This window comes from Hesperophylax consimilis, chromosome 17, assembly GCF_061612785.1.
Source record: "Hesperophylax consimilis isolate HC1 chromosome 17, BYU_Hcon_1.0, whole genome shotgun sequence".
NCBI classification, from domain to species: Eukaryota; Metazoa; Arthropoda; class Insecta; order Trichoptera; family Limnephilidae; genus Hesperophylax; species Hesperophylax consimilis.
The window spans coordinates 550,650-694,828 of record NC_142852.1 but is presented as its reverse complement, the minus strand read 5'-3'; the positions used below and the strand labels follow the sequence as shown (position 1 = coordinate 694,828).

General features: G+C 34.2%; 2 protein-coding genes and 1 long non-coding RNA gene across 3 annotated transcripts; all 3 read right to left on the bottom strand.

The window, feature by feature from the left end:
• Nucleotides 1–34,646: 34,646 nt before the first annotated feature.
• Nucleotides 34,647–37,625, bottom strand: LOC149415716 (uncharacterized). The gene is made up of 3 exons (XM_089641791.1): nucleotides 37,441–37,625; nucleotides 36,063–36,255; nucleotides 34,647–35,868 (listed from the first exon to the last, which is right to left on the bottom strand). The coding sequence occupies exons 2-3, from the start codon at nucleotides 36,202–36,204 to the stop codon at nucleotides 35,093–35,095; spliced, it is 918 nt and encodes a 305-aa protein (XP_089497917.1). The 5' UTR covers nucleotides 36,205–36,255; nucleotides 37,441–37,625; the 3' UTR covers nucleotides 34,647–35,092.
• Nucleotides 37,626–40,461: 2,836 nt separating this feature from the next.
• LOC149415715 (uncharacterized) lies at nucleotides 40,462–42,400 on the bottom strand. The gene is made up of 3 exons (XR_016303620.1): nucleotides 42,264–42,400; nucleotides 41,908–42,120; nucleotides 40,462–41,721 (listed from the first exon to the last, which is right to left on the bottom strand). It is a non-coding gene; the product is annotated as an uncharacterized LOC149415715 (long non-coding RNA).
• A 10,265-nt stretch (nucleotides 42,401–52,665) lies between these two features.
• LOC149415714 (lysosomal alpha-mannosidase-like) lies at nucleotides 52,666–133,619 on the bottom strand. The gene is made up of 21 exons (XM_089641650.1): nucleotides 133,521–133,619; nucleotides 131,544–131,646; nucleotides 131,009–131,090; nucleotides 128,249–128,434; nucleotides 111,251–111,456; nucleotides 108,900–109,036; nucleotides 99,188–99,321; nucleotides 95,975–96,185; nucleotides 94,128–94,206; nucleotides 88,727–88,847; nucleotides 87,004–87,154; nucleotides 71,810–71,900; nucleotides 70,555–70,802; nucleotides 69,588–69,718; nucleotides 68,275–68,356; nucleotides 67,380–67,498; nucleotides 65,806–65,957; nucleotides 63,878–64,002; nucleotides 62,460–62,586; nucleotides 61,043–61,152; nucleotides 52,666–52,941 (listed from the first exon to the last, which is right to left on the bottom strand). Exons 1-21 carry the CDS (start codon nucleotides 133,617–133,619, stop codon nucleotides 52,666–52,668), a joined length of 2,970 nt encoding a protein of 989 aa, XP_089497776.1.
• Between the last annotated feature and the right edge of the window lie 10,560 nt (nucleotides 133,620–144,179).

Sequence of the window (144,179 nt, the reverse complement as noted above, 5' to 3'; positions counted from 1 at the left end):
AAGACATCTTATAATGTTTAAACATTATCAGATGTTTGGATAACTGATCGAATGCTCCCATATCAATTGCTATTGAATGGCCATAGAAATCACAATTATTTAACATGAAATGATTACCATTTATTGTGAGCAGCGTTTGTTTTACATACTGAAATGTATGAAATTACATTTCGGAAACAAAGACTACCCCTCTTATGTGTATACCGCATACTTGTGATCGCCAAATGGCTTAAGTTTAGTCAGGCCGCTATGTTGTTCGGGTGGTCCAATTTATTTTATATATATTTCAACAGTCACATAGTTTGATTAGGAAAAGCCGCTGTGAAAGTGTTTTTTTAAAATCAAAAATGTTAAAAATTGATACTTTCACGACCAAAAGTATTATCGTAATTCATTTTTGGGTCATTATGCCGTGTTGCGCTTTCTCCTTCTTTAGCCAACGTTTTGGACAGTTTTACACTTGCAATCGGGGCAAAAGAACGTCCGCCCAGATAATGTACACTGGGATGCTGTCCGAAACCTTGGCTAAATAAGGAAGAAGCGCAACGCGGCATAGTAACCCAAAAATTGACTACGATAATGTATATCTATATATTGTTCATCACAAACCATAACTTGAAGATAACCGCATGTTCTAGCACTCCTTCTCAGTTAAATGTTCTGTTCCAGGCCCTATTAATTGTTATTTGAGACCAATATCCAGCATTACTTGTAATAGAGTAATGGATCTTCCTAACGCTGGTAGTATCCCTGTGAAGATGGAGATAGGGACTCAACAAGGAGATGGAGGTGAAATGGCACACACGGAGATATACCCTAGTCTGCCGATGGTAAAGGTGGAATGTTTGGAAAACACCGAGCAAATTGGTCACAGAGCTGGTTAGTACAAGTTTTAACCATTGATTTAAAATTTCCACGCGATGTGAATACTTGTCCCACGTACTCAAGACTCATCCACTTCTAAGAAGACGCACTTTTACGTACTTATTACTATCTCCCATATCAACAGCAAACGGAGCAATAATGCACAATCGTCCTAGGTACTTGATTTATGATTTAAAATCAGCTTAAATGTCTAAATCTTTCACATTCGCATCAGCGTTACTTGGGAATCGTGTGATTTCGTTAGGTATGACATTATGTTTCCATGGTTCCATGATAACTCAACACAGTGACAATTCAAAAAACTTTCAAAAAGTGATATAAAGTCATTAGAAACGATGATTTTTTTTTAACCTAACCTAACCTACTTAACCCAGTTAATAAAGTTTTTGTTTCATCACTTTCCATGACTTTATATAACTTTTTAAAGATGTGATGAATTATAATTGTGATGATTTATCCGGTCACCGTTTCCATAGACATCCAAATTAATTGACTTACCATGTTTTTGGCACCAGAGGGTTTGGGATGCTTTGAAGAGTGCACGTTGAAATAAACAAGTTCACTAAAGTCAGACAATGGTTTGCAGCGCAATTCACTGTGGGACTTTCCTGAGATTTCTCTACTCCCATAATGGCTACTACCCGTGTCTCTATACCACCGAATTTCTTTTGGGATTGCTCGGAATGAACTATCTACGGATTGTGGCTGGTTTGAAAAGTCGATTATCATGGATAGCATTAATTTCTATATTCCCGATGGTTATGTCCGTCACCGATAGACTGTTCTATCTTCTGCAAGACTAACTTATTGCTAATGGTCATGCGGTTGGGGGGTTTTAACTTACTGTTGAACTGAATCAACACGTATACCGACATATTTAGCTTAATTCAACTGTCTTTAAAAGGCAAGCTCTTTTTTTTTAATTTTTTTTTTATTTTTTATTTTTTTTATTATTTTATTGTACAACAGAACATTCGTCCCAGTTACAGTACAATTTTACAAACAGTATAATTTTACATCATATCAGCATTTGGGTAAGTGACTCTTCAATAATTGTTTTAGGTCGTTTAAAGAACAGTCATTTACATCCAAATTCTTTGCTAGTTCGTTCAACAGCACCACTCCCTTCGTCATGCTATGCTTTGCCAGGACGTCGGTTTTGCCTTTTGGTACTCTAAATAAGTCATGGTATCGACTTCGGCTGTAGTGGTCTGGTACATAACTCTGTTATCAATAGTGCATATAGTTGATGTATCCTCTATATCTATGTAAGAATTTTTATTGACAAATGTATCAAAAACAAACGAAAAATTAATGTTTTTTAAATTAATAAATTGCATTGAATGTACTTTTTCGTAAAAACGGTAAAAAAAACCAAACCGCCTTCAAATCGGGTTGCCTAGTGATATTAAAATGAGTTAGTTTGATAAATTATAACACATCTATAAAAGTGTCTATAAATATGTTAATTAGTGTAAATATATATTTAGTTTTTAAAACAAGCCCAAACTTTTGTTCACTCGATTTCAGATTTGTACTTAAGTTTTTTACTCAGACACCAATTTTCGCGCCACTGTAAAAAATACTGATAATTCGTTGAATTATTTTTTTGCGAGTTGCCTGTATACTGTCAGATTCGATTATTGACAAATAACTTATTCTTTTTCTTTCGTATGGTGGGGGGGTCAGAGGGGGACATGTAGGTCTGCGAGCCAGTCTAGGGCCTCAGGCGTCGCCATGTGAACCTCATCAATCCCGCCGGGCAATGAATGGAGCGGACATTCGTTGACCTAATGTTCGGTGGTCTGCACCGCACCACATTCACACATCACTAAAAATTACTGAAAGTGTTAGTTTGTTCCCCTAGGCTTTCTGGGCAGCTCTGTCCAGAAAGCGGTGCATACTGCGTTCGTGAGACCAGCCTCTTTACATTAATAGCAAAAATAGGGTTTGGAATCCTGCCAAATTAATATGACCTACGCACTAATTACATACACCTGTTTCATTTACTTTCGTATCTTCCTAACCCAGATACTACGACCGTCAAGTTAGAACCAAGGATTGCAGAAGCAGACAGAGATAGAAATGCATTCACCGAGGTGGATTTACATCTTCTGAATGTTAAAAAGGAATATGCTGACACGTTTGGACGCGCAGCAGGTAAGCACAACGTTTAAAATGACAGAAGTAGTAGAGTTCTGTTAAGATATGATACTGGAATCTACTATTGACAAACTAACTAACTGCTCGCTGCGTCGGGCTTATTTATACAGCCCAGCCGTTGGCAACAGTAGGTAGGCGGGATCGCAAGTAAAACGGAGACACTCGCTCAGACTGGGTCCTACCGGAACTTTCGGTGGCGCTGCTATTACGCATAGGCGATAGGCTAGAACCTTCTAGCGAGTTGGCGTAATGTGCCAGACCAACTCGCAACGTATTGTCGTAGGTAGGTCGCGTTGTTAACGATTAGTTCTCGGTAGTAACTCGCAAGTACATAGGTAGGTCGAGTTGTTTACTATTAATGAGACAATCTGGATTATTCTCTCAACGCCACATATGCAAAGCGGATTGACCAGAATGACTGATTTTATTAACCTTATAATTAAGGCGAGGGCTAATGCTAAATAACTATTTTCATTGATCTTTATAACGAATTGGTATATATTATGAATACCAAAAATATGCTTTAGATAAATTGAAGGTTTTACTATCGTTTCGCTTGAGTAGAATACAAATAAAAAAGTAAATTATAAATAAAAAATATAAATGTAAACTACAAAAAAATTTTTTTTTTCAATAGAAATGTATGAACGCGTAAAGGAAACAACTTTAAAAAAATAAAGTATTATAGCTAAGATTATCTGTGACAGTTTCACTTCATTAACTTTTTTGCTTTTTTATAAAATTATTTACAAAATAAATAAAAGCCAGTTTTGTGCTTGAAATCAAACATTTGTAGACTCCGTTTCTCAAGCGATTTTAATGCCTATTACCTACAATATGAAGTATACCAAGAATATACACATTTTGGCTTGTACCTTCCTCTCAAGCGAAACCTGTGAAAATGTTTAGAATAGATCAAAAATATCTTGAAATATCTTGTCTTAAGAAATAGTGATTTTTTTCATCGATGGAATTTCACATAATTACTGTTTCGATTCTACAAACGTATAGATATTATCTTAAAAATAACACATATTTTTTTAGTAAATTAAAAACTTCGGAATGTGGGGGCTATACCGCTGATTTACAGTGCTTTACTTAAAACACTTAAAATAATTTATATGCCAATGGCAGAATCTATTATAAGATATGGATTAACCATATGGGGAAATACTACTATAACCAATCTGAAACAAGTCCAAGTTGTACAAAACGCAATTGTAAAATTACTAGTCGTCCCTAATATTTTTAAACAGAGACATAATACACCGTTGCTGTTTCAGAGTGCCAAAATTTTACCTGTTAAGGCTATACTATGGCAAAAAATTATAATTCAGCATATATTTACCCCGCAGCATAAAGAGAAATTAGAACATAAATACAGTACTAGATTCACGCGCAATGACGGGTTAATAGTTCCGAAATTTAATAATAAATACGGACAGAGAACGTTTGAATACAACATACCGAAGATATTTAATTTATTACCTGACACTATAAAGCAATGTAAGTGTATGAATAAGGTTAAATATATGGTGAAAAATTAGCTATCGAAAAAAATATTTACTTTAATATTCATGAAAAATTTATGATAAAATGTTGAATCTGTAGATATAAGATGTAAATTATAACTTCTAAAATGTATATGTAACTAAACTTTAAGCACCTGTTGACAAGCCAATTCAATTGGCTTAGCAGGAGTTGTTGGTTGATATGTATTAACTATTCATTCAATAAAAAAGTAGCAATCCAATCTCTGTTGCCGTTAGGATCGTCGTATCTTTGCTAATTTTGTTAGTTTTCAGTGCTCGTTCAAATGAAATCCAAAAAACGAGTGCGTTTACAAATGGTAGATGAAGATAACAGTGGTGTTTGTTTATCCAATATACAGCTGCTTTTCAACAGAATTATTAAAAAAAAATGATACTTACACTTTTATAAGGCATTTTTGATTGGTATTTTAGAACCGCAGCAGTAACTACCTATTGCGTAAATGTTTAACTTTTGTATATTCCTAACACAGATACTGTCACCGTTAAGGTGGAACCAGAGAGTGCTGAAGGGGGCAAATGTGAAATGGAATACACGGAGATATACATTGAAGTCCCGCAGAGGCGGATTAACTGTTGAGAGCGCCCTAGGCAAGCACCTCATCGGCGCCCCTCTAGCGACCACATATTATAAATTTTAACAAGTACCTAAAGTAGCCGAATTTGTAGTTAGGTGGGTTTTACGTGAAAATAAAAATTTCGTGGGAGGGGGGGGGGGGTGGCTAGAGAATTTCAAGAAAATAAAATTTGTCCCGAAAAAAAAAAATCATGGGGGGGGGGGGTGGCTAGAGAATTGTTTCTGTTGTCTCGTTCTGAGTAGCCTAAATGGCGATATATCGCCCTCGTTGGCAACACTGTTAGTGACATACTACCACTATTTTGAACTTCTTCGGTGTTCAAATTGACCAAATTGCTTAAAAACGAAAATTTGGTATAAAAATTGCTGTACGCTTCTCGTCTCTTTTGAAGTTCAACGACAAGTCTGTCTATAATTACTAAATATACTGTCACTCTAAATGTTTCCCGACCAGATAATGAAAAAGTAATATCTTCGGCAGATTCATCTGCTGTGAGTTTTCTCTTCCGTATCCTCTTGATGTCCTTTTCATATTCTCTGACTAATACGAATTCTAAGGCTTGCTCATCATATTTATTAAAATTTTCCCTTTCTGAAGAAATTATTAGAATCAGACTGTCATACATTTGAATAACTGTACAAATATCAATATCAACGGACTGTAATTTTTTATTGGTTTTATTCATGTGAACTAAAATAAAACCCCAAAACACGATCATGAAAGCAGTTTCTAGTCGTTCTAATTTCAATCTTATGCCTTTAGCTTCACATACAACAGAACGTTTTTGCTCTGTATTGCTCTCGATAGCAATTAAAGCATTGCAAATTTCTGGAAATGACTCTTTCAAACTTTTGCAAGCATCTGCTCGAGCTGACCAGCGTGTGTCAGATGGATTTTTGACAGTAGTTTTATTTTTTTTATCATTACCTAGGATTATTTGTGCTTGTAGAGTTTGCCATCTTTGAGTTGAAGCTGTAAAAAATGTGTAGATTTCTTGAAGGAGACCAAAGAACCAACAAGCTTCTTGAGCGCATTCAGCGGCACATTCACCCACTAGGTTAAGCGAATGTGCAGAGCAGGGTATATATTCTGCTAGGGGACATAGTTCTTTTATTTTGGCCTGTAATCCATTGTAAATGCCTGACATATTTGCGGCATTATCATACGACTGGCCTCTACAGTCTAATATATTAATTTCAATCATGTCCAATGTTTTAATAATAGCATTTGCTATGTCTTGTGATTTGTGACCGACATTTGCGATAAACTTAAGAAAACGTTCAACGGGCGTACCGTCGGTTTGAATGTATCGGATCACGAAAGTTAATTGGTCAATGTGGGAAATATCTGGTGTTGAATCCAATATTATTGAATAATATTTTGATATCTTGATTTCATGTTTTATTTGTGTTAATATTTTGTTTGCCATCAATTCAATAAATTCGTCACACGTTGTAGAACTTAAGTAATTGGTATATCCCTTTCCCTTGCCGCCATATTGAGCAATATGTTTACTTAAAAACGGATCAAACTCCGCTATGAGTTCCAGCGTCATTAAGTAATTTCCGCTATGAAGAAAGCCAAGTTTTTCGTCATGTCCTCTAAAAGGTAAACCACGCGATGCTAAAGATTTTACAGTGGCAACCACTCGTTTTAAAACTTCACGCCAATAAGTCATCTCTTCTAGAAATTGAGTGGCGAGCTCATGATCGACACGACCGTCAATGTTAGATCTACGTTGCAAGCTCAAAATACATGTTTTATGTTCACATGAGTTTTCGTGGCTTTCTAATCTATTCGATGCGTTCTTCCAATCATTAAAACCAACATCTTGTTTTCCAAAACTAGTTCCACCACCGAATAATAAACAAGGTCCACAATAAACTTTACCTGTGCTTGGAGAGTAAATAAGCCATTTCCTTTAAGTTTTTCTCTATTTAACAACTTTCTTTCAAACATTGTTTTTGTTAAAAAACGTGAGATTTTATCTTCATATATTCTCTTACTCAATGAAAAATCTGCATTTTGATTTTGATTAAATCCATTAATTGCAATGTATTCTTGTGTTTCGTTATTGATATCCCACTTGACTGGGTCACATCCCACGATAAACAGTCTATTTTGCGACTGCCTCACAACTTCTACGGCTGACGGAGTAGGCAGCATGGACAAATCGTGTTGTTTAGAACTAGTAGGAATTTCACATTGAATAGACTCGGTAGAAGACGCACTGTGAATTGCGTTAGAAAATTCCGAATCATCACTTTTTAATTTAGAAAAAAATGTCTCAGTATGTTTCGTATGCTTTATAATATTTTGATTTTTTTCTTCTTTTTCCTTAGCCTTCCTTTTATAAGCTGCACCACTAGGTTTCTTCTTCAATTCACTCATTATTTGGGTAATGAACTAAAACGCAATGTACTAATTAATTCACACAAATACCGCTGCGAGTACGTAATCAATAGAAGCGCGCGTAACCGGCGACATCCAAGCTGAAAGTGATGAGTGTGACTGTCACCCCGTCATCCGTTCGGAAGTCCGGTGCCGGCCGCTTAGCCCCTGCCCCCGCTGCGCCCTTTGCCCTGCAATCTAGCAACGCCCGCGAACGAATCCACGAGCGAGCGGTCTTCTATTAAAAAATCATGCGATGGAGGCATGGAGGAATAATCAAGAAGGCGAGTATGCTTTGGAAGCTCTGCATCTCTACAGAAGTAAATAATCTTTTATATTGTGTAAGCAGGTGCATACTAACTTACAAAATTAAGTTTATATATATATTTTTTTTTAATTCTAGGGGCGCCTGCCGGCGCCCCTTAGTAACTGGCGCCCCTAGGCACGTGCCTACTTTGCCTTAGGGTTAATCCGCCACTGAAGTCCCGGCTGTTGGGGTGGAATATTTGAAACACCCCGCGAATATCGGTCACATGGCTGGTAAGAACAATCTTTAAACACTATTCTCACTTTTATTGGAATTTTTATGTAAGGTTATACCCATCAACTAAGTAAATAACTAACCATCACGCCGTTTCCCCGCAGGGGTAGGCAGAGAGGACGGACCGCCAAACAACTCGGTCTTGGCACACACTTCTTGCCTCATTCACATTCATACATCGTCTCATACACACTTTTCTACCATTCTGACTCTTGACATGGCTCGACTCGAGTATCTGATTGACACTTGATCGCGCCATGTTTTCCTCGAGCGTCCCCGACTTTTGCTCTCTCTCTCTGGTTTCAATCCTGGGATTGGTTTGCAGCAATTTTATCTAATCTCCTTTTCCATTCTTCCCTGTCTTGTGCGGCTCTTTTGACTTCTGCATATGATGAGCAGCGCACGTCCACCAGCAGGTCCTCCAGGTACTCTCGGCGTGGGCGTCCCCTAGAGTTGGTCCCCTCGGTCATACCCTCTATTATGACATGCAAGAGGCCTTCTTGTCGTATAATATGGCCGATCCATCTTGCACGCCTTTCGGACAAGGTCCTGAGCAGGTGCCTTCCTCCTTCGATTCTTTGGAGAACCTCCTCATTTGTAACATGGTCTCTCCAGGAAATTCCTAACAGTCTTCTATAGGACCACATCTCAAAAGCCTCTAGTCTCCGTTTATCTCTTTCGGATAGGCACCATGTTTCGCAGCCGTACATCAAGATACTCCATACATATGTCTTGATGAGGAGTATTCTCAGTTTTAGGTCTATATTATTGGATTCTATTATTTTTGACCTTTTATTGAATGCAAGCCTAGCCTGATGTATACGGCTGTCGACCTCGGTCTTAGACCGACCGTCGCATGTTATTTTGCTTCCGAGGTAGACAAACTCCTTGGCGTTCTTTAGTGGAACTCCTGTCATCTCTATTCACATCTTTTACTACCATTCGCATTCTCATCAAATAATAACTCTACACGCCCAACCATCTAAGAGTCCCTTTCTTAATCTTACTCAATACGCTTACCCCAGCCATGCACTTTTTTCGGATTTCCACATTTGTCACCCATCAATGTATTATATGTCATTGAAGCAGAAGATAAGATACTAGTAAATCTTAAACAATAATCTAAATATAGGGTTTTCCAATAAGAGGTGTTATTTTGAAATCTAATCTGCTATCAAGAGATGATTAATGATTTTTTATGGTCGGAATTGGATGGTATTGATCTGGACAACGTTTACTTTCAACAAGACGGCGCTACGTGCCACACAAGCAACGAAACCATTGATCTTTTACGGGAAAAGTTTCCGGACCGTGTTACCGTGCCACCGAGATCTTGTGATTTAACACCTTGCGACTTCTTCCTTTGGGGCCACGTGAAAGAGAAGGTCTACGCCAACAGCCCAGCGTCGATTCAAGACCTCAAAGATGGAATTCGTGAGGCTATCGAGGACATAAGGCAGCCACTTAGCGATTTGGTTATGGAAAATTTCATGAAAAGGATTATGGTCCTGTAAGCGTGGTCGTGGTGGTCATTTGACTGATGTTATTTTTCACTATTAACGGCATACCTTCCTCTTTATAAATTTATATTAACCCATTTACGCCTGCCGTGCCCAAACGAGGACGCCTTCAAATCTACCCACCATTTTGTTATTAATGTGGTAAGTTTTGCTAACAGTGCATTATTGTAGAGTTAATTGATGTGTCTTACATTTTATATCAAACATTTTGGATAACACCATTTATAAAAAGTATTTTAGTGTCATAAATAAAGTGAATCTCAGAGTCGCGGTGATTACCAAATGTAAGTATTTTTTTTATTTGTTTACGTTCGTAAATTTTTAATTTTTCTACATAATCTTATTGAACACTTTGTTTACTTTGAAATAAAAATTTGATAAGTTAAAATATATAATTTACTGAACTGTGAACTACTTTTTTTTGTTGGTGTCCCCAAATAGGGACAGTGGGCACATAAAGAGTAAAATATTCTTTTTTTTACAGAGTTTTGACTGCACATAAATATGTCAAAATGGCAATTTGAAGTAAGCGATAACTATCATGGACTCCAGAAGGCCCTTGATGCTATTATGGCAGAAGAGGACTCAGATGTTGAATTTGATATCGTTGCTCTTCCCCCAGAAACAAGTATCCTCACTGACGAAGAAGAAGGCGATGAAGACAATATTATTACCAATGACATGCCAACAGATATTCCTGGAAATATCGAAGTTTTTGTAAACAGAAACGAAGAAGATTGGGACAGTTCTGATGAAGAGCCTTTGTCGAATTCCGCTAGAAGGCAACGATGCAATGTTGGACCCCGTTGGCGTAAATGCGAGCCTAGCTACGATCACATGCCTTTTGATGAGAATAATGTACAACAACGATGCAAAAACCTAATTACTGATCTCAAAGGTAAAAATCCTGTTTCAATTTTCGAGAAGATTTTTGATCAGGAATTAATCGATATGATTCTTCAATATTCTGATTTGTATGCATCACAAAACAATAAACATGATATCAATATTATCGTTGGTGAGTTGAAAACATTTTTGGGCATTCTATCTCTATCTGGTTATCACACTTTGCCTCGCGAACGTCTATTTTGGTCTTTAGACGAGGACTGTAATGTACCTGTTGTTTCTAAGGCAATGACGAGAAACAGATTTTTAGATATCAAAAAGTACCAACATTTTTGTGATAATACTGTAGCTGCTGAAACATCAGATAAAATGTTCAAGATGCGAACCCTTGCTGAGGTTCTCATGAAGAAATTTATGCAATGGGGAGTGTTTCACACAAATCTGTCAATAGATGAATCCATGGTGAAATATTTTGGACGTCATCCGTCGAAACAATTTATTCGAGGTAAGCTTGTACGCTTCGGTTATAAAAATTGGATGCTCGCTAGTGCTGATGGCTACTGCTACAATTTTGATATTTATTGCGGCAAGTCGCAAATACCCACCAATGAGCCATTGAGTACACGAGTTGTGAAAAACCTGTTGAACAAGCTAAACACAGATCCTAGAGACCATGTTGTGTTCTTCGATATTTTTTTCACTAGCTATGCATTGCTGTGGGATTTATGGGAATCTGGCTACAGGAACTGTACGTGAGGGTAGGACCTGCAAATTTCCTCTCACACCCGTCAAGGAGATGAAAAAGAAAAGTCGTGCTGACTTTGACGACCGGTTCAACACGGTCAATAAAATATTGTTTGTTCGCTGGCTGGATAACAGCGTTTGTACAATGGGAACAAACTACGATAATTTTCTTCCGAGCTCAATCTAAAAGAAGAAAATCGATGAAAATATTCCTCAAATATTTATGAATTACAACAGAGGCATGGACGGTGTCGATCAAGCCGATCAGTCGATTTCAACGTATCGAACTTCAATACGAGGCAAGAAGTGGTGGTGGGTGTTATTTACATACATGTTCGATCTACACATACTTAGTAACGACGTGAAGATGGACCAGCTACAATTTCACCCATCAGCCTCTGTAGTGCTCAATTTACAGTTTGATGGTTTTGGCCACTTTCCGGAGAAGTTGACAAAACAGTTGCGATGCACTATTTGCCATAGTAAGGCACGTGAGGAGTGCAAAAAATGCAAAAAACTTTGTGTATCGAAAAACCATCCTTCGAGAAATACCATACTGAATGTGCCCAGTGTCCCCATTTGAGCACGGCACTTTTTTTTCTAGTAAATAAAAAAAAATTAAATATATTTTTTTTATTTTTGTTAAAAAACTCTATTTCCTACTACATAAAATGAATTTATTCTTTTTTCTACGATTACTTTAGTCTTGGGCGTAAATGGGTTAAAAAAATGGCATTTTTCTTTGAATATCAAAATAACACATTTTATTGGAAAACCCTATATTATATTTATACTAATATCGGAAATAAAACTAAATTAGTTAGTTATGGCTTTTCCTTACTCAGATATCACCACTGTCAAGTTGGAACCAGGAACTAACGGAGAAGACGAACGTGAAATTGCATATACGGAAATAGACATCGACCTCCAGGAAGCGGAGGAATGTTTGCATCAAACAGATGGTAAGCACAACGTTTAAACTACCAGTCGTAGTGTTTTAAATCTTGTACCTTTTCAATTTGGAGTAACTTCTGTATAAATATACCTAAACTTACCCATGGGCGTATATCGTTCAAATCATTTACTTTTCGATCTTCTTATCCCAGATGCCATCCTCGTCAAGATGGAACCTGAGAATGCAGAAGTGGTATACAACGAGATGCACATAGATCTTCAGGATGTTAAGAACGAATGTTTGGAAAAATCTGAGAAAGTCGATCATATTACTGGTAAGCACAGCATATAAATACAAATAAACATAATACTTTAATGTTTGTAATACATTTGCTTCATAAAGTGATGTCAATGTAATGTTTATAATTAATTTGCCTCATAAAGTGAGGTCACTGTAATGTTTATAATACATTTGCCTCATAAAGTGAGGTCACTTTAATGTTTATAATACATTTCTATTATAAAATTAGTATTTTTTTGAGTTATCGGTAATTTTAGTCCAGTGTGCTTACGAAAAAACCCAAGGTCAGCCATTACTTTACCTTTTTTATGTTAGCATTTAAAATTTAAATTTTCAAAAATTATATGTTTACTTCTATAAAATTTGAAGGCTTATTTCATCAACTTTCACCTACAGTATTTAGTTTTTGGATAAGCTCAAAAATATCGAGTTGATTTTGCACAAAACTGTGCTTTACAAATCATCCAAATATTATTATTCCATTTATTTTGATTTTATGGATAAAGGAGAAAAAAGCGTATTTAAGAAATCTAACGGTTAATATGCCAGAGGCCTGAAAAGTTATTGTCTCATTAAAATATAACATTATTTTTTTCAACAGGCATTCATTAACGTTTTCTTATTTTTTTCAGGAACCCATTATTCGAACGAACCTGAAAACATTTCCCCCAAGAACTACGGGGAATGTGACCTGATTCATTCAACTTCTCCCTGTACTTCGTTTATTCATTCCGATTCGCAAGATCCTCACACCAATAAACACCGGCTGCCTAAGAAAGAACAAAAAAAAATCTCACGTTCCGCTTGCAATTTACAAAAGTCGCAATTACGGGTGAATATGCTGACTCACAATGGAGTTAAACCATTCTCGTGTTCCGACTGTAACTTCTCGTTTGCCCGTAAGTTTGATTTAAAGAATCACCAGCTGACTCACAGTGGAATTAAACCATTCTCATGTTCCGACTGCAACTCTTCTTTTTCACGAATGTCGAATTTACGGAGGCACATGCATACTCACAAGGGAGTTCCACCATTATCTCGTTCCGAGTGCGACTCATCATTTTTACGAAAGTCCCATTTACGGGTGAACATGTCGACTCCCAGGGGAGCTAAACCCTTCTTATGTTCCGACTGCAACTCTTCATTTTCACGAAAGTTAAATTTACGGAGGCACATGCTGTCTCACCGTGGAGTTAAACCATTATCATGTTCCGACTCCAACTCTCCATTTTCGCAAAAGCCGAATTTACAGGTGAACAGGCAGACTCACAGTAAAAGTAAACCATTTTCATGTTCCGACTGTAAATCCTCATTTGCACGTAAGTTTGATTTAAAGAATCACCAGCTGACTCACAGTGGAGTTAAACCATTCTCTTGTTACGTCTGCAACTCTTCATTTTCACGAATGTCAAATTTACGAAGGCACATGCTGACTCACGGTGGAGTTACACAATTATCTCGTTCCGATTGCAACTCTTTATTTTTTCAAACGTCGCATTTACGTGTGAACTTGCCAACTCACAGTGGAGTTAAGTCATTCTCATGTTCTTACTGCAATTCCACATTTGCAAGTAAGTTAGACTTGAAGAATCATCAGCTGACTCACAGTGGAGCTAAACTGTTCCCATGTTCTGACTGCAACTCTTCATTTTCACGAATGGCGAATTTACGGAGGCACATGCTGTCTCACTGTGATGTTAAACCATTATCACTTTCCGACAGCAAATCTTCATTTTTGCAAAAGTCGCATTTACAGGTGAACATACCGACTCACAGTAGAGTTAAATCATTCTCATGTGCCCTCTGTAACTCTTCATTTGCACGTAAGTTAGACTTAAAGAATCACCAGCTGACTCACAGTGGAGCTAAACCATTCTCATGTTCCTACTGCAACTCTTTATTTTCACGAATGTCGAATTTACGGAGGCACATGCTGTCTCACTGTGGAGCTAAACCATTATCGGGTTCAGAATGCAACTCTTCATTTTCACAAAAGTCGCATTTACGGTTGAACATGCCGACTCACAGTGGAGTTAAATCATTTTCATGTTCCTATTGTAACACCACATTTGCACGTAAGTTAGATTGGAAGAATCACCAGCTAACTCACAGTGGAGTTAAACCATTCTCATGTTCCAACTGCAACTCTTCATTTTCACGGATGTCGAATTTACGGAGGCACATGCTGTCTCACTGTTGAGTTAAACCATTATCATGTTCCGACTGCAACTCTTCGTTTTCTTAAAAGAAGATTTTAGCGAATCACATTCGGACTTACAGTCCTTGACCTTGAACCACGTAGAATCATTCCATGGTCATACTTAGTATTCGTTCAGTAAAACAATTTTTAGTTATTTTTAAGGTTCCATATTTCTGTATTAATAAAAGAAATGCATTACACAAAGTGAAAAAGAAAACATTTGTGAAAGATTATTTTGGGTAGCACGAAAATATAATGAACGAAATAAGTAATAAGCCATCATTAAAAAATATATGCGTATTTTTAATCATACCTTTTAACTGAACATAAAAGGGGTAGTTACAACATATCCGGGTACCTACTAAAAAAAGGTTACAACATACCCAGGAACCTACGAAATAAAAAGGGATACACCATACCCAGGTATCTACTATATACAAAGGGGTACAATATACCCAGGTACCTACTAGATAAAATGGCGAATTTATCTGATTTGAACAGATGCACTTATAATATGCATCTGGCAAACTGTAATTGATTCTACATCATCTTTAAATTTTAAACTTTACTCGAAATAAGGTTATAAAGACCTTTTCCTGTTTCATTAATAAGATTATTCTTAAAAAAGTGTCTTCTATAAGAGATCTAGGAATTACTCTTGATTCTAAATTCATATTTGATTTACACATTCACGACATCAAGTCAAGATCACTTAAAATGATGGGATTTATTCACAGAATATGTAAACCTTTCCAAGATCCTCAATCAATTCTAACCCTCTACTATGCCTTAATTATTAGAAGTAAACTTGAAAATGGAAGCACTATTTGGAATCCACATTATTGCAAGTATGAAAACATTATAGAATCGGTTAAAAAAATGCTTAGACTATTATCTTTCAAATGTGGACTACATGACCATCCTAGATCATACGACGAACGTCGTGAATACTTTAAGATAATAATAAGTAATACACTTAAAATAAGAAGGCAATTGACTGACCTAATATGTTTGCATAACATTATCCACGGCCATCTTGATACCTCATTATGTCTTAGCAATATTGAAATAAATGTCCCGAATTCCCATTGTTTAAGACACCATAGCATTTTTCACCTGAATATTTTCAAAAATAATATCGCCTATTTTAGCCCTCTGACCACAGACATAGGAATTAATAGACGAGAAGATAATGGCGAGGGGTAAAATCAACTGTTGATGAACGAAGGGAGTAAGGCTGACTGTGATTCGTGAATTAATCAATCTAACAGTAAATAGGCATCTCGCATTATAATATCACCATTTACTTCTTAAAAGTAAAATCTGCTTTTGAATGAATAGACATTTTTACATGGGAGCGCAAATTACTCGCCACGTTATGAACAAATTTGCGAAGTCCAAATTCGGCAAAAAAATTCGGTTGTATTTTCAGAGTCGAATATTTCGTTTAAGTATTTAGTTAAGACACTTTTATAAATGTTCATAATTTACTTCCCAGCAACCAACCAGCTTTGTGTTTCGCGTCCAGACGTTTCTCGATGTGATAGTATATGTTTCTAAAACTGATCTATATTATACGATGTGAATATGCTTAAAATAAAGTAAAATAATGCTTATATATGGAATGTAATACGACAATTGGGTTTATTCTCTTTTTCAAATCTATTTTTACAAGTTTTCATAGTACAAGTCAACATTTTGCCGTGTTATTTCGTAAAATGAACCGATGATGCCTCGACCATAGTTCGCACAAGAATGATGACGTCACGTTTTCAAATTTCACTTGAGGCCATACACAAGCACAGCCGGCTCCAATGGAACCGGTATGGGGAGTGGGGATAATACGCTTTTAATCACTTAGGGCAGGTCTACTAATATTCATATGTCTATGCCTCTGACCCAAATGTGTCGACTGTATAATAAGATTACTTATTACGATTATCAACTATTACTTACTTCGATAAGTTTCACGGAAACGTGGATCTTCTCGGAGGAAGGAATATTATTGTTTTGGGAGATTTCAACATCCATTCAGCGCGTAGCGGCAAGGATGTTGAAAATGACCTCAATTTTTCATGTGAAGTGTTTGGGCTCACCCAAAATAATGGTATTCCCAATTCTGAGTTGAGGATGTTGGATCTCGTTTTGTGTAACATTCTATTAAATGTCATACATAGCGATTCTCCCCTCGTATATGAGCACAAATATCACCCCGCATTAGAGTTCCGGTATTCTTGTAAAAAGCCTCCGAAGACTACCAAATTACCTAAAACTACAGACGGCACTTTGCGGGGATGGATTTTTGGTAGAGGTGATTTTGTCAAACTTTATCAGATGATGAGCCAATTGGATTGGCAGGAACTTTCTAAATTCGATACCGTTAATGAGGCGCTACACCATTTTTATTCATGTATATATAATGTATTTGACGCTTGTTTCCCTAGGAAACCTCCCAACAGAGGTGGACGTTGTTATCCGAAGTGGTTCACTAGAGATACCATCAGGAGCATTGAGAAAAAACATGCTCACCATAAAAAATGGAAAGCTACTGGTGACCAAAATGAGTATGAAATGTTCAGTAATCTCAGAGCAGTTGTTAGAGGAAATGTTCATATAGCATTCCGAACGTATGTCGACTCAATAGAGAGTGATATCAAGCATGATCCCAAGGCATTTTGGGACTACGTAAAATCACTGCGCAAGGATGGTGGTATAATAGACATCATGATGCATGGTGATCGGGAAGTTAGAGGAGCGGATGTAGCCAATGCATTTGCAACTCATTTCAAATCAGTGTACAGTAATGAGCCTCCATTACTAAATCCCATTTCTGCTTCCAAGATGAATGTGAAGGGAGCCCAAAACATCGATATAAGTCATATAGACGAACCAGATGTTAAATCTTCAATTAATAACATGAAACATACACATTCACTTGGGCCAGACTTTCTTCAAGTATTTTTTTTAAAAGGATGTGTTGAATTTTTTAAAATGCCACTAAGTTTTATATTCAACCTATCTTTAGATACTGGTATATTTCCTGATTCCTGGAAAGTCTCAAAAATTTGTCCCATTTTCAAAAGTGGATCAAAGACATCTGTCGAAAATTTCAGGCCAGTGGCAATACTTTCCGCCCCGGCTAAGTTATTCGAATCGATAATTCATAAACATGTGCTGTTTCAAGTAGAGCCTTTCTTAATATCGGAACAGCATGGGTTTAGAAAAGGTCGATCAACAGATACTAACCTACTGGTACTCACAGATTATATTTCCAAATCTTTAGATAAGGGCTACCAAGTAGATTGCTCATATAATGATTTCTCGAAGGCATTTGATACCGTAAGCCATGACATATTATTAAATAAATTGTCAACTATAGGTTTTTCTTTACGGTTTCTCATATTCTTTGCAAGCTATTTTACTGGAAGAAAGCAATTTGTATCTCATGGAATATTCTTGTCAAAATTATTCCTTATGCTGTCAGGCGTTCCACAGGGCTCTAATTTAGGACCGCTCCTCTTTCTGATTTTTATTAACGATATTACAGAAAATATTCTGCATTCCAGGTCACTTCTTTTTGCTGATGACCTAAAACTATTCTTGGAAATTAAAACTTTAGAAGACTGCATTCGACTCCAATCGGACATTAATAGAATTGTTGACTGGAGTAAACGGAATCGGATCGAATTCAATGTTTCTAAATGTTTCATTCTTTCTTTCACACGGGCACGTCATACTTGGTTTTACCCAAAGATATTAGAAGAACGAGATATGCTATGTTGGCCGCCGGACCGTAGCCGGAGTACTACCTAATTAGGGTACTTTGAACGGTATCGGGACGTGTACGCACAGAAATCTGTTCTATGTATTAGTGCGGATACCTTAGCGATGCCTTAGCGTAAGCGAAGGTGTGCAGTAGTATTGGTGAACAAAACCGGCGACACTGGGCAAAACAATTCCACTCAGTACGAACTGCGCATAGCACATCTCGTTATTCTAATATCTTTGGTTTTACCGGTATACCATGAATGCCCGAAGTTTAAAACGTGTCTCCACTATGAAAGATCTTGGCATCATGTTTGATAGTAGGCTGACATTTCATACTCATATCGAAATGACGTGTAGTGCTTCACTGAAAATGCTGGGCTTCGTCCTACGCACTGCGATGAATTTTAGAGACACCCGGGTTCTCCAAGTGCTATACATTGCGTTGGTTAGGAGTAGGCTTGAGAGTGGGTCGGTGGTTTGGAGCCCACATCAGGTGAAGTATTCCCTTATGTTGGAGAGAGTGCAGAAGAAATTTCTGAGATTCCTCTACCTGAGGGAGTATGGCTACTACCCGTGGCTCTATCCTACCGACTTTCTCTTGGGCATGCTCGGTATGAACCATCTACGGGTCAGAAGAGATGTGCATATTGTATCACACTTCTTCAAACTGATTCGTGGATGGTTTGAAAATCCGACTATCATGGAGAGTATTAGTCTCTATGTTCCTGATGGTTATCTCCGTCACCGACAGCATAGACTGTTTTATCTCCCGGCCTGCAGGACCAACTTGCCAATGGTCATGCCGGTGGGGAGAGCAGTCTTGCTGTTGAACAGAATTAATTCGGATATCGACATATTTAGCATCGGTGAAGCTGCCTTTAAAAGGCAAGCTCTATTGATGCTGGTATAGTTTATACACCGCTAACTATTATGTAATACAATTTTACAAATGTACTTAAAAACGAAATAAAATGTAATTTTGTAATGTTTTTAAAGGAATAAACAAATTGAATTGAATTGAATTGAATAATAGGTTACATTGGTAACTATTTAACCTAGTTTTTGTTTCGCCACTTTTAATGACTCTATATCACTTTTTAAAGGTGTGTTTAATTGTCATTTTGATATAATGGAACCCTTTCCCAACAATCTTTATGAATAAAGATTTTTTAAATGATTACCTTACATTAGGTAATGTAATCATAAGTGTTGAAATTCACTCCAATCTCTAAGGGCCAGTTTTATAAACGAAGTACCAAATTTCGGTTACGTAACGAACCGTTTTTCTTTAACGGGCCGCTATCCGTTCGTTATCTTATTTTGCGTTCTATAAACATATTTGCATTACTAGCGGTCATCGGTTACATTTAGTCCGAAAGTTTTTTTACTGGCAATGTTTTTGGTAAATAATTGTCTGTGATACTATTTTCATCTATGGCATATCTTTGGATTTAGTCAGCTGTCAAATGGCTGTCAAGATCGTTGCCAATCGTTGTTAAGCTATAAGTTTAAATAACTTTATAAATCTTCAATATACATCAAAAATAAGTAAGTTTATATTTATAATACAGTGGATACGAATGCATGTAGTGTTGATCAACATTATTTTGTAGTTTTATGTGCGCGTAAACTAAGCTACGTATATTAAAAAGGTTGACATATTTTTACACTATCGTGATGTGGTTTTAATGAAATTATTGTAATTTTTCAGAAATAAACATGAACAAAAGAACGAAGAGCCGAAACTTCACCACAGAAGATCTCTACAGACTTCTGAATTTAATAGAAAAAACGCCGGCATTAACCTGCAAAAAAACAGACGCCGTCACAAATGCGTCAAAGGAAACAAAGAAAAGAAGATACCAACCATCCTACTTGAGCAAGTGCTGTCACCCCCTGTTTGTTGCTTGTGATGTTATTTCTGATCTCGAGGATCTTTGAGGCCCTTCAACTATTTGATTTTTAGTCTTTTATCGTTTCCTGTCCAATGCTACGTCTATTCCCTGCATCCAACACGAGTCGATGATCTTCTATCTTCTACAATTGTATCTTACTTTAGCGTTTTATCGGCACGCACATTGTACAACACTTTCTTTTAAAATATATGTTGATTAAGATTTATTTTCTTCGCTTGTATACTTTGTATTTGAAAATAAAAAGTAAGTTTATTGAAGATGAATTATTTTATTATATACAATTAGATTACCCGGAGGAGAGGGATTTAAAGTGAGTATCAAATGTAACATTCAAATTTGAACTCTTTTTAAGGCTAAATTAATAGGGGTATATAAGGTAGAGAATTTTTCTTTTAATAAAACTATAGTCTGTCTGAAATAATATATTTCTTTATAAAAATATGAGCCATGCTGTAATTATATTATAGCATTAGAAGTAATGTGAAATATTGGATGAAGAACAGCATTTTACAATATATGTATTTAGAAGTAATGTGAAACATTGGATGAAAAATAGCATTTTATTTATTGTTGTTATACGCCCATAGGGGCTTTTACATAGATTATAAAACAATATTATATAAGTTATCGAGGATTACACATACATAGAATTTATACCAAAAGTTATAAAAGTGAAAAAATTTAAGAATATACAAGTAGTTTTTGAAAAATATAGTCCAGTCTATGCATAAAAACACGCGGTTGTCTGCGTCTTGCAACTTCGTCTTCACTGCTGCTCGATGAACTATCTTCGAGAATTATCAATCGCCCATCTTCACTTTCACTGCTCGATGAGGAATCCATTGCACAAACACAAATTATATAGTAATATTATTTCAAAAATAGTGCACGGTTCCAAATAAGTGAGCGCCGGGAACAACTACTGATAACAGAACTGTCAAAAAACGTCAGCATATGAACATGAACAGCAAACGGATCGTTATCCATTTAACTGCCCGAAATCAGTCGGTAAAGCGTTAACCGCTACTTAACCGACCGGTAGCCTGGCGAATGTTTATAAAACGGCGAAATCAAGCAGTAGACCAAATATTTGTTAAAAATGGTATCAAGCGTGACTAACGGATGGTTATAAATGGTTATAAAACCGGCCCTAAATAGTATAAAACACAGTCGCTATCCGCGTCTGTCTGTTTGTACGCTTAGTTCTTAAACTACGCGACGGATTTTTATAGGATTTTCACCATAATTTAGATAATTTATTCCGGAACGTTTAAATATATAAAACATGCATATTTTTCTTGAAAAAAGTAGAGAAAAGTCGATGTTTTGTAAAAAAAATTTGTAAAAAAATATATTTTCGGGTGCTTACATTGCTAACACTGGCTAAACCTTATGAGATACATAAAAATAATGTACTACGGAATTTAATATCTTAAAAAGTCGTCCCAAACTCAAAACTTATTTCCTTTACCATTAATAAATCCCCGAGCAACGCCGGGTGCACGTCAGCTAGTAAACAATAAACAGTAAAATAATTTAAATCCGTATTGTGCCTAGGTGAGTAATATAACCACTAATAATTCAAGCTTTTAAGTAAAAAGATTTCTCCTAATCCTTTTATAGCAGTAACTACAATAATTGTTTTTCATAAAAACAGAAATTATTACTATAGCACTAACATATGTTAATCATATACAACAAGAACGAATTGTACGAACGAAGGCGTCGCACGAGTTCTCGTGTGGCAAATGTTTCATTCATATGTTGGGCATACGTTTGGCGTGTTTCCCGAGTATGCACCGGTGCCGATTGAATCAATGATGCTAGTTTTTCGGGGCATCTTCCATTGTAATACCGGTAGAACAAGGACAGAATACTTACCTGACGCATGTGCTCTAAATAATACAATCTGTTTGTAAAGATAGCGAAATCTATCAGACTGCCCGTTTCTGAACAGAGTCAAGGTTTTTTTCATGTATTTCGGGGCTCGAGACCAGAGGTGGCATATACTGCCATGGTAAATAAAAACACAGTGTCTTTTTTGAGTGTCTCAAAGAAGACAAATCTAGAATTTAAATGGTTTTAGAAGTTTACAATAAAAACACATAAATTTGTTTTTGACCACTATAGTTTTATTTTCACTTTACCGGTTTCGGAAGAACCCTTCCTTCGTCAGGAGAATATTAAAAACTGATCTACTACACAAAATATTGACATATATACACAAATTTTATACAGACAAATTTTTTGTACTAAGTGAAGAAAAATTGGATATGTATAAGATTTTACGCCATTGAAAGGGATTTATGATTTTATTATTAGTTTCAGGTGTTTTTTTTTCTTCACTTAGTACAAAAAATTTGCCTACCCACATCAAAACCGCGTTCTATACTGATAACAACTTGGGAAAATTACTTAAAAATACTAAAGATAAAGATCACAAATTTAGCCACTCAGGCATTTACCAACTATGTTGCAATGATTGTCCATCGTTCTACATAGGCAAGACAACTAGAAATATAAATATTAGAATCACGGACATTTAAGATGTTTAAATAACAATAATTTTTCAGAGTTTGCCAATCATCTCATTTCCACCGATCATACTTTTAGTAAAGATACAGGGGTTAAAATTCTTCACCGTAGTAATATAGGCAAAAAATTAGATAATTTAGAAGCACTAGAAATCAGAAAATCCCTTAATAATAACTCCAGTATAATAAATAACCAAATTAATCTGTCTTATAGTCCTATTCTAGACATATTTCCAGTTAACCGCTCTGTTCTTCCTGGAATTCCCGTAATTACCCCTTCCACTTTGTCCACCCCTCCCTCAAACACTTTACATTTTTGTATATATATGTCAATATTTTGTGTAGTAGATCAGTTTTTAATATTCTCCTGACGAAGGAAGGGTTCTTCCGAAACCGGTAGAGTGAAAATAAAACTATAGTGGTCAAAAACAAATTTATGTGTTTTTATTGTAAATTATGATGAGCCACAAAGTGAATGCTTTTTACAATTAGGTTTTAGAAGTGTTTGGTGACCAGATATGAATTTACGGCACATTCCTCTTCCCCATCTCCATCCCCTCTCCACTGCCTTCAGGCACACAACATAACCCTATTGGGATACCATAGTCTCACTGGCGCCAGATGGTTGGAAGCAATTAACAAGCGGTATTCACATTATTTTTAATTTATTTATACATATTAAGGCGAAGCTTAATGCCAAATCACTCTTTTGATTCATCTTTATAACGAATGGTTGTACATTATGAATACCAAAAAATATGTTTTAGATAAATTGTAGGTTTTCCTATCGTTTTGCTTGAGTAGAATACAAATAAAAAAATAAATTACTCAATAAAAAGTATAAATGTAAACTTCTAAAAAATATATTTTTTCAACAGAAATGTATAAACACATAAAGGAAAAAAAATACAGTATTATAGCTAAGATTATCTGTGACAGTTTCACTTGATAATTTTTTTTGCTTTCTTATAAAATTATTTACAAACTAAATAAAAACTAGTTTTGTGCTAGAAATTTATCATTTCTAGACTCCGTTTGTCAAGCGATTTTAATGCCAATTACCTACAATATAAGGAATACCAAGAATATACACATTTTTGGCTTTTGGCTCCGAAAAAACACAACTGTCCTGCGTCTCGCTCAAACGAAAATTTAATTTAATTTTATATATTTTTCCTATACTTAGAATGAGTCCCATAACTCAGTTTAAATAAAAATGACGTAAAACTAGTCTAGCACTCGTTAAATGGAATTATATGATGAGAATCTGCAACATCTATGTGCATACATATCCTAAATACAATTCAAAAATGAACCATAAACACCATACTGAAAGTACCCATAAGAATGCCTTCAATTGCAATTTGCAATAGATTTGATGTACCTACCAAATGTACAAAAGAGAGACATGCCAGATATACTAATACTGAAACTATTAAAAAATACGGAATCCTTTACAATACCGCGTGGTCATCAAACTAGATCAAATCAAAATGACATAAAAAACATTCCAAGTTATAAAACCACATTGAGACAAAGAAACTACATTTAATTTGCTACAAAACTACACAAAATCCTTCACCCAGATATAAAGCGAACAGATAAGATACAAATCAAGATTAAAAATCTAGTTGAAAGAAATAACAAGGTCAAAAAAAAACATTAGAAATGACGCAGAAAACAAATAATAGAAGTGAATAACTTTAGTCCGCCTCAGCACAGGACATCCTAGTGAGGACTAAGAAATACAATTATTATATATTATAATTCACTGTAATATTTTGGATGTAGAATGTTTAAATATTCTCTAAAATAAAAATAAAAGTCTTGTAGCTTAAATAAAATAAATAACAAATTATCATAAGCTATAACACAAATATAAATTGAATAAATCTTCCGAGAAAAAAAAATCCCGCCGAGGGGTATTTGAACCCGCACCTTCTGATTTCTGGGCAGGTGCACGGAATCACTGCGGTACGTGGGCTTATTTTTAACTACCAAATAATTCAATATGTACTAGTACTTCAATCAAAAATTACTGCTTATTATATTTTTTCACCTGTAAACAACCAAAGTTATTTTGTAGGAAATGCGGGTTCAATTCCCGTCGGCGGCATGTATTTTTAGTAATAATTTATTATCCTTTGTGCTATGCAAAAAAACCTTGTCTTAAAACAAAAATGTAAAAGTTACGTTGCGAGATCGAAGACCGATATGACTCTTATAAATCAAAATTGTGCTTGTGTGAGCGAGCTGTTTAACTCCTGCCAAATCAAGTCAGGAATGTAGGAAGATGCTCAGACGCGCGGGGCCGGCAATGAACAAACGGGAGTGACGGACAGGTGCAGTTCGATGTAAGTCGATAAGTTAAAAGGTTTGGCTTAAATCGTAGCATGTAAATAATTGTTGTTTACTGTGAATCAACATGTGACGTTTTAAAGTTCCCTTTCGAGAACATGAATAGATGCAGAAGGAACACGAATAAGATCTTTCTCCAGTATGGGTAAGCATGTGATGTTTTAAAGTCCCCTTTTGAGAACATGAATACTCGCATTGAGGACATGAAAAAGGTTTTTCTCCAGTATGGATAAGCATGTGACGTTTTAAATTTCCTGTTCGAGTACATGAATAGTTGCAATAAGTACACGAATAAGGTTTTTCTCCAGTATGGGTAAGCATGTGAAGTTTTAAAGTTCCTTTTTGAGAACATAAATAGTCGCAGTCAGAACATGAAAACGCTTTTTCCCCAGTATGGGTAAACATGTGAAGTTCTAAAGTTCTCTTTTGAGAACACAGGTAGCTGCAGTAGGAACATGCATAAGGTTTTTCTCCGGTATGGATAAGAAAGTGACGTTTTAAAGTTCCTTTGCGCGAACATGAATAGTTGCACTCGGAACATGAGTAAGGTTTTTCTCCAGAATGGGTAAGCATGTGACTTTTTAAATGTCTTTTTTCAACACATGTATAGTTGCAGTCAGAACATGAATAAGGTATTTCTCCAGTATGGGAAAGCATGTGAAGTTTTAAAATTCTCTTGTGAGAAAACGAATAGTTGCAGTCAGAACATGAAAATGCTTTTTCTCCAGTATGGATAAGCATGTGACTTTTAAAAGTTCCCTTTTGAGAACATGAATAGTTGCAGTCGGTACATGAATAAGGTTTTTCTCCAGTATGGGTAAGCTTGTGACGTTTTAAAGTTCCCATTCGAGAACACGAATAGTTGCAGTCGGAACATGAATAAGGTTTTTCTCCAGTATGGGTAAGCATGTGCCGATTTAAAGTTCCTTTTAGGGAACATATATAGTTACAGTCCGAACATGAAAAAGGTTTTTCTCCTGTATGGGTAAGCGTATGACGTTTTAAAGTTAATTTTTCGGAACACGAGTAGCTACAGTAGGAACATGAATAAGGTTTTTTGCCAGTTTGGCTAAGAATGTGAAGTTTTACAGTTCCCTTTTGAGAACATGGATAGTTGCAGTCGGAAGAGGAGCGAGGTTTTTCTCCAGGATACGTCTTTGGGTCCGTTATTAAATCTGAAAAAGATTGAGGATATAGCACAATTTCAGGTATCCATAACGAAACTAGACAATTTTTAAAATCAATTGAAACAAAGAAACATAGATTTTACCTGAAGTCCGGGTAGAACTTTCAGAGTGTTCTAAGCATTCCTTTTTAACTTCCGGCAGTTCTATGTCAATTTCAGTATAAGAAATTCTCCCTTCATCATCTTCACAGGGTTCTGGTTTGGTCTTGATGAAAATAGCCTCCACCTTACTGCTACCTGAAATAGCGTATATATTTACATACACATATCTATCTTCTCGTACCATGTTTATCAGTATTCAATTTATTGATCCGTAACCAAAGCTGACAAACATAATTTGATTCTTCGGATTAAATTTCGTTGTTGAGATTTCGCTGTAAGCCTAGAATATTTTTCAATAAAATACATTTCACACTTTTGACCCGATTCAAATTAACTGATCTTGGGGCTTCGCTTGTGAAACTTGTATATCTGCTTACCTAGCTCCGACAACACATTGGGTTTATTATGATACTGTAATTTGTGGTTTCCTATAGGCAATTGACAACTGAGAAAACAGTTATTGGCTTACCAAAGGATATTTAATAAAACAAAATTAAAGTGAAGAGAGAAAATCTTTGAACAATGTAAATTTTTTTTTCTAACAGACTGAGGTGATGCGCTTCCTAGTGGACTTTTCACTTCTCGGGAACTTACACTTACAATTTGAATAAGTAAAACTTTTCCTTCGTTCGACAGTTTCCTGTAAAGCAATACCTTAAAGGTGAAATAAAAAGTACAGATGGACGATAAGAGAGAAGTAGAAAACAAGCAGCTGTCCTGACTGCGTAAATCTGAAACATCTTTGTGATATACGCAATGAAACTTACTAGTTGGCTGAACACTCTCGGTGTGCTGCAAAAATTCCTTCTTTACCACTGGGAATTCGATTTTAATGTTTGAATATGACATTTCATCTGCACCTTCTTCCTGAGACCCTGTTTCCGTCTTGATGGAAACACTCTTTGCGTTGGGAAGATCCATGGCACTTCTGTGATAGCGTCCTGTTATGTGATGGTAATAAGTCTTAGCTCAAAGTGAAGTAGATCTACAAAAAAATATTAAATGTATTATAAGCTCAATTTGTGTGGTTATAAACGAGCTACAAATAAATCACAGATAGGAAAAAAAATTAAGCCCTTATTCATGAAAAACAGCGATAAAAGAATTATCAATAATCTATCATTAGCTTTATTTTGCAATAAATGGCATATTTTAAGAGCAACCATTCATCACAAATGTAACCTACGGAAATTATTGTAAAACGGTGCAACTTCGGTTAAAGCGGGTATTGTGTATTATGTCACACTAAGTGCAGAACTGTCAATTTGACGTTGGTGTAGTTTTGCATGGGAGGAAGAAGTTTTCTCATAGCAAATATAATAACAATAATATTAATGTTTATTCCGGAATGTAGAGAAGTTTGTGCTATTCCATAAAACATATGCAATAATAAAACAAAAATCTCTAAATAGTATAAAATAAAGTCGCTATCCGCGTCTGTCTGTTTGTGCGCTTAGTTCTTCTTAACTAAGTAACGAATTTCGATAGGGTTATAACTATAATTTATAAAATTTCTTCCAGAAGGTTTAAGTAGGTATATAATAAAGGCATATTATATTTATAGAAAGTCTTGTAAAAGTCTTTTGTAATTAAGTGGTAAAATAATATTTTCGGGCGATAATATTGTTAACACTGGCAAAACCTTATGAGATATATCAAAATAATTTAGTAATTTAGTAGAAGAAATAATCTAAATAATAGTAAAAACCCTATTAACATCCGATGCGTAGTATAGAAGAACTAAGCGCACAAACAAATAGAGTCGGATAGCGAATTTGCTTTAACAGATCTTATTCATTACATGAACTAGATATTCTACTTTTATATTCTACTATTATAAAAACGAAAAATTTAACGCAATTAATGATGTATATAATTGACATTGTGCGTAAATGCAAGATAAAAGATTGTATAATAATAAACTTTAATCGGATTAACTTTGGCTATGGGTCAAGATTAGATAACCTTACTAAACGCTTAGTTTTGATCTGTGAAAACGGCCGTTGGTCAATATACAGAAAATAGGAACACGCTTAAAACAGAAATTTTATTTTTTAAACAGTTTAATAATAATGAGAAGTAAGTATTTCTGTTCCAGAAATGGAAAATATTGAATTTTAATAGTTATTTCGTTAAAATTAAAACCGTTTGTAACTTGGCGGCCATTGGTATTGCTGTCAAAGTTTTAAGGTTATATGAATTTATGGTCCTAAAATAGGTTCTTAGGTTGACAGTGTGGGTTTAATTAAAACTAGCACAAAAGAGCAATCAAAACTTATTATATCTAAACGATGTCAAATTATCTGTTTTTTTAGGAAATAGTTATTAAAATGCATTATTTTCGATTTTGGGAAACTGAAAGACTTACCTCTCATTGTTATCTTACTGATACACAGTGGTTTTTCTATTAGAAGTGCGTATTAATTTGTTGTTATTAATAGTTTTCTGTGCATTTACCCGGTGTTTTGATTAACAACAGTGAACAACTCTTGTACTCTCATCTGTCATCAATTCATGTTAAGTAGCTCAAAACATTATATCGTGAATGCTGTAAAAACGAATCAATCAAGTGTTAAGAAATATGTTTTTACAATAAACCACCATCAATGAAGGAGTAAGAGTGTATCTTAGTCAATATAGCAAGGACCTACTTAATAAGTAAGTGTGAAACGCGCGTTCAATTCCAACGTTTGAAAGAAACGTCACTAGAAAAGTAGAATCGTTTGATTCTTAGAAACTTTGCTATAAACAAGTGAGGGTTATGGAAATAATCTCAATTGGTACAATTTAACACAATTATTGTGCAGTTTACACTATATTATTGAATTACTGATGCTAAGGAACCAAAGGAGACGCTGAATGTCAATGTCAATACATATCCATAGATAACTCTCAGTTAAAGAAAATAATGACTTTAGCAATTACGGGACAGTAGTGATGTGCACAATCAAATATTTCGATACTCGACATCTGTAGTTACCTACGTAATAATAATAGATAGTTCCCCATTACACTACAGAGATAATTTCTTTTTTCTGAATTTCGAATCGCCCCGTTGATACATAGCTGTGATCGCAATAGGCGAATCAAGAGTGGACTGTAAAAAATAATTTTTAACTATGGAGTTGACACAACTATGGTTGGAGATTGTGAACATGGAGTAAGGAAGGAATCCGACTTACCCCTTTGATGTTCTTCAAAGATGTTGATGGTTGGTTTCATTCACAGGAGATATGATTTATTTCACACACAAGCTTCCACAACATCCAGGTTGGATAAGAAACACACTGAGGGAACCGAATATGTTCACTGCACAGCCTTCTACTCCGAGTTGATATTAATAAAAAGCACTGATCACAAATAGATGTTAATCAAACAGGCTTCATCAATAAACTGGTTTGACAGTAATTTTTCTTGTTGTAGAATGTCACATAAGCGTGTGTATAGTCGGATTATGATAGGTACTTGTAGGTAGAATAGGATGAAAAAAGTTGCAAGGACTTGAAGGATTGAAGGAATTGTTAAAAGAAGATAGTTGCGTCAACATTACATTACGTTGGCATTACTAACTAATTTGGTAATTAAAATATAAGAGCGCATTGTCAATCTTTCACATTAAAGTCCAATGTGCTTTGTTAAAGCCAGAGTTTTATTAACACTGCACAAGAGTGGAGCCAATGAGTCTAAGGTATCCCCAATTAGGGTATGGTGTGAGGCTATAGGTAGTGGGGATGGTAAGGAGATGGGGAAGAGGAAGGTGGGGAAATACCTGACCTTTCAGATCTGGTCACCAAACACGGATAAAGCCATTTGAAGCAACGTTTCAATTCTGAATGATGGTCTTGCACCAAGACGATATTGAAAGTATCTTCCACTTTGGTACGTGTCGCAAATATACTATTTAAATAACATATATTAATCAAATAAAATTTACTTACAAGCGATTGGATTTTTCGAAATCCCTACCCCTAGACCACGAAAGACGTCATATGACAATAATACTTATTTCTGCAGACTTTCGTAATGTCGATAGGTAACATATCATTGAAAAAATGCAAATAAGAAAGTCCAAATAAACACGTCGATTACACATTTGAAATAAGAATCTTAACTGAACTATTAAAAAGGCAACCGTATTGAAACGGAACACACATACAAAAGAAATTGAAAACAGTCAATTTTATTCTTTATTTTTCCCATTATTAATATATAAGACCTAAAACAAAAGCACATAATAAGAACCCGCTAAGGCACTGCCTATGAGTATGTCTTTTTAAAATATTAAATAAATTTAATATATAATACAATTAACACTAGCATTTCACATACGAGATTTAAAAACTAATCTTCCAGTGGTATTTTACTATAAATTTTATTTTTATTTTTACGGGTTGATTTTAAAAATTAAATTAATTGCAAACATGAAAATATGTGAATTTTATCATTATTGCTTCTAATTTGATTTAAGTACTTTAAAAATGATAATTTGTCCGGAGCGCGTATTTCCTTTTTCGTGTTCAATATGAGGCAGTACTAGAGTTTAGAAAGAGAATTGGAGTAACAAACCCGTGCGTGTTTCAAGGTAGTACTGACTCCTATTGAACACAGAAAAGAAAATACGAGTTCGGAGCCAAATAAAGTATAACTCAACTATTTGGTCACCGTATTATAAGGTTCACGCAGATTCTTTTGAAAAAATATAACACAATTTTTTTAAATAATAATTATAAACTTAAAACTCCTATTGAAAATATAACCTATAACTGTCTAATGAAAAATCTAAAAAATAATAAAGCTGTCTGACAAATAGCTAAAATCTTAATTTTCATACTGACAGTCCTATTGTAATAGAAATTGATTAATGTAAAAATATATTTTTACTGAAACATTAATGTCTATAACAATTCGTACATAAACTTCACCATATTATTTATTTATTTATTTTTTCATGTTCTCCATAAAACGGTTATACACCAATATATCATGGGAAAGATTACTAATTAAAGGTTTACACAGGCAGTTTTACTATTTTGTGACATATGTTATAAGATAGTTACTGAATTGTCTGTAGGTGACATTGAAAATGTTGATGGCGAATGCGTTAAGCAGTTGAGTCGCTCTGTTTATTGGCGCGTTCTGATAGGCAGAAGTCCTCGCTTTCAGAGCATATAAGAGTGCATGGGATCTCCCTCGAGTATAATTATAATTATTATGCGTACACAGCAATGGTAAAGAAGTATGCAAGTGGTGTGTGGACTCCGTACCAAACCTCATATATAAATATGTTAAAACAAATGCAGAAGAAAATCCCCAAGCACGTCCATGGAACTTATCCAAGGTTCATGCACAATATATTCAATACTTGAGACAACAAATATATTTAGTCTAGAAAGACGTTATGCAAATCTTGCAATACCTAGTATTAAGTAATCAATTCGTTCCTTTCCAACCAATTTATGGCTACAAGTGGTGTACCACAAGAGTCTCATTTAGGCCCAATTTTGTTTTTACTGTTAATAAACGATATTTTTCATATATTTGAAAACGATATTAATGTATTACTTTTTGCAGACAATTTAAAAAAGTAAAAACCGCTGAATATTGTATCTGTCAACAAAATAAATTAAGCAGGATAAGTAATTGCTGCACTCTTAATAAACTTTATCTTAATATAAATAAATGTCATTCAATAAGATTTTACAAAATTAGTAAACCAATTATTTATTCATATGAACTCAATAAGTCAACCCTTACCTTTGTCGAAGAAATTAATGACCTGGGCATCATTTTCGACTCTAAATTAAACTTTATATCTCACATAAATGCAATTAACAATAAGGGAATGAAAATGCTTCGATTTATTCTTCGAAACTCCAAAGGCTTTAGGAATATTTCAACCTTGAAAATTTTGTGTAAAACTTTAGTTCGAAGTCAAGTCGAATATAACTCTTCGATCTGGTCCCACCATTATAAAATACATTCAGATTCAATAGAAAAAATTCAACAAAAAATCCCAATACACATTAATTTTAAACTCAGTATTCCCATTGAAAGTATAAAATATAATTACTTTAATAAAAATAAATTATTAAACCTCTCAGATCGAAGAATTTTATCCGACTTAATATTTTTGTTCAAAATTGTAAATGGTAGTGTACTCGTTCTAAAACCCTGTTTAATGTAACATTTCCAGGAATGAGCTTTTCAAACACTCGCTTGTTCCTAGATTACATGAAGTTAGTAATAGGTACGCAGATGTAACGGATTTGTTTAACTGCACAGAAGAAGGCTATACTATCTGTCTTAAATCATTACTGATATAACGTAAGTCTACCCATACGTGTTGATAATAATTTTGATGTACTTGTATCTCCTTCTCGTATTATTTTTATACTTTCTGTCGTCATTTTATGATCAAATGCCACAGTTGATGGTGTATGGTATATTTATACCATTGATATTAAATAAATAACTAAAAAAACTAACTAACCATCACGCCGTTTCCCCGCAGGGGTAGGCAGAGAGGACGGACCGCCAAACAACTCGGTCTTGGCACACACTTCTTGCCTCATTCACATTCATACATCGTCTCATACATACTCTTCTATTATTCTGACTCTTGACATGGCCCGACTCGAGTATCTGATTCACTTAATCGTGCCATGTCTTCCTCGGGCGTCCCCGACTTCAGCTACCATTCACATTTGCATCATATATCCTCCTTACACTCCTATCTTCGCTCATTCGCTCCACATGCCCAAACCATCTAAGCGTCCCTTTCTTAATCTTACTCATTACGCTTACATCAGCCTTGCATTCTTTGCGGATCTCCACATTCCTCACACGATCAAACATGGTTTTACCACACATACGCCTCAGGGATCTCATTTCAACAGCGTTCAATCTACTTTCATCCTTTTTTTGCCAGTTCCATGCCTCACTTCCATACATAAAGGTAGGTACCAGCACTCCGTTGTGGACTGCTAACTTCACTTCTTTGGACAATTTTTTGTTAGCGCCAACTGCGTTCAGTCCTCCATTAACGGAATTACCTGCATTTCCCCTTGTTTCAATATCTCTGTCAGCCTTCCCATCTCTCTAGAACATACTTCCTAAATACACAAACTCATCCACATGCTCCAAGTATTCCTCAGCAACAACTATATTGCACACTGTTTTCGTACTTTCTCTTTCAAACACCATGACTTTAGACTTACTTACATTCATCATTAACTCATTCTTCATGCATAATTGGTTCATCCTAGACACGAGAGACTGTAGAACTTCCATACTGTTAGCAATCAGCACCGCATCATCAGCATACAACAGGCAACATACTTTCAAATTACTTAAATAAATAAATAACATAATTCGTAACTAAAAAATGCTGTGGCTTATACGTGCCCAAAAACTTCAGCAGTAGTTGTCGCCATGACATGTTCAGGATACCATACGGAAGTACAGTTGTTCTAGCACAACATAGCATGACTCGAGGAATAGTGCTGTTGAATGAAATTTCTGAAACGTCGAGGTATGTAATTCCTCTTTAAATAGCTTTACTTTTTTGTAAAATTATCTTCCCAGATGTAAAGAGAGTCAGAATGAGAAGATTGTACTGTAATTGGATGAGAAATCTGTCATGCAATATGAAAAATATTGCATGCAGAAAAAGCAGAAATTTTTAATAGCACGGAAAGAAATTACAAAACATCATTTACATACTTTTTGAAAGCAGGTATCAATTTGTTTCCTATATTTCCTAATTGTAAATTTTAGGTAATTTAAATCATGTTAGCATTTTCACGCTGTATAATTGTTTGTAATCTTTAGTTAAAAAATATATAATTCCGTATTTAAAGGCACTTATACCTTAAATAAATACATTTATTCCAATTGTCGATTGAAAAAAATTGCCTTGGTAACTATAATAATTGTGTGTACATGAAGTATTTGATTTTGGGAATGGAAAATATATTTAAGCCGAGTATAGTATTCAGTTAAAAAATTAACACCCAGCGATTTAACGGACGTGTTATAATTTATCTATGCATGTAAAACTATAACGCGGAAGCCAGTCGGTTACTATCGTTAGCACAATACACCTAGTAGAAAAATATGACATGCCCTGAGGGAAATCATTTGCTCCTGAGCAGGATTAATGTAAAAAAAAACCGCATGTACCTACCGCTTTAAATTTACTTTCAGTGAACATGAAAAGTTGCACTCGGAACAAGAAAAAGATATTTTTGGTAAGGAGTTTATAAATTTTCCTTCAATTATGCTGAATAGTGGCAGACGGTATGTAAGTGTTGAGAAGTGAGTTAGTTAAGAACTTCACAGATACACTCATAGAGGGCAGTGCAAAGAGCTTGCTTGGAAGTCCGTAAGATGGCAGCTAGTGGCCAGTAGTCGCCAGGGCCAGTGAGAATGCTCCCAGACAAACTCACTGTTCGCAGATCTCATTTAGCCAACTTATTGTTGGGTCGACTATCGGGTCACCATTGTAATACGCGACGTATTAATAAATTCCTGATTTATCACAAAGAACCAATTATTTATAATCTCCTACCACGACGAGTTGGAGAATTGTTTGTGGGAACACAACAGATATCTGGTTAATAAGACGCTCTTTCTCCACAGTGTGTCGATGTGTGAAATTTGAGACTTCCCTTTCGAGAACACGAATAGTTGCAGTTGGAACATGAATAAAGTTTCTTTCCAGAATGGTTACGGACGTGATTTTTTAAATTCTCCTTAGAGGTACATGAATAGAAGCAGTCAGCACATGAAAAAGGTTTTTCTCCAGTATGGGTGTACATGTGACGCTTTAAATTTCCCTTCAGTAAACATGAATAGTTGCAATCTGTACACGAAAAAGGTTTATTTTCACTATGTTTGCGCGAGTGTTTAGTTAGGCCCCATTTAGTACAACTTGAAAAACTGCAGGAGGTACATTGAAAAGGTTTGTCTTCACTATGAGCCTGCATGTGTATCTTTAAATATCGCATTTGAGAACACGTAAATTTACAGAAAGAACATGAAAAAGGTTTGTCTTGACTGTGAGTCGGAATGTGATTTTTTAAACCTTCTTTTCGAGAAAATGAACAGTCGCAATAGGGACACGCGAAAGGTTTTTCTCCAGTATGGGTGCGTACATGCTTAATTAGGTCTGAGTTGCGGGAACACGAATAGCTGCAAAAGGAACATGAGAAAGGTTTGCCTCCACTGTGAGTCTGTATGTGTTTAGTTAACCTCTTCTGCAGAGAACATTTATAGTCACAGTAAGAACACGAGAATGGTTCATCTCCAGTATCGGTCAGCACTTGCTCCGCTGACGCTGTTTTGTCTAAGAACGTTTTGTCCTCAGGATGCGCCTTCAAGTCCGTTACTTCTGAAAAGAAATCAAATTAAATAAATACATGTCCAAAAATAAATAGTAAACAGTTCACATAATCAACACGCTAAGGAAAAAACTTTAAAAAAATGAGAAAAGATTTTACATACTACATAGATAATTATTTATGCGTGCAAAAAGAACCACCGCGAAAAGTTTGAAAGCGTGAAATGTATATTGTATTATCTCACCATCTGAGGGCTGAAAGTACTCCAGGCATTCTGTCTTCAAACTTGGTACTTCTATTTCTATAAATGACTCTTCTTTTCCACCGTCATCTTCAGTTCCTGGTTCCACTTTGATATAGACACACTCGGGGCTAGGGATGTCCATGGCTCTGCGGTGAGTATTTCAGCAATACGGGATCTTAGAGAAGGATTCCGCCTTAGAAGAAACGAAACAATGTAATAATGAATTATCAATTCTTAAACAAAAAATTGAAACCAAAAAAACAAAAAAAAGATAGGTCGCGTAATTTAACTGTACTTTCAGTAAGAACTCCCAATACTTTCTAACCGCAAATTTTTATTGGGTGCTATCTTTATGTTGATCGCAAGATTAACTAAAGTTAAAAGTTTCAGTTAAAAACTGAAATGGCAGTCAATGCGGTTCCAGCTACCGGAGACTGATATATTTGCATTTGTATTTGCATTGCATTTCACTCATACATCATACCTTCTGATAGCACACGCCTACGCAGCAAGCATTTCACTCATACATCATATTTTCTGATAGCACACGCCTACGCATCAAGCGTTTCACTCATACATCATACGTTCTGAAAGCACACGCCTATGCATCAAGCATTTCACTCATACATCATATCTTCTGATAGCACACGCCTACGCAGCAAGCATTTCACTCATACATCATATCTTCTGATTGCACATACCTACGCAGCAAGCATTTCACTCATACATCATGCGTTCTGATAGCACACGCCTAAGCAGCAAGCATTTCACTCATACATCATACGTTCTGATAGCACACACCTACGCAGCAAGCATTTCACTCATACATCATACGTTGTGATGGCAAATGCCTGCGCATCAAGCATTTTACTCCTACATCATATGTTCTGATAGCATACGCCTACGCAGCAAGCATTTCACTCATAAATCATATCTTCTGATAGCACACGCTTACGCATCAAGCATTTCACTCATACATCATACGTTCTGAAAGCACACGCCTATGCATCAAGCATTTCACTCATACATCATACGTTCTGATAGCAAATGCCTGCGCATCAAGCATTTCACTCACACATCATACGTTCTGATAGCACACGCCTACGCATCAAGCATTTCACTCATACATCATACGTTCTGATAGCAAACGCCTACGCATCAACCATTTCACTCACACATCATTTCATCTACTTTAAACCTTTCTCTATTAATTTTACCAGCACATAATGAACATAACCTAAAAACTCAAGCAATGAAGGTTTCATAAATAAACGTCCCCATAATGTTAGATGTTTTCACATACAGCAATAGGTAAACATTATAAATGTATTGATTTAATTCTTAGACAAGTTAATAGGTAAAACACAAATCTACTCACGTACTCGGCGAAGGGTGACGGTTTCAGTGCCAACGTGTTTCAATGGCGAGGAACATAACCTTACATCGGGGTGAGGTGAGGAAACATCCGGGGAAAAGTTAATTAAACGTTTTAAAACAAATAATTGTGATCTTTCTGGCACTTAATCCAAAATCGCAAATGAAAAGCAATATATTGAATACTAACATAAAACTAAGCAGCTGGCGGTACGCCGCGGAACAACTGTCAGATGAATTTAACCATAGACAAAGGCAACTGCAGAACGGACGTCAAACTTCACATTTCACCAATTAAGTACCTACCTTCTTAGTGGCGATATATATTTTGTTCTTTTATCCATCTTTCAATTTAGATCTGAAATATTTTTTTGTTTCCCCTATCTTTTGTGTCTTTGTCTAAAGTCTATGTTCACCATCGGAGTTTTAATGTTTTGTATGTACGCTTGTACTAGTTTATTAATGATACTTTGTAACTAAACTAACTCACTAACCATCACGCCGTTACTCGGCAGGGGTATGCCGAGAAGACGGACCGCCAAACAACTTGGTATTGGCACAGACTCCTTGCCTCTTTCACATTCATACACACGTGTCTATTATTTTGACTCTCACATGGGCCGATTCTTGTATTTGATTCACTTGATCGTGTCATATTTTTCTCGAGCGTCCCCAACTTCTGCTACCATTCACTCTCCACATTTCTCACACGATCATACATGTTTTTTTCACATATACGCCTCAGGGATGTCATTCCTACAGCATTCAGTCTAATATCTATGTTTGATAGTTTGTGTTTCTTTAAATTTGTTTTTTTTTAGTTCAAAATAAAGTGAAGTACTGTTTTAATGTATAATTTGCGTATATCCACTACCTCCAACAAATATTTTGACTGTGTCAGTCATTTAATGTTTTACATTTTAAGTTTCATTGCAATAATTTATTTCCTATTATTGGTTGAGTGTATTTTCACAATCTTTCATATATTTCTCGAAGTTTGAAACGATTTAGCCTCTCCAGAATTTTAAGGCCATATATGACCGGGCGTCCATATCGTATAAAAGTATTTTTTATCTTAAATCTTTTATTTATCTGAAATACGTAATTTTTTTGAGGTTAGATTGTTAGATAGACGATTAATAATTCTTTCCAGTTTGCCTCAAATATTTATACTGGATGCCATTAATAAAATCCTAAGAATAGACACACTGAATAATTCATATTTCGCGTCGGTATCGTAACGATCGGCTTAACTTTAGAAATTAATTCTTATTTTTTTATTATATGAAGGAGATAAAAGTTAAGTTACAGTTTTCTAACAAATTCCCCAAACAAAACCAATGTGTTTTCGAAATGTAGAGTTTCCTCAATTTTTCTGCGAGTGGGGTAAAAAATTAAGTAAAAATATGTTACAAGTATATTTGACACATTACGCTTGGTTATGCGCGCATATTTTGGGCGTTGCATGTACGTATTATATGATGGGATGACACAATACGCTATAATCTTCCTCGGGAGAGGGGGTCAGATCAATCGGGGGACTGCCGCGGAATATCATTTCTTTGTATGTAGGTAGGAGAGGGGGTCGCATAATTTTCAAACATAGCCTGGCTAGCAGATCACAGCGCATATCGTCGCCACGCCCACACTTATAACACATCATATTTTTAGGTGAGACAGGTCTGTATGGAATCGTATGGCGAGCAATATGGAGATATATAAAACGCTTTGAACTAATAAAGAAATCTGTCACGATAGATTTTAAGATTGCTAATTAATGACACTGTTGTGTCCAAACCGGTAGCAAAATAAAAGACATTTAAGTAACAAATGTACAAAAATAAAACTTAATTAAAAAAAATATAATTTTCACCCACATCCGCCGTTACTTGGATCACAGTAAATAAAAATCCACTGAGCAATTATTATTTTATCGTATTTATTAAAATGCAATCAAACACCCCACACCTATGTACAATAAATGCTATGTGTATAATTTTCAGAGTAATTATGTACCACTAGTGACACCTATGAAGGTTAGATTATATTGTTTATGAAAGGTTCTCGCCTCTGCTATTTGTGGTTAAATTGTGTCGGCAAAGAAGATTCCTGTTTTGCGGCCTTTTGAATTTGAAGGTTGTCAACAGTCTTTTGTAATATAAAAGGTTGGGTTTCCTTAAAAACTCTCTCTTGCTCAAAAACAACCAAAGGTTTCATCTTTCCTAAAGAACCACAGGAACTAGCCTGTATCTGAGTATTTACTGTAAAAAGTGTCTAGTCATATCATGCGATAGTGGATATTTATTATAAAATAAAGTGATTCAGTTGCTCTCAATAACGGAGCTTAATTAAAAGGACCCTATTTTGTACTTAAAGTAACTCAAAAAGAGAAAAATATTTAATGTAGCAGAAATAAACTTCTAAAATATTTGACTAATAAACTAAAAAGTAATATACATACCCACCTACAGATGATTCTAAAAATGTGATCGACAATATTATAATAGTGACGATAAGTCACAAGTTTGTACAGGGTACTTAAAATTACTAATTGTATACAGTACAAGGAAACAATAAATGCATACATATTATAACCATTGAAAAAGTTGGTAATAATTGTTTAAATATTAAATTACTTTTTTATTATTAATTTTTTAAATCTTCTACTAAATCAATTAACCTTTGATAAATATGCAAATTTAATTGCGTTTTTACTGTACCGCTTTTTACGTTAAATTTCAAATTGTTTTTTTTTTTAAATATATAATCCACTTAACTTTATCAAGTTACCTTTGAAAAGTGTCCCCCAAAACACACAGGTTGATATAGAATATTCTAGCATGGAGGAAAATATACAATCCCTGTAAACATACAATGTTTAGATAAATAATAAAAAATAAATTACAAAACACGATAAATGGTTTGTTATAATAATGTCCCGAAAGCTGATCTTATTGCTCTAGACTCTAGAGTCTAGAGAATGTCTTTTTTATAATAACAAAAGTACCACAAGAGTTTTGACCATTTGAGCGATAGAGAGAAATATTAATATTTGTAATAATTACTATGGTAATTATCGAATAGACATTCGTTTATGTTTATATTTAAAAGCTTCATAACAAAAGTGTTTTAATTTTATTCGGGGGCATAAAATGTAAGGCCATGATGTTGAATGCTTTCAGTCGATCCACGAGAAAGGCATTGCTTAACTATAGGTAAGCGTGTAATTGTTTAAAAATGAAGAGTCGCACTTCAAACATAACACGGTTTGTCTGCACTATGAGTCGGTATGTAACGCTTTAAGTTTCCCTTGAACTTATATGAATATTTTAGTCGGAACCAAAAAATGGTATCACCCCACCATGAGTTAAAATATGATTGCTTAATTGTCTCTTTTGTGAAAATGAAGAGTTACACTCCGAACATGGAAATGGTTTGATTTCACTATGACTCAGCATATGTCGCTTTAGGTTCCCCTTAAGCGAACATGAGAACTTACACTGGGAACAAGAAAAAGCTCTTTCTCCACTGTGAGTCAACGAGTGAATTTTTAAACTTCCCTTTCGAGAACATGAATAGTTACACTCAGGACAAGAAAAAGGTTTTTCTCCAGTATGGTTAAGAACGTGAGTTTTTAAATTTTCCTTTAATGAACATGAAAATTTGCAGTCAGCGCATGAATAAGGTTTTTCTCCGGTATGAGTAAACATATGACGCTTTAAATTTCCCTTCAGTAAACATGTATAGTTGCACTCAGTACACGAAAATGGTTTATTTCCGCTATGTGTGCGCGTGTGTTTAATTATACCCGACTTAGTAGCACATGAAAAACTGCATAAAGAGCATGGAAAAGGTTTGACTTCACTGTGAGAAAGCATGTGTATCTTTAAATATCGAATTTGAGAACACGTAAATTTACAGATAGAACACGGAAAAGGTTTGACTCCACTGTGAGTAGGAATGTGATTTTTTAAACTTTCCTTTCGAGAAAACGAACAGTCGCAGTAGGAACACGAGAAAGGTTTTTCTCCAGTATGAGTGCGTAAGTGTTTAATAAGGTCTGAGTTTCGGGAACACGAATAGCTGCAAAAGGAACACGAGAAAGGTTTGCCTCCATTGTGAGTCTGCAAATGTTTAGTTAAACTCCCTTTCAGAGAACATGTATAGTTGCAGTAGGAACACGAGAATGGTTTCTCTCCGGTATGGGTGAGCAAGCGCCCTGGTAACGTTGTCTTTCCTAAGAATGGTTTTTCCCCAGGATGTGTCTTCAAGCCCGTTACTAAGTCTGAAAAGTTATCAAATGAAACCAAATAAGTAAAATAAATAATAAACTTACCAAGGAAAGCTAGTTTTAATGATTAAAATAGACAAACAAAGATGTTATCTGCTCAACGGATATATTTTTCTAATTGAAGAAAGCATTATTACGATTACCGCAAAACTTTTGAAGGTATCAATGTTTTTTTCTCACCAGCAGCTGTGCGCTGAAAGTAATCCAGGTATTCCTTCTTAAAACCTGGGACTTCTATTTCTATAAAGGAATTTTCTCTCCCGCCTTCATCATCAGTTCCTGGTTCCACCTTGATAGGGACGCTCTCTGGGCTAGGAATATCCATTGCTCTGTGATGAGTATTCTAGCAATACGGGATCTTTGTTAAGGATGCCACCTCAAAAGAAACGAAACCTAGAAAACAATTTATGGATTAGCGAGGGTACCTTACAATATATAGTTAAGTCCTCCAATACTGAAGAAATGGATACAGTCGCTGCTAAAAAAATGTCAAAAGAAGCGAAGCTATCAGTCCACAATGCTCAGCTGATACTAACTTTACGGGGCAGGAGAGGTGGAATTGGCAGAGGAAGGTTGAAGGTGAGGACATACAGAACCACTTGGGGTGACCTATGGCAGAGGCTGGTAGATAGAGAATATGGAGCGGCCAGCAGCAATCAGCGGGCCAGCTGTCAGATGAATTTAACCATAGACAAAAGACAACTGCAGAAAGGTTGTCAAACTTCGAATTTCACCAACAAGGTACCTACTTAGTGGAGATCATAAAAAACTCATATTTCATTGCAAAAATCTTTTTGCCGTCATTATTAATTTATAAATAAAAGGTGCACATTATCAATAAATAATTAAAGGTTTTCACTTGGTCTACGGAAGCGGTTTCTGATTTTTTTTCCATGGAATGAAAACTTTTTTTTTTACTTTTTTGAAAAACATAACATGGAAATAATATATCGGCTTTTCGAATTATGAGACGAATTGTTCTGGACTTCTAGAGCATTCCAAGAGTTACGCTCCGAATTCCGAAACACTTCGGCTTAGCGATACACTGCCATTAGTTAATTAATACTAAATGTCTATCATTCGAACAGTTGAAGAACTCTCTTGTCTTTTTTTCCGTTCGAATACGAAAAATTCTAATTTTATTACGTTTTGTAGGTTAAAACTAAATTTTTTGTCCTCTTTGAGTGCCTTTATTGCTGACCAAGTCCAGTAAGTGTCATTTTATATTAATATATATTTATTTATTTATTAACGCCGATTATAGCGGCTTTTACAAAAGAATAACAATTGTTTTACATATGAATACAGAATATACATAGATAAAAAAATATAAATATAAAATACATAAAAGAGAAAAATAGAAATAGTAGTATCAACATGAAAAAGTACAATGAGTAGGTTATTATAAATACAATACAACATATTATAAATCCCGGATATTATGTAATGAGTGTTAAGAAATTAATACTTTAAAACTGTATTTGATTATAGTCAATCTGAGAAGCGCTGACAGACAGTTTTAATTATTAATAATAATAATTTAAATTAATAATATACATTTTTTTTGCCCCAATGACCTTTGCCATGGGGAAGAAACCATCAGATCCCGTCCCCCCTGACCCTGACCCTGTTAATTTTGAAAATGACATTGCTAGTGAAGTAGAAAGATGACAGATTCTTTTACTCCCAAAAAAATAAAAGTTAGCGTCCTTCCGAAAAAAGAATCGTCTCGAGACTGTCGCTCCTCCACTCGCTTCGCTGTACCCGACTTCAGCAAAAGCCCCCTTCATCGTGTATGTGCAAAACAATACACAAAGCAACTCACTGCATCCCCTTGATTTATTGCATCCACTTGGCATTTCCCCAGGTGGTATCAGATCGGAGGGAAGATTGCGCATTTGTGTAGAGTTCACAACTGCACTCAATGCCAATAAATTTATAAATTCCATTGACTACCTCTCTGCCAAAAATTACAAGGCTTACATCCATAGACTAAATTAGACTAGACACAAGAAATCCATTGAAAAATAACCCCAACACAATTTTGGTTTGGTTCACGTGCACATTTATGAAAAGGTCCACGCACTGTGTCGCAATGCGAAATGGGCACTATGCATTGCGTTTTGCCTTTTGTTGATCTAGAGTTTACTTATTTTGCTTCCCAGCTATGCTGGGCAAGTTCATTTTTTCAACACAAAAATAACCCAGTTCCAAATATTTTAGATTGTACCTACCGCGGACTTTATTTTAGAAAATTGTAATCAGCTATCTGAATACAAAAAAGTATAAGTACCTTACAGATAGCTTGAAGGCAGCGCATTAAAAAATATGATAAATTAATAGAATTTCACTATCGACAAGTAAATTTCCTGACGTCATCTTTCAAACTACTCACAACCATGACGTCATGCAGTGTGTTATACACTTTTAACGAATACATATAAACAATACGACATGGCACAAGCCTGGCACATGATAATTATTGATATGTTGGTTAAAATCATGCGTTTTTTTCATATGTGTTTATTCAGTTTTTTTTTATTTGTACATTATTTTCTCTTGCTTAGATCTTACAAAACTGATCAATCAGTTTAATTGTAAGAAATCTCTCACTTTTTCTATTTATTAGCTTATAATAATATATTTAATTTCAACTTGATATCTTGGTACCACAATATTAATTGTTTTTATGTTTGACGGAGGTAGAACGATCTAATTTTCGTTTTTATTTTTGAATGACATGTCTTGTTTTTAATATCTTCTGGTAATGAGTTAAACAATTCCGGAATTTTATGTCTTACTCTCCGTATACATTTTGCGATATTTTAATAATAAACATTTGTGCTTCTCTATGCCTAGTAGGGTAGTTATGGTTTACAGGTTTTTTTAATTCTGTATTCCAGAATTCATCTAGCGTTAGTTGGTAATCTATCCTACTATGTATAGAGAGCACATTACACAAAGAAAACATTTTTTTATAATCGCCTTCACATAATTGTATTTTTTTTTTTGCCTGATATCAATTTTAGGAAACGGATTTGTAATTGTTCAATTTTATTTAAGTACGTTTTATACGTTATTCCGTAACTATTTACTCCGTATCCTATAATTGATTCCGCTAATGCATTATATATACAGTATAATATATTTTTATTAACAAAGTTTTTTAGGTGATAAAATTTCCATAATATGGATCTTAATCTATTACATACATTTTCAATGTGATTTGACCAGTTAAAATTGACATCTATTGTAAGACCAAGGTATGTATATTGGTAAACTTTTTCTATGTTTGGGCATTTACATGGCAGAGATTGGTTTTTTGTGTGAAAACAATCGTATGAATGACTTTTTATATGCAGTTCTTTATCCTGACAACTTGCATATGGAGAGTGTATAAGCATATATTTTGGTTTTTTTTGCGTTAATAATAATTCCATTGTCGTGTGACCATTTAATTATGTTATTTAGGTCTGTTTGTAAAAATTCTTACTTGATACTTATAATTACTTGATACGCGCAAAAAAATTTAGAATTATGGGTTATTTATTTGGTCTCGTCTCTAATTCAGGGTTGTATTAAGTCCACAATTATTTGCGTGTTAAATTACATGAAAAAATCGCGTCGTTGAGTAATTTATTTTGTGTTTACTATTTTAATTACATTTTTCTTTTCATTGAAAAAATATATATTACAAAGCATTTATATATATATTACACTTACCTTTTTTATTATAACTGTTTCTGTAGAGGTGATGAAGGTGGTGGAAGATATGTTACGTGAAAAGGAACGTTCATGTAGGCTTAAAATGTTAGGTATAGGAATAAATATTTTCTATATACATTCCGATAATTATTCTTAAAATGTCTTATTTTCGCTTAGGTTTCCCCACAAACCGAGAAAAAATGAGAAATGGATATAAGCAATCCGGATTCAATTATGTGAATAAAACTGGGTAATATTTATTATATATTGTATATTTGCTAATTTATTTAAATAAACGGATTGCAGGCCTTTAACGAATGAATGAACAGGTTTCTGGTTGAACTTTTAGTGAATTTCGAATACATTAATTATCATGATGTCGGAACAGAGTTCTTCTAATTTATTCAAAAAAGTGATTGCAGGCCCTTAACGAATGAATTAACAGGTTTCCTGTTTAATTGTTAGTAAATTTCGAATACATTAATTATCACGATATCGGAACACGTTGACCGTACCATCATCAGGAAACCATGTGTGCTCAAATCATTTTCATCCCAAACGTTTAAACTGCAATTTCCTTCAGGTCCTTTATAATCTTTGAGCATACTGTGTGGAGGAGAGAATGTGATATACCCACAAATTAGGTATCGTTGCTTAATCTGAGAAAGGTTATTTTAATTACTGGTTGTTATTGTCTAGCTTTGATTAAGCACTATCTATATAATTCACAAAAATGGCACTACAAAAATAAACCGAATAGGCATTTCTCTGAAATCGTATGACATTACAGCAGTTAATATACGAAATAAATGTCGGTCCGACCGGCAAGCATTTGGCAAGGTTGTTGGCGCGGTTCACTCCAATCCTTAGGAAGGAAGGTGCAATCATATTTTTTTTCCGTAGATGTAAAGTTGTGCCTATATTCGAAAAAAGGAGACAAACACAACAACAAAAAACACAATGTAAAAGCTTATTTAATGGGCATAAATACATTGATATTATTACCATGTAACCCCCACCCTCCCTTATCACCACCCCACAACACCCTCTCTGAAGCTCTGTCCTCGTCTAAGATGATTTCTCTCGCTTTATTTTGATATTATATTTGAAACCTATAATTTCTATACCCGCTATATCCGATTTTTTGACAAAATGATCTGAGTATGACATCTTGTTCACATTTTTGCGAGCAACAAGAGAAGCCTAAAATTGAGTTTCAAAACCCTCCTTATCATGACCAAAAACCATGTTAAAACTGCGAGTGAGAAACCAAATCCGCTATATCATACAGAAAGTTACTATCAAAACCCGCTATATCGGATTCAACCAATCACAAGCAGTTATTTTGCCAAAATACAATATGGCCGCCGCTCTGACGCCACGCTCGTGTATCAAAATGATCTACGCGTGTGTTTCTAAACCCGCCATGTCGGCTCAGTTGACTTTCAAAATCACGAAGTGAGTATCAAAATCCGCTTTATCCATTTTATTTATCGAAATTACTTAATTATTGCTAGACATATACAAAAAAATAAATGCTTTTTGAAATTTTATTACTCCAATTCATTATATAAAAAATTGTAATGCAATTACCCATGTAGGTACGCTAGAAATGTGACAATGTTTTTTGCGGTTTTCTCCAAATCAATGAAAGTTGATTTAGCGGGTATAGAAATTACACGACTCATTTTATACCTTATTAATGTTTGTACCTAGACTAGTTTTTTTATAATGCTGTTTTATAAACCTAACAAAGCGGTTAAACACAAAATAACTTTTCATTTGATTAAAGTGTCAAGCCACAAAGTAAACGCTTTCTTTGATAATTATAAACTATTTTATTAAATAATTTTGTAAATTCATAAAACTTCTGCTCAATAGTAAATAATATGTGTACGTTTCCCGTTTTGGTTCAATATCCTAGTGTACAGAATCCAAAACTAAAAATGTGAAAATATAAATCATTTTGTGTTATTTATTATTCCTTTACCTGATTCAGACCTGGTTTAGAAAAAAAATATTGGTTTGGTGACGGCTTTGTATTCAAATTACAACAACACCTCGGTAACAAAATGAACCCTGTTCCTTGGTTTCGCTTGTGAGTTTGAACGCTTCTACAAGAAGTTCATCAATGACCTTTTGACATGTGCACCGATTCATTGTTACGCGGATGACAGTACAGTTCATGATAGCTTTTTGTTTGACAAGCCCCCAAAGGGCACACAAACTCCAACGGCTCGGAGGGCTTTGAAGCAGAGAATGGACGGTTATCTCGAGAGTATTTCCTCCTGGGGTAAAAATAATCTCGTCGAATTTAATGTTTCCAAGACCCAATCCTGTCTGATTACGTCTAAAAGGGATCCAAATGATAATCTAGTCTCCTTCAACGGAAGCAATCTTCCGAACAGGCCTTCCGTTGATATGCTTGGTGTAACTATAAGTGACCAGCTCAGGTACGGGGGCTCCATCGAAGCCAGAGTAAAGTTGGCCTCTCAGAAGCTGGGCGTACTGTACAGGGCCCGCAGATACTTTAATAGTACACAACTGCTGACCCTGTACAAATCGCAAGTGCGCCCTACTGTCGAATTTGGCAGCCATCTCTGGTCCGGAGCCCCTAAATACCTGAAAAAAACCCTAGACTCTGTGCAGAAACGGGCGGTCCGTTTGATAGATTCCCAAATCTTAACAAACGGACTGCAATCTTTAGAGCACAGGCGTCAGGTAGGTATGCTGTCCTTGTTCTATCGGTATTACAATGGAAGATGCTCTGAGGAACTAGCGTCATTGATCCCTTCGGCACCGGTGCGTAGTCGGGATACACGCCAAACGCGCGCCCAACATTTGTACACGGTTGACATTTGTCACATGAGAACGGGTCGCTTCTACGATTCGTTCTTAAGTTCAACAGCTCGGCTGTGGAACGAACTGCCGGCCTCTGTGTTTCCTCCCTCCTACAACATGGGACTCTTCAAGACCCATGTTCACTCCTTCCTCTCCACAAAAAGACCCTCCACACAGCATCCCCAAAGATGACATAGGCCCTGAGGGAAATTATTTTCTTCAAGGCCTCCTGTGTGGAGTTAATATAAAAAAGGCGCAAATTTTTTAATGTTTTTACAACCATTTTTAATAACGTAAGAGCATTTCTGTGGTATAAAATGATTTTTCATTAATAACTCTTTTTTATAAACATAAATAGGCTGGATCACACTTAAAATACTCGTTTTACATCAAATGAAGGACTAATTGCATTTAAACAAATATGGGCAAAGAACGCTAGACTACATGATGTATAATGTAGTCATAATTTCTTTACATATAGGTACCTGGCAAACCAACATCGAGGCATTATCTACCGTGCCATTGTGATAACTCCAACACAGAATCTCAATTCTATAGTCCCGTTCTAAGTATTAATTTGGGTAATGACTATAAAGATGTTGTTGATATATTCAACACATCATTCACCAAATATTAACAAGTTATTACCCAATTTATTTCAGACAGAAGAATATCAAATATAATATAATTTAACTATAGAGACTAAGTAGCTCTGTTTATTTTACCAAATGTTTGTAATTTTCCTAGTATTATATTTTTCCATCATGCAAGATGGAGTGCAAACTAGTTTCCATTTTATTTCGTTTTGACACTGTTTTCGTTTAAGGCGATGCACTACGTAGTAATGCAAAAACATATGTTTTTGGTTTGAAAATAGAAATGTTTCAGATGCTTTAATTAAATACTGCGAGTAGAATACATCTTGGCCTTAATAATCGAGTATTTTTTAGATAAGTCTTTTTATAAGCCCAGAAAAAATAATGTATGAGACTTATGAAAACTGTTTTAATTTTATTGTATAATGTGACAAATTAAGTTATTTATAAAATGATCCGAAAAAAATTAAATGTTTATGCCTGAACATCCACAAAATAAAATAAAAGGCACATTTTGGTCATGTTTTTTGCTTGCATAAATCAAAAAAGGCGGATGGTGTTAAGCGGGAATTTAAACCTTATCGCCATCTACGGAAGGGCTGTTATTGTTAGTGGCTCGATTTAAAATATTACACGACGTAGTGCATCGCCTTAATTGAGGTTGTGTTTTATTATGTCTTCGATTTTCTTTTTGATTTTGTTTTTTGATTTAATTTTTATTTTGTTTTATTTTTTTGTGTTTATTTAAATGTGCTTTGTAAAAAAATAAAAAAAAATTACATTTAAAGTCCAGCCGGGCGTGAATTTAGAAATAAATAAATGATTTCTTTGATAGCCCGTACCTACCACAAAATATGAATTTCAGATGTCCGTTAAGAGTTACTCGATCTCCGGATACATTTTATATTTCTAAGAGCAATTCTAATTATCTTGAAATGAATTTATAAGAAGCTATAGCACGTTTAATTAATGAGATATAACGAAGTTTGGGCCACGTATATCGGATCATTATCCGACATATCTGACATATCTCAGTCATCAGTTGGTTACAAGCACTAATACAAAATGTCGTCTTGCATGCTGAGATATTGTACAAGTCATACTGGAAAATATAGGGAAATTAATCGCATAACCGCATAATCTGTAAGTAGGATTTTAGACGATTCGGGCGACATCTACAGCCGCCACACTCCTCTTCCTACTTCCCGCACGGGAACTATATTTCACTCTGATATTGCAAGGAATGTAGACTCTATTTGCATATAACTCAATGCGTTTAATAGATTATGCTCAGATATTGATTTGTTTAACACGAACCTCACTAAATTCATTACATACGATGGAAGTGAGTGGTTTATTTATGCGATCGAATCTGTTAGAAAACTTTTCTTGTTCTGCTTTCAGTTTGAATTGAATAAAATAAGTTAAAATAGCAAAATAACATCACTTTCTCTCATTGTCATTATTGAGACCCATTCCATGTTTAAATATAACCTAAAAAATATTTGCAAAAAAACCACTTATTGTATTTGTAAATTAATTAATTTGGCAGTGTTCAGATGTCTCGAGAGAGTCATCCAGAATGTTTCGGGATGTTCTGGAATGCTGTGGAATGCTCTCGAATACTCTCGAATGTTCTAGAAATTTCTATAGGGCAAAACTTCCAGCGCTTATATCTTCAAAAACACGCCCTTCAAGTAAAAACGGGAACCTCCTTCATGGATGGGGGATAGAGAGCTACCACACCATATAACTTCCTTGATCGTACCGGAACTTTTTGTAATAAATCTGAAACTATTTTTTTTTAATAAATATGTATGTTATATTTGGGAGACGATTTCGGGTACCGCCGCCCCGGGAACCATTTAATGGATAACCAACACCTCTGCCATAGGTCATCCCAAGTGGTTCGGTACATTTAGTGATTTAACAGGGGTGGCCGGGTTCTTCGGGTGAGGTGTGTTCAGGATGCGGCTGCCCACCAGCTGCGTGGCGTGCCAGATCTAGAGAGGCTAGTTTTGGGAGATCCTTTGATGATAAAAAAATAAATATAAATAAGGTGAATAAAAAATAATTTTAACTCATAATAATTAAAAATGTATATTTATTTCATATGCAATAGGTACGCTACAGGAAATAGGAGAAAAAAAATAGCCTTAGCGAAGTATTACAAAATTATGTTTCGTGATTTTATACAGACTCGTCTCAATTTTGTTTACAATACACATTTGAATTTCACTTCTGTTTTTGGTAATTAATGAATTAATGGAAGCGGAAATTAAACCACTTCCCGTCATAAGATCATGCTGAAACTCGGCTTACAGACTCGCTGTTCATGACAATCTGTCAACTTTTGGTGGAAATCACACGCATGAGCGGACATTTTTGTATGCATTTTGGCAAAGTATACGAAAGTTTTGGTGAAGGGATAGCAACAAATCAAAATGACAATTCAACACACATTTAAAAAGTTATATAAACTGTTAAAATAAGTTAGGTTTATTTGTCGCTTTTTTCAGCGTTTTTAATGACTTCAAATAACTTTTTAAAGGTGTTTTGAAATGTCATGGAGCCGAAATCTTTGATGTTTGCAAAAATATAACATTAGAAGATATTGAAAATTTAAACTGCGTGGTAGGCTATTGTTACCTTATGCATACTGCAGAGTCAATAATGTATATAATTATTATTTTTTTGTTAAACTAATGTTTAAGACAAGATTTTTTATGCATAGCACAAAGGGTAAGAATTATTTTATAAGCAATAATTATGCTATTAGGCTAATAATTATTGCTTATAAAATAATTGTTACCCTTTATGCTATGCATAAAAAATCTTGTCTTAAGGCGATGCCATACGTAGTAATGCAAAATCATGTGTTTTTGGTTTGAAAATTTGGTCGCCTAGAAATGTTTCAGATGCTTTAATTGAATACTGCGAGTAGAATACATCTTGGCCTTTGAAATAAAGAAGTATTTTTTAGATAAGTCTTTTTATAAGCCCAGAAAAAAATAATGTATAAGGCCTATGAAAACTGCTTTAAAGTTCAAAATCTCCTACTTACGAACCCATTTTTCGGTTATGATTTTATTGTATAATGTGGAAAATTAAGTTAATTATAAAATTATCGCAAAAAAATTAAATATTTATGCCTGAACATCCACAAAATAAAATAAAAGGCACTTTTTGGCCATGTTTTTTTCTTGCATAAATCAAAACAGGCGGATGGTGTTAAGCGGGAATTTAAACCTTATCGCCATCAACGTAAGGGTTGTTATTGATGGCAGCTTATTTTAAAATATTACACGACGTAGTGCATCGCCTTAAACATTAGTTTACCAAAAAATTATAATTTATATTTGACAAGTTCAAGTATCTTCACCAAAAAATGTAGACAATTTGTCTCGACGCCATCTAGTGAGAGAGTTAGCACTTACAATGCCTTTCTCATATTAAATAAAGTTGGTTGTTTTCAGGTGAAAAAATTTAATAAGCAGTAATTGTTGAATGAAACACTAGTATATATTGAATTATTAGTCGATTGGAAATCGAAAGGACACGGGTTCAAGTCCCGTTGGCGTCATGTATCTTTTATCAGGAGATTTTTCAATGTGGATGAGTTTTTCATGCTAATAATTATTGCTTGTAAAATAATTAATAATGTATATGATTGCTGCAATTTATTATTTAATTCTCCAGCTTATTGACGGTTAAAATAAAAGTTCTAATCTGCATGGCATCAAGCGTTATTTCAAAATCGCCGTCTTTAACATTTCCAGAATGTTCCGTTGAGAGATTATCCTTTTGTGTCTTTGAGTCCTTCTGATCTCCAGCTCATCCTATTAAACTCCTCCAGATATAAATTGCCAGCGAGCGCCGTTTCTCTTACGGCGAGTACTTTGAAAGCTGTAAAGACCGTATCCAGGTTAACTGTGATGGACTTTGACAAATCTGACGGATCATCTACCTTCTGTAGGAAGTGTTCCAAGCGAATTAGAATTGTATCGTCTTTCCACGGTTCCACGGTCAGGATGTGAACGTTGGCAGGAAGATCAGCAAATAGACCGCTGTACTGAAACAATTAAAAATAAATAAATGTTATTCCAATGGAAATTGAATATTCATTTTTAGACTCTTAGAAAATCTTCAATAGGTGTCCGATATTTATTTATTTATTTTATTTATTTATTTATTATTTTATTTACGCCCTAATGGGCTTTTACATGAAAATATACATTTACATTGATTACAATAATTGAACATAAGAAGATAAATGGAGTTAATTGTAAGAAAGCAACACATATAATAAAATTTTGTGCAAATTAGCAAAACACTAATAAGATGGATTCAATATAAAATATACCCAAGCATGAAATAGTAAGTAAAAGAAAGTTCAACATAAAAAGTAAGTAAGTGGGTGTGTTTAAACCCAGTATTAATTGTGAGTTTAACAAATCGATAAACCAATATAAATTAGAGTGAAACTTACTCGTGAGGTAAAGAACATTATAACAGAGATTTAAAAAAAAAAAAAAAATAATAACAAAATAAGAGTTGCACCTGTAAAAAGCAAAAACTAATAGAATTTAGCAATATCGACATGAATAAGAAATAATAAGATCTGAGATGGAACATAGTGTTATGTATAAAAAGTAGTTAGTAGGTATATGCATACAATTATAAGTGTATAGTAGAGCAAATAAAAAACAAACAAATATGGATATAATTTACTTGAAAGGTTTCGAATGGGAGAAGATGTAATAAAATTATTAAAGCTATAAAAGTTAATTATTAGCCGATAGAATCGAAATAAGTTGCCTTTTAAAGCTCACAAAATTGTCAAAACCAAACATATCTATAAGTTCACAGTATTTATTCGCAAGGTTGTGAATTCTAGGAATTGGTGAAAAAATAGAACAATTAGTGTTGAGGTTCTTGTTAAATTTAAAAGTATCTTTACTGCGAGTTTGCCTAGCAGGAACATTAATGCAAATAAGTTCCAACAAATTAGGGCTGTCAATTAAAGATTTAATAATTTTGAATAAAAATAGCAAATCAATTAACACTCTTCTATCAGATAATTTAAGAAGTTTAGTTTCAGCAAGCAAGTTATTGTAATTTATAAATTCGATTGGAATTTTCATTTTAAAATTAATGTACCGAAGGAATTTATTTTGTACCTTTTCTAATGATTGAGAATGGACCTTGTAGTACGGTGACCATACGGTGGAATTGTATTCTAATTTGCTTCGTACTAACGAGCAATACAGATGTTTTAATGTTGACATACTTTTAAAATTTGCTCCCATTCTCAAAATAAAACCTAGTATTCTCATCGCATCGCTTGTTATTTCATCGATGTGTTCGTTAAACTGTAGACTCTCGTGGAATATAACACCAAGATCACGAATCTGTGATACACGAAGAAGATTAGCACCATTCATAAAATAGGAAAAATTAAGTGGATTTTTGCCTTTGTAAAAACTGATAATCTGGCATTTACCTAAATTTAGTTGCAAATCATTGACAGAACACCACGCACATAGTTTATTAAGGTTCAACTGCAAAATTGCGCGATCGTCATCGTCTTTGATTATTCTGTATATCTTCAGATCGTCGGCAAATAACAGGACTTTAACATTAGTAAAAATATTAACAATATCATTGATAAACAAACAAAATAATATTGGGCCCAAGTGAGATCCCTGTGGTACTCCGCTCGAGGCAGCAAATGTATAAGAAGTAAACGAATCTATCTTGACTGCTAAGTACCTTCCTAATAGATAACTCTTAAACCATTCCAACATGCTCCCTCTTATTCCCAACAATTTTAGTTTACGTAATAATATTTTGTGGTTTACTTTATCAAATGCCTTACTGAAGTCAGTATATATGGAATCAGTTTGATGTGATGCATTAAGGGCATTAACAATATCATTCGTGTACAATATCAAATTGGTAAGAGTAGATCTACCTTTAATGAATCCATGTTGAAGGGGAGAGATGGTTCGATTGATTCGGGATATCAACTTATCTAGTACTAGGCTTTCAAAAAGTTTGGGTAAAGTAGACATTATACATATTGGCCTATAATTTGTTACTTCGCTCTTATTACCTTTTTTGAAAATGGGCGTTAAAAGACTAAACTTCCAAAGGTCCGGGAATACACCTGATGAGAGTGACTTTGTAAATAACTTATGAATAGGATATGACAATGTATGCATACAATTTACTAAAAACCTGGGCGGAACATTATCAGGTCCTGCGGATTTTCGGGAATCAAGACTCTTCAGCTTAGATATAATATCGTCTATGGTTACATTACAGTCAGATATATCAAGAGTTTCAACCAAATCAAAGCACGAAATATTGCTGTCTTCACTTGCATTAATGTAAACGCCGCTAAAAAAATCAGCAAAAAGATTAACAGTTTCCTGAAGATTTTGGGATAATTTAGAATCGAATGACACACTACTAGGTATGTAAGTACCATTTTCTTTTTGGGATTTAACATATTTCCAAAAGAAATTTGAGTCGTCCATGATAGAGCCTTCGACATCACTAATGTAATTTTTGTAACATTTTGCGGAGAGCTTATTGCACTCTGCCCTCAATTTTTGAAACGCAGTATAATCGATGGCCAGGCGACTTTGTTTGAATCTCTTATGAGATAATTTTTTGAGGTAAATTAAGTCTATCAGGTCTTTTGAGAACCATTTTGGGTATAGAGTTTCTCTGTAAGTCGTTAAAGGAACAAATTGTTCAATTGCAGAATTAACGATGAAGTAAAATTTTTTAAGGTGTACATTAATATCATCGTCGCTATCAAAGAATGACCAGTCAGTCTGTTTAAGGAAATTTGAAATTTTAACATAGTCAGCTTTTTTGAAATTTCGAGTTTCTACTACCTTTTTTACGATAGGAATTGGTTTAAGATTGGACATGCATATTTCTAGTGGTGGATGGTAAACATCGACAGGTAATAGAATTTCGGTACTTCTCACAACACAGATGTCAGACACATTTGACAGTGCCAAATCCAACGTACGACCTCCTATATTAAGAACATTATTACACTGTGTTAGACCTAAGAACAGTGCCATATCTCTAATAACACGAATATTAACATTAGAACAAGAATTGACAGAATTCATATTACACCAATCATAATGTGGCAGATTGTAATCACCAACTAGAAGTAGTTTAGTATTAGGATATTTAGCACAAATTGATTCAACCTCGTCGCAGTGATTGCTGTAGCTTTGGACATCAGAATTCGGAGGTAAGTATGCACATCCCACTATTATTTTACCTCTAGAAGTGTTCACATTGACAAATAGTTGCTCGATGGATGTGTTTTTTGTGGATATTTTTGAAGAACTGAGATTTTTTGAGATAGCAATGGCTACACCACCTCCTCTCGTTTTGGCACTTGTTTTAGAATTCCTATCCATACGGTAGATGTTGAAATTAGGGAAGCCTAATTCGATAATAATAAACCAAATCTTATATGTTTATCGGAGACACCTAACTAGGTAACAAAAAAAATATTTAGATGTTTGTAAACATTCGAAAATATAGCAGCAAAAATATGGTTAAGACGATGCACTAAGTCGTGTAATATTTAAAATTGAGCCGCTATCAATAACACCCATTACGTAGATGGCGATAAGGTTTAAATTCCCTCTTAACACTATCAATTTTTTCATTATGCAAGAAAAACACATGGCCAAAAAGTGCCTTTTATTTTATTTTGTGGATGTTCAGGCATAAATATTTAATTTTTTTCCGATCATTTTATAAATATCTTAATTTGCCACATTAAAAAATAAAATCATAACTGAAAATGTGTTCGTAAGTAGGAGATTTTGAACTTTAAAGCAGTTTTCATAGGCTTTATACATTATTTTTTTCTGGGCTTATTAAAAGACTTATCTAAAAAAATACTTGATTATTTCAAAGGTCAAGATGTATTCTACTCGCAGTATTTAATTAAAGCACCTGAAACGTTTCTAGGCGACCAAATTTTTAAATAAAAAAAAAACATGATTTTTCATTACTACATAGTGCATCGCCTTAATAATAAATAACTGATATTAATCGAAGAAAAATTTGTTGGTCGAGAGCTTTACCCATTGACCACGAAGGCTGTCAAAATTTTGAACACATCTGAACAAGAGGATAATTATCATGTTTTAAAGTTTGGCAACTTTTTAAAATTTTATAGAAAAAAACATAATCAGTATCTGTTTTTAACGGAAACCTTTCAAATGTCAAAAAAACAATGGCGCTGAATTGCTATTTGATTACTTTGTCACACATGAATTTCTGTGTAACATCGTAGAATATTGTGTTATAATATCTTGTACAGCAAAAAAGGTCAAAATTTAGACCTTTTCTAGAAAAAAAATCATCACAATTTTTTGGCTTTTCAATAAAATTGTGATGGTTTTTGAAACAATGAAACAAATTTATTTATTTTTTCATATTCTCCATAAAATGGTTATACACCAATATATCATGGAGGAGATTACAAATTAAAAAGTTTACAGAGACAGTTTTACTATTTTGTGACAGTGTTAAAAGATAGTTACTGAATTGTCTGTAGGTGACATTGAAAATGTCGATGGCTAATGCAGAATCGTTAAGCAGTTGAGTCGCTCTGTTTATTGGCGCGTTCTGATAGGCAGAAGTCCTCGCTTTCGGAGCATATAAGAGTGCATGGGATCTCCCTCCAGTATAATTGTTAGTTAACCTCTTTCAACATAGGCGGATTGTGTTTTGTACCAGAGATTAACTTAAAAAAGTGTTTGCCTAAAAGTATTTTTCTGCGGGCTTCTAATGTATTGAAATCGAGCATTCCTGTTAAGAACAAGGATGGATACAGGAATGGATAGTATGTATATTCCCTCATATACAGGTAACGCATAAACCTTTTTTGTACTTTTTCTATTTCTAAGATATGGTTTTGTTCAGAAGGGGCCCAAATAATGGAGCTGTATTCCAGGATGCTGCGGACAAGTGCTTCATATGTTCTCCGTATTGCAATTCCATTAGTAAATGATCTCGCATTACGAAGAACGTAGAAAGAGTAAAGGAAATGAGAGATCTTGGCATAATAATGGATGATAAACTAGACTTTCCGGCCCACATTCACCAAATTGTGAATAAGGGTATGGAATACATTAGGATTTATAATAAGAACAATTAAAAACTTTGTATCTTTAAAAATCATAAAACTATTGAACACATCCCTTGTTAGAAGCCTGATTGCCTTTCTTCAATGTACATATTAATGATGTTGAAAGAATTCAAAGAAAATTTCTACGGTTCGTAAATTTTTAACTTAACATCCCTTTAGAACACATAAATTACCTGTCGTTATTGAATCTTTTAAATATTCCAACATGAGAAAATAGAAGAAAAATAAACGACCTAACTTTTTTATTAAAATTATTGAACTCTAAATTCGATTGTTGTGAACTTCTGCATTTAATAAATAAATTTAAAGGTCTAAAAATTGATGAATTTTTAAGATGGAATTACCATATAGATAAATGTTGACAAAGATTATCAGGAGTCTTACATTTAATTTTAAAGAACTTCGACACATATTGGACAAAGAGAAATTAAAAACTGTCTATTTTGACTTAGTTCAATCTCAACTTTCTTATAACATAGTATGCTGGGGATCATGTCTATAGTCCAATGTTGAACCACTAAATATTACTCAAAAATTGATCCTTAAAGTGATGTACAAATAAATCTGTTATCCATCCAACCTACTTTATAAGGAATGTAATGTTATGTGTATAAAACAGCTATATATCACTCAAATACTGCGTAGATTTTTTTATCAATAATAAATTTGCTGAAAGAACACAACAAACGCGGACAACTAGAATAAGCTCTACATTGAACTTTGTAGCGGTACATACTTAAACTTCTTTTGGTCAAAGAAACTATTTATATCAGGCACCACTTATGTTTAATATTCTTCCAAATCATATTAAGTCTACCAATTCCTTAGTTAAATTTAAAAAGTTAATTAAGGTTTTTATATTGACAGACGATTGTTCAATTACAGATTCAACATTTTTTCATACATATTAAAGTAAATATTTTTTTTCCGATAGCCAATTTTTTACCATATATTTAACCTTATTCATAGACTTACATTGCTTTATAGTGTCAGGTAATAAATTAAATATCTTCGGTATGTTGTATTCAAACGTTCTCTGTCCGTATTTATTATTAAATTTTGGGACTATTAACCCGTCATTGCGCGTGAATCTAGTACTGTATTTATGTTCTAAGTTCTCTTTATGCTGCGGGGTAAATATATACTGAATTATTATTTTTTGCCATAGAATAGCCTTAACAGGTTAAATTTTGGCACTCTGAAGCAGCAACGGTGTATTATGTCTCTGTTTAAAAATATTAGGGACGCTAGTAATTTTACAATTGCGTTTTGTACAACTTGGACTTGTTTCAGATTGGTTATAGTAGTATTTCCCCATATGGTTAATCCATATCTTATAATCGATTCTGCCATTGACATATAAATTATTTTAAGTGTTTCAATTGATAGGAAAACATTTAATGTGTACATGTACATTCTGCCAGCAATTGATCTGAGCCTTTTACAGGTTTTTTTAATATGTTTGTCCCATTTGAAAAAGCAATCTACTGTAACACCAAGATAGACATATTCTGTAACTAATTCTAAGCTTTCACATTTACAATTAGTTGAAATATTTTTTATGGATGCAATTAAAATTGTGAGAAATAATATTAGTTATGGTTCAAATATTGTTACAATATACTGTCAAATTAACCATCTGGTAACACATCTAATACATATTTCTTCTTTAATGTTATAATATTTTGTGTTTGTATGTAGAATTATTTTATGTTTGTGATTACTCTTATGTTTGCTTCACTCAAATGTAAATTGTTAACCTCGATACAGGCTTAGGCCTAGTGAGGTTGATTTTTATGTGAAAACCTACGTGTTTTATGTATAGGTAGTGAGATGCAATAAATAAATAAATAAATCTACACATACCTACACGAACAACTAGGCAAATATTAACCTTTTACATACATACATCATACATCTCATTCCAACTATAATTTTCATTCTCCAATACAACGTTTACAAAGTCTTGGTAAAAAATACTTAACAATATAAATGTATTTGACAATAATTTGAACTTGGCAAACTTTAAACGGAGTATGTGCGAACTATTTCTACCTACTTTGTAAACTATTGTTTTCAACTAATTTTAAACCTTCTTATTATCATTATCGTTGAATTGGAGAATTTTGGCAGATTTTATATTTTTGTCTCACTTATTTGTAATATATCATACCTATATATTTTTAAATTCTTAATAATTAGTCGCCTCAAATTATTGCTTATAATTATTTGTTATCCTTTGTGCTTTGCATAAAATCTTGTCTTATAAACATTAGTTTATCATTAAAAAATAATAATATTTGACAAGTCAAAAATATTTCACTAATAAATAGAAGATATTATATGTCTCGACGCCATCTAGTGAGAAATTTAGCACTAACAAAGCCTTTCCAACAAAAATAAAGTTGGTTTTTACAGGTGGAAAAAATATAATAAGCATTAATTGTTGACTGAGGTACTAGTACATATTGAATCATTTAGCGGGTTGGAAATAAGCTGAAATAGCTCAGCGGTTTCAGAGAACCTGACCGGACATCAGAAGGTACGGTTTCAATTCCCGTCGGCGGCATTTATTTTTACTCGGGAGATATTTCAATTTGTATTGATATTTCAGCCGACTAATTATTTGTTATCCTTTGTGCTATGCATAAAACCTTGTCTTATATTCATTAGTTTATCTTATATTTTATGTAACTTATATTTGGCTAACATTGATTTTTTAATGTAATCGGCATAACTAAAAAATAAAGATGTACATTTTTAAATGTAAAAGCCCTATGGGCGTTTAGATAAAATAAAAATAAAAAAAAAACTTAAAAAGTGATACCAACGTGTTTTTTGGTCTTGACCAGAAATCACCATGTAAGGAAGTATATTCATCAATCTTCGTTTTTCCCGTTTCAGATCAAACCTCGATAAAAATTACAGACCATTTTTTAAAATACATTTGTCGTCACATATATAAAGTTACCTCGTTCCTTGCTTGCTGCCAGAAGATGAAGGGTATTTCGTCTGTGTTAGAAAAGAAAACGGTTGGTTCCAACTGCTTTGCTAAGATCAACTGTCTCCTGGTCACGGCACCTACAAATAAACATTTATTATTATTTTAATGATTTTTTTTTGTGCATTACAGATTGATATAATCCTATTACAATACACATCAAATATACTAAGCTTAAAATGAAACATTTTACAATTACCGATATTTTAGAGTTTTTGGCTAAAATGACATTTGAAATCCTCAAGGCCAATGTTGAAAATGTCAAGAGACCTAGAGGTATCATTTAGCAGCACCATACCTCTTGTCATGCTATGCTGGGCCATAACGTCCGTTCTTCCGTGTGGAATACAGAGCAAGTCGTGGCGTCGGCCCTGACGGTAGTTGTTCGGTACAAACAATTTATAGCATTCCAAGAGGACTGTCAATGTAATAGTTCATGATTTTAAAAGCTGTTACTTGAAGGGGCCCATTTGTCCTAGATTGGAGACTTTCGTGGTGCGTTTCGGAGAGCAAATCTATGAGATGCATAAATCGTGGGAATTCACTATACGTTCTCATGGAAATTTTTTGTAAAAACTAATGTTTATAATACAAGATTTTTATGCATAGCACAAAGGATAATAAATTATTATAAGCAATAATTAGTCGCCTCTAATATCAATACAAATTGAAAATATCTCCCCGCGTATTACATACTAAATATTGAACCCGCGCCTTCTGATGTCCGCTCAGATGCTCTGGACCACTGAGCCACGCCGGCTTATTTCCAACCCGCCAAATAATTCAATATGTACCAGTACAAATTGAGCTGGATGGTGTTTAAATCCATCAATGAAATGGCCCCACCCTACATCTCTGAACTATGCGTTCCGGAAAACACTGGTCTGAGGCAGTCAACTCTTAGATCAGCAACATCATCAGCTGTAGGCAGACTGATGGAACCTAAACGCAAGCCAAATACTAAGTTTGGTGATCGCGCTTTCGGAGTATCTGGACCGAAGGCGTGAAATAAACTCCCTCCAGAACTAAGATCCACAACAAGTCCAACAGAATTCAGGTCAAAACTAAAAAATACCTTTTTAAGCTGTCGCACCCTTAAATTAAATATACCATTCCTGAGACAAAGTCCAATTATATCCAATTTTCCAATTACGTCCTAAATTCTGTATCTGAATTTCGCTGATAAACAGTTAGTTAATGTTAATTAAGTGTTAATCTCAAGTGATCTCCAAGGTAAGTATTGTACTGTATGTATATTATCTCCATGTGTAGTTAGTAAGACTAACATAGATCATTGTAAAAATGTATTACATGTATTAATTTTGCACAAAAACGGCGCTATACAAATCATCCAAATATTATTAATATTATTTGTTATTATATTTACCCTTATCTTGAGAGTCTCCAATATGGAGGTAGTGAGTTCCTTTGGCTACCAGCCCACTTCCCCTGTCTTGCTCGTTAAGTGCTTCTCCCGCTCCGAACCCGTCATCGTGCAATAACCTCCTGTGGATCTACAACAAGCACATAATAGTTATTATTTCAGACGCGGTACACAGTAGACACGAACATCTTAGATCATAAAACGGACATCTTGCATAATTAAACAAATTCACAGAATTCAAAGAATTCAAAGAATTGGCCCCTTATTCTGGTATATTTCGGCCAGATTTCCATTTTGCAATAAAATTTAAATAAATGGAAAATTTCTGAACGTATCCAAAAACTAAAAATGTTTTTTAAATGTGAAAAAATGTTCTCAAATTGTGGTCGAAACCTTAGGTTTCATGTATTTTCTGTGGTTAACTTCTATATTTGAATATAAAGCGTGGTGTTTTCCTTTTCTAACCCCATTTAGATCATATTTCACACCACAATAGTAAGGAAGACCGCTATTTTTATGAGACCATATGAGATGTTTTCAAAAGCCAACAAATTAAGCTGCGAGGTTATTCTCCATGAATAGAAATTTAGATCACAGAAATAAACTGAATGGGAAAATATGGACTGCAGAATAAACGATTTTTTATTGGACAATTTATATAGCGCCGCTTTTGTGAAATATGACCTCAGGGGCGCTTTACAGTTGATGCAGATATTACAGATAATAAAGATATTACAAATATAAAGTGAAGTTAAGTTAAGTAAAATGGAGTAGGTACAGGAATAGGTGACACCAAGATAGAAGATGGAGACTCGGCATCAAGAATCTTAGGTGGTGAAGAAACTGGACCAGCTGCTGCAACGAGAGAGTCCACCGCGTCCACCATCAGTGCCAGCACGAGGTTCGTCATCCGTTCAGGTAAGTGTCTGCTGCTTATTAAGCGCTGACACAATACCCTTACATAGATAACAGACTTTGGCAGCACCGGTGTGACGTTCGGCGAGTCCATCATACATCTCTGTGATTGTTGAAGTGGTGCATTTTGCCCGCAATAAAAAGCGACGTTCGGGATAATAAAATACCCTGGGCTTAGCGAAACATTTGCTAGGGCCTTCAGAGTTTCCGAGAATTCCGTTGAAAACATCTGGCGTACCTCTACTGGCGTACTCGTCCCAAGTTCATCGCGAGCGAATTTCGAATATTTTTTAGCAAAATTTTAGATTATTCACTTTTAACACACTGCACTCAAATCACATAATATAAAGTTCTAATTACTGGTTGTTATAAGAACTGATTAACTTGATTAATGATAATGACAACAGGATATGTATAATGGAGGCCGACGAATATTTATTTGCATTGTTACACAGGAGGTGTTGTGTGAGTTGACATATTTTGGGATTACTTATGGAAGGACTTACCATAAGTTCCAGTTCTCCGTCCTTGAGTGATGACCCCCCTTGGGCCCTGTCAGTGAGCACAGAGACCTCCAGCCCAGAGGTCTGGTCACGCAAGTTAATGACGGAGGTAACTGGATAGTAGTTTCCTAAAATTTAAAACAATCAATACTTAATTTCGTTAAATTTGTCAGTTTTTCTTACTGTAACATTCGGCGTTAAAATATATTTATGTATATTTTTTTATATGTGCAACACTTCACAAGATCGCCACTGTCTGTACAGTGTAGAAAGAAAACAATATCGCCACCCGTTTGGGCAGCATTGTGAGGTTGGTTACGGTAGGGGCTGTATGAAGGGATTTATTAATGTAGGTATTGAAGAGTCCTGTATTATATGAAAGGATGCCATCGGTAGCTCGTTCTACATGCGAGACGACTTTCGCAAAAACGAGTAGAAGAAACGTCTCGTTCTCGAGGAAGCCTACATCAACTGTGAACGAGAGTTTCGCGTACGTTTACCGGTGTCCAAGTGATCAATGTTGCTAATTCCTTAGAGCATGCTTAATTGAAATGCCTGTAGAACAGACATAACATACATTACATCTTTAATATAAATATGGCGATCGGTCTGTTAACAGCGGATTGTCAATCAGATGGACCACCATCCTTTGCACAGAATCAAGTAGATTTATCAAAGGATTGGGCTCTAGCCCAGGGGTGGCTCCCAAATAGCTGTCAAAATAATTTTAAAAAATCTTGCGGAACTTTAATTACCATATTTTGATTTATTTTGTATTTTAAAACAAACAAAAAAATTCATGAAGTTTGTGTAACCATCATTTATTGATTAATGAATGAATACCCGTATTACGAATAACCTGACAGTATATGAAAATCTCCTACTACCATCAAAGTAAGCGGAAAATGTGTTACAATGAAGGAATTAAACTCAAGACGATTGGGTGGGAACCAGACGCGATGCCAACTCAGCCACTAACCAGTCATTCATTAATCAATAAAAATCAAATGAAAGGTTCAATCATGGAATACCATGAAGCATATTATGGTATCTATTTCATGAAGCATAAGGTACCTATTCCATGAAGCATATGGTACCTATTCCATGAAGCATAACTAGTTCATGAAGCAAATGGTAACTATTTAATGAAGCATATGGTAACTAGTTCATGAAGCATGTGGTATCTATTTAATTAAGTATGTGGTAACTATTCCACGAAGCCTATGGTACCTATTTCATATGTTTTATTTTATAAAATGTTTTTTTTTTAGTTTTTAATTTTTTATGTATTAACATTTAAACCTGCTAAACTACTTATGTAGTTTGTCAGCAGGTACATAATGACAACATTTTTGCAATAACATGGTACAATGGTAAACAGTATGTAGGTATGTATAATGTTGACGATAAATTAACAATAAATGATAAGTTGGTTAAATTACAGAATTGTATACATATAAATATGTAAGAAGCAGTATAAGCCTCATATAACAACACAAGTACAAATGAATTTAATATGAACAAATGAATATAATCAATCCACTATTAGATATGAAATCAAAAGAATCAACAATATAAATATCAGTTGTATATCTGTCTGTAACACTGGTTCAATGAATTATAACACTCAGATTTGCTTGGAGTTTAAGTGTCATTTTCATCATTGGAACGATTTGTTTGAAAAAATCACATTAGCGGAGAAAAATAAACATATCTGCAAATAAATAAAATATTTTACCAAAATGTTAAATTAATTTTCTTTTTTTTCAAAATTATAATTTTAATACCCCAAGATTTTTCACGTGTCAACTGTTATTTCATAATATCGTACATTATAAGCGAATGGATTAATTTTTCATTTTCTATTAATTTTTTTTAAATTTTGTTGGTCCACCCTGTCGGGCATGTTATTAGGGTGTGTCAGGAATTACCTGATGCAGGTTCCAATAGTTCCACGTCCCAGTGGGCCCTCTTATCCCTGACCCTCTTCAGCAGTTGTCTTCCGTTAGCGTCCGTGTAGAAGGTTCCCGCCGTGTCCAATCCAGTTGAAAACCTGGAGATCACCTCCCTGCCGATGCCGTCCCTGCAATGTACAACACATGCCAAATTACTAGATAAAAAGGATGACTGGATGACAGAATGACATGATGACTTGATGACAAGACGACAGGATGACATGATGACAGGATAACTTTATGACTTTATGACTTACAGACTAGATGCTGTCTCTTCAACATACAACACGAGTTAAAAAACTAAATAACATGATGACAGAATGACTGGATGACTGGATGACATGATGGCAGAATGACTGGGTGACAGGATAACATGATGACTTGTAGACTAGATGCTATCCCAACTGCTCCCAATCGTCTGAAGTCAGTGAGGCATCCCCAATCGGGGTATGTTGTGAGGCTGAAGGTACTGCGGAGAAGAAGGAGATGGGGTAGAGGAAGGTGGGGGAGTACTTAGCTATTCAGACCTTGTCACCAAACACGGTTAAAGCCATTTCAAGCAACGTTTCAACTTTGAATTGTAGTTGGTGTATAAGAAGTTATGAAGTTGTTTTTATGATAGTGTAAGAAATAATTGTCGAAGGACCTTGGATGATTGAGCAATGACCACTGCACATAAGACAATATTTGTTGTACGGATAAAGGAAGGACTCACCATTAGGAAAGGGCACTCGTTTCTTCCCGCCTTTTCTCCTCACAACAATGTCACTTAACACGGAGCGGCTTGCACGATATCGGCGGGAATAATTAGGTAATAAGATAAGAGAGATGAAATCTCGCGCGGATGCGGTTATTGTGAGCGATTCGGGTTATTGCAACATACTGATTACCAAAGGGCACATACACATTAGCAGGAATGGAAAGGAAGGTAGGACAAAGGACAATAATACTATCTCAGTACATTGGTCGCAGGTATGTGTGTATGTGTGCATGAGATGTATGTATAAGTTAATGTCTATTGCGCATTGGCGCAACCAGTAGTCTTCAATAGATAATGGTAGTCTTCGTGGCGATACTGAGAATATCTTCCACGAAATCTTGGCGACCTTCGGATTATTAGTCGAGAGCCATACCCCTCGACCATGGAGGCCGTCAAACAACCAATACAGCACATCTTAAATGACCAGATAATAAGACTAGCTGACTAGGTGACTAGATACTAGCACTATAAATACAGCATATTGTGAGTGACCAGATGTCTGATGACCAGGTGACATGATGACGGGATGACCGGATGACATGATTACCGAGTTGAGGGGTGAGCGAGTGACCGGATGACGGGATGATGGGTTGACAGGATGCCGGGATGACTCACTCCAAGGAGATGGGTCTGACCACCCACTAGAATTACGCATGGTTGCTATCCTTGTATATCCTGATGTTCTGAGTTCCACTGGTACAGTTTCTCCGCGGGATGACAGGATGATAGAATGACTTTATAACACGACAATGGGATGATAGGATGACAGGATGACTAGAAGGGTACTCACTCCACAGGGATGGGTCCGACCACCCACTCAAACTCCACATGGTTGCTGTCCTTGTATATCCTGATGGTCTGAGAGGCCCACTCCGAGAAGCGTTGGTTCAGCTCTTCTACTAAAGGTCCCTGAAAGAGATGATAACGCATCACGTAATGTAAAAAAATAGCACATAATGTACGCGCTTATTCAATCAATGCTTTCATATAATCTTGTACGCTGGGGTTCTTGTTACAAGACTACCCTAGAGCCATTAAATTTTACACAAAAAATAATTCAATAAATAATGTTTGACAAAAGTTTTTTGTATTCGTCACCGTTATTATATAGGGAAAGTAAAATTATGTCAGTAAAGCAGTTTTACATAATACAGGCTATTTGTGAATGATGTCAGTAAGACAGTTGTACATAATACAGGCTTACTGTAAATGATACAGAGAAATTAATAATAGTTCAATATACATCAGTAGCCGAATTCGGGGACGCCCGAGGAAGACAGATAGAAGAGGAAGAGGGAAGAGGATACAAGGTGGCTGCCAGGCAATTTTCCCTCACTCTAGAGATTTGGATTCACTGCCATTCATACAAAATCACACTAATGCTCTGTCCAGAGCAAAAATAATCTTAAGGGCTATATATTGGGGCTATGTTACGCCTTGGCGATTCGGCGCCCGGAGCGGACTGCTCCAATTGCGCCCGCATTGGGCTGGCCCTGATAACATGTCGTTCTACACTTTTATACTGTTGTTTTTTTTTGTATCATTAAAATTTTGACAAACTAAGAAATACGTGTTATATTGTTTGCAGAAAGCCTTCAAAACATCTGGTATTTTTGTCTTTTCAAGAAGTTGAGGTATAAAAGTGACATACAGATATGTTTTGGTTAATAAAAGTGGATACATACCTTATGAATAGTGTTTAGTGGTTTAGTCGAAATTTGCGAAGTGTTTGTGCCTCTTGGTCTGAAGACGTAAGCGCCGGAAGATCTGAAATTTAATATATTTTTTTGTCATTCTGATAATATACATTCATAAATATTTTTGTTTAGATTAACCCCACAGAGGAGTACATGAGGAAAATAATTTCCTTCATCTTTTAGGATGCGGTGTGGAGGAAAAGGGAGGATAGGAAGCTCTAGGAAGGAAAAAAGGTGTGAGGGGTGTGTACGAATCGTATGAATCTATCCCTCCCATTGCGATACTAGGCGTTGGGTCGAGTCCGGGTGAAGTTGTCAAAAAGTGTCTACATCATCCGTCCTCAATCGATCCCACCCGTCACGCAGTTGGTGGGCAGATGCATCCTGAACAAACCTCACCCAATGAACCCGGGCACCCCTGCTAAGTCAGCAAACGTAATGAACCACTTGGGGCCACCTATAGCAGAGGTGTTCGTTACCCAAAAAATGGTTCCCGTGACGATGGTACCCATACCCGCCTCCCAAATAGAAAATATGCGATAAACGAATCATAATCCAATAAAAAGATAGAAATTTGTTTTAGACCACTTTAATTTTAATTACACTCTACCGATTTCGGAAGCAACCTTCCTTCGTCAGGAGAGTATTGAAACTAACCTATGATGCAAAATTTTGAAAGATATATATACAAAAAAAAAATAATTTAGATGTTTGAGTGGGTGTCAAACCAATCATACTTTTAATAAGGACACAGGGGTTAGAATCCTTCACAAAAAAGCAAAAGATTAGATAACTTAGAAGCCCATGAAATCAAAAAATCCCTAAATAATAACTCTAGTATATTGAATAACCAAATTAATTTATCGTTTAGTCCCATTCTAGATATATTTCCAGTAAACCGCTCTGTTATTGCCGGAATTCCCGCAATTATCCCTCCCCCTTTGTTAACCTCCCACTCAAACACCTAAATTATATATTTTTCGTATATATCTGTCAATATTTTGAATCATATGTTAGTTTTAATATTCTCCTGACGAAGGAAAGGTGCTTCCAAAACCGGTAGAGTGTAATTAAAATTAAAGTGGTCTAAAACAAATTTAAATCTTTTTATTGTAAATTATGACGAGCCACAAAGCAAATGCTTATTACAAATATGGAATAATAATCCGGTTAGTTAATTAGTCAGATAGATTGCTCAAATGAATAACTCGCGGTGTACCACAGGGCTCCCTTCGTGGACCACCGTTGGTTGATTTATATATATTTATTAACTATGATATGAAAAGTATGTGATTATTTACCTGCCGTTATCGTTTCCTCCCTCACCCAGATAGTAAAGAAGTTCCTGTCGCAGGGGGATAGTGAGGTTCTTAGCGGCGATGAAAAGGCTGCTGACGAAACCGGTTTGGGGGTCCACGAATAGCCTCAGGAGCTGGAATTTTTTTTGTTTATTTTTTGGAAAGAAACATTCCCGTGTTACGAATAACCTGACAGTATATGAAAATCTCCTACTACCATCACAGTAAGCGTAAAATGGGTTACGTTGGAGGAATTGAACTCAAGACGATTGGGTGGGAACCAGACGCGATGCCAACTCAGCTACTGACCAGTCATTCATTAATCAATAAAAAGCATTCATCAATTGCCGGATCATAAGTCAACGAATAAGCCATTTGGTCATGCATTATTTTAGTACACAGGGATTTAGGGATATCATCTCTGCGGCATTTAGTCAATTGATCAAATCACTTCCATATATTAGAATAGGTATGAGCACTCCAAAGTGGACTGCTAGTCAATAATTAAATCTTATAAATTCGTACTTGAGAAGCCAAGCTAGCAGTCCACAACAGAGTGCTGATAACAGCCCTGATGTATTGCAATAAGGCATGAAGCTGACAGAGGAACGATGAAAGTAAACTGAATGGTCTTGAAATGAGATCCCTGAGGCGTATATGTGGTAAAACAAAGTGGAGATTCAGAAATAATGCACGGCTGATGTAAACATAATCATTGGAATAAGAAAGGTAACTTCGGAAGATAGTTTGGGCATGTAGAGCGAATAAACGATGAAAGTAGTGTAAGGAAAACATATTACGCAAATTCAAACAGTAGAAGTTGGGAATCAGATACTGTCAAGAGTCAGAGTAATGGAAGAGAATGTATGAATGTGAATGAGCAAGGAGTGTATCCCAAGACCGTGTTGTTTGGCAGTCCGTCCTCTCTGCCTACCCCTGCAGATGATTAGTTAGTTAAATTTGTACTTACGTCATTCCCGATGGAGTTTTCATCATCGTCCGCCAGTTTTGTCTCATCAGCGACCACATTTTCTCCCAGTTCTTTCTGTTTGTCGCCCGACCTTTGACTCTGTGCGGAGGTCACGTAATATGACCTGTATCCCAGCGGCGGCAAATTGGCAGCCAGGAATACCAGTTCTTCAGTGGCTATCGAGTCTCGTATAAGCTGAAGGACGGAACTGCTCGGAATGGTGACCAACTGTGTTGGAATCTGATTTCCTGAGAAATAAAAGGTAGTTTTTAAATTTATGTTAAGTTAGGTTATGTGTGTGTTCACCTAATTACAATTAAAATCCAATAGTATGGATAACTTGAAGTAATTATAAATATATTAATTAGTACTTTTTAGTGAAGTTGAGTGGTTTCGGTTTACACTCGAACCAACAAAAGTCAACAACCAAACAACAAAACCAGATGGTGCCATGCTAATGATTGTGATGATGATAAACAATAAATATAAATATCAACTATTTAACTAACCATCACTGCAGGGGTAGGTAGATAAGCCGGAACGCCAAACAAATCGGTCACAGCACACACTTCTTGCCTCATTCACATTCTTACATCGTCTCATACATAGTCTTCCGTCATTATGACTTTTGACATGGCCTGGCTCAACTATTTATACTCAGTGATCTCATTTATTCAGCATTCATTTGTCTGTTTTCATCTTTACTCTGCCAGTTCTATACCTCACTGTCATTCATCAGGGTTGATATCAGCACTCCATTGTGGACTGCTAGCTTCGCTTCTTTGAACATTTTTTTTGCTAGCGCCAAACGCGTCCAGTCTTCTATCATTGGAGTTACCTGCATTTCCCCTTCTTTCAATATCTCTGTCAGCCTTCCCATCTCTCTAGAACATACTTCCTAAATACACAAACTCATCCACCTGCTTCAAGTATTCCTCAGCAAAAACTATATTGCACACTGTTTTCTTACTCTCTCTTTCAAACACCATGAATTTAGACTTACTTACATTCATCATTAACTCATTCTTCATACATACTCGGTTCACCCTAGACACGAGAGACTGTAGATCTTCCATACTGTTAGCAATCAGCACCGCATCATCAGCATACAACAGGCAACATATTTTCAGATTACTCAATTTTGCGCCCAATCCCACTTCTTCCAATTCTTGCATACAATCGTCAATGTATAGATTGAATAACCACAGTGACAAGTTTATAGTTAAATAGAAAAATATAGTTATCAGGTATTTACCTTCGGAATCCCTGACGAGATACTCGCTGCCAGCAACTGGTACTCTGATGTAATGGTCCAGCGATTGCCCCAAAGGATTGTAGACAGTCACCTGAACAAAAAATATGATATTCAATTACTGATTTCAAATACAGTTAATTTATTAACCCTCCAGGCCTCTGGCATATTGACCGTTACATTTCTTAACGATGCTATTATTTTTTTCCTTTATTTCTTCCCATTTTTTACATTAATTACATACAATATTATATTATTATATTACTGATTTCAAATACAGTTAATTTATTAACCCTCCAGGCCTCTGGCATATTGACCGTTACATTTCTTAACGATGCTATTATTTTTTTCCTTTATTTCTTCCCATTTTTTACATTAATTACATACATCCCAACAATTGTCAAATTATCTCCAAAAAACTGACCCATAACCAAAAATCCACATTACGATCTATCAATATTTACTACCAAAATGTAAGAGGACTGAAAACAAAACTAAATGATTTAAGAATTAAACTACCAACCCTTGAATATGATGTTTACTGCTTCACTGAGACATGGTTGACCCCAGATATTAAAAATGGCGAGTTAGGATTTCACTCTAATAACACCTATCGAATGGACCGTGATAATAATACTAGCAACAAAAGTAGGGGAGGTGGTTGTCTAATTTCTATTAATACTAAATTAACCTCAAGAAAACTCAAATGTGCAAATATCAACGTGGAACAACTATTTGTTTTAGTGACATACAAAAGTGAAAAAATAATAGTTGGTTGTGCGTACATTCCACCCTCATCTGATGACCAGCTTTATACTAGTTACTGTCAAGAAGTAGAAATATTGCGAAGAAAATACCCAGACGCTAAATTTATTCTTACAGGTGACTTTAATCAACCCACTGTTCAATGGGACATTGACAACAATAATACCTGCACAAATTCCACGTCCAATAATGGTTCTCGTGAACTTATAGAAATGTCGTGTTTCCTAAATCTTAGACAAGTGAACTTTATATATAACTGTAATAATAATCTATTAGACTTAATTTTTAGCAACTCCAACAACATAAGTGTACAGCATGCAAATGATAACGTTTCAACAATTGATAAATACCACCCACCACTTTTTGTTAAGCATATATCTACACAAATTTTAAATTTAGAGTCTTATAAAGAGAAATTAAATTTTTATAAAGCCGATTATCCCAAGATAAACGAGTTTCTCGCCAAATCAGACTGGAACTTCATTAGTAAATGTAATAATATTAATGATATAATAGAATCTTTTTACTGCATAATTAAGAAATCAATTGAACTTTACGTCCCTATTACAAAATATAGGACATCTAATTACCCCAAATGGTTTAAAAAAGAGCTAATTTGTACTATCCAGGCAAAAAAACTTGCACATAAAACATTCAAAATATCTCGAGCTCCAAATGACTATCTACTTTTTTCTAAATTACGCAACAGGGTGAAAAACATGTCGATCTCCTGCTACAAAGAATACCTGGAAAATATTGAGCAATCGTTACAAAATAAACCTCAAAATTTATTCAAATTCGCAAATAATCTTAATAGTAATGAATCTGGTATTCCGTCTATCATATACTACAATGGTAAAATTGCTGATACACCTCAAGGAATTACTGACTTATTTGCCGAATGCTTTGGCGAAGTATATGTAGCAAACTCATCCAATAACCAGATACCTCAATTCAACTCCAATATTTCTATTGATTTTAACGACCTTGTTATTGATGTAATCGATGTTCAGCGTAAAATTACATTATTAGATACTCAGAAATCCGCTGGCCCGGACACCATACCCGCAATTTATTTAAAAAACTGTGTATCTAACTTAAAAGGTCACCTAACCAAAATATTTAATCTATCATTAGCATCTGGCCTTTTCCCACAAAAATGGAAGACCAGTTTCCTTAGTCCCATCTATAAAAAAGGCGACAAAACGGATGCTTCTAATTACAGACCTATTTGCATACAATCAGTAATACCTAAATTGTTTGAATCCGTATTTCTATCAAAATTTATGTTGCAGGCTCGCAAAATCATTTCCCCTCACCAACATGGATTTATATCCGGTAGATCTACACTTACAAATTTAATTATATACGAAAAATATATATCTGATAATCTAAATTCAAAATTGCAAACGGATGCAGTTTACACAGATTTCAGCAGAGCGTTCGATAAAGTTTCTATAAAAATCTTATTAAAAAAACTAGAAGTATATGGGATAAAAGGAAATCTACTAAAATGGCTTGAGACCTATTTGACATCTAGAAAACTGTACGTTAAACTATCTAACCATATTTCACACGAAATTGAAGCTTCAAGTGGGGTGCCTCAAGGTTCTCATCTAGGTCCGATTCTTTTTTTGTTATTTATCAATGACATTGTTACAATATTTGAAGGTATCCATTTCCTATTGTTTGCTGATGACCTGAAAATTTACACTATTATAAGAAATTTAATGGACTGTCTTGTATTGCAAAAAAACTTGGATCGATTATATAACTGGTGTAACATTAATGATTTATTTTTAAACATTAATAAATGTCATTCTATAAGTTTTTCTCGAAATAAAAATCCAATACTCTTTCAATATCATATTAACAATGTAAATCTTTCTACAGTAACATTAATAAAAGATCTGGGTGTCGTTTTTGATAACAAGATGACATTCGTCCCCCACATCGATGCAATCACGAATAAAGCACTTAAATGTCTCGGATTTGTATTAAGAACGTCCAAAGATCTAATGTATACTAATACACTCAAAACATTGTACATTACACTTGTCAGAAGCATTCTTGAGTATAATTCCTCTCTCTGGTCACCTCTATACAATGTACACTCACACAAAATTGAAAGAATACAACACAAATTTTTAAGGCATATAAATTACAAATTACATATTCCATTAGAAAATTTAAATTATAATTATTTAATGCACTTGCTTAAACTACCTGAATTATCACAGCGAAGAAAAATCTGTGATGCTTTATTATTATTTAAAATTATCAACGGTTATTTGGACAGCCCCGAACTAGTGAATTTGATAAATTATCAAGTTCCCAATAAGTACAACACTAGACTTCATGCTCCATTCAATATAGTTGCTTCTCGCACTATTTTTATGATCAACTCTTGTCTTCAGAGATTGCATCGTGTGGGGAATGAAACATGCTCTGTTGATATATTTTTTAATAAAAACATCGCCTCCTTTAAAAAGCGTATATGTATGCAGATATTAAGCAAAAATCCTGTTGATTGTTAATAATAATAAACTTAATACTCTGTAACTACTTTCATAATACCTACTTCTTTTTGTATGTAATTGTTGTGTACCTTTTATTTTTGTCATAATAATAAAAAAACTTACGTACATTTATAATAGCAAAAAAAAAAAATATATATATATATATATATATATATTTTAAATTACAAGAATATTACTTACTTTTATAAATCGCTAGAAAATGTTTTGCACCACTGCCAACAGGTATGTTTCGAGTTTGTTTGTAATTATGTTTTGTGTAATATTGTGACAATTATAATTGCTGAATGTACTGTAGCCTGAGCCCAAATAAGTATTTGCTGGTTGAACTCCTCTATACAATATACAATTTACTTATCGTATACTAATACTTACCTGTGTTGTGCCAACTTGTCTTTCATGCTCAGCTTATTATCATAAATACTATGTTATACTTCTTATGATGCTATATACTTGTTATAATGCTCCTGTATAATTTACCTTGCATGTAAAAGCCGTCAAGGCGTGAACAAACAAATAAATAAATAAAATAAAATAAATAAATAAATAAATAAATCAATACGAATAATGGGAACCCAATAAGGCGCAGCCTGTGCGTAGGTAATATAGTTAAATACATTATTTATTTATTTATTTATTTATTTATTTATTATTAACGCCCTATTGGGCTTTTACATAATATCATCGGCTTTTACATTATATCATCGTACCTAGAAAGAAACAAACTGTGAGCATATAAAACAAAAACAAGATTACATTTGTGAAGTGAAGTGAAGTTATAATAAGTGTTTAGTGTAATATATGGTGAATATTTTATGAGAAACATAAATTGATACAAATTAAATAAAAAAAGTTTCAACTGCTGTATCGAAAAGCGATAATTTTAACTCTTTTAAATTTTGAGGAAATTTAGTAATCACTTGAATATTTTTCGGTAAAAGATTGAAAGTACGAGGTCCAATGAAACTGTAGTGTGTTTGCATTTGTTTTGTGTTCGTTTGGGGAGTATAAAATATATTATTATTTGTAATGCTGATTCTGTTTTCATTTATTTCGTATTTATTTTTGTTTTTAAAGATGTATTTCATAGTTTGCAAAATAAATAGTTTACGGAGACAGAATAGTTTAGATTCTTTGTATAACTCATCTGTTGAAAATGTTCTTTACCGATTATACATAACTTTGATGATATAATTTTGAGTTATTTGTAAAGGTTTTATATGTGCATGAAATGCACTGCCCCATCCTATTATTCCATATATGAGTGAAGATTGCACCAAAGAAAAATAAATAATTTTCAGTTTTTCAATATTGAGCACTTCTTTTAGTCTGTAAAATGTGTATGCAAGATATCTTAATTTACAGACGGTATTATTGATTTATTTATTTATTTAATATCAACGGTATATATACCATAAACAATGATAACATGTCACAGTTAAAATCGTAGAAATATTTTTTAAAAAGAATTACAAATATATGTGGCATTTGATTGTGAAATGACATTAGAGAGTAAGAAGTAAGTAAACAAGAGATACAAGTACATAAGTTTCTATAGTGCAAATAAGGTAGAATTAGATTAAATTAATATTGATTGAAAAGATTTGATAGCATAGCCCTCTTGTACCTACCTTGCGTGCAGTTAAATAGATATAGTTTTATTACTGATACGGTACGCACGTCTTACTGTCGCGCTGTCATTAAAAAAATTTTTTTTTTCGCGAATTTTGTTCACTGCTGGATCGAATAATGAGTGACGTCGTGCTCCTAGAGCTGAAGAGCATCATTCTCGAACAAAGTAGGACGATTAACGAGTTGTTGGACCGTGTAAAGGCCGTGGAAGCGACATTAAATCGGCAGGTAACAAGCAAAAGTGACAACAAAAATGCACTACCTACAAATCCCGCGACTCAGCGCTGGGCTGACGTAGCGGCCCCCGCTGCACCGCACACCGCGCCCGCTACCCTGTCAGCAGTAACGCAAACCAAGGAAAGGATGAGAACTAGAGCGGCCACCAAAGCAAAAAATGACGCCGGTCAATTTGAAACCGCATCTTTTAGCGGCGAGATCCCCAAAACGCACGCCACGGAACCACACGTTCCAATTTCCGAGCCGGAATCAAAAACCGCTCCTAATACGGAAGATTGGATAAAAATTAAACGCAGACAACGCACAGTGAAGAATTTAACTATCGGTAACTCCGATAAGTCTTCGAGTATAAAATCATATCCAAGAATAAAGAATATTATCGTGTCTAGATTACATAAGGACACAACAGTAGAAGAGATCCGGGCACATCTGGAGAAAAACGAAATAACAAAAAGTGAAATAGAAAAATTCATCGCACATTCTCAAGAATACGCAGCTTTCCGTATAGGTGTAACGGAGGATCTATACGAAAAACTTTTACGGGAAGATTTATGGCCTCGAGGAGTACCGGTAAGACATTATCGGTACTTAAAACCAAAACAAAATCCTATTGATGATAATCAAAACCGGACCAAAGTGAATGAAAATGCCGCCGCGAAATGACTAGAGAACCCCCTAAAAGTGAATTCTCTCCCTTGCACAATTTTTTACCAAAATGTACGGGGATTAAGATCCAAAACCGATGATTTCCTACAAAGTGTAATAATACAGAACAACGATCTTATATTACTATCAGAGACATGGCTTAACGACAGCATTTACAATAGTCAACTCTTCGATCAACGGTATGACGTGTTCAGAAAGGACAGAACCTCGGGACATTCAAGGGGAGGAGGAGTACTGCTAGCCGCGAGACGTGACCGTGCAACTCAAACCCAGAGACTTACCTATCTGGAAAGTAAAGACGAGAATATGTGGATAAAGACATGCCTAAATGATTTTGGTGTTATTTACATATGTGTTGTGTACATTCCACCGGCATCGCCAAATAAAACATATACCGATTTTTTTGATAAGGTTACTGAGAATTTTAATTTTTTAATCAATAAAAAGATTATTATAATAGGCGACTTCAATCTAAAATCTAGTAACAAAGGCACCGAAATGGATCTCATATATTTTATGAATCTTTTCCAAATGGAACAAAGCAACTCTATTACAAATGTGAAGGGAAGCACGCTGGACATTGTTATCAGCAACATTGATTTAAAAGTATATAAATCCTTATACTCACTAGTTAAAGAAGACGCTTATCATCCATCGTTGTGTATAGACATTTCGCCGAACAAAAACACAACCAATTGTCAAACACGAAACTTGTGGAATAATATTGATAATAGTGTTAGGCGAGGATGGAACTTCGAACATGGCGATTTTAAAGCTCTTTATTGCCATTTACAATCTCATGACTGGCAACCTTTGAAGGACATAAATGATGTTAATTTAGCGACACACTTTTTCTATTCCATAATTTATAAATACTTTGATATGTGTTTCAAAATTAAGCGCACTCCGAGGAATGGTAGAAAATATCCTAAATGGTTTTCTAGTGAGATTGTTAGCGACATAAAACTCAAATTCAAACATTACAAAAAATGGAAGAAAACTGGAATGGTGAGTGACCGGGAAATGTTTTGTCTACTTAGAACAAAAATAAAACGCAGTATTCGATTAGCACATGTGCAATATATTAATTCTATTGAAAAAAATATCAAATGCGATCCCAAATCTTTCTGGAAGTATATCTCGTCCAGAAGAAGTGATGGCGGGTTTGTTGACCATGTTACTTGGAAAAATCAGTCTTTCTCAGGAGCAGATATTCCAGAAGCATTTGCAGACTATTTTAAATCAACTTATAGTAAGGAAGCTGCGGACTTGAAATCTTTTATACCTGGAAAAAATACGCCAACAAAAGCACAGAATGTTGATATTCAAAATATTACAAACACTGACATCACCGCTGCTGTTAAAAAATTAAAATCCAAAACTTCTTTTGGACCGGATCTTATTCCGTCATTCGTGTTAAAGGGATGCTTTGAGCCCTTATTAACACCTCTCGCGTATATTTATAATCTCTCACTTAACTCCGGAATATTCCCAGACCTGTGGAAAATCTCTAAAGTTACACCGTTACATAAAACTGGTGATAAGGCTTCAGTCTCTAATTATAGACCAGTGGCGATCCTATCCTCTCCAGCCAAGTTGTTTGAACTAATAATTCATAAATGCATTTATACCCAAGTTGAACCCTTTATAATTGACCAGCAACACGGTTTTAGGTCTGGCAGATCTACTGTGTCTAATCTAATGGTTTTTACGGAGTACATATCTCAAGCTCTTGATAGTAACAATCAAGTAGATGTATCATACAATGACTTCGCAAAGGCCTTTGACTCAGTAGATCCGCTTATTCTCCTAAATAAACTCGACCAATTTGGATTTTCAGCGAAACTTCTATGTCTATTTGTAAGTTATTTCTCAAATAGACAACAATACGTAACTTATGGTATTTTCCACTCTTCCAACTTCATCACAAACTCTGGAGTTCCACAGGGGTCGAATCTTGGACCCTTACTTTTCTCGCTATTTATCAATGACATTTACCATTGCATAAAATTTTCCAAGTTTCTCTTATTCGCGGATGACATGAAACTATTCCTTTTAATAAAATCTTTGGAAAATTGCTTGCAGCTACAAAGTGATATAAATTCTATCGTCAAATGGAGTCATACCAATAAATTAGGGTTTAATATTAAGAAATGCTCCATTATGTGCTACACCAAGGCAAACAAAACGATTTACTATAACTACAAAATGTCTTATTCATCTCTTCAGCACATTGTTATTTCAAGAGATTTGGGAATCGCATTTGATACGCACTTAACATTTCACGTCCACATAGAAACGATATGCAACAAAGCTTTAAGAATGCTAGGATTTGTGCTAAGCAACTCCAGACATTTTTGCAGCTCAGCCGCGATTCGTGTGCTATACTATAGTTTAGTACGTAGCATTTTGGAAAGTGGTTCTGTAATATGGGGACCAATGGATTTAACTTACTCTCAAATGATAGAGAAAGTACAAAAGAAGTTTCTGAGATATTTATATCTTAGAGACTTCGGATATTATCCCTGGTTATATCCATCAGCCTTTTTGTCCGGCATGCTGGGTATTAATAGCCTCACCGATAGAAGGAAAACTGCTTCGCTGATAACAGCATATAAACTTCTAAATGGTAACGTCTGTATTCCCGATATTATAGAAAAATTTGAGTTTTATGTCCCCGACAATTATACAAGAGCGCGCAGGCACAGAACCTTTGTCGTTCCAAAATGCAGAACCAACTTACCATTAGTAATGCCGCTCGGAAAAATGATTATGTTACTAAATTACCTGTCCCCTGATATAGATATTTTCCAACTTAATATTCAACAGTTCAAAAACGCTATTATTACTTAATAAATTAAAATAAAATGTATGTTTATTATTGGTTATGTATAACTGTAAATGTGCATTTAAAATAAAATAAATAAATAAATAAATAAATAAATCTGCCACATCTGCGTATCTATTACTAACTTCATGCAACCTAGGTACAAGCGAGTGTTTGGAATACTCAGTCCTGATATTGTTGCATTTAAACAAAATTTTAGAACGAGTAGCTCTCGTGGGTATATGAAATTCAATGAGGTTAATTAATTCAGGACTGTCTATACAACCATTTACAATTTTGAACATAAATATTAAATCGGATATAATTCTTCGATCTGAGAGTTTTAATAAATTTAGATTTTTCATCAAGTAATTATAATTTATATTTTCAATGGGAATACCGAGTTTAAAATTAATGTGTCTTAGGAATTTATGTTGAATTTTTCGAGGAGTTATATTCGACTTGACTACGAACCAGGGATGTATACAAAATTTTTAATGTTGAAATATTCTTGAAACCTCTGGAATTTCGAAGAATGAAGCCTAGCATTTTCATTCCTTTATTATTAATATTATTTATGTGCGATATAAAGTTTAATTTAGAGTCGAAAGTTATCCCCAGGTCATTGATTTCTTCGACAGAGGTAAGGATTGAGTTATTGAGTTTATATGAATGAATAATTGGTTGTTTTATTCTGTAAAATTTAATTGAATAACACTTATTTATGTTCAGATGAAGTTTGTTAAGAGAACACCAATTAATTAACCTGTTCAAATTATTTTGTAGACAGATACAATCTTCAGCGCTTTTGATTATTTTAAATATTTTTAAATCATCTGCGAAAAGTAACGTATTAATATCTTCATCAAATATATTTACAATATCATTTATGAACAGTAAAAATAATATTGGGCCTAAATGAGACCCCTGTGGTACACCACTGGTAGCTATAAATTGATTGGAAATGAACAAATTGATTTTTACAAGTAAAACTCTATTAGTTAGATAGCTAGCAAACCATTCTAAAAGTTTTCCGTCAATACCGAGCTTACGTAGTTTGATCAGGAGAATTTTATGGCATACTTTGTCAAAGGCCTTGATAAAGTCCGTATATATGGAATCGACTTGAGTTCTGTTAGCTAATGCGTTTGATATATAGTTTTCATATAACGAGAGATTTGTCAGTTTGTGACTACCAATTTAATTTTGTATCAATAATAATACCTAAATATTTGATTTTTTCACCCTTTCCGAGTTCAAAGCAAGATGAGCATAATTCTTGATTACAGTTAGCATTATGTATTCTAATTTTAAGGTTATTTGGGGGTTTATTTTATGCTATTTCTTCTGACTTTCCAATACATGTCATATTTTGTTAAGGTTTTCAAAAATTATTAATTGTTTTAGAAAGGGGATGAAGTACACATTCAAAAATTTTATTAATAAATGATAATAATAATAAAGGGTGATTTTTTAATTTTAAAATTTTGAAATCGAATTTCTCAATTATACTTATACTTATAAATTATGAAAAAACACATATTTTACTGTTACCTCGCTTTTTGCCGTTTCATAGAAAATATTTAATAAAACAAGTTTCATAAATTTTTCTCCAATTGTGCTCGGATATTTTAGTTTCATGTACATTTTAATTATTTTGTGGTTTACTTCTATATTTGAATACAAAGATTTTCTTTTTCTAACACCGTTTAGTTCATATTGTTAATATGACGGAAAGAGAGATGTCCAGAGTTCATTTGAGCTGTTTCGAAAAGCGAACAAATTAGAGGAGAATCTCTTCAAATTGTTTTCAATCCGATTAAAAACGGGACTGCAGGCTCTTAACGAATGATTTGATGGGTTTTCTATTAAACTTTCAGTAATTTTCAGCTTCGTATTAAGAACAACTAAAAACTTTAATTCTTTACAAGCCATTAAACTATTATACGTATCTCTAGTAAGAAGTCTAATTGAATATAACTCAGTAGTTTGGTCTCCATCTTACAAAATTCACATTAACAACATTGAGCGAATACAAAAAAAAATTCTACGTTTTATAAATTTTAAATTAAATATCCCTGTCGAAGACTTAAAATACAATTTTTTATTAAATACTCTAAAAATACATACATTAGAAGATAGACGTAAAATAAACGATTTAACGTTCTTATTCAAAATACTTAACTCTAAATTCGACTGTTGTGAACTCCTGCAACTTATAAACATACATACACCCACAGTAACAACACGACAAAATACAATATTCTACAGCAGCACACATAAGCGTAACTACATTGCCCACTCTCCGATACAACGACTTCACACCATGGGAAATCATTACTTGGGTGATTTTTATTTATTTATTTATTTATTTATTTTATTTATTTGCAAAAACAGTACAAAAACCAATACATTGCAAAAGCGGTAAACAAATTATTGAAGAAAATTTTATACATAAGTATACAGTTAAAACATATGCAAAAGCGGTAAACAAAATATGGAAAAAAAATTATACATAAGTATACAGTTAAAACAAATACAATATTTCGCGCTTAAAGTCGTTGTAGGACATATGGAAAATATCCAAGTTAGCTGGAAGGGAGTTAATTAACCTAGTGAGTCTTCCCAGGGGCATCACCATTGGTAAGTTAGTTCTGGACCTGGGAAGAATTAAAAGCCTGTGTTGGCGGCCTCTCGTGAAATTATCCGGGACATAAAGTCCTATTTTTGACAGAATGTCTGGAATTGATACTAAACCATTCAGAAGCTTGTAAGCCATCATCAATAATGCGACGTCCCGTCTGGAACTAAGGCTGCAGATATTCAGCATTCCCGAGATAAATGCTGTTGGAAACAGCCATGGGTAAAAACCAAACTCTCTCATATAGAGGTATCGTAAAAATTTCTTTTGAATTTTCTCGACCATTAGTACATAGACAGTGTCCTCTGGCCCCCATACCTGAGATCCACTCTCGAGAATGCTACGCACTAAGCTAAAGTAAAGCAGCCTAATGACTGCAAGGTTTGTCAGTTCCTTTGAATTGTGTATGACAAAACCTAACATTCTTGTAGCTGATTTACAGATCTTTTCAATGTGAGCGTGAAATGTTAAGCGAGCGTCATACACAATTCCTAAGTCCTTATAAGTCACCGTATGCTTTAGTGATGTATCTTTCATTTTGTAATTAAAATATACGATCTTTTGTGACCTCGTAAAACACATAACTGAGCATTTTTGGAAGTTGAAACCGAGTTTGCTGTCAATACTCCAGTCAATAATTGCATTTATATCTTCCTGGAGCTTTTTACAGTCTTCTAATGATCTTATTCTTAAGAACAGTTAATATCATCTGCAAAAAGTAAAAAACGGACGAATTTGATTTTTCCCCGAATATTATTTATAAAAATTAGAAACAATAAGGGTCCTAAATTGGAACCCTGCGGCACACCAGAGTTTGTAGGATACGCGTTAGAGTTAAAACCACCATAGGAAACGAATTGTTCCCTTTCTTTTAAATAGTTAGCAAAGAGTTTAATTAAGTTTTCGGAAAAACCAATTTCTTCAAGCCTACTTAAGAGCACTAAGTGATCAACCTTATCGAAAGCTTTCGCAAAGTCATGGTATGACGTGTCAACTTGCTCATTATTATCGAGCGCTCTCGCCACGTAATCAGTATATGCCATCAAGTTTGTAGTGGTTGAACGGCCACGTCGAAATCCGTGTTGTTGTTCGATCAAGAATGGTTCAACCTTGGCATATACATATTTATGAATAATTATTTCGAATAACTTGGCAGGTGCGGAAAGAATTGCTATAGGACGGTAATTGGTTGCCTGACACTTGTCACCATCTTTATGTAGAGGGGTAACTTTTGACAGCTTCCACAGTTTAGGAAAAATTCCGTTTTTAATCGTAAGATTAAATATATGTAGAAGTGGATTAGACAGTGGTTCAGAACAACCCTTAATGACGAAGGGTGGAATGAAATCAGGGCCAAATGATGTTTTTGGTTTCAATTTTCTTATTGCTAAACTGAAATCCATGTTATTAACGTTTTCTATAGATATGTTTTGAGCTTTTGTCAATCCAATCTGTCCTGGTACGTAAGAATCAAAATCAGCTTTTTCTGGATTATAGACAGATTGGAAATATTTTGCGAAAGCTTCCGGTACGTCAGTTCCTTTGTAAGTACAATCATTCAGAATAATATGATTTAAGAGGCCTCTGTCATTTTTTTTGTCAGAAACATATTTCCAAAATGACTTTGGATCGTGTTTAACATTATTCTCTACCTCCACAATATATTTTTTGTGTGCTATTGAAATGCTATGTTTAATTTTTGTACGATAGGATTTGAATAACTCGTGTTCACTATCCAAACCTGATCGTTTCCACCGTCGATGGTATACAAGCTTCGTCTTTATGTCCCCGATAATCTCACGCGAAAACCATCTAGGATAGTTTTCATTTCGCGGCGCTTTTTTTCTTAGAAAACATTTGTCAAAATACGCGTATAGGGTATCGTAGAAGTACTTAACTGCTTCGTCAACATCGGAGATCTCCAAGATAGCCAGCCAATTGTGGTCACGCAATTGGCTGTACAGCTTCTCAAAGTCTCCTTTGCGGAAATTCCAACCACGAAAGTTATTTTCTGAATGTAAACAACGACTTTTCAACGGTCTGTCATGATCAAGACTAATTTCTGACACAAGTGTCGGGTGATAATTATCTTCTTGAACAAGACAGAAATCGGATTTTTTGTAAACATACTAAAGTTACTTAATACTAGATCCAAAGTACGATTACATGAGTTAAGTACTGTATTAAACTGCTTCAATTGAAAAAGTTCCATAACATATAAAAGCTCAGTGTTCACTGCACGTGGATTTTGTGAAGAATTAATGTTAAAATCACCAATCACTAAGATTTTTTTATCAACAAGGTAAGTTAAGTTACTAATTAAAGTTTCGAAAAAAGTCGTGTAAATATGCGTTTTTGAACTGGGTGGGATATAAACAGAACAAATAAATAAACATAAGCCTTGAATTGTGACTTTGACCCATAAATTTTCGTCTCCCGTTTCCAGATGGGAAAGTCGTTCGGCTCGCATGTTTTCTTCGTTTAGTAAAGCGAGCAGTAGTCCACCACCTCGTGTTTGTTGAGTGCTTCTGTCTTTTCGGAAAACTGTGTATCTGCTGTTGACATATTCAATACCAACCTTTTGTGGATCATTTAAAACATTTATTTCAACAATACTCCTAAACACATCATGTAAACCTACAAATAGCTGTAACTTTCTGTTTTTGTTTCTTGTGTTTGTATGACTTGTTGCATAGCTTTTATCAAATCTAATTTTATTCTTATTTTTTATGTTTCAAAATATCTGTCAAATTAAAATTATACTACCAACCATGTAAAAGCCCTCTGGGCGTTAAATAAAAAAAAAAAAAAATAAAAAAAAAAAAAAATAAAAAAAAAAAAAATAAAATAAAAAAAAAATAATAAAAAAAAATAATTTGTCCTGTTCAGGGTGGATCAATGCTAAGCAGAATTCTTGCCTGAACAGGCTAAGCAATATTTACAATAGCGTATTATCCAAGATGGATATTTTCAGTTGTGAACTTACCAAATACAATAGGTCAATAAAATAGAAAACAAAAACTTTTGTAATGTATGGACGCCCCAGTCATCTCCGTCTTTCAGAGCCTCTAATGAAATATGATGTTTGTGGCTAGTAATTTCCTTCTGAGCCTTGAAGGATCATCCAATATTCGTTCTAATTCAAATTATACACATTTAGTTATGATTTTAGATTTTCACGGCCAAAAGCACCTATTATCATTATTAATTTTTGGGTTGTTATGCCGTGTTGCGCTTCTTACAGCCAAAGAACGGGAAAACGCAACATTTAAAAAAAAAATTGAATCCAAACAAGAGTCCCAACTATTCTTAACCGTTTTGAGCCAGTGAGATTATGGCATCTCCAATTGGGATATGTTGTGAGGTTGAAGCCGAGGGGAAGGGGAAGGAGATGGTGGAGAGGAAGGTGGAGAAGTACTTGGCTCTTCTGAGCTGGTTATCGAACTCGGCCAGAGTCATTTCAAGGAACGTTTCAATTCTGAATGGTGGTCTTACACTCTGGAACATGCCGCAATAATTCTATATATTATTTCAAATGAATAAATTGTGATAAAACACATATTCATCAAGGAACATTTACTTGCGCACGCAGGGATTTGAACCCGCGACCTTTGAATTGCTAGTCGAGAGCCTTACCCTTTGACCACAAAGTCACTATGAATCACATCAGTCCGAATAAAATCAACATAAACCATATTTCAAATGCTCGGCAATTGCCAATTTGTCAGGAAGGCCGAGTTTGCACGCTCGAAAGTTTTGTAAGATCCTTTTGGAGATGGTAAACCTAGTCTAGCCTACATATACCTTGTCAGACCAATCTCAAATCATACCGTACTGGCAGATATTGCTGGTGCTAGGTATAAGGTTATAGAGAATATAGAGGGGTACTCACTACAAAGCTATTGGCCTGCTCAGAGACGGAGCACTGGGTGATGTTCAGTTCACAGAGCTTCAGGGATAAGAAAGGCGGATCCTCATTAGGAGCTGCGGCTTCGCGTGGTTTAACACCACTGACATTGTCTGGAAGATCGGCCATAAGCTGGCTGGAAGTAATTTATTTATTTATTACACGCCCTAGTGGGTTTTTCTTTAAAAAAACAAGCTTTTTCTATAAGAGTAAACACTTAAAAATTAATACAATAAAGAAGAATGTAAACATAATGGAAAAAATTAATCCTCACGCATATAATTGAGTTCAAAAGATTCAACAAAACAAAATAGTAGAAGCGGAGAAGTTATACGGGTACATAGGTCTATTTGTGTCTAGAAGAATAAAAATGATAGAATATAGAACATTTATACTGATTAGTTTTCAAATGAAATATATCACCCAGATCAGAAAGATTGTGAAGTCTCGGAATCGGAGAATTTTGGTAAGCTAGTGTCCTGGTGTTATTGAAGTAAAAAGGTAAGAAATGTCGGCATGATTTTTTGGGAACATGGATATTGATACATTGAAGTAATTCGGGACAGTCAATTTTAAAATGTAGTATTCTTTGTAACAGTATTAAATCCGTGCTTATTCTTCTTTCTGAAAGTTTCAATAGAGACATTTTATCCAAGAGGAAATTGTAATTTATGTTTTGTATAGGAATATGCAATTTATAATTTATAAACCTTAGATTTCCGTTGAATCTTTTCAATGTTATCTGAATGAATATTGAAAAATGGAGACCATAACGTAGAGTTATACTCAAGTTGGCATCTGACAAGGGTTTTATATAACATAATAAGTGTTCATAAATTATTGAAATCTTTTGCAACTCTCAAAACAAAGCTAAGAATAAAACAACGTATGACAGGAAAAAATTGCTGAAACCATAAAAATATTTATAAAATGAAATATGTGACCATTACAAACGAAGAGTTAAAACCTACTTATGGTAATTAATTTTTGGGTTACTATGCCGTGTTGCTCTTCCTCGTCATTAAGGCAACGTTTCGGAGAGTATCACAGTGTATCAGGGCATACTTGAAACCAGGCATTCCAGGGTTACCAATAATCTGAAATATTTTTAAATCTCCTACTACCACCGCAGTAAGCTGGAAAATGTTTCTTGTTCGTGATGGAGGACTTGGCCAGCCGAGAAATTGACCGCACGAAGTCTGGGTGGAATCCAAACGCGATGTAATTGTAAACTTTATAACTTATATGTACTTTTTCCTTTAACAAATAAATAAATATACTTTGTTGTGATAAAATGAGGCACACGTGATGAACGAACAAAGGGGTGTAAGAATATTGTATGATGTGGAAGAGAATGGTAGAAGAAGTAGGAGACGCCCAAGGAAGACATGGTAGAGAATCTGGTGAAAGGAGAATCTATGGTATTGAAGTGATTGAAAAATAAACCCCAGGACGCTGGAGGAACGCGTGGCACGATCAAGTGAAACAAATAACTTTAGTCTTAAAAATACACCCAGTTTTCAGGTACCCTAGAATTTACAACCTAAAAACGTTTCTCTAAACCATCCATAACACCGGGTACACGTTAGCTAGTATTAAATAATAGTGAACCTAAATGGGATCCTTGAGGTACACCGGATGGCACTAAAAAAAAGTTCATTATTTTATTTATTTATAATATTATAATACATCTATGGCTGATACTAACTTCAAGGCGTGCTGTATGGTCGCCAAACATTCCTGGACGCTCTGGTCCAGAATTCGGGCATAGTCACTGGCCACATTCTGCTTCTCCGTGCCTGTTATGGCGTCATGATGTTGCATAACACCTGAGAACAAAGCGGTATTTCTTCTTCAATAATTGTAAAATCACTTTGTGGCGTCATTAATAATAATAATAATAATTGGATGACTTGTATAGCGCCGTTTTTGTGCAAAATCACCTCAAGGGCGCTGTACAAACTTATAATTTCTACAGTGATCTATGTTATTACTTAACTAAGACTATGGAGATTATTACTTATGGAGATAATATACAGTACAATACTTACCTGGTAGGTCACTTGACATTAACACTGAATTAACATTATCTAATTGTTTATTAGCGAAATTTAGATACAGGATTTAGGACTTAATTGGAAAATTGAATATAACTGGACTTTCTCTTAGGAATGGTATATTTAATTTAAGGGTATGACAGATTAAAAAGGTAAGTTTTTAGTTTAGACCTGAATTCTGTTGGACTTGATATGGATCTTAGTTCCGGAGGGAGTTTATTCCAAGCCTTCGGCCCAGATACTCCGAAAGCGCGATCACCAAACTTAGTATTTGGCTTGTGCTTAGGTTCCATCAGTCTGCTTACAGCGGATGATGTTGCTGATCTAAGAGTTGACTGCCTCAGACCAGTGTTTATATATTTATTTACTAGCTATACCACGACAAGAGTTGCTGTTAGTCTGTCTGTCTGTGTATATAATGAAACAATTGCGTGTATTGCTTTTTGTTATGTTTTCTAAAAAAAAGCATGTTTTTACCTCTCACATGTGACATCTACAATCTACATAATATAAGTATATAAAAACACACAAGTATTCCAATGCAACGTTGCGTCAAAATTTCAAAGCAATCAGTGAAAAACTTTCAGAGATTTAAAATTTTGAACGAACGAACCTTAACATTTTTACTAGACATAAATTGAAAATAGTTTGACCGGAATTTTTACTCAGAAGATATTTTCAATTTGTATCTATATTCAAGGCAACTAATTATTGCTTATAATAATTTGTTATCCTTTGGGCTATGCATAAAAAACCTTGTCTTTTAAAACATTAGTTCATCTTAAAAAGAAAAAGTCAAAATATTTCACCAACAAATGTAGATATAATAATATATGTCTCGACGCCATCTAGTTGGAAAATTATAACTAACAAAGCGTTTCCTACAAAAATTAAGTTGGTTGTTTACAGGTGAAAAAATATAATAAGCAATTGTAAAAAGCATTCACTTTGTGGCTCATCATAATTCATAATAAAAACACATAAATTTGTTTTTGACCACGATAGTTTTATTTTCACTCTACCGGTTTCGGAAGATCCCTTCCTTCGTCAGGAGAATATTTAAAACTAATCTACTACACAAAATATTGACACATAAATACAAAAATGTTAAGTGTTTGAGAGAGATGTCGACAAAGTGGAAGGGGTAATTACGGGAATTCCAGGAAGAACAGAGCGGTTAACTGGAAATATGTCAAGAATAGGACTATAAGACAGATTAATTTGGTTATTTATTATACTGGAGTTATTATTGATGGCTTTTCTGATTTCAAGTGCTTCTAAATTATCTAATTTTTTGCCTTTATTACTACGGTGAAGAATTTTAACCCCTGTATCTTTACTAAAAGTATGATCGGTGGAAATGAGATGATTGGCAAACTCCGAAAAATTATTGTTATTTAAACATCTTAAATGTTCGGTGATTCTAATATTTATATTTCTAGTTGTCTTACCTATGTAGAACGATTGACAATCATTGCAACATAGTTGGTAAATGCCTGAGTGGCTAAATTTGTGATCTTTATCTTTAGTATTTTTAAGTAATTTTCCCAAATTGTTATCAGTATAGAACGCGGGTTTAATGTGGGTAGGCAAATTTTTTGTACTAAGTGAAGAAAAATTGGATATGTATAAGATTTTACGCCATTGAAAGGGATTTATGATTTTATTATTAGTTTCAGGTGTACCAAATAAAAATGTATTCGTCGAAATGAGTTTAAGTTTCTTATTCAGGATTTTATCAATTAAGTGTGTCGAGTAACCATTATTTAGAGCAATTTGTTTTATTTTTGACAGTTCAATTTCGAAATTAACAGCTGATAGTGGGATTTTTACTAAGCGGTGTATCATTGAATGATAGGCAGAATGTTTGTGTGATATCGGGTGGTTTGACGTGTTATGTATTACATAACACGTCAAACGTAAATATTAGAATCACCGAACATTTAAGATGTTTAAATAACAATAATTTTTCGAAGTTTGCCAATCATCTCATTTCCACCGATCATACTTTTAGTAAAGATACAGGGGTTAAAATTCTTCACCGTAGTAATAAAGGCAAAAAATTAGATAATTTAGAAGCACTTGAAATCAGAAAAGCCATCAATAATAACTCCAGTATAATAAATAACCAAATTAATCTGTCTTATAGTCCTATTCTTGACATATTTCCAGTTAACCGCTCTGTTCTTCCTGGAATTCCCGTAATTACCCCTTCCACTTTGTCGACATCTCTCTCAAACACTTAACATTTTTATATTTATGTGTCAATATTTTGTGTAGTAGATTAGTTTTAAATATTCTCCTGACGAAGGAAGGGATCTTCCGAAACCGGTAGAGTGAAAATAAAACTATCGTGGTCAAAAACAAATTTATGTGTTTTTATTATGAATATAATAAGCAGTAATTGTTGATTGAAGTACTTGTACATATTGAATTATTTGGCGTGTTGAAAATAAGCTGACATAGCTCAGTGGATACAGAGCACCTGACCGGACATCAGTAGGTGCGGGTTCAATTCCCGTCAGCGGCATTTATTTTAACATTAGATTAATTATTGCTTATAATAATTTGTTAGTCTATAGTTATTGATAACATAGATCAATGTAGAAATGGATTATTAAAATGTGCAGCCCCTTCGAGGTGATTTTGCACAAAAACGGCGCTATAAAAATCATCCAAATATTATAATTAGAATATATAAGAATCATTTACATAAATACAATGTGTTGACAGCAGAGATGTGCAAAATGGGTACAAAAGTTTAGAGGGTAGAGTTTCAAAACCATTTGAAATGCAAAATGGAAATGGGTCAAAATTTTTCATTTGAAAATGCAAAATGGTTTTTAGAAAAGCATTTCAAATGCAAAATGCAAAATACCTATTTTCAAAATGCATTGAAAATGCAAAATGGTTTCTCAGGTCAAACAATTAAAATAATTATAGAATTTTTAAACAATTTTGTCATTTAATAATGGATATCAATGTAGAACAAACATATTACATGATGGTAAATCCAAAAACACCACGACTACAGATTATGAAACCACAAAAAATTAGCGCGGGACTAATGTTGCCAACGTAAAAACATAGAAACTGCTATCTAACATTTAATATTACAGCGTCATGGCCCAATGTTCAGTATTTGTTGTAATGGTATCACTCAATTGCCAGGGCTCCTACCAGGGAGCAACTTGACAAATGTAAATTATCTCTCATAGCGAGGTTGAGGACCGACTGATATTTGGGGCTTATGAAAAAAAGATGATTGGAGATAGTAGGAAGAAAGTTGCAAATAAGCATATAAAATGGAAAATGCATTTAGAAAAGCATTTAAAATGCAAAATGGAAAATACCCATTTTGCATTTCCATTTGAAATGGATTTATTTGAAATAAAGCACATCTCTGGTTGACAGTCATACTTCAATATTGAAAGAAAGGAAAGATAAGATTATATAAGTTATTAAGAAAAACGAATAAACGGTAGTACAAAGTTTCTGCAGTGCCTTAAGGCAAAGCTTAATGCTAAATGACTATTTTGATCAATCTTTATAACGAATGAAAACCAAAAAATATGCTTTAGATAAATTGAAGGTTTTCCTATCGTTTCGCTTGAGTAGAATACAAATTAAATAATTAATTACTCAATAAAAATATAAATGAAAACTTCTAAAAATTTTTTTTTTTCAATAGAAATGTATGAAAGCGTAAAGGAAACAACTTTAAAAAAATACATTATTATAGCTAAGATTATTTGTGATAGTTTCACTTGATTAACTTTTTTGTTTTCTTATAAAATTATTTACAAAATAAAAACCAGTTTTGTGCTTGAAATCGAACGTTTCTAGACTCCGTTTGTCAAGCGATTTTAATGCATATTACCTACAATATAAGGTATACCAAGAATATATACATTTTTGGCTTGTAGCTTCCTCTTAATATCAGAATAAGCGCACCTAACCGGGGACACATAAATATGCTATTAAAATATAATGTCCCAACTCTCTCTAACCGGCGAACATACCTTGATCTCTGATCCTGTATAAAGTCTGCAATAACGTTATCGACTGTCCTGACTTACCCAAACTAATAACATATGAAATTCTACCCAGAAAAACTAGGTTTAGTGACTTATTCCACAGTAGCGGGTCGCGCACAAATTTATTTATTTATTCAAACGCCATAAAATAGCTTTTACAATACAGTGATAATCGAGTTAGAAGCGTACAGTGGTAAACAGGATAATAATAGCAATAAATTAAAGACCAATTAATGTGTACACAAAAATACTATCGCAAGTGATGCAGTTATTAATATAAGTGCAGAAAGACAATGCATAATTTAAAAGAAATATATACAAGTGTAACAATTACAAACTTCAATCAGTGTTATCGAGGTCAATTTAGATTCAGACTTTTCGTTTAAAAGTCAAATAAATAGGACTGTTTTTTTCACCTACGACAACTCAAGTCTCTCCGAAGAAACCTTCCTACAGAAGAAACAAAACTACTTATCAACTCTTGCGTAGTCTCACATCTCGATTACTGCAACGGCATTTATGCCAGCCTTCCAAAATATCAAATTAACAAACTTCAATCAGTGTTTAATGCATATTCGCACATTTCAGAACACCTTCGTAACCTTCACTGGCTCAAGTGCCCTGAAAGAATCCATTATAAATTGTGATGGATGGTGTTTAAATCCATCAATGAAATGGCCCCACCCTACATCTCTGAACTATGCGTCCCGGAAAACACTGGTTTGAGGCAGTCAACTCTTAGATCAGCAACATCAGCAGCTGTAGGCAGACTGATGGAACCTAAGTGCAAGACAAATACTAAGTTTGGTGAAGGCTTGGAATAAACTCCCTCCGGAACTAAGATCCATAACAAGTCCAACAGAATTCAGGTCTAAACTAAAAACTTACCTTGTTAAGCTGTCTTACTCTTAAATTAAATATGTTTGTTTGTTTGTTTGTGGAGGGCCTGGTTCATTTGTATTTACTTTGGATAGTGTATTATCTAATGGTCGTTAATAAGTGAAGAGATTCTTACCCAAGGCAGACCTCAACAAGTCCAATTCGACGATATCACCTTTTCCAGAAGTTGTAATGGCATTCAATTGCTTGCACACCTGGAACACAACATATCAAATATATCAATCAATCAAACGCCATGCACTTTATAAATTATCTATTTGGTAAGGTGTTGAAAAAAAGTCAATAGATGTCGCACATTAAAATAAAAATACAAATATTTATCCAAGACACATTTATACACGAAGAAAACTTACTGATATAAAATATTGTTAATTTTATAAAAATCTCTTCAAATCATTTGAAATCCGGTTAAAACTCAGCATGGGTAAAGAACGAAGTGAGACATATATGTATTATCAGGAAAAATGGACGTGTCCTTATTTATTACGAAAATATTAGAAGTTTAATCGGAAACTGCCTGCAGTCACGTTTTTAACCGGATTTTAATAAATCAGTAAACAAGTCATTTTTCTCAGTTCAGTGGTAATTGAGAGGTTTGTGTTCAATCCCCAGATGCTACAGAATCAAATTAGCTCAGTGGTAAGGAAGAGGTTTGTGTTCAATCCCCAGATGCGACAGAATCGAATTAGCTCAGTGGTAATTGAGAGGTTTGTGTTCAATCGCCAGATGCGACAGAATCGAATTAGCTCAGTGGTAATTGAGAGGTTTGTGTTCAATCCCCAGATGCTACAGAATCGAATTAGCTCAGTGGTAATTGAGAAGTTTGTGTTCAATACCCAGATGCGACAGAATCGAATTAGCTCAGTGGTAATTGAGAGGTTTGTGTTCAATCGCCAGATGCGACAGAATCGAATTAGCTCAGTGGTAATTGAGAGGTTTGTGTTCAATCCCCAGATGCTACCGAATCGAATTAGCTCAGTGGTAATTGAGAGGTTTGTGTTCAATCCCCAGATGCTACAGAATCGAATTAGCTCAGTGGTAATTGAGAGGTTTGTGTTCAATCCCCAGATGCTACAGAATCGAATTAGCTCAGTGGTAATTGAGAGGTTTGTGTTCAATCGCCAGATGCGACAGAATCGAATTAGCTCAGTGGTAATTGAGAGGTTTGTGTTTAATCCCCAGATGCGACTGAATCGAATTAGCTCAGTGGTAAAGTGCAAAGTGCAAAATAAAACCAGGGTAAAGTGCAAAATATATGCATCTCATTGTTTGAAGGTTCAGGATTGATCTGAGAGAGAGAAATGTATAGCACAATTCGCGAAGTCTTTTTGTTGTGAAATTGACATGATCCTCCCAACGCAGTTGATCTTCTGTAACAACCCCTAGATATTTAATTTGGTCGGATTTTTTTAGGTTGGTGCAATAGCAATTATTGAGGGGAGGCGTAGGGGTAATATGGTTTTGTGGGCATGAGTGAATGATAAGAATAGGACAGTTTTGAGGAGTAGTGACTTTGAGTATGGAGAAAACTAAGTATTTTATTTCGTCAATATTCGTTATAATGTTCGTTTTTTAAACGAATCTTTACGCCTGGTGTAACGACGCTTATTTTCAATGCTGCGACTAAATTTAAAACACCTATTTGTATATATTAATCAAAGCTTCCGAAAGCAATTTGAGAAAAAAAAATTAAATGAAAACAGAAAACATTTATTTGTCTGATAAAACGTGCACTTTTTTATGTTTGCATAAAAAAATCATAAATTATCTGTTTATGAAAGCGTATTTTAATGATTTGATTTTATTTGTATAGCGTCACCTTTCAAAAACAGTTTTTAGTTTTTGGATACGTCTTGAAATGTTAATTTAACGTTTGTTTTTGTTGTATTGTATTCTGTATAGTCCTCGTGTGATTCTTGTGTTTGGTTATTCCACTGCAAAATATTAAATTTATATTTTTACCTGTAGGATGTTGTTTGCCTTTCGTTCAAAGTATTTAAGAGTGGGACGCGAAGAGTAGTACCCAGTCCAGTAGGAATGGTCATCGGACCCGTAAGGAAAGAAGTCGTCTTCTTTGGTAGGTAGACTGATACCAGCGTCATTGACAGCCTTGATGTAACAAGATGGGGTCGAGTAGAATAGGTTCACTTTGGGCTCATTAGCGTTTACGTATCTAGAAAGAAAGATCACATAAGATAGAACTAATGGATTGAGAAAAGAGTGTCAGAAAATATATCATCGGTGAACAAACAAAGGATACATGAAGTCACGTTTTTATCATTTCATAACTTAAGTACGAGGTCCTGTATAAAAAAAAATCGTCCTTTTTCGACTGGCATTTAATTTTTTTGAATTTAACTTCTTTACGCGCGTTATGCAATTTCGAGGACAGGAGTAAAACCAACTCATGACCGTCATGAAAAACCGTGATCATTTCTGCCAATATATTTAAAAAATATATTTTAAGCGGGGATCGAACCTCGGTTCTTCATGATGAGAGTCGCGCGCTCTGCCTCTAGACCGCGAAGCTAAGTTAGGAGAGTGACCTAAAAAAGGTATATAATCTCATCATGAAGAACCGAGGTTCGATCCCCGCTTAAAATATATTTTTTTTCTTTTATAATTTTTTTAATAATAATTTTTTTTAAAGTAATAAAATGCTTTTTTTAAAAGTGATAAAAGACTTTTAGATATTTTGAATATATAATATTTTAATCGAATACGTAATAACCGCGGTCTAGAGGCAGAGCGTTCGACACTCGTTATGCAAGACCCGGGTTCCAATCCCATATTTTTATAACTTTTAATTTTTTTTTATCACATGCTACTTATAAATATGTCAATATACAAAAAAAAGAGAGAATGAAATTAAAAAAGAGAGAGAAGAATACTAAAAGTTTCACTTCCGTCGTGCGTAGGCTTGCCACACACTGTTTTTTTTTTTTTGAAACCGTACAAGAGTGCCAACTGCTCACAACCATGAGTCGGGCTATGTCAAGAGTCGGAATAATATTGAGATTTAAATGTTTATTTATTTTTTTATTCATTTTCGGGAAATCGACAGTTTACATTTAATCAGTTTGTACATAAGTATTATATAATAAAATAAAACCAAATATGGATTTCCTCCTTGTGACTTTACCTCTACTGAGACAGCATTATATGAAATAAGTTATTTAAATTTTTAAGAAAGGAATAATATTTATAAAAAATTTACAAAACAATACATTTATAGCCATGGAGAGAGGTTGTAGATATAAAATACATATACAATACAGATACAATGCGCACATTGATAATATTGTGAATAAAGCTTACAGCATGCTAGGATTTGTCATCAGAAACAGCCGTGAATTTCGAAAACCTGAAACATATCTTCTTCTTTACCACACTCTGGTCCGTTCTCAACTTGAATACTGCACCTCCATATGGAATCCACTTTACGATATCTATAAAGAAAATATTGAAAGTATTCAAAAGAAATTTCTGCGTTGCCTCAATTACAGAATGAGCGCACCCAAACGCGGGTACATAAATATGCTCTCGAGTTATAAAGTCTCCACTCTATCTAACCGGCGAACATACCTTGATCTCATGACTCTGTATAAAATCTGTAACAACGTTATTGACTGTCCCGACTTACTGAAATTAATAAACTTCAAAGTACCACCCAGAGTAACAAGGCTTAACGACTTATTCCACATTAGCAGGACGCGTACAAATGCTGGTGTCAGGGATCCAATCAGAAGAATGTGCGAATCACTTAATCAGAACCAAAACCTCGAGGACTCTGACTTATTCTTTGATACACGCACTACTTTTAGTAGAAAAATGAAGACTGTTTTCCTACAAAGTTCATAGTAAAAAACTTAGACATACATACTTGTTTAAATATGTATATATTTTTTAATTTCTGTTTAACATTGTTTATCTATTTATATATATATATATATATTTTTTTTTTTTTGTTTTACTCTCTAAATTTTTTCAAAATAATTTGTAAATTCTTATAAGGATATTGCGCATTTCTTTCATATCTCTATTTGTAAAATAATATTCTTATGTATATATTCCCCTATTTATAAGTTAAAATATTTGTAAATGTTTTTAACTGCTGTTTAAGTTAATTCGTGAGAAATAGTTTGGATGCAGGTAAATTCTCTAGTTGATGTTTTGTATATTCTTGTCAATTGATATCTGTATCTGTTTTTTCTCCTAAAAAAAAAAAAAAAAAAAAAAAAAAAAAAAAAAAAAAAAAAAAAACAAATCATAATAGAGATATAAACAATAGAGACATAAACATTTTTCACAAACCATCAGAGAAATATTCTTCTATGGACCTCTCGTATTTGGTAAGTTCGCAACTGAAAATATCAACCTTGGATAATACGCTATTGTAACAATTGCATAGTCTTTTAATAATTGCATGTTTTAACCCTGACATCTAGTGTTTTTAATATATGTGGCATTTCTTGTGTTTCGTATTTATGAATTTAAAGGAGTAAGGTTGTAGAATAGAGTTTTATAGGTGACATGATGTTGAGATTCTTGAAGATTTCGTTGGTGTCAGTTTTTACAGGGTTCTTATATATTCTTATAAGTTCATAGATAAATCGACAATTAATTTTGTCTGCCACGTTACTTACTGTACGCCATGCACGGCGTCGGTCGATGCGAAAGACCTTTACAATCTTTCTTGTTATTTAGTCAACTCCTTATTTAGTCAACGTTTCGGACAAGGTTACAGTGTCCGTCATCAAGGAAGATGTGTAATTGAAAATGGTGAAATGTGAGCTTAAGTACGTCTGTGCGATACCGTGTTGCCAGCTCCACTACTCTACGAGCTGGTTTTACAGTAAAATTTAATATGGTTATCTGGGTTAAGCTTTGGTGTATCCGTCAATTATCGGATACCAGCGCTCATCGATTACTTCAAAATGCCTTCATACATGCTATTAGATATTTTACAAATATTATTGGAAAAAATAGGGAAAGCAATGGTATAACTTTTCATTGATAAAGAGTGTTTAGAGGCGCCACCGTTCGTGGTCGGAAATATTCGGGCGACATCGACAACCGCCACATCGCACTCCTACAATCCTCACAGGAACAATATTTTACACTTATTTTGCCAGGAATGTAAACTATTAGTATAACTCAATGTATCCAACTCACTTGATCAGTTTGTCGAGGTTTTTGAACCAAACGTGGGCATCTTGGTAATGAAAGTCATCCCCCATCGTAACGATAACATTGTTAGTCCCGTAGGCCAATTGTTGACGTTCCACAAAGTCAACGAAATCCTTCACCTGAATTAACAAACACTCTCAAAGGTTAGTACTTTATTATCGATCAAGAATAATAATCATTGAAGAAGAAGATACTACTATTAAATATAAACAAAACAGAACAAGACACAGAAAAATACAAGGATCTCTGGCTAACCGGGACAATATTATATATCCTACCATAGAAAAACATACTTATTAAAAGTATAATACAGTATTTATAAAAGAGTCACTAATACTAAAAATATATATTTAATTATAATTATACCTATATTAACGTACTCATTTGGCATAATCAAAAGGTCTAATACAGATTTAGATAACTTAGAAAGATTAATTAGAACTACTCTAACAAAGTTTAATTACCATCATCCAAATTCAGCTATAGAACGAATTGATTTACCTAGAAATTTAGGAGGTAGAGGTATAGTCAAAATAACTTCTTTGAAACATAATCAGGTAGAAATACTAAGAACTTTTTTCTATAGGAAAGCTCATAGCTCGGAAATGCACAAAATAATTTGCAAGGCAGATAGAAATATTACACCTTTAAATTTATACGATGAGAATGCCAACATTTTTATAAATCCCAACCAGGAATTATTAGATTCCTGGTCAAATAAAATTTTACTCCCAAAACACTTCAATTATCTCAACCAAACGTATGTTGACCAATTTTCAAACAAATGGTTGAGTATTGGAGAGTTGAACGCAGAAATAGAAGGATTTATGCTTGCCATTCAGGATAGAGTCATTAATGCTAAAAAATATAGGAAGCATATAATCAAAGAAACAAATCAAATCGATGATTTATGTAGAAAATGTTTGGCTTTTCCGGAAACTATAGAACATATTATATCGGGATGTTCTGTATTAGCGCCGTCCGAGTATACATTTAGGCACAATAAACTTTTAAAAATAATTCACCAAAGTTTGGTAATTTAAACATAACTTGATTGACTGCCGTAATATAGTACCATATTATGAATACGAACCAAATTCATTTTTAGATAATGATCTTTTAAAAATATATTATGATAAATCTATACTAACAGACTGAACGACTAGTTATAATAGACCCGATATAGTTTTACATGACAAAATTTAAAAAAAAATAACTTATGTCATTATTCCAAATTCCTGTAATATTCTAAAATCTGTTAATGAAAAAATAAGAAAATACACAGATTTAGGAAATGAGATTAAAGAGAATTTGGCATTCTCAGACTATAGAAATATTACCATTTGTTATTTCGGCTACTGGCATTATACCTAGCTCTCTCATTCAAAATTTAGGCTTAATAGATCTGTCAAAGAATTTATAAATAAAAATGCAAAAATCAGTCATTTGAATACACGTAGGATAACGAAAGATTTTTTAAATATTTATGTTGAGGGATCAGTAGGATTTATAGGCCCTGTTAGAAGTTCTACCGAGCCGAACCCTCTGATATGAAAATATCTGGAGTCGGTGAATTATTTTCCCATTTGATCTCTGGTGAGTTGACGTGTTGTTCTTGAATTGTTTTGTCTTTACTATGCTTAAATAATGCACTTGCATAATGTTGATTGACTAGATGATCATTTGTGGAAAAGTATGTCGAAGGATTTAGTTTTTTCTATGTCTACGTGTTCATAGATGGCGTTAATTTTATTATTTTATTAAAAATATTTTTATGCGACGGTTGACGTTAGGTTCCCGTGAGCACTTAGTCCATGGCCCATAGTGCTATCCCCCATTTAATTCCATGATATTTCATCAAAATGCAAAGTCAAGACACCTTTAAAAAGTGATACAGAGTCATTCAAAGTGATGAAAAAAAACTAGGTTAAATAGCTTACATAGTTACCCATGTAACCTATTTAACCTTGTTTTTGTTTCATCACTTTTCATGACTTTATGTCACTTTTTGTAGGTGTGTTGAATTGTCATTTTGATGAGATACCCCGGTCACCAACCCCTTGAAATGACAATTCAACACACCTATAAAAAGTGCTATAAAGTTATGAAAAGTGATGAAACAAAATTTAGGTAAAATACCTTACATATGTAACTAGTTAACATAGTTTTTGTTTTAGGTGGAACCGTAATAAGTTTTTTTCTGCGTTGTTGTTAAGAGGAAGCTACAAGCCAAAAATGTGTACGTTCTTGGTATACCTTATATTGTAGGTAATAGGCATTAAAATCGCTTGACAAACGGAGTCTAGAAACGCTCGATTTCAAGCACAAAACTGGTTTTATATTTATTTTGTAAATAATTTTATAAGAAAGCAAAAGAGTTAATCAAGTGAAACTGTCACAAATAATCTTAGCTAAAATACTGTATTTTTTAAAAGTTATTTCTTTTACGCGTTCATACATTTCTATTGCAATAATATATTATTTAGTAGTTTACATTCATATTTTTATTTAGTAATTTATTTATTTTTATTTGTATTCTACGCGAAACGATAGAAACACCTTCAATTTATCTAAAGCATATTTTTTGGTATTCACAATGTAAACCAATTCGTTATAAAGATTAATCAAAATAGTGATTTAGCATTAAGCTTCGCCTTAAGTGCCATTGAGGTAATTTTCTCTCGAAAACATAAATAATCCAATTATTATTATTATACTTTACGTACCTACTTACCGCATTATCTCTTATCTCTATTATTTAATAGCAATGTTATTATTTGTTCTGTTTTTATCGCCAATATTTATAATTACTCAATTAATTACTGCCATAATTTATACTGTCAGTTTTTTAATCACCCGTACTATCTCATTATAATGAAATCACCAAATTTATTTCAATGTAATCTACCAAGTCTATCATTAAGATAATGCACCAGAAGACCAAGACATATCCCACCGATCAATTGTTTAAGGAAACTGACATTATGGAACTAAGGCAGATCTACTGTGTCCAATGTCTTAAATTTATATACACTCGTCCTTATAAGTTCTGTAAAAATTCAAATCGTTCTAGCCAGAGACACAACGTATGCGTGTACACAGTGCCTCACTGCAAAACTAGGCTAGCCCAAAGACACATTAAGTCACGTCACATTTCATAGACGATTCACCTATTACTATTTCCGGCAGCGATATCATCCCAAAAACAACAGTCAAACTTCTCGGTGTCAATTTAGATTCAGACTTTTCGTTTAAAATTCAAATCAATAGGACTGTAAGCACCGGTTTTTTTCACCTAAGACAACTCAAGTCTGTCCGAAGAAACTCTTACGTAGTCTCACGTCTCGATTACTGCAACGGCATTTATGCCAGCCTTCCAAAATATCAAATTGACAAACTTCAATCAGTGTTTAATGCAGCAGCACGGCTCATAACCGGGGTTTCAAAATATTCGCACATTTCAAAACACCTTTGTAACCTTCACTGGCTCAAGTGCCCTGAAAGAATCCAGTACAAATTGTGCTGGATGGTGTTCAAATCCATCAATGAAATGGCCCCACCCTACATCTCTGAACTATGCGTCCCGGAAAACACTGGTCTGAGGCAGTCAACTCTTAGATCAGCTACATAATCAGCTGTAGGCAGACTGATGGAACCTAAGCGCAAGCCTAAACTCCCTCCGGAACTAAGATCCATAATAAATCCAACAGAATTCAGGTCTAAACTAAAAACTTACCTTTTTAAGCTGTCGTACCCTTAAATTAAATATACCATTCCTAAGAGAAAGTCCAGTTATATTCAATTTTCCAATTATGTCTCTAAATTTCGCTAATAAACAATTGGTTAACAATTGGTTTGACCTACCAGGTAAGTATTGTACTGTATATTATCTCCATAAATAGTTAAGTTATAACATAGATCACTGTAGAAATGTATTATAAGTTTGTACAGCGCCCTTGAGGTGATTTTGCACAAAAACAGCGCTATACAAGTAGTCCAATTATTATTATTATTAACTATTTTGGCCCAAAATTGTTTAATTCCTTACCGAGTTCCATCGAGATGTGCCAAAACTCGTATAAAATAAATGTCAAAAGCTGGGTAAAACAGTATCTGGAAGTGAGAGAATTTTTTTCTATAATTTATACTACGAATATGATACCTATATATGATACCTATATATTACCATCTACATTAAAAAAAAGTTAAATTCTTTTAAACTGTTTTTTTTATTAAATACGCAAAAACTCCAGTAAAATCATACTAAGCTAACTATATTAACAATTCAATACATCAGCAAGATACCAGAAAACTATTAAAATCCCAAAATTTAACACTAAGCTTATTCAAAATACCTATCTTTATCTAGGCATAATTTATTTTAATAACCTTCCATTAAATTTAAAAAATATCGAAAATATTCAGGAATTTCACCTTAAATTAAAAAGTTACCTTAAACTATTGTAAGTCCAAAATACGTTCACTACTTACATCTAGAAGTAATATTGTTTAAATCTTGTGTTGTTTCTTAATAATTTATTTACCTTAATACTAACATGTACATAATAGAACTAGAATTCCCTCACCAAACACAAGAGCATTGTCTCTTTATGGTGAGGAAAGGCTACTTTAATTTCTATTGTTTTATATGTATCTTTTTTATATCCTGCAAAATATTTTATATTATAAAAAAATATTTACCTTGTATATATTTTTTCTTTATTCATATTTCTTTTTTCATTTAAACCATAGATAATGTAACCACCACTGTTTTGAATACTTACCTTATAATGCCCACACACAGGCTTCGCCTTTGTGGGATTTTTTTTGTTGTTATTGTCTTATATTTCGTATAATTATATATGTATAGGTATATCAAAAAATTGCCAATAAAAAAAAAATAAAATTACAAAGTTGTTATCAATTAATATACCTTCCTTATCTTACAGTATAAATTTTAATAAATAAATAAGTCGCATTCACAACAATGCAGTGCAACCTATTTTTATATAACAAGCTGACATTTACCCGGCGTTGCCCGAGGACTTAAATAATTTTTTAACTTAAATATAAATTATTTGGGGTAAAGTTTTGAGGTTGTCAATTGTAGAAAACCTGACAACTGGATGCTTCTTCCATTCGCTACCAGGTCATACATTGTCATTAAACATATTTCTTTGTTCATCACTTCCTTCATTCACTTATTTACCACAAATAATTATTTAAATCGGGTATTTTCTACAATTCATTTCATGTCATATCATGAAAACCACATTTTCACGCTTAAAAAACTATATTATATAGAAAAAACACAATATATGGAAAAAACTATATTATACGTTGTTTCTGCTATCGTGGTACGAGAACACGCCGTCAGATGGAATGCAGGAAAACACTTCTTCTTTTTGACATATAAATTTATTAATTCACAATATATTTGCAGAGGATCTTATTTTCCTCTGCTAAAACTTACACTGAAAGAAATAAAGGTCTAGTTTCCTCTATTCTTCAGTTTTCCCTAGGTTTACATAAACCTAGTAATTATCTCACGACTGACTGCCTAGGTACGTCTGTACCTACCAGTTATAGCAACACTCTAATACTGTCCTTTTTCTGGGAGGTATCTGTATTTAAACTAAATTCTGAAGGACATTTTACCAAAATAAAGATGTTCCACCCGCTCGTTGGCAAACAACATTCTTAACATAAAATAAAATGCACTAAACTATTCTTAATGATACAAACGTGACTTAAACAATACAAATATTTTAAAGGGATTATTTTAAGGGACATGAAACTTTATTTGGGGTTTTTATTACTATGGGACAGGGGTGGGAAAGGTATTGGCAAATATTTTTAGGCATAATGGTTTAACTAGGGTGATCATAAAATATAAAGCGAACAGCCCTATTTGAAAGCTGCCGCTGCTTGCAGTAAAATGTCACTAATTCTTAAATCATAAATGATACAAACAAGGCAATATGTTTATAAAAATACCAGGCCAATGAATTGTTTTATTGTAGGGTCGAATCTGCAAATGTGGGAAGCTACACTATCTTTAAAAATACGAATTGTGAGAACTGGCCAGAAGGTTAAATTTTACTGAGCAATATGTAATAGTCGCATTCTGGAAGATACATACCTCCTCCCGTGAAGGTACTTCACAAAATAGGCAAAGAATGCGACTGTTATCTTCATTAGGTACCTACTGCTTGTCTACGAAAATTACCAGTTAAATTTATTAAAATATCTGAAATACAAATATTTATGCTACTCTTAAAACTAGAAATTCCGTGGAATATGTAAATCTTATGACTAAAAATTGTGTAGTAGGTAATGTCTTAAAACTAGAAATTCCGTAAAAAATGTAAATCTTATGACTAAAAATTGTGTAGTAGGTAATGTCTTAAAACTAGAAATTCCGTAAAAAATGTAAATCTTATGACTAAAAATTGTGTAGTAGGTAATGTCTTAAAACTAGAAATTCCGTAAAAAATGTATATCTTATGACTAAATGATTGTAGTAGGTAATTTCGCATTCACCTCCACCCTTAAACCCGCCTTGAGCATGTATGTATGTAATATCTTGTATTAATTTCTTCGCACTTTCTAATGAATTTACACTATCTAAATAGTCGTCCATGTAATGTTTTGTTTTTATCGCTTTGACGGCCTGGGGATACTGAGATAAAAATTGATCCGCGTTTTTATTTATTACGAATTGCGCCGAACAAGGTGATGATTTTGCGCCAAAAATTATAAGAAGGGAAGAAACCGCGTCACGCGTCTCTCCTTTTAACGTTTTTTGTAATCTATATAAATTTTCGCTGTCAGATACTTTTAAGAAGTCTGCGGTATGATGGAATATTAATTTGAACGCAATCCATTCAATTGGATTGCCGTTAAATGTGGGAAGATCATTAACTTTGGGCCTGGTATTATATAAAGATATTGCCTTACCAATTGATTCCGCGAGACGTTCTTCAGTTATAGCAGGTGTTGGTCCCTGGAATCGGCCCTGCGACTCTGGCCACTGTTGCCCGTCGCGTTGCTCTGCTAAGTTGAATGGCTGCACTGATGTAGGCAGCTCCCAGCAGCTACTGCTTGGCTGCTGATGCTGCGTCAACTGCAGCTGAAGAGATTGCCCTACCAAGGGCTGCTGATGTGATGTTCCTCTGGGTGGGAGTACCTCATACCGCCCGCCCTGCTGCTGCTGCTCCAACCGCTGTTCCAATTGCAGCGGATGAGCCCGCTCTACCCGAGGTTCCATTTGCGACGGGAGAGTCTGCCCTGCCAAGGGCTGCTGCTCTGAGGATCCTTTTGGTGGGAGTAACGCGTACCGCCCACCCTTGTGCTGTTCCAACCGCTGTTCCAATTGCAGCGGATGAGCCTGCTCTACCCGAGGCTCCATTTGCGACGGGAGAGTCTGCCCTGCCAAGGGCTGCTGCTCTGAGGATCCTTTTTGTGGGAGTAATGTGTACCGCCCACCCTTGTGCTGCTCCAACCGCTGTTCCAATTGCAGCGGATGAGCCTGCTCTACCCGAGGCTCCATTTGCGACGGGAGAGTCTGCCCTGTCAAGGGCTGTTGCTGTGCAGTTCTTGTGGGCGGTTGTAGTGATAACCGCCCATCATGGAGCAGTTCCTGTTGCTGCTCCATTTGAACTCGAAGAGGCTGTTCATCGTGATCTCCAAGTTCTGATGATGAACTGTGATGTGACTGGTCCACCCAGTCATTGACTCTATCCTCGAGAGTCCGTTGCGAAGTCCTTGATGCAGCTTCTAAAATGAGCGCCGCATGTTGCTCCTCTGCTTCCAGGACTGACATTGCTGCAGCCATCTTTGCTTCAGAAGCCTTTGCTTCCGCGGCCATCTTTGCTTCAGCCATCTCCGTAAGTAGGCGGGCCTTTTGTCTCGTGATGTGCACCTTGGTTGCTGAAGCTTTTATTTGAGCCTCCATCCAGCTCCTGCTAGTTCCCGCCTTGCTGCCGAAGACAGATGACGTCTTTGAGTGTTGTCCCGCTTCCATGATGCTGCTGTTCCCGATGCGGCTCGAAGGACCATATGTTTCTGCTATCGTGGTACGAGAACACGCCGTCAGATGGAATGCAGGAAAACACTTCTTCTTTTTGACATATAAATTTATTAATTCACAATATATTTGCAGAGGATCTTATTTTCCTCTGCTAAAACTTACACTGAAAGAAATAAAGGTCTAGTTTCCTCTATTCTTCAGTTTTCCCTAGGTTTACATAAACCTAGTAATTATCTCACGACTGACTGCCTAGGTACGTCTGTACCTACCAGTTATAGCAACACTCTAATACTGTCCTTTTTCTGGGAGGTATCTGTATTTAAACTAAATTCTGAAGGACATTTTACCAAAATAAAGATGTTCCACCCGCTCGTTGGCAAACAACATTCTTAACATAAAATAAAATGCACTAAACTATTCTTAATGATACAAACGTGACTTAAACAATACAAATATTTTAAAGGGATTATTTTAAGGGACATGAAACTTTATTTGGGGTTTTTATTACTATGGGACAGGGGTGGGAAAGGTATTGGCAAATATTTTTAGGCATAATGGTTTAACTAGGGTGATCATAAAATATAAAGCGAACAGCCCTATTTGAAAGCTGCCGCTGCTTGCAGTAAAATGTCACTAATTCTTAAATCATAAATGATACAAACAAGGCAATATGTTTATAAAAATACCAGGCCAATGAATTGTTTTATTGTAGGGTCGAATCTGCAAATGTGGGAAGCTACACTATCTTTAAAAATACGAATTGTGAGAACTGGCCAGAAGGTTAAATTTTACTGAGCAATATGTAATAGTCGCATTCTGGAAGATACATACGTATAGAAAAGAACTTAATTATATAGAAAAAAACTAAAATATATAGAAAAAATGTCATTATATAGAAGAAACTACATTACATAGAAAAAAAGCACATCATATAAAAAAACTACATTTTATAGAAAAGAAAAACATTATACAGAAAAAACTACATTTTATGGATAAAACTACATTATATAGAAAAAAAACTAGGTTAAATAGAAAAAACTATATTTTATTGATAAATCTGCGTTATTTGGAACAAAAAACTACATTAAATAGAAGAGAACTAGGTTAAATAGATAAAAACACACTATATAGAATATATTGTATTTTATAGAAAATTTTTTATTAAATAGAAAAAAGCTTTATTATATAGATAAAACTATATTATAAAGAATAAACTACATTAAATAGAAAAAAGGGATGGGAGTTTTTTTCAAAATCCAATGTAGCAATGACCTTACTCTCGTTTTGGAGGTCAAGTGTGGAAAATTTCATCAGTTTCGTAATATAAGAAACAAACCCACACCAGATACTCTTCTGAAGCAGATGGGAAGAGGAAGGTGGGGTAGGACCTGGCTGGCAGATCGGGTCACCAAGCCCGGCTAAAACCCTTTCAAGCAACTTTTCAATTCTGGAAAGTGGTCTTCAACCAGGGCGATACTGAGAGTAGCTTCCACTCTAGAACATGCACTTTATTCCGGGATTTGAACCCGCAACCTTGGGCTTTCTAGTCGAGAGCTTTACCCCTAGACCACGGAGGCTATCAAATAGGATGTCTATCCAAATTTTGTCCACTTTTTTAAATACAATTCGATGTTTGGTAACAATGAGTATGTAGTGTCTGCCTACCTTGGAATCGACATTATAATCCGGGCTGGAGATGTCATCGATGATGGGATCATCTCCGCACAGAATGTCGAAACAGAAGCCCGGGGGAGGCGAATAGTGGTTGAAGGTGATTCCAGTGAAAATGTCTGAAGAAGCACCTGTAATTAACAGTCGAACCAGAACACATAAGAAAAACGAATTCTTAAACTTTATAAACATTGCATATATTTACAAAATTGTGTTTCTTGGTTTGTGCCGTATGGACTAAAAACTACTGCACTGGTATTTTAAAGGGGAAGCTTTGCTACTGCTGGTATAGCACCATGTTGTTTTAGTTGTAAGTTGGTGAAATGTATGTTGTAATGAGGATCTTGTGAAGCGATCTGAGTTTGTAAAGTTATCCTGGTGTTTTAAAGGGGAAGCCTTGCGACTGCTAGTATAGCACCATGTTGTTTTAGTTGTAGGTTGGTGGAATGTATGTTGTAATGAGGATCTTGTGAAGCGATCTGAGTTTGTAAAGTTATCCTGGTGTTTTAAAGGGGAAGCCTTGCTACTGCTAGTATAGCACCATGTTGTTTTAGTTGTAGGTTGGTGGAATGTATGTTGTAATGAGGATCTTGTGAAGCGATCTGAGTTTGTAAAGTTATCCTGGTGTTTTAAAGGGGAAGCCTTGCTACTGATAGTATAGCACCATGTTGTTTTAGTTGTAGGTTGGTGGAATGTATGTTGTAATGAGGATCTTGTGAAGCGATCTGAGTTTGTAAAGTTATCCTGGTGTTTTAAAGGGGAAGCCTTGCTACTGCTAGTATAGCACCATGTTGTTTTAGTTGTAGGTTGGTGGAATGTATGTTGTAATGAGGATCTTGTGAAGCGATCTGAGTTTGTAAAGTTATCCTGGTGTTTTAAAGGGGAAGCCTTGCTACTGCTAGTATAGCACCATGTTGTTTTAGTTGTAGGTTGGTGGAATGTATGTTGTAATGAGGATCTTGTGAAGCGATCTGAGTTTGTAAAGTTATCCTGGTGTTTTAAAGGGGAAGCCTTGCTACTGCTAGTATAGCACCATGTTGTTTTAGTTGTAGGTTGGTGGAATGTATGTTGTAATGAGGATCTTGTGAAGCGATCTGAGTTTGTAAAGTTATCCTGGTGTTTTAAAGGGGAAGCCTTGCTACTGCTAGTATAGAACCATGTTGTTTTAGTTGTAGGTTGGTGGAATGTATGTTGTAATGAGGATCTTGTGAAGCGATCTGAGTTTGTAAAGTTATCCTGGTGTTTTAAAGGGGAAGCCTTGCGACTGCTAGTATAGCACCATGTTGTTTTAGTTGTAGGTTGGTGGAATGTATGTTGTAATGAGGATCTTGTGAAGCGATCTGAGTTTGTAAAGTTATCCTGGTGTTTTAAAGGGGAAGCCTTGCTACTGCTAGTATAGCACCATGTTGTTTTAGTTGTAGGTTGGTGGAATGTATGTTATAATGAGGATCTTGTGAAGCGATCTGAGTTTGTAAAGTTATCCTGGTGTTTTAAAGGGGAAGCTTTGCTACTGCTAGTATAGAACCATGTTGTTTTAGTTGTAGGTTGGTGGAATGTATGTTGTAATGAGGATCTTGTGAAGCGATCTGAGTTTGTAAAGTTATCCTGGTGTTTTAAAGGGGAAGCCTTGCGACTGCTAGTATAGCACCATGTTGTTTTAGTTGTAGGTTGGTGGAATGTATGTTGTAATGAGGATCTTGTGAAGCGATCTGAGTTTGTAAAGTTATCCTGGTGTTTTAAAGGGGAAGCCTTGCTACTGCTAGTATAGCACCATGTTGTTTTAGTTGCAGGTTGGTGGAATGTATGTTGTAATGAGGATCTTGTGAAGCAATCTGAGTTTGTAAAGTTATCCTGGTGTTTTAAAGGGGAAGCCTTGCTACTGCTAGTATAGCACCATGTTGTTTTAGTTGTAGGTTGGTGGAATGTATGTTGTAATGAGGATCTTGTGAAGCGATCTGAGTTTGCATGTGCAAAGTTATCCTGGTTTTTAAAGAATAATTTAAACTATCCTTTGAATATAATATTTTCAGAGACATTACATTCAGGGCATTGAAGCCTGGTGTGTATGTCTGAAACGCCCTGTATATAAAGCTCTATATATATTTGTGCACTGCCCTTGAGGAGGTTTCTAACAAAAGTAGCGCTGTACAAATCACAAAAGGTTATTATTATTATTATTTCTCCACGCTCGGTCAGCTGTTCTATTGTTCTGTTGAAAATAAATAAGATTGATCTTGTCACTGGGGATTTTTACACCAAATAATGTCAGGAATCATTGGTTTAAGTAAATCGGTCACTTAGTATCCTAGTTATGTATAAAAAAGATTAATTGATTTTGTACTTACCGAGGTCATCGCTCCCCCTCCACAATACTTCCATCTCCTGGTTGGCCACCCTGGCGCGCTTGTCCTGGAAGTCCACCCTGTTCAACACTATACCGTCATATCCCATCGCGGAGAACAGGTTGGCTTGCTCGCGCGAGTGTCCGAACGGGTCGATCTGCCAACCCGCTCGGGGGCGGCCGCACGCACCGAATGTGTCATTCAGCTTCCTAAAAAAAACGCAAAAATAAACGATTTTAAAAATATATAATTTTAACATGATAGCATTGCATTAAGACAAGCCAGAATCTTAACGACTTAAGTGAAACAGCCGTGCACGTGCAGCCCTGGTGTATTGGACAGACCTGCGGTTGAAGTTGCCTTATCAAATTTCTAAAATAAAGTGGAAATATTAACGACACAAGTGATGAAGTCGTGTAAAATCATATTCGATATAAAATCATATAGACTTAAGGTCGACTTTGCCCTAGCAGGCCTAGAAAACCAATCTTTCCGTTGGCTTTATTTTAAATATTTCTGATGAACGTATTACTAAAATCTCAAACGTTTCTAGAAGTATCCCTCAGGAAGTTACTAATTCATCGTTTAGAAAAATAAAATGTTCTGTTTGCCGCTAATTTTATAGTTGAAAAACGTTTTACATAAAACATTTTAATGGTAAGGTCCTGTTTTATTAATCTTAAATATAAATAACTTAACCGTAAAAATCGCTCTAGAAACATTTGAGATTTTAGTGACACGTTCATCAGAATTAATTAAAATGTGATCGTCGAGCAAATCCCGTTATTAGAGTCTTATGTCGTCTCAGTGGGATCACTGCCCACTGGAGTGATTTGTGTATTTACCAAATAATTCCTCAAAATATTAATATGAAAACATATGAAAGAGGAAACTCTACAAGCCAAAAATGTGTAAATTCTTGGTATACCTTATATTGTTGGTAATAGGCATCAAAATTGCTTGACAAATGGATTCTAGAAACGTTCGAATTCAAGCACAAAACTGGTTTTTATTTATTTTGAAGATAATTTTATAAAAAAGCAAAAAAGTTAATCAAGTGAAATTATCACAGGTAATCTTAGCTATAATACAGTATTTTTTAAAGTTGTTTCCTTTACGCGTTCATACATTTCTATTGAAAAAATTCTTTTGTTAGTAGTTTACATTTATATTTTTTATTGAGTAATTTATTTTTTATTTGTATTCTACTCAAGCGAAACGATATAAAACCCTTCAATTTATCTAAAGCCCATTTTTTGGTATTCATAATGTTTCGTTAAAAAGATTAATCAAAATAGTGATTTGGCATTAAGCTTCGCCTTAAAGCTAATAAATCCATTTGTTTTTCGTCATTATAAACACCCGCTGAGCTGCCAAAGCAGTTTGTCAGCACGTTATGTTCACGATATTAATTATACATATAACTAGACACGTACAACGAGATGTCACAATCAAATACATACAGAAAAATAACATTTTAAGAAACTACAATACAAAGACACACAATACATAGACAGATTATAGTAGACATTATTGTATGGTGCTAAAACTTGCTGTATTTGTATTGTGTATATGCAAACAATAATGTCCAATAACCAAACGCCTTGTCATTAATAGTTATTATAGTATGTATTGTGCTAAAACTTGCTTATTTGCATTGTGTATATGCAAACAATAATGTAACCTAACCAAACGCCTTGTCATTGATAGTTATTATAGTATGTATTGTGCTAAAACTTGCTTATTTGCATTGTGTATATGCAAACAATAATGTAACCTAACCAAACGCCTTGTCATTGATAGTTATTATAGTATGTATTGTGCTAAAACTTGCTTATTTGCATTGTGTATATGCAAACAATAATGTAACCTAACCAAACGCCTTGTCATTGATAGTTATTATAGTATGTATTGTGCTAAAACTTGCTTATTTGCATTGTGTATATGCGAACAATAATGTAACCTAACCAAACGCCTTGTCATTGATAGTTATTATAGTATGTATTGTGCTAAAACTTGCTTATTTGCATTGTGTATATGCGAACAATAATGTAACCTAACCAAACGCCTTGTCATTGATAGTTATTATAGTATGTATTGTGCTAAAACTTGCTTATTTGCATTGTGTATATGCAAACAATAATGTAACCTAACCAAACGCCTTGTCATTGATAGTTATTATAGTATGTATTGTGCTAAAACTTGCTTATTTGCATTGTGTATATGCGAACAATAATGTAACCTAACCAAACGCCTTGTCATTGATAGTTATTATAGTATGTATTGTGCTAAAACTTGCTTATTTGCATTGTGTATATGCGAACAATAATGTAACCTAACCAAACGCCTTGTCATTGATAGTTATTATAGTATGTATTGTGCTAAAACTTGCTTATTTGCATTGTGTATATGCAAACAATAATGTAACCTAACCAAACGCCTTGTCATTGATAGTTATTATAGTATGTATTGTGCTAAAACTTGCTTACTTGCATTGTGTATATGCAAACAATAATGTAACCTAACCAAACGCCTTGTCATTGATAGTTATTATAGTATGTATTGTGCTAAAACTTGCTGTATTTGTATTGTGTAAATGCTAATAAAAATGTAACCTAAAATAATGTATTGCTGTATAGGAACCTATATTAAACATTTATAAGTAAATCATAGACAAAATGCGAGAAATAATTAACTAAAAATCTGCCAATTCGCAATAATTCCTCAACATTAACTCTTATATACATATTTACCTTTTCTTCTATTAGAAACTGTTCTATTATTGTAACATTAGTTTTTCTTACTTACATATATGTATTTTACTTACTAATGATCTATTATATATTCTGTAATTTGTTTTTGGTGAAAAAAATAAATTAAAATTTAATTTTAAGGTAGATATAAGACAGCCAACATAATCATAAACATACACACAGCATAGTTAAAACACTCAAAGGCATATTTATACAATCAATGGATACTAATGCATTTGTAAACAATATCAATATGGAAAATCTTGGTCCATTTACAACTGTTTTAGCTTTGTTTTTAGTTCAGTTGTGCAGGTTGATTGGTTTTTTTACATCCATTGGCATCTTTAAATGTAGAAGGCACAAGATAAGTAAATGTCCGTTGGCCGTAGAAATTAGTAATTTTTGGAATGGATATTATGGTGGATCATTTAAAAAATCATGTTAAATTCTAAGAGCTATAAAAGGGTGCCAAATGGGTTCAAAACGACGTGCTGAAAATTTTTCAAATTTCTAATACGATCTTTTTCCTCCGGATTCACTTTTAAGTTTTGAAATTTTTCATTTCTAGTGTATATAAAAGTTACCATAAATCCTTTAAACTAATTTTTTTGTAATCTTCTATGGCAAATGTATTATATATTTCCGAAATCATTTACAAAAAGTGCCAGTTTTGATTATTGGAGGCGTGAGGTGAGGCTTGGGGTCGGAGTAAGTATCGCAACGCTACAGTTTTCGCCATGGAACGTACTCGGAATTCGTTAAAAAGTCCCCTATTTGGTGAAATTTGCGAGACAAAGACAATGTTTTACCAACTTATTGAGATGTTATGAAGTTCTTTGAGTGGATCAGGCATCAAATAAAATTAAATGAAGAGACAAAACTAGAACCCAAATTTCATTTTGTGATAGCAAGAATTGAAGAAATATGGTGAAAGGCTTCTATTTGAATCGTTACACACACACGGTTAGCACAAATGTTGAAGGCAAATCATTTGAAATGCAAAAACCTTATTAAGTCACATCTTAAAATACCGGAGAAAAAATGGAGGAATTCCGTCGCAGAAGTAAAGTGCTGTTTGATATTTCAGTAAATTCGACTGTCCTAGAGAACAACAAATGCCCATAAATAAACAGATATAGACTATATATATATATGATACAGGCCAAATATTCAAGAGCTGTGACGTACTAGATATACGCCAATTATACGTTAAAACACTACTAAACTACATTTTTGACAAAAAAATAAATTTCAACATACACAAAATATCACTAACAGACCAGTTAGACAAGCGTACAAAGAAAACATAAAAACTCCGACAGTAAATTCAAGCTTTGGACAAAGACACTACCAATACCGTGCAATAAAAGCTTTCAACAGTTTAAAACTTGAAATTAAAATTGAGGAAAATAAAAATAAATTCACACACAAAATTACAAAATGGATTAAAGAACAAAAAATACAATATTACCAAAATGTCATAGCATAAAATAAAAATAAAACCTACACGTAACACACAAAACCAATATAAACACACATCACTCACAAACCACTACAACACGGGCATGTGCCTAGTGTGGTGGCCAAAAATTTACCCGTTTACTGTAATGTATAAACTTTACTGAATAAATAACATTAAAAAAAAAAAAAAAAAAAACACACAAGATTATTTTCAATGTACTATTTTTTTTTAATTTTAAATATATTATTATGTATTTTTAATTTTAAATGTATAATTTTTCTCATTAAATGTATTATGTAGTTTTTTTTATATTATAAAATGAAGGCCTCAGCACGGGCAAGCCACCCAGTGAGGCCTACATTACTGAAAAACTTGAATTGTAAAAAATATTGTACCTAATAAAAAAATAAAAAAAAAAAAAAAAACAGAGTTTCATTACTGACTAGGGAACTACACGAAAAATGATAATAGGAAACGTGGATACCGCTACAATAAAACAAATTAAAACTGCGTTGTAAAGGAAACATTTGAAGCAAAAATTTTTGTTCACGTCTAAAAAGGAAAGCACGGGTAAGCCGACTACCTCCCAACTTGATATTTCCACGTTTTCTGCATCAACTGAATCCGATTGTGAAGATGTTTTCAAACCTAATGTTGTACCTCAAACGCCCCAGAAGCAGGTTGCTGTCACAATAGATTATTCCACATTATGCTCCGACTTGGTTCAGCATTAAAACTCATCCCACCTGTAAAGATGGAGCACGTCGCCTATGGCAGTTAATTTCAGCGCCTAGATACTTATCAGCTGAACTAAAAACTATAATTGATCCGTCATAGAAAGAAACAGTTACTTCGCACACCCCGAAAATGTATTACTTGCAGTATTAACTGACCCTCACAAGCATATCGAACCTATACATATTTAACTGAATCTCCAATACTGAAGAATATATCGGATGAAGATCTTCAATTATTTGTAACACAAGGCGGAGAAGGTAAATTGCCTCTTTTACATCATACTCAAGCAGTTGAAAGAGCTATAAAGACTGTTACTGAAGCTTTGACTACTTTATGTAAGATTTCTGCAAGATAAGGTCTTAGTAAGGCAAAGATTGAGTCTCGCAAAATAATGCCGAAATTTGAGAGTGAGAAGGTTTTTGCTGGTTTTTGAATACACTGACTTGAGATAATTTGAATTATATTCATATATTTATTTAAGAAATAAATCTAAATATTCCCTCTATTTTGAGGTTTATTTGAAAAAAGTTCAATATTAACATTTTCTTAAGATTTAACAAGGGTGGGTTTTTGTCGTGACCCACCTTAAATGTGATATATATACCCTTTGTTTGTATATGAAATCGGACAATAGATTTTGGCATACAATTACAAACCATTATATCTCTCGAACAGGTAATATATTAACATTGACTCATATATTATTTTGATATATCTTCTTTCTGCATAATTTTTTTTTTATATTAACTCCACACAGGAGGCCCTGAAGAAAATAATTTCCCTCAGGGCCTATGTCATCTTTGGGGATGCTGTGTGGAAGGTCTTTTTGTGGCGAGGAAGGAGTGAACATGGGTCTTGAAGAGTCCCATGTTGTAGGAGGGAGGAAACACAGAGGCCGGCAGTTCGTTCCACAGCCGAGCTGTTGAACTTAAGAACGAATCGTAGAAGCGACCCGTTCTCATGTGACAAATGTCAACCGTGTACAAATGTTGGGCGCGCGTTTGGCGTGTATCCCGACTACGCACCGGTGCCGAAGGGATCAATGACGCTAGTTCCTCAGAGCATCTTCCATTGTAATACCGATAGAACAAGGACAGCATACCTACCTGACGCCTGTGCTCTAAAGATTGCAGTCCGTTTGTTAAAATTGGGGAATCTATCAAACGGACCGCCCGTTTCTGCACAGAGTCAAGGGTTTTTTTCAGCTATTTAGGGGCTCCGGACCAGAGATGGCTGCCAAATTCGACAGTAGGGCGCACTTGCGATTTGTACAGGGTCAGCAGTTGTGTACTATTAAAGTATCTGCGGGCCCTGTACAGTACGCTCAGCTTCTGAGAGGCAAATACTTGTGCTTACCAAAATATTAGTCATAGAGGTTTCTATTGTTTGAAGGTAATCTATATTTGTGTAGCACAAATTTTACCAAGACGTTATTCCGTATCTGATTAGTTTAGATTCCGCTAGTGACAAATATATTAATTTTTCTATTTATTAACTTTCAAAAATACAGTTTTTTACTATTAACTCCCGTTAAACTCATTGATGTCAGTTTGTCAACGGGTTCTTTTAAAAATAACTTGTCAAATACATATACAATTAGTACAAACAAAATTCTTTTACATAACCATTTTTTTAACATACATTTCCTTCTGTGAGTCAATACACAGCTTTTCATTGAGTTTGGTAACATGTTGTAAATGATTGGAACGAGGTATTCTAGAGTTCTCTGACCGTATTTATTTAGGTATCTGGGAACAACAAGTCCATCGTTTGCAATCAGTCTTGTATTATGAACATGTGTCACTATTTTATTATGTTCAGATTGAGATGTATGCTGACTCGCAATTTAAAGCCACAATAAAGCACGAACAGATAATGAATTTACAGAATTGTATAGTAATGACTTTGGTACGTCATGTAATAATTTTACCAAAGAATATTGTACATTTTGGAATGATAGAAGATTTGTTTTAGTTGAATGTCCCCACGAAGTTATTCCATATCTTATTAAGGATTCCTCAAATGACAGGTATACTATTCTATGGGTATTTGGTGGAACAAAAAACTTCAATCTGTAAAGTTTGCTCACTATAGCTCTAAGCCAATACAATTGTAACTTACTTATAGGCATGAAATGAAATGTTATAGGATTCGCAAAGAGTGCAAGGCTGATGTAAGCGTAATGAGTAAGATTAAGAAAGGGACGCTTAGATGGTTTGGGCATGTAGAGCGAATGAGCGAAGATAGGAGTGTAAGGAGAATATATGATGCGAATGCGATCAATGCGATATCAATGATATGTATGAGACGATGTATGAATGTGAATGAGGCAAGGATTGTGTGGTGTGACCGAGTTGTTTGGCGGTCCGTCCTCTCTGCCTACTCCTGCAGTAACGGTGTAATGGTTAGTTAGTTAGTGAGTTAATACATATATTTTCGAAGCCAAATCCTAATTGAATGTTACCAATATTTATTTTGTATATTAACTGCTGTCGTTTTTTATAATGTCAACTAAACCTACAATTCTGTGCAAATACATATACATTCCAGAATGTAAGATACTCTCAGTATCGCCCTGGTGTGAGACCACCATTCAGAATTGAAACGTTGTTTGAAATTGATTTATCACTATTTGGTGACCAGATCTGAATAGCCAGGTACTCCCCCCCCCACCTTCCTGTTCCCTATTTTCTTCCTCTCCCATTAGCTCCAGACGGTTGGGAGTAGTTGGGACTATTGTGCTTTATTCACATAAAAAAATGGCGGTCCGTGTGATTGATAAGAACGATTGCCAACTATAATGCATAGACCCAATGTAGGCATGCTGAGTCTGTTCTACAGGTATTATAATTGAGTCTGCTCTAAGGAGCTGATCGTGAAACTCGACGGACACGGGGGACACACGCGTTCACAGTCGATGTTCGCTTCATGAGAACGGGTCGTTTTATGTAAGTCGGCTCATATAAGCCACCGGTATCTGTTTTACCTCCTTCACATAATCCTGATATCTTCAAGACCCGCATAAATAAATTCCTTCCTACAGCTCCTACCTTAACCCGCCTCACAAGGCTGCCCAACCGGGTGGCGACATACCTCCCCTGCCTTTATACTGTACAGATATGGGCGCTCTAGAGTGAAAATTATGCTAATTGAATTTGTTAATTATTGTTAACCGTGAAATGTAAAAAATCTTCCTGCGTATGTTTGTGCTAGCGAAATTCTATAATTAGAGGACCGATATTGCTAAAAAGTCAAAAGTTTGTTCTTATTAGTGCCAGGAGTGTTTAGATAGTGATTTGAATGGTATACAAAGTCGGGGGCGCCCGAGGAATACTTAACGGAATATCGCTGCAACGATATGAGATACAGAGTCGAATTAAAATCGATTTAACTCTGGAGTTCCACAGGGGTCGAAGCTTGGACCCTTATTTTTTTCTATCTATTTATCAACGACATTATTCATTGCATAAAATTTTCTAAGTTTCTCTTATTCGCTGATGACATCTTTGGAAAACTGCTTGCAGCTAGAAAGTGATATAAATTCTATCGTCGAATGGAGTCATACCAATAAATTAGGATTTAATATTAAGAAATGTTCCAATATGTGCTACACCAAGGCAAACAAAATGATTTACTACAACTACAAAATTTCTTCAGCACATTGTTATTTCGAGAGATTTGGGAATCGCATTTGATACGCACCTAACATTTCACGTCCACATATAAACGATACGCAACAAAGCTTTAAGAATGCTAGGATTTGTGCTATACTATAGTTTAGTACGCAGCATTTTGGAAAGTGGTTCTGTAATATGGGGACCAATGGATTTAACTTACTCTCAAATGATAGAGAAGGTACAAAAGATGTTTCTGAGATATTTATATCTTAGAGACTTCGGATGTTATCCCTGGTTATATCCATCAGCCTTTTTGTCCGGTATCCTGGGTATTAATGGCCTCACCGATAGAAGTAAATTTGCTCTGCTGACAACACCATATAATCTTCTAAACGGTAACATCTGTATTCCCGATGTAATTGTCGGGGACATTAGAGTTTTATGTCCCCGACAATTACACAAGAACACAGAACCTTTGTCGTTCCAAAATGCAGAACTAACTTACCATTAGTAATGCCGCTCGGAAAAATGATTCTGTTTCTAAATTACCTGTCCCCTGATATAGATATTTTCCAATTAAATATTCTAGAAATACGAAATACGAGAAATACGTAAGAAAGAGATAGGCACAATAATGAATGGGTCATTGAATGAATTGCAACAAAAACAGATTGGTCGATTGATTGATTGCCGAATTGATCCAAAAATGACAATTAGCAAATCTGCCGCTGATATTAAATATTTAATTATTATCGCTGCGGATTACAAAATTATACGATTAAAATGTGCTCGCTTTAATTCAGTAGTTCTTTGGAGATCTGGTAAATCCTAAACGTGACTTGCACAACTGAAAAAGTCTTGGATCAATCAATTTATTATCTCGAGACGTTATCTAGTAATCCAATAATACAGATAAACGGTAGCCATGACCGGCATTTTTAAATATTATTTATGGTGGGTTTTGATATTAATTGAATTTATTGGAATAACTTTTGGAGGTTATATCAATCAACGTAATATTTAATCATTACAAGCAAATATTTTCATATATTTTATGATCTTTAGACCTAAAACACATCATATAAATAATTCCTACTTAACTTATCTATAATATTATTATGCGATCGTCTGGACGGTCTGGGCCCTCTGATTGGTCGAATTCAAATAATTTGTTTTGGTTAAATTCCGCTAACTTGAAAATTAAGACCCAATTTCATACTAAAATAGGATCATCAGATTTCTTCAAAAACATCGTTTCTGCTCATATAATTTTTGGATAATATCGAAGAAAATATGTTTTAGAAAGTTCACAATCCATTGGATTAATTACGTCACAGTAAAAATTATCCACATTTACAATTTATATATTTGAAGAATCAAACATTCCAAGGTTCCTTAAAAGTGTCAATCCCTCCTTTACCGGCCGCTGGGGTAGTTTCTCTATTGGCCGACAGAGCGCATAAGAGCGATATACAAATACGTATCACTTCATTTATTCAAACAACGGTAATTACTTACGTGAAACTACCGTTTTAATACGCATTTACAAATAAAAACAAACATTTGATTCAACTTAATGACAATAAACAACAACTCTTTGCATGTACGATTTTGAAAAATATTGATATTTAATATTATTTACGTAAATAATAATTTCGCATTATTTTGACAGAACACCGATATGATATACGCGAAAGTATAGACACTGCCAACCCAATAAAATAACATGAAAGACAATCGGAAGATAGAAACGCTTCGTTGATTGTAAAATTAGCCAACAAATCTCTAATCTGACATGTACTTATATGTATAATAAAACAATCATTTTGCCGGGTATAAATATTTATATAATATATATTAAGGTATTATTCGGAAACGCTGGACAAGGATAATACGAAATATTTTTAAGTAAAACCTTCGGATTTACCTTAATTAATATAGAAGGAATCTGAATGCATTCGGGAATTTTTGAATTTTAGCATTTTAATTTTTAATTACGTAAAATTAAAATTTGCTTTCGTTGTATTGGATGACAGCCGGAATAATTTCTATTGATGACATTTTCTTTTTTTGGTATTCCTGATATGAGTGTCTAGAATTTTTACCATAATTTACTCTATGCAAATATTATTTTGGTATTTTGGTTTCTTTTACAAGTAATTACAAGTTTTTTAATAGGTTAGGTTGGATTATTTTAGGTTAGGTTAGGACATAGGTTAGGTTGGATTATTATAGGTTAGGCTGGATTATTATAGGTTAGGTTATTATAGGTGAGGTTAAATAAAATAATAGCCAAATAAATCATTTGTGCTAAGTAGGCACTATTTTGCCGGAATATTGTATTACATTATATTTTTTTAATTTACGTTTTTCAATTGTCTCTTCTCGCTCATTTCAGGAATACCGACAAAAGAAAATGTTATCAACAGAAATTATTCAGGCTGTCATCCCATACAGCGGAAGCGAATTTTCATTTTACGTAATTAAAAATTAAAAAGCTAAAATTAAAATTTTCCCAAATGCTGTTCGATTCCTTTTATAGTAATTAAGGTAAATCAGAAGGTATTATTTAAAAATATTTTCTATTTTCCGTGTCCAGCGATTCCGAATATTTACCTATATTAATTTACCTTTAGCCATTTAGGCAATTATTCGGGAAAGGTAAAGTTTTACCCGAACAACTGTCATTCTTATTATGCCTAAACGCCTTCCTGTTCCGTGTTTTAACAATGGAGGATTACAGGCCTTATTATGGCACAAAAATATTGATTCAGCATATATCTGACTCCGAATATAAAAGGAAAGTGGAACATGAACCTGACTTCTTCAGGATATAATGATAACTAAATGCTAAGACAGAGTTATGGCTTATATATAAGAGTGACAGAGGGAGAAAGAACAAAATTAGAGGGAGACAAAATATTTGACATAGGTAAAATGGATCATCAATTAGTGAAGAAGCTTGGTCGAATTGAAACCGGTCGATATATGAAATAATAAATTCGTGGTTAAATACAAAGTGTTTGTGTTTTATTTTATAATATAATGTCTAACCACAAAGTAATTGCTTCCTATGAAAAAAAAAAAAAGAAATAAACAATATTTATATTGATTATTTTTAAGATGAAATATATCTCCCAGATCAGAGTATTTATTTCCGAGATTGTGAAGTCTTGGAATTGGGGAATTTTGATAAGACAGTGTCCTGGTGTTGTAAAAATAAAAGGGTAGTAAATTGATTAATTGGAGTAACTCAGGACAGTCAATTTTGTAATGAAGTATTTTATGTAGTACTATTAAATCTGTGTTTATTCTTCTTTCTAAAAGTTTTAATATGGACAATTTATCTAGTAAGTAGTTTTTTTTTTTTTTTTTTTTTTTTTTTTTTTAAATTCACCTTTTTTTTTTATTTTTTTTTTTATTTTTATTTTTTTATTTATTTATTTATTTAGTACAGGTGATGATACAATGACACATGTAGATAAAAAATACTTTGACTGCCCAACTAGGAGGAATTCCCGTTTTAGGACAGTCAAAATTGAGTTAGTATTCATGCACGCATACATATTTTGTAAGAACAGAAACAAAAAAGGAAAAAAAAAGAAAAGTAATATAATATATACATAACTAAAAAAATATATATATATATATATATATAACTAAAAAATAATGATACATTAAAAAGAAAAATATTATTATAAAAGATTAAAAGCAAAAAGTTATAAAGTTAACTGATGTTAACTTGTTGTTTGGTTTGTTTAGTTTTGTTTGTTTTTTTGTTTTCTTAATGTGTTTGATATTTTGTTTGTTTTATTTTTGGAAAAGTGTGAGTTCACACTCTTTTCTCCCTAATTGGTGAAGCCAGACAGTGATCGATTTACGAAGAGCACCTATGCTTTCCTTTTTCCAAGCATCAGGTATAAAGTTGTAAAGTTTTGGGCCTAGGAATGAAAAATGTCTTTGAGCAAGTGAAGTTTTGGTTGTGGGTGGTACGATTGGATTCCTCCGTGAGTGTCGGGTGTCGTGAGAGTGGTCAATAGATGGGTAGAGATGACGTTTTTTATGAGTGTTCAAAATTATTTTCCTCATGTATAATTGTCTGACATCTAGAACTCGTAACTCTTCAAATAGTGAATCGTTGTGGTACCTAAAAGGTTTTTTCATGATTACCCTTAGTAAGGATTTTTGGGCCTTTGCTAAGTGGTCTAAAACCATTTTTGCGCATCCACCCCAGCCTAATGATGCATAGTCTAATAGTGACCCACACATAGCGTTGTAAATGAGTCTTAAATCTTTTAGACATAGGATATTTCTAATTGGCATAAAGATATGCGTCAGCTTTCTAACCTTAGTAGTCACAAGGTCTATATGTCCGTCCCATCTAAGATGTTTGTCGATAACAATACCGAGATATTTTATACTGTTCACGCATTCTAATTTATAGCAATTACAGATATTTGATTCGATGCATTTATGTATGAAAATATTGTATAATTCTTTGGGTTGGCCCGCTTCTGTCGCACTGAATCGTATAAATTTTGTTTTTTCTGAATTGAGAGTCAAAAGATTATAATCTAACCAATATTTAAGCTGGTTAATACCGTCTACTGCTTTGTTGTGTACAGCATTCCAGTTTCTTCCTTCAAATATTAAGACAGTATCATCCGCAAATGTTATGATGTGATTGGAGAGATTACTGTTACATAAATCATTTATATAAATACTGAACAGAAGTGGTCCTAGGGTACTCCCTTGCGGTACACCAAATTCTATAAGGGCAGGATCGCTAACTGTATCATTAATTTTAACTTTTTGGTATCTGTTCGCTAAGTAACTATCCATCCATTTGAATAGCTGTCCCTGAATGCCGATGGCCTGTAGTTTTTTCAGAAGTATTTTATGCGAGATGGTATCAAAAGCTTTTGCCAGATCAAGGAAGAGAGCGATGGACTTAACTCCCTGGTCAATATTATTGGAAATAATATCAGTCAGTTTAGCAATAGCATCTTCTGTTCCTAAACCAGGTCGAAAGCCAAATTGGTTCTTGGAAAGGATCTTATGATTTTCTAGGTAGAGACTAAGACGATTTTTGACGATTTTCTCAATAATTTTTGAGATTGAATTTAGTAGAGATATAGGCCGATAATTTTGTATATCCGATTTGTCTCCATTTTTGTGAATCAGTATGACAATTGATTCTTTTAAGTGGTTCGGAAATGTGCCTGATTTGAAACTAAGATTACAGATAAATGCAATAGTACTAGCTATAAGTGGTTTCAACACTTTTAGCAAATTTGTTGACACTTTATCTGACCCACAAGCATTCGATGTCTTGAGTTCATCTATCATTTTCATTACTTCATTAGTCGTAGTTTGAATTTCATCTAATTTACAATTATAAACAGTTGAAGGTATGTTGGCTAGATCGGATTCAGTTTTCTTACATTTATCGAGTATTTTGATAGCGAGTGAAGCTCCTACGGAAGTAAAATAATGATTTGCAAAATTAGCCATCCCCTTGGGGTCAGCAGTGTTTGTGTTTTTAGTGTCTAATGATTGTATGAATGACGACTTATTATTTTTTGTTTTGGTGATTTTTCGAAATATATCCCAGAAACGTTTCGGAGTTAATGTGTTTTCGTATATATATTGTTTGTAGAATTTTTCTTTTGTTGTTTTAATTAATTTTTTGCACAAGTTCCTATATTTCTTATATTGTTCTTGTAGTAAAATATTATCTGGTTGCCTTTTCGAAATTTTGTGGAGTTGGTTTCGTCTATGAATAGATTTGACAAGGCCAGGGGAGATCCATGGCATGAGTTTAAATTGTTTGTTTGGGATACATTTGTTGACAGTGTTATTAGATATGTAGAATTGCAATTTCTTAATAAATTCGTCCATTGCTTGGTTAGTGTCAGTCTGATCTAGTACGTTATGCCACTTTTCTGTACGTAGCTCCTCAAGCAGGCTGCTGTAATTTATTCTAGAAATATATTTGTTTTTAGCAGCAGAGGAGGGCTTATTTCTTAGACCGAGCGCCGTGGTATAATGGTCTAAAATTGTTGTGTGTATGACAAACGAGTCTATGAACTTAATATTTTTTATGTTAATGTGATCTAAGCAGGATTTGCTCGTGCCTTGTACTCTAGTGGGGGTGTTAATTGTTGGAGTGAAACCGTTTTCGCTCAGAAAACATAAATAATCATCGCATTGACAGTGATTGTCTAAGATTATATTGACATTTAGGTCTCCAATGATTATTTGATGTTCTGAGTTGTTTGTGCTGTTAATTATGGAATGTAGTGAATTAAGAAAGGTATCAATATTGTTGAAAGATGGTGATCTATAAATTGCAAATATGCACACATTTTTGTTAAGTACTATTTTTAGACAATTTGCTTGTGATAAAGCGAGCTCATCAACTTGAGCTTGTATTTCGTTCCTGACATAGATAATAATTCCACTGGATTTATTTATTTTTATAGATGTGTGGTATTCAGTGTAATTTTGTATTTCTTTGGAGGTATAGTATTCATTGATCCAGCACTCAGTCAAAACTAATATGTCAAATGTGAATTTAAGTTGGTCAAGAAATATGAGAAGATCATCAATATTGGTAATACTTCGTATATTCTGGTGTACAATTTTTAGACTGTACGATTCCCAACAGTATTTATTTATGTCTTTAGGATTATCAACTACATAATTGTTGCATGTGAGCATAGATTCATCGGGAATTTCAAAAGAATGTTGGATCATTTTTAGAGTAAGTTATCTGTAAGTAAACCCACACGGTAATATTAATTTGGGATGGTAAATTTATGTTTTTGATGTGTGAACAAAGAGTACATAAGTTTGGTTGCTCAGTTATTGACATAAAATAATATACATAAATTATTGTAATACATAAGTTGTGAGAAAACATTAGCCATTTCATGTTCTTCGAATGGTACAAATAAAAATTGCAATTGGATATAATCAATGGTTATAATCAATGTTTTCTACAGGAATATGAAATTTATAGTTTATATACTTCAGGAACTTATGTTGAATCTTTTCAATGTTATCGGAATGAATATTGTAAAAGGGAGACCATAATGTAGAATTATACTCTAGTTGGCATCTAACAAGGGTTTTGTACAACATGATAAATGTGCCTAAATTATTGAAGTCTTTTGAAACTCTCAAAACAAATCCAAGAGTCTTAAGAGCCTTATTGATAATGTTATTAATATGATACACAAAAGTTAGTTTGCTATCGAACAATATACCTAGGTCAATAATTTCACTGACGCAATTAAATTTTTTATCTTTTAATGTATATTGAAAAAATATTGGATTATTTATTCTGTAAAAATTAATGAACTGACATTTCTTTGTGTTCAATGCAAGTTTGTTGATAGAGCACCATTCAAAAATATTTCTCAATTAGTTTGTAATATAATGCAATCATTTATGTTATTAATCTCTTTATAAAGTTTCATATCATCAGCAAAAAGTAATTCTTTTATGTTAGTAAATACATTTATTTAAACCTAAAAACCGTGAGTCAACCCCATTCCTTTAAAAAACAAATTACGAAATGGATCCTTACACACGGAATACAATACAACTACAATACCCATTCATTCTACACTCTTTCAATTTAAGGCGATGCACTACGTCGTGTAATATTTTAAATTGAGCCGCTATCAATAACACCTTTTACGTAGATGGCGATAAGGTTTAAATTCCCGCTTAACACCATCCGCCTGTTTTGATTTATGCAACTAAAAAACATGGCCAAAAAGTGCCTTTTATTTTATTTTGTGTATGTTCAGGTATAAATATTTAATTTTTTTCCTATCATTTTATGAATAACTTAATTTGCCACATTATACAATAAAATCATAAACGAAAATGGGTTCGTAAGTAGGAGATTTTGAACTTTAAAGCAGTTTTCATAGGCCTTATACATTATTTTTTTCTGGGCTTATAAAAAGACTTATCTAAAAATTTTTATTAATATCGGAACTTGACTGTCTTACCGGTACAGGCCTTATTATGGCACAAAAATATTGATTCAGCATATATCTGACTCCGAATATAAAAGGAAAGTGGAACATGAACACAATACTAGGTTCACATAGCTGATTTTCAAGTGCTGTGAAAGTTCTATTCAAGTTTTGTTATTATTTTAGTTTTGTGTATCAACAGGCAAATAATGATGTAATGGCAAAACTTGAAAAGAACTTGAAAGCAGTCTGTCAATCTTGAATGTGGCCAAGACAGATTAAACACCAACGATTTTATAATTCAGCATCTTTGTGGAGATTTGTTCTCCCCACGAAATGCAGGACTGATAGGAGTAGAGAATCCTCAATCATCAGTGCTATTGGATCATAATCCTAAGCAATTAGGTAAAAACTCAAGGTGGACTCAATGGACTCACCGTAGTCCCCAGGTGAACTGGTCCACGAGGCTCTGGTAATGTGTCGTGGCTTCATCGTTCATTGACCAGGCTCCTCCGGCGAACTCCAGGCGCCCCTCGGAGACCAGGAGTTGCACGCTCTCTCTGGTCTGATCGTCCTGTTCCAGCCACCAGCGCCAGAAGAATGCCATCTCCACGTAGATAAACCTCAACACAAACGCAGCATAATGTAGTTGTTGACATCAGAAGACGCGTCTAACAACTTGCAATGATAACCCAAACCGTTAATATAAACGGTTACTCGAAATTATTTAAAAATTAGAAAAAAAACGGTTGTGACGAAAGACAGGCACTGATTACTATTTAGTAAATTGTTGCAGGACCCGGCAAGAGGATAAATTATCAAAACGACAATTCAATATACCTTTAAAATGTGATATAAAGTCATGAATGAATACTTACGCGAATTGTGCTTTATTAAAATCAGTCACACGGGATACTTGCGGGCGTGTTTGCGCGTTTTTTTTCTTCACATTATTTTATTCATATCTAGTACATTCAATAGGACCTCTAGTACATTCAATAGGACATCTAGTCCATTCAATAGGACATCTAGTACATTCAATAGGACCTCTAGAACATTAAATAGGACATCTAGTACATTCAATACGATCTCTAGTACAATAAATAGGACATCTAACCTATTTATTGTACTAACCTAACCTAACCTATACAGACTTCGAAAAAGCATTTGATAAAGTCGACCATGATATTTTACTAATAAAATTGAGTGACATCGGATTCTCTCAGGATTTTCTCGCTTTCGTAGCTAGCTACTTACACAATCGTCGTCAGTATGTCAGTTACGGACACCAGTTCTCTCACGAATACAAAACTAACTCCGGGATTCCCCAGGGATCGAATCTAGGACCCCTCCTCTTTCTTTTATTCATTAATGATATAGGCAAGACCATTAACCGCTCAAAATATCTCCTCTTTGCTGACGATATCAAACTTTTTAGAGCTATCAAAAGTTGTATCGATTCCATTCTTCTGCAGAATGATCTCGATTCTCTTGTAAAATGGTCTGAATTAAATAAATTACCCTTCAGCATCCAGAAATGCAGTGTAGTTACATTTACAAGATCCAAAGATACATTTCTATTCCCATATCACATCAATAAAAATATATTAACACGCAAAAACGAGATTCGTGACCTTGGGGTGATCTTCGAAGCAAATCTCTCTTTCAAATCTCACATATCTGACATTGTCTCCCGCGCCAACAAAATGCTTGGATTTGTTCTTCGTAATGCGAGATCATTTACTAATGGAATTGCAATACGGAGAACATATGAAGCACTTGTCCGCAGCATCCTAGAATACAGCTCCATTATTTGGGCCCCTTCTGAACAAAACCATATCTTAGAAATAGAAAAAGTACAAAAAAGGTTTATGCGTTACCTGTATATGAGGGAATATACATACTATCCATTCCTGTATCCATCCTTGTTCTTAACAGGAATGCTCGATTTCAATACATTAGAAGCCCGCAGAAAAATATTTTTAGGCAAACACTTTTTTAAGTTAATCTCTGGTACAATACACAATCCGCCTATGTTGCAAGAGGTTAACTTTTATGTCCCTAACAATTATACTCGAGGGAGATCCCATGCACTCTTATATGCTCCGAAAGCGAGGACTTCTGCTTGTCAGAACGCGCCAATAAACAGAGCGACTCAACTGCTTAACGATTCTGCATTAGCCATCGACATTTTCAATGTCACCTACAAACAATTCAGTAACTATCTTATAACATATGTCACAAAATAGTAAAACTACCTGTGTAAACCTTTAATTTGTAATCTTCTCCATAATATATTGGTGTATAACCGTTTTATGGAGAACATGAAAAAAAATAAATAAAAAATAAATAAATAAATAAATAAATTCAATAGGACCTCTAGTACACCGACTTTTGCATCTTTATATATACATTTTTTGATAGATCTTTTTTTCTATGTTTCCTATTATTATTATTACAGCATTTGATATACGAAATAGATGTCAGTCCTACATGATCGACATGTAGGACTTGGCAAGTTTTGTGGATCATTTAAAACATTTATTTCAACAATACTCCTAAACCGAACCCTAGAATTTAAAGTGCCAAAAATGCTTAACATGTTACCCATTAATATAAAAAAATTGCGATTCTACAAATAGATTGAGATATATGCTGAAACAATGGTTACTAAATAGAGATAGTTTATATTAATTTAGGTGTGTTAATTGTATAGTTATAGTAATAATATTATGTGTGTATGTATGTAATTGATTATTAACATCCTGTTGACAAACTGCTTTATTGCAGTTTAACGGGATTGTAGCTTGAAAACCAATAAAAAATTTAAAAAAAAACACATCATGTAAACCTACAAATAGCTGTAATTTTCTGTTTTTGTTTCTTGTGTTTGTATGACTTGTTGCATAGCTTTTATCAAATGTAATTTTATAATTATTTTTTATGTTTCAAAGTATCTGTCAAGTTAAAATTATACTACCAACCATGTAAAAGCCCTCTGGGCGTTAAATAAATAAATAAATCTGGCAAGGTTGGTAACGGGGTTAACTCCGATCAGGTAAGGTAATGTTTTTAATCATCTTAAATATAATCGTAGGGATCTATCTAAATATATATCCTATTGTTACGAATTCATCGGAATCAAATAAAAAAAAATTGCCTCCAGTAAACTCCCGTTAAATCAAATTATCACGTACTTTCTGTCAGGGTTCTGCAACAGGGCATTCACAACGGAGTCCAAGATGTACTGCACGCCAGCTCGCTGCACGTTCGTCTTGCCTGAAAGAAATGACATTAATGAATTATCTGCAGAATAAGCAGTAAGTAGTAATAAGCAGAATAAGTAAACAGCCAATTTGCCTAGGCGCCAAGGAGTCAGGGCGCTGACACTACCTCATAACACCTAATACCTAGAGGTTTTCTATAACGCCTTTTACTGGTATTCACTGTATGATGTGTTAAAAATGGTATTATGAACGGGTCCTGTAAGGACAAAGGAAATGTTGAACATCTCAAAGCAAGATCAGTAGAAAACGGTTATTGGATATTTGCACAATCACACGAAACTTAACCATTTGCCCACAAGCAGATACTGATTGAGGGAGACTCAGTTACAGCAGGACGTACAAGACCCATCGTCTTGCACAGCAGTGAGAGGGACCAATTCATATGTCCTCCGCTCCTGGACACGCTGACCCCCCAGATCATAAATAGATACAGAATAACACTTACTGCCATAGTAATACTGGTCAAATGTCTTCAACCAACCAACATCGTCGTGGGTGTGAGGTACTACATGGACGTTCAGGACTCCATCCTTAATTGGGTTGCAGGACTATTGGTAAATACAAACACAACAAAATACTATTAACAAGGCGTTAACCAACTAAACAGCTAATGCAGAGAGGACGAACCGCCAAAAAACCGCCATCACACATACTCTTTTGTCATTCTGGCTTTTGACATAACCTGGCTCAGCTATTTGGTTCACTTGATCGTGGACTTCTTTCTACATGCCCAAACAATCTGAGCGTCTCTTTCTTAATATTTTTCATTACGCTTACAACTTCTTTGCAGATTTCCACATTTTTCTTTGGATATCATTTCAACAGCATTCAGTCTACTTTAATCCTTTCTCTGTCAGTTCCATACGTCAGGGTAGGTGCCAGCACTCCATTGTGGACTGCTAGCTTCGCTTCTTTGGACAATGTTTAATTAGCGCCAACTGCGTTCAGTCCTCCATGAATGGAGTTACCTGCATTTCCCCTTGTTTCAATATCTCTGTCAGCCTTCCCATCTCTCTAGAACATACTTCCTAAATACACAAACTCATCCACCTGCTCCGAGTATTCCTCAGCAACAACTATATTGCACACTGTTTTCGTACTCTCTCTTTCAAACACCGAGACTTTAGACTTACTTACATTCATCATTAACTCATTCTTCATACATACTTGGTTCATCCTAGACACGAGAGACTGTAGATCTTCCATACTGTTAGCAATCAGCATCGCATCATGTACTCTGAATTGAGTTTTAATATGAATACGCCTCAGGAATGAAATAAAAATAATTTTACTATGTATATAACAACGTATATAATGTATATACAACTCAACTCTGGTACATTAACGTATTGATTTGTCCTTAAAATAAATAAAAAAAATTAAGAAAATCATTCATTTAATTAATCTCTTTAAAAATCTCAACAATTCCTCACTTATTTTGTCAGAAAATTGGAGGACATATTTCCGCTTTAAACTAAAAACTGTTTTTGAAACCTGCTTTCAAATTGTATTATTATAAATAAACATCTACAGTTTTAAAAATGGCTCACCTCACGTTTTTCCGTCTAAAAACTGCACTAAATTACTGGTAATGAAAAAAAAACCGCAAATTTCATCTGTCAGTTCCATGCCATACATCAGGGTAGGTACCAGCACAAACAAATTTCATCTGTCAGTTCCATGCCATACATCAGGGTAGGGACCAGCACAAACAAATTTCATCTGTCAGTTCCATGCCATACATCAGGGTAGGTGGTACCAGCACAAACAAATTTCATCTGTCAGTTCCATGCCATACATCAGGGTAGGTACCAGCACAAACAAATTTCATCTGTCAGTTCCATGCCATACATCAGGGTAGGTACCAGCACAAACAAATTTCATCTGTCAGTTCCATGCCATACATCAGGGTAGGTACCAGCGCAAACAAATTTCATCTGTCAGTTCCATGCCATACATCAGGGTAGGTACCAGCACAAACAAATTTCATCTGTCAGCTACATGCCATACATCAGGGTAGGTACTAGCACAAACAAATTTCATCTGTCAGTTCCATGCCATACATCAGGGTAGGTACCAGCACAAACACATTTTAAAAAATCTCAAAAAATAAATGCCGCAGACGGGAATTAAACCCGCAGCCTTCTGATTGCCGGTCAGCTGTTCTACCGTTAAGCTACGTCGGCTTATTCTAAACCCGCCAAATAATTCAATATGTATAGTATTTTTTAACGCAAAGTTTATAGCTGATTATATTTCTTTATCAGCGGCATTTATTTTTTATTTGAAGATTTTTTCAATTTGTTTGGGTATTTCAGGATAGCAATTATTGCTTGTAATAATTTATCATACTTTGAGCTATGCATAAAACCTTGTCTATAAACATTAGTTAATCATTGAAAAATAATAAATTAGAACTTACTTCATATCCGCATGCGCTTTCTTTTGCTATGCGATTTGGCCGTGCTTCAGCACACATCGCTAGCACCACAAGGACTAGGCAGCACGCTAGTAGACGCATGCTGTCAATCGGTTAGTCGGTCAGTTAGTCAATCGGTCAGTCGGTCAGTCAGGTCTGGAAAGGTTAAAAAATCAATATTAAATCAAATACTGTTACATATAAGATTTGTAACAAGGTGTGTGTGCATCACTTTACTTTCATCGCATCTATGGTCTTGGTGTGTGAGACCTTTAAGTACCTACACATTATCATTTTGCTATTGGTCAAATTGAGAGCCCTGGAATTCTGACTTGGAGAGTTGCCAAACCTGAGGGAGCAAGGATCTGTGCTTTGCATTGAAAGCAGTGGCCATTCTTTAATCACCAGCCCAGAGTAGCGGGCATTCCTCTTGGCTGAGGTTCGACGAACACATTCGCCAATTTTTGTATTTACCATTGGATTGATGGAATCGGATGGCATCTGCCGATCCTCATTGGTTAAGAAGGACCCTTTTGGAGACCAGCAGCATGAGGCTGTTTTGCATTGGACTACAAGATTATTTTTTTGATAAATTATAAACTGGGAGTTACTGTGAAGAACCGGAATCTACTACTTCGCATCAAGAACGAACTGGTATCACACCTTCATTTTACTTATGCAAGCCCTTTGCCAGACAGATTATATAGTAGGATGCTAATTAATTTCTTTTTTATTATGTCTTTTTGTTGTAATACATTTTAGATTCTTAAATATTTTTTATTTCTAGATAATAAACCAAATCATACATCATTTGTTGTCACTTAATCCCACGGTAACATTATTGGCGCCCAACTTGGGACGTAATTACACTAATTTAATAATTAACTAACTGTTTGACTTAGCGAAGTGAAGTCCTGTTTTAAATCGACAAAGAATCTAAACTATTCTGTCTCCGTAAACTATTTATTTTGCAAACTATGAAATACATATTTAAAAACAAAAATAAATTCGAAATAATGAAAACAGAATCAACATTAGAAAGAATAATGTATTTTATACTCCCCAAACGAACACAAAACAAATGCAAACACACTGCAGTTTCATTGGACCTCGTACTTTCAATCTTTTACCGAAAAATATTCAAGTGATTACTAAACTTCCTCAATATTTAAAAGAGTTAAAATTATGGCTTTTCGATACAGCAGTTGAAATTTTTCTTATTTAATTTGTGTTTCTCATAAAAAATTCACCATAAATTACACTAAACACTTATTATAACTTCACTATACACTATTATAAACACAAACCGCTGAGACAAAATGTAATATTGTTTTATATGCCCACAGTTTGTTTATTTCTAGGTACAATAATATAATATTTCTTCATATGAAGCGGTTACTTTGTGATGTGACATTATAATTTAAAATTAAACAATAACTTTGTAAACATCACTTATGGGTAAATACTTAATGCCGACCGGGTTTCGCTACAACACGTAGCCTCATCAGGGCAGTATAATACTAAAAATCTAAAAATTAAATTAACATGTGTGGATTTCACAGTAGGTGGACAGTCTGAGCTACAGTGGAAGAGGTAGGGATAGGTGGGAGATTGAGAGGCGAGTGTTCTTTGTCAATAGGGAACAATCTGAGTATAGGGCTTTTATTTAGGTTTATTTGGTTGTTGATGACTTTGCTATTGGCTTTTGGCTTTCCTCAACTCTAGCGCTTCTAAGTTATCCAACCTAAGACCTATTCCGTTTTTATGTAATAGACTGACGCCAGTATTTTTGTCGAACGTATGGTTGGTTGCTATGAGGTGATTTGCAAATTCGGAGAACCCATTACTGGTTAAACATCTTAGGTGTTCTTTGACTCGCGTTTTGATATTACGCGCTGTTTTGCCTATGTAAAACGCGGGACAGTCACTACATTGCAGTGAGTAAATACCTGAGTGATTTAACCGATGTTCTTTGTCCTTAACGTTCATCAAAAATTTACTTATACTATTGTTAGTGTAAAAAGCAACTAACCATACGTTCGACAAAAATACTGGCGTCAGTCTATTACATAAAAACGGAATAGGTCTTAGGTTGGATAACTTAGAAGCGCTAGAGTTGAGGAAAGCCAAAAGCCAATAGCAAAGTCATCAACAACCAAATAAACCTAAATAAAAGCCCTATACTCAGATTGTTCCCTATTGACAAAGAACACTCGCCTCTCAATCTTCCACCTATCCTTACCTCTTCCACTGTAGCTCAGACTGTCCACCTACTGTGAAATCCACACATGTTAATTTAATTTTTAGATTTTTAGTATTATACTGCCCTGATGAGGCTACGTGTTGTAGCGAAACCCGGTCGGCATTAAGTATTTACCTATAAGTGATGTTTACAAAGTTATTGTTTAATTTTAAATAATAATATAATAACTTAAATATATTACCCACGCACAGGCTGCGCCTTAGTGAGTTCCCATTATTCGTATTGATGTATATAATATTGTATGTAATTAATGTAAAAATTGGGAAAAATAAAGGAATTAAAGAAAATAAAATAAAAAAAATCGACCGATGGTATTTTAACGGCCTCCATCGTCGAAGGGAAAGAATCTTGACTAGCAAGTTGGAGTTCACGGGTTCAAATCAATATTTAAAAAGCGCAATATTTTAATTTCAAACATGAAAAAAGTTGAAAAACATCGAATAATTAAAAAAAAAATTCCAATTTTTCCGACTTTCAACCTTCAAGGGTATTTTCTTGGTTACCAATTCATATTTTGGAGAGGGAAAAGGTGAATTAACACATATATTGTTTCGATAGTTTTTAGAATATATACCAGAAATATTTCCGGTCGCGAGTTTCTTACTAAAATATAGAATATCGATAGGGGAACGAAATAGATCTATAAGAGGATGCCACTATAATAATGAAAGTCCTACTTTTGATCCTTGTATCCGCAATATTCCCTTTTTCTGCCAGAACGTAAAAAAACTCCACGGCTTATTGCACTTAGCCCGGAATTGCAATCTAACAATATGTGATAACATAACAAAGCCGGTGAATAAATAAATAAGTAAATAAGAGGCGGTGCAGAAATTGTACTGATGGTACTTCCCATCTCCTGGTGACAAAGTTACAAGGATGGGAAGGTAGGGAATTAATACTAGTAATTTATATATTATATACAAGATTTGATTCGAATTCAGACTAAGAAGAGATAAGATGGCGAATGGAGGCATTTTTATATAGGGTTTAATAGAAGAGAGATAGATTAGAGAGGGACAGCCAAAAAAATATTTATTGTTTAGGACCATTTACAGGCTATTAACATGAAAAAGTCATTAGATAAGCGAAGCAAAAAGCGTAGATGTCAAGATTCCACTTAAAAATGTTCACATCATGCACAGTTTAAGTATCATTATACACTATGTATTAACAAAAAATGTAAACAGCGAAACGTGAACAAAGGCAAAAAAGAGATATCAAAAACAAAACATACAGATCAATATATAATCCAAAAAACAAAAGCAAAAAAAAAACAGAAAAAATAGAGTAAATAAAAAAACAAACAAACATTGACAATCTATTACTAATTTGTTCATAAAATAAGCGAGACTCTTTGCATATATACATTTATGTAGTTGCACTCAATAGAATTGTACAGACGACACATTAGAGACAATGGATTGAAGTATGCAATATTGTTCTTAAATAATTCTAGATGGAATATATTCTGACTCCTTACATTACGTCTGTTAGGAACATTAATAAGAATATTGCTCACACAAAGAGTAGTTTCAAGCTTGTCATGAATAATTTTGTGTAGACATATTAAGTCAGCAAATTGTCTTCTTTTATCCAGGGTCGTAAAGTTAAAGTATTTGAGTCGTTCCTCGTAAGTATGGTACGGAATTTAGTCCAAGTTTAAATGATAACAATCTTAGATTTTTTTGTACAGATTCAATAGTTTTTTAATATTTCAAGTAGTGTGGGTTCCAGATAACACTATCATATTCCAATTTGCTTCTGACCAATGAGTAGTACAAGGTCTTCATCAAACTTAAATATTGAATCAAGAGTAATTCCTAGATCTCTAATAGTGGAGACTGCATTTAATTGAACATTATTAATGAAATATGCATAATCCTTTTGTCTTCTATTACGACTGAAGGAAATATATGATCTAAAGTACTTTAGAAACGTACGCAATATACTAAATAAAAATTATATATATAAAGTCTACTATGCTCTTTGCCAATCTCTCTCTCTCTTGGATTATTGGATGGGGATCTGCCTCAAACCTTCACATGAAACAGCTCGTTAAAACACAAAAAGTAATAATAAAAATAATCCTGAAAGTACCCATAAGGACTCCATCAAAAGAATTTTTTTAAAAATTTAACGTGTTCAGCATTATAAAACTGTACTAAAAAAATGCACTACTCAATTTTAAAGAAAAATATGAACACCTTGCTGAACAACACACCTACACTACAAGAACGAAATTCTCAAATCTACTAAATATTCCAAAATTTAATATATCTTTCGGCCAGAAAAACCACCTAATGCCCTTCCTAATGAAATAAAAAACACCATGGATATAGAAAAGTTTAAAAAAGACATCAAATTATGGCCAACTAAACATGAAGATGAGGGAATCATTAAATTTATGAAGTAACCCCAACGCAACCTACAGACAACAAACATAAATACTTTTTGCTTGATTTATTTTATATTTTGTGGGAACCAACAAATTAGAAGATGAGGAAATCATGATCAACACAAATACAACAAACTACAGTCCGCCTCGGAACAGGAATACCTAGTGAGGAGGACTGATAACAAACCACATCACTTTAAAACTTTTTTACTTAATATTGTATAATTTTTACTTTACTTTATATTGCATTTAATAATAAATTTTTTTTTTTAAAGTTCCCGCTTTTAGACTACCGAATGTACAATCTGAGGAGTCGAGAACGTGAACTTTGAAACGGTGAGAAGGAACGGAACAATGTCCAATCCTCATTCAAATAACAGTAGATATTTATTTTTTTGAGACATGTGAGATGTTTTTAAACCACGATTTTGATGGGATAGTCCTTTGTATTGAGGCATAACAGGTTCTCTTGTATTGATTAGCAATATTCCCTATGACCAAACATTGTGGAATCAATGTCAGAGAGGGGAATGTGGTTTACGAGGGTAATAATAGGGTTCGATGCGACTTGTTTTGCAAAGGAATCCGCAATATCTAAAAAATCAATAAACATTTTCATTTAAGGCGATGCACTACGTCGTGTAATATTTTAAATTGAGCCGCTATCAATAACAACCCTTACGTATATGGCGATAAGGCTTAAATTCCCGATTAACACCATCCGCCTGTTTTGATTTATGCATGAAAAAACATGTCCAAAAAGTGCCTTTTATTTTATTTTGTGGATGTTCAGGCATAAATATTTAATTATTTTTCGATCATTTTATAAATAACTTAATTTGCCACATTATACAATAAAATCATAACCGACAATGGGTTCGTAAGTAGGAGATTTTGAACTTTAAAGCAGTTTTCATAGGCCTTATACATTATTTTTTTCTGGGCTTATAAAAAGACTTATTCAAACAATTCTCGATTGTTCCAAAGGTCAAGATGTATTCTACTCGCAGTATTTAATTAAAGCATCTGAAACTTTCCAGGCGACCAAATTTTCAAACCAAAAACACGTGATTTTGCATTCCTACGTAGTGCATCGCCTTAACCCATTCAGCATTTTAGGGTCATATATGAGCAATTGTAATTTAATTCATAATTGTCCAAAGAAGCGAAGCTAGCAGTCCACAATGGAGTGCTGGTACCTACCCTGATGTATGGAACTGGCAGAGAAAGGATTAAACTAGACCGAATGCTGTTGAAATGAGATCCCCGAGGCGTATGTGTGGTAAAACCATGTTTGATCGTGTGAGAGATGTGGAGATCCGCAAAGAGTGAAAGACTGATGTAAGCGTAATTAATGAGTTATATCAAGAAAGGGACGCTTAGATGGTTTGGGCATGTAGAGCGAATGATCGAAGATAGGAGTGTAAGGAGAATGTATGATGCAAATGCGAATGGTAGCAGAAGTCGGGGATGCCCGAGGAAGACATGGCACAGTCAAGTGAATCAGATACTCGAGTCGGGCCATGTCAAGAGTCAGAATAACAGAAGAATATGTATGAGACGATGTATGAATGTGAATGAGGCAAGAAGTGTGTGGTGTGACCGAGTTGTTTGGCGGTCCGTCCTCTCTGCCTACCCCTGCGGGGAAACGGTGTGATGGTTAGTTAGTTAGTTAGTTATTAATTTAATTCATAATTGTCCAAAGAAGCGAAGCTAGCAGTCCACAATGGAGTGCTAGTACCTACCCTGATGTATGGAAATCAGGCTTGGAACTGGCAGAGAAAGGATGAAACTAGACCGAATGCTGTTGAAATGAGATCCCCAAGCCGTATGTGTGGTAAAACCATGTATGATCGTGTGAGAAATGTGGAGATCCGCAAAGAGTTGATATAAAAGTCTGATGTAAGCGTAATGAGTTAGATCAAGAAAGGGACGCTTATATGGTTTGGGCATGACGTTAGGAAGAGAAATAATAATTGCTTTGAGCTTGCCTCAGATACTTGTATTGGATGCCATTAATAAATCCTAAAATTAGCCAAATTGACTAATTAGTACTTAAAAAAAAATTTTGAAAACATATTTCACGTTTGATTTAATTATTAATAAAAATTAATGTTTTTTTTAAATGCGTACACCGGAAATATTTTACTTTCCATAAATTTAATATGCATGTATTGTATATATAAACCTTTCGGAAGAAATTCTCTAAGTGATAGTGAAAAGTTTATACAGCAGACTGGATGTGTGGTCGGAGACTCTACTTTCTATAAATGTAATATGTATTTTATTTAGGAAACAGACAGTCATTTATATCTTTAGAATAAAAAGCAATTATTTACAATATTAGACCATTAATTTTCCATTATTTCTAGTTGTTTATTCAATATTTGCACCTATACAATATATTTATAAATGACAAAGAAATATAAAGAATAAACATTATAAGGAATTGCAAAATGTTATAAAACAATTAAAGACAGTCAGTAGTAATACAGTTTTCGCATGATTAAAATAAAAACACTACAATAAACTAAGATGATATGATTATTACACAAAATAAAAAATTATATTATCAGCTTAGTAAGTAGCATTTTATATGTTTTCAAGTTACAGTTGAAATTGTCTCCCTCTCTAGAGGCATTGTGAGTTTTACAGATACGTCCTATTAAGAGTTTTGCGCATTTTTGGCTTTACAGTGTGGTGTTCTAAATAAGTCATTCGATCTATCAATATGTGAAGTGGAAGAGACATATCTGTGTAAGATTAAGAAATATTTAAAAAAGAATTAATCTAAAAAGAGGTTACTACGCATTTATCCAGTCGTTTATTCAATACGGAATTATTGGATGGAGGAGTCATACAATAAGTTTCTAACCCCGATCAAAGTGGTCCAGAAGCTAATCCTCAAAGTAATCCTCAAGAAACCCTTCACGTATCCAACAGAAAAGCTTTTTCCAGATTTCTGGGTGCCCCGAGTAGAGGATATATTCAAGAAAAATGCAATTATCCAAATTTATAAAGATAATATAATAAAAAAATTTTAAACCCACCTATCTTAAAGATATCAATACAATATCAAAATGTAATACAAAACAAATGCAAAATAACTATTTAGGAATAAAGTATTTCAACAACCTTCCGATTGAAATAAATAAATTAAAGGATATTAACATACTTGAACTAAAACTGAAGTTACTCTTTCAGAAATAATTAACTAAATAATTGCCTGTTTTTCCCTTTACTGATATTTATTATCAGTCTATACTCATCTCCACTGTATTTAGATGTTCCTTATTACTCAATAATTTGTATGTAACAGAATACTATGTTCAACTACACAAATAATCCAGAAGTTTCAATTGTTCCTATTATATATATTATATATATATATATATATATACTTACCTATAGCATAATGGTATTCTATTTTTCATATAATCAGTGTAACTCGCTCACCAAGCACAAGAACCAGTTTCTTCATTGGTGATAATATATATTTTGTAACCATATGTACTTACATAATATCCTGTACCCACTTATGTATATTAAATAAAAATTTTAAAATCTGGTGTTGTGTTCAGAGCAACGAAATGCAATATGTATGTACCTATGTACCTATTATATGTATAAACCTTCCGGAAGAAATTCTCTAAATGATAGTGAAAAGCCTATAAAGTCCGTTGCGCGGTTTAGAAGAATAATTATTTATTTATTTATTACACGACCTAGTGGGCTTTTCTTTAAAAAAAATACAAGCATTTTGTATCAGAGTAAACACTTAAAAATTAATACAATAAAGAAGAATGTAAACATAATGGCAAAAATGAATCCTCACGCATATAATTGAGTTCAAAAGATTCAACAAAACAAAATAGTAGAAGCGGAGAAGTTATATGGGTACATAGGTCTATTTGTGTCTAGAAGAATAAAAGTGATAGAATATACAACATTTATACTGATTAGTTTTCAAATGAAATATATCACCCAGATCAGAATATTGATTATAACTACTTACTAGATAAATTGTTCCTATTAAAACTTTCAGAAAGAAGAATAAACACAGATTTAATAGTACTACATAAAATACTTCATTACGAAATTGACTGTCCTGAGTTACTCCAATTAATCAGCATCCAAAATATACCCAAAAGATCTTGCCGAAATTTACTACCCTTTTATTTTTACAACACCAGGACACTGTCTTATCAAAATTTCCCGATTCCAAGACTTCACAGTCTCGGAAATAAATACTCTGATCTGGGAGATATATTTTATCTTAAAAATAATCAATATAAATATTGTTTATTTCAATTCTTTTATATATCGAGACACAAATAGACATCTATAATTTCCTCTATAATTTTATTTTTATTTTGAATATCTATTTATGTGAGACTTCTTATCATTTTTACTAATGTATCTTATTTTATTATATGCTTTTGTTGTAACATTTAACATTTTTTTCTTTTTTCGTTGTATTATGTTTCCTTTATTGTTTTAATTTTGTAGAATTTATAATAACTGTGATACTCAACTATTAAACTTTGTAATGTGTAAAAGCCCATTAGGGGGTGTAAAAAAATAAATATTTGTTTCCGAGATTGTGAAGTGTCGGAATCGGAGAATTTTGGTAAGCTAGTGTCCTGGTGTTATTGAAGTAAAAAGGTAAGAAATGTCGGCATGATTTTTTTTGCATTATGCGCCACAAACAGACTGTTTTATACTATTTAGAGATGAACAACCCTTTTTGACTGGAAAAACACTGTATATAATATATTTCCTTGAATTATTTTGTGTCAGCTTTATTTCACATTTCAATTAATTTATTTTTAGTAGGGGTTTAAGAATTTACCTGCTTTGACGAGATGTTTGGTCGGCTTGTTCAATTGATGTCACGGGGAAACCTTTTCCACTCAACGAGAGAAATACACTGAATTGACATTCATTATAAATAATATTGTTATCTCTGTCAATTATCTTATTCAGATAAAAATAAGTAAATAGGTACTAAGTAGGAGCTACCTACCAATTGAACAAACGATAATCCATAGATGTGTAATCCATGATAATGATTATTATTGACATATGAGTGGCTATGATCCTTGGCTACGAATGAGAAGGTCGCGGGTCAGAGGGGGGCAGGGCAGACTAGATAAATTGATTTGAATTTAAGTTTTATATTCATATTCAAAATTGGACAATTCAAAAGTTATGTTGATTTATTTATGCCGTGTGCGCTATTTCCGTTTCATGTGTCCATTATCTGAATAAAACACATTTGCCTGATGTTGGACACTGTAATGCTATCCAAAACTTTAAGAAGGAGGTAGCACGGCATAATACCCTAAAAATAAATCACTTTTGGCCGAGAAAATCTCAAATCATTTTCAAGCGGTAAAGTAGGTATATAAATACAAAATTATTTTGATTGCCGTTTTCTAAATTGGAACTGATTTGTTTGCCTACAGTTCAGAAATACTATCCTTTTTTCAAAGGTCTGTCTAGAATAGTATATAAGTTTTGTTGTCTGGAGTGGTTTTAATCGTGTTTACAGACCAGATCTGAGTAGCCAGGTACTTCTTCTTTCCCATCTCCCTCCTCTCCCCACTACCTTCAGCCTCACAACATACTCCATTAGGGATGCCTTAGTCTCACTGGCTCCAGACGGTTGGGAGCAGTTGGGACTCTTGTGAGGTATTTTTACTCCTTGACATGGCCTGACCCGAGTATGTGGTTCTCTCGATTGTGCCATGTCTTCCCAAATGTGCAAAGGAATAGCTGGTTAAAGTTTGTCGGTACGTGCCGATACACCCTGTATAAGGATTTTTATGTTTTTATTTTTTATTTATTTTTTAATTATTTATTAACCAATAAATAAACATACATTTTTTTGGTATAATCCACCTCACTAGGCTGAGCCTGTTCCGAGGTGGCGGGAGTTTGATCTAATTTTAGATAATTCGAATTTACATAGAATCATAGATATAAATAAATAGATAAT

Excerpts from the sequence above, each read along its gene's own strand:
- LOC149415716 (XM_089641791.1), bottom strand. The coding sequence starts at position 36,204 with ATGGACATCCCTAGCCCCGAGTGTGTCTATATCAAAGTGGAACCAGGA. Across the intron at positions 35,869-36,062 it reads GTACTTTCAGCCCTCAGATG|AAGTAACGGACTTGAAGGCG; the intron begins GTGAGATAATAC and ends ATTTCTTTTCAG.
- LOC149415714 (XM_089641650.1), bottom strand. The coding sequence starts at position 133,619 with ATGCGTCTACTAGCGTGCTGCCTAGTCCTTGTGGTGCTAGCGATGTGT. Across the intron at positions 109,037-111,250 it reads GAGGGGGAGCGATGACCTCG|GTGCTTCTTCAGACATTTTC; the intron begins GTAAGTACAAAA and ends TGTTAATTACAG. Across the intron at positions 88,848-94,127 it reads CTTGTTGAGGTCTGCCTTGG|GTGTTATGCAACATCATGAC; the intron begins GTAAGAATCTCT and ends CTTTGTTCTCAG.